Source organism: Erinaceus europaeus, chromosome 8 (assembly GCF_950295315.1).
Source record: "Erinaceus europaeus chromosome 8, mEriEur2.1, whole genome shotgun sequence".
In the NCBI taxonomy this organism is placed as follows: Eukaryota; Metazoa; Chordata; class Mammalia; order Eulipotyphla; family Erinaceidae; genus Erinaceus; species Erinaceus europaeus.
This window is the reverse complement of record NC_080169.1, coordinates 75,945,350-76,077,731: the sequence shown is the minus strand read 5'-3', so window position 1 is coordinate 76,077,731 and position 132,382 is coordinate 75,945,350. Positions and strand designations below refer to the sequence as shown.

The following is a 132,382-nucleotide window of genomic DNA, read 5'->3' as shown; positions in this document are numbered from 1 at the left end:
TGATTGTACACCTTATAGGCCTAGAAGAAGAAGAACAAAGGAACCCTAAAGCAACCAGAAGGACTGAAATAACTGAAGTTAGGGCAAAAATAATATTGAAAATAAGAAAACCATACAAAAGATCAATGAAAGTAACTGTTCTTTGAAATAGTAAACAAAATCAACAAACCTTTAGCCTGACTCACAAAACAAAAAAGGGAGAAGACCCAAATAAATCATATTATAAATGAAGGAGGCAATATCACAACAGACACCACAGAAATTCGACATATCATGAGAAGCTTCTATGAACAACTATATGCCACCAAGCTAGAGAACCTGGAAGAAATGGATGAGTTGCTAGATAACTATAAATTTCCAAAATTAAATTAAGAGGAACTAGAAAATATGAACAGGCCAATCAAAATCAAAGCAATTGAAACAGTTATCAAAAACTTCCCAAGAATAAAAGTCCTAGACCAGATGGTTTTACAAATGAATTCTATAAAACCTTCAAGGAAGAGTTAATTCCTCTACTTTTAAAAGTCTTCCAGAAGATTGAAGGCACAGGGATACTCCCTTCCAGCTTCTTTGAAGCCAACATCACTCTGATATCAAAAGCAGACAGATACAACAAAAGAACAAAACTACAGACCGATATCTCTGATGAACATAGATGCTAAAATATTGGACAAAATTGTAGCCAACTGGATACATCAGTATATTAAAAAGATCGTTCATCATGACCAAGTGGGGTTTATCCCAGGGATACAAGGTTAATTTACTATCTAAGTCAATCAGTGTGATCAATCAAATCAATAAATGCAAGACCAAAAACCACATGGTTATATCAATAGATGCAGAGGAAGCCTTTGACAAAATCTAACACCCCTTTATGATCAAAACACTAAAAAAATAAGAATAGATGAAAAATTCCTCAAGATAGTGGAGTCCATATATAGTGCAAACCTCTAGCCAACATCATACTAGTGAAAAACTGGAAGCATTTCCCCTTAGATCAGGTACTAGATAGGGCTGCCCACTATCACCATTACTATTGAACACAGTGTTGGCAGTTCTAGCCATAGGAGTCAGGCAGGAGCAAAGAATTAAAGGGTTATAGATTGTAAGAGAAGTCGTCAAACTCCCCCTATTTGCAGATGACATGATGGTATACATGCAAAAACCTAAAGAGTCCAGCAGGAAGCTTTTGGAAATTATCAGGCAATATAGTAAGGTGTCAGGCTACAAAAAAAAGTCAGTAGCATTTCTTTATGCAAACACTAAGTTGAAAGAATAAGAAACCTAGAAATCAACTCTTTTTACTATAGCAACAAAAACAATAAAATATCTAGAAATAAGCCTAACCAAAGAAGTGAAAGACTTGTATACTGAAAATAGTGAGTCTCTATTCAAGGAAATTGAAAAAGATACAAAGAAGTGGAAAGATATTCCATTTTCATGGGTTGAAAGAATTAACATAATTAAAATGAACATACTACCCAGAGCTATATACTAATTTAATGCAATCTCCACCAAGATCCCACCACATTTTTTAGGAGAAAAGAACAAATGATACAAATGTTTATCTGGAACCAGAAAAGACCTAGAGTTGCCAAAACAGTCTTGAGAAAAAAAGAACAGAACCAGAGGCATCACACTCCCAGATCTCAAATTGTATTACAGGGCCATTGTCATCAAAACTGCTTGGTACTGGAACATGAACCGACACACTGACCAGACACACTGGAATAAGACACACTGAATAAGATTGTGAGCCCATTAGTAAGCCCCCACACCTATGGACATCTAATCTTTGACAAAGGTGCCCAGACTATTAAATGAGGAAAGGGGAGTCTCTTCAATAAATGGTGTTGGAAAAAATGGGTTAAAACATGCAGAAGAATCAAACTGAACCATTACATTTCACCAAACATAAAAATAAATTCCAAGTGGATCAAGGACTTGGATGTTAGATCAGAAACTATCAAATAGAGGAAAATATTGGCAGAACTCTTTTCCATATAAATTTTAAAGACATCTTCAATGAAATGAATCCAATTACAAGAGGAATAAGGCAAGAACAAACCAATGGGACTACATCAAATTAAAAAGCTTCTACACAGCAAAAGAAACAACTACCCAAACCAGGAGACCCCTCACAGAATGGGAAAAGATCTTTACATGCCATACATCAGACAACAGGCTAATAAACAAAATATAAAGAGCTTGCCAAAGTCAACAAGAAAACAAATGACCACATCCAAAAATGGGGACAGGACAGGGACAGAATATTCACCACAGAAGAGATCCAAAAGGCCAAGAAACACATGAAAAAATGCTCCAAGTCATTGATTGTCAGAGAAATGCAAATAAAGATAACAATGAGATACCACTTCACTCCTGTGAGAATGTCATGCATCAGAAAAGGTAGCAACAAACCTCTCCAGCGAGAGGTTGTGGGGTCAGAGGAACCCTTCTGCACTGCTGGTTGGAATGTAAATTAGTCCAAGACCTGTGGAAAGCAGTCTGGAGAACTCTCATAAGGCTAGAAATAGACCTGCCCTATGACCCTGCAATTCCTCTCCTGGGGATATATACTAAGGAACCCAACACACCCATCCAAAAAGATTTATGTTCACCTATGTTCATAGAAGCACAGTTTATAATAGCCAAAACCTGGAATCAACCCAGGTGTCCAACAACAGATGAGTGGCTGAGCAAGTTGTGGTATATATACATGATGGAATACTACTCAGCTATTAAAAATGGTGATTTCACTGTTTTCAACCGATCTTGGATGGAGCTTGAAGAAATCATGTTAAGTGAAATCAGAAACAGAAGGATGAATATGGGATGATCTCATTCACAGGCAGAAGCTGAAAAACAAGATCAGAAGAGAAAACACTAAGCAGAACTTGGAATGGAGTTCGTGTATTGCATTAAAGTAAAAGGCTCTTGAGTAAGTGGGTGGGGGGAAAGGGTTCAGGTCCAAGAACATGATGGCAGAAGACCTAGTTGGGGTTGTATTGTTAAGTGGAAAACTGGGAAATGTTGTGCATGTACAAACTGCTGTATTTACTGTCAACTGTAAAACATTAATCCCCAAATAAAGAAAAAAAATCAAGGTGGGACCAAGATATACAGCTCACTTAGAGCACATACCATACCATGGAGGAGGCCTTAGGTATAAACTCTGACAGCACACAGACAGGAGCACCACAGTGGCAGAAAGCTCCGTGAATGATGGAGTAGTGTTGAAGTAACTCTCTCTCTACCTTGTCCTCTCTCTACCTCACTCTTTCTCTAAAAATAGAAAGAATAATACCTAGGGAACAGGGTACAGGTATACACATATCCACAAGTTAGAGGCAACTGTATACCTCAAAGTAAAAATACATAATAGTCATATGTGATTAGATTTATAACATTTAGGTTAGCAATCTAGTAGAAAGGCCTAAAGACAGCACCATAAATTTTCCAATCAAATATTTACTAGTTAGGCTTAACACCCTCCTTTCCTACCCTCTGCTTCATTTTTCTTAATTACTTTATGTACAAACTATTACACAAAGGAAAGTAAAATATAATCTCTTAACCTCTTTTGACATCATCATCATCATCATTATTATTTGCCTCCCAGGGTTATCGCTGGGTTGTGGTTCCTGCAGCACGAATCCGCTGCTCCTGGAGGCCATTTTTTCTCATTTTATTGCCTTTGTTGCCGTTATTGTTATTGTTGCTGTTGCTGTTGTTGTTGGATAGGACAGAGATAAATTGAGAGAGGAAGGGTGACAGAGAGGGGGAGAGAAATATAGACATCTGCAGACCTGCTTCACTGCCTGTGAAGCAACACCCCCTGTAGGTGGGGAGCTGGGGGCTCAAACCTGGATCCTTAGACGGTCCTTGCACTTTGGCCATGTGCACGTAATCTGCTGCACTACCACCCCACCCCCAGCATTAGCATTATTATCTCCCTGTGAAAATCTTTAGAAGTAACATTGTATACATTTATCAACTAAAAGAAAATTATGACAACCTTTATTAGAATGACCAAACAGGTAAATGCAATAAAACTCAAGGTGTGCTTAAATCCCACTAAAATCTTAGGTATATTTCCTTCCTGACTTGAGTCCAGACCCCACAAACCTAAGACATATTTAGATACAACAAATGACTCTCAGAGATCTTGGGAGAGATACTGCAGCTTATTTTTTTTAATTTTTAAAAATATTTATTTATTTACTTATTCCCTTTTGTTGCCCTTGTTTTATTGTTGATGTAGTTACTATTGTTGTTATTGATGTCGTCTTTGTTGGATAGGACAAAGAGAAATGGAGCGAGGAGGGGAAGACAGGGGGAGAGAAAGACAGACACCTGCAGACCTGCTTCACTGCCTGTGAAGCGACTCCCTGCAGGTGGGGGTGGGGGGCTGGAACTGGGATCCTTCCGCCAGTCCTTGGTCCTTGTGCTTTATCGGCACATTTGCTTACCTGCTACACTACCGCCAACTCCCACTACTGAAGTTTCTAATGGAGAAAATGGGGAACAGGGTGGGGGTATAGCATAATGGTTATGCAAAGAGACTTTCATGCCTGAGGCTCTCAAGTCCCAGGTTCAATCCCCCACACCGCCATAAGCCAGAGCTGAGCAGTGCTCTGGTAAAAAAAAAAAAAAAAAAATGGGGGAGTGGAACTCTGATGGTTGGGAAGGTGGAGAATAATACCCTTGTTTGCCTTATAATTTCGTAAATATTAAATCACTAATTTAAAAATACAAAGAAAACAAAGAAGTTTGGCCCAGAAGTTGTGGTACTGTGCATGCATAGATGTCCAGTGATGCATTAATAAAATAAAAATTAAAACATCTAGAACAGCATTCCTACTTTCTTAGAGGTTTTCATCATTTCTTAAAAATTTTTTAGAAAGTTGGGAGTTGAGGTTTGGGCAGTGGGTAAAGCGAGCGTGGCACAAAGCCTAAGGATCTGCGTAAAGATCCCGTATCGAGCCCCTGGCTCTTCACCTGCAGGGGAGTCGCTTCACAGGTGAAGCAGGTCTGCAGGTGTCTGTCTTTCTCTTCCCCCTCTCTGTCTTCCCCCTCCTCTCTCCATTTCTCTCTGTCCTATCCAACAACAATGACAGCAACAACAACAATAAACAACAAGGGCAACAAAAGGGAAAATAAATATTTTTTAAAATTTTAGAAAGTAATAAAATAAAAGTCATGGTGTTTATGCATGATGAAAGACTACTCAGCTTTAAGAAATCTTCCCTTTTGCTACAGGATGTATGAAACTGGAGAGAATTAAGTGAAATAAGCCAGAAAGGTAAATACAAGATGATCTCACTCATAAACGGGAATTAAAAAACAAGGCAGAGGATAGTATAGGGTGAAACTTCAATGGTCTATTGCAAATATCTGGGGACTCTGAGGAGGGGAAGTAGAGGTTGTTCAAATGGGAGGTAGGGACCTAGTGTCTTAGGAGGCTAATGGGTTTGGTGATATCTACAGATACCTATCTTGGGGAGATATGGTACTGTACTGTAAAAATAATCCTGGAAATCAACATTTTCTCAAGAGTGATCTTTCTTAAAAAATTAGTGGGATTACCAGCAGACACATTCTTGTTCTTTTGATATGGCCCATGGGAAAGATACTAATAGCAACAGCTTTACCTTCTGTCATTTTTATATTAGCAATGATAACAACAGATTTCTCCTGAAGAAAATACATGTCTCACCATTGCAAAAGAAAAAGACAAGAGATTGGCATCCAAATATAACAGTGGCTGAAATGTTTTCCAGTGACATAGTTGAAGGAAACGATCATGATACTCAAAGTTAACATCACAAGGTTAAAGAGTGGGTGGAGGAGCCATACAGCAGCTGTGGTTTGTAGGAGTCAGAAATCTTTCTGCCCTTAGGGTGAATGATCAAATGAAGTGTTTTTAGGGACCTGGTGGTGGCATACTGGTTGAGCACACATTATTAAGTGTTTCTGAACCACAGGTCAGAAAAAACACTATTTTCGAATACGACCTTGGCTTCTTCTTTCAGAGATCCTCCAGTTTCCCATAAGTCTCCTACTAAATACGATGTCATCTGACACAGTAGGGAAATGTAGCCTACAAGGATTAAACCCCCAACACTATTGGTAGAGGAGAGGCAGGAGGGCAAGGATGAACACAACCTTTCATTGAATACAGAGTTGCATATTATTTTTCTGAAAGTATGGCTACTTCTCAGATTCACCATATTGCAGTTGAACAGTACTCGGGTTGGTCTCTCTCAAGAAGATAAATAACTCTTTAAAATAGCGGGGGTAGGCCTGTAGTGCAGCAAATTAAGCGCACACAGTGCAAAGCGCAAGGACCTGCGTATAAATCCCCGTTGGAGTCTCTGGCTCCCCACCTACAGGAGGATTGCTTCATGGGCGGTGAAGCAAGTCTGCAGGTGTCTGTCTTTCTCTCCCTCTCTCTGTCTTCCCCTCCTCTCTCGATTTCTCTCTATTCTATCCAATAACAACACCAAGGGCAACAACAATGGCAACAAAATGGGAAAAGTGGCTTCCAGGAGCAGTGGATTCTTAGTGTAGGCCCTGAGCTCCAGCATAACCCTGGAGGCAAAAAAATAGAATAAGTACTTATATAGTCATGCAACAATATGTAGCAAAGAGAGAATTGGAGATACTGTATACTTGATATTAATAGTTATTTCTGGATAGTCTAGTTTCAAATGATATTTGCAATTTTATACTTGTATTTTTCTACATTGATTTAGTGAAATTTTAGTTGAATTTTGACATGTTTTTCCACATATTTTGATTGTCTGAAACATTAGTTTCAGCCTAAGTCTAAAACTGCAGTTACAGATAGCGGTGCAAGGACCCAGAATCAAGTCCCCAGTCCCCACCTGCAAAAGGAAAGCTTCACAAGCAGTGAAGCTGTGCTACAAGTGTCTTTCCCTCCTTATTCCCTTTCCCTCTCGATATCTCCCCATGTAATAAAATAAAATGAATTATACTTAGACGTAATGGCATTTTTGTAACAGTATTCAATGATAAATATTTCTGTGTGAATGTTATAGTAAGGATTTTATTATCACTTGCTAATCTCTTTAAAAAGTCATGTAATGTGAAATCAAAAGGGGAAGAGGAATCTTCTATATTAATAAGACTAAAACATTTTTAACAATAAATATAAAGTCTGAAGTATTATTGAATTCAAATTCCAGAGAAAACAGTTAGAAAATATATTAAGAATTTTAATATGGATCAACTAAAAGATGATATAAAGGAATTACTAAGAATTATTAAGTATATTTGAATTTTTAATAGACTTTTTAGATGATTCTTTTTATTTTTTTTTCTCCTGTCACTAGGGCCTGGTGCTGACACTACAAATCTACCACTTCTGGTGGCCATTTTTTTCCTTTTTTTTTTTTTAACATCATTTTATTCAATGGGACAGAGAAAAATTGAGAGGGGAGGGGAGATAGACACCTGCAGGCCTGCTTCACCATTTGTGACGCATTCCCCCCCCCCACAGGTGTGGAGCAGGGCTTGAACCCAGATCCTTGGACAGGTCCTTGCTAAATCGTACTATGTACACTTAACTGGGTATGCTATCACCCGGTCCCCTAGATGATTGCATTGTGTAATACTCCATGTAGGAAGCAAGTAGAAATATGCTCCAATAGCTTACAGAAAAGCAATGACTTTTTTTTTTCTGTTAAAGATTTCCTTTATTTCCTTTATTATTTATTTTTTACTAGTGGTTTAATATTGATTTACAAAATTACAAGATAACAAGGGTACAGCTCTGAACTATTCCCACCACCAGAGTTCTGGATCCCCAATTTCTCTATTTTAAACTAAATCTGTTCTCCCAAGGTTGCAGATCGGGGTTAACTATTATTTCTGTAGCTATCTGTCTATATTTGTATATATTTGGCCTTTTTATTATTTCCTTTAAGGTCTCATCTTTTTTTCCTTTCCAAATCCCACATAACACCTATTATTACATTCAAATATCCCTCCCTTTTTTCTCCTTTCTGGTTCCTGATGGAGTTGGAATTCAGAGCCCTCTGGTCATCTACCCCCTATAATTTCTCCCCTATTGGATGTATAGATCAAAATTCTTTTGGGTGTAAAGAAAGTAGGAGTTCTGGCTTCTGTAACTGCTTCTCCACTGGACATAGGCATTGGCCGTATTCCCAGCCTGTTTCTATATTTGAAAGGGAAGATTATTAAAGGCAATACAGAGGAAGTTATCAGCGTGAAGTTCATTCCAGGCTTGGGTAGCTTATCTGTGTGTAATGGAAGTTATGTATGTGACAAACTATCTCATCTTTCTTCAGAGGTGGAAAGGTTTTACCTCCTGCATAATGAACAGGAAATGCCACATTGGCCAGTTAAGACTACATTTCCGCAGGGAGGATGGGTGAGCTGGTGAGATGAATTGGTGGTAGACACCTGCCTTGCATGCATGAGGCTCTGGGTTTGAGGCCAGGTACAAGAGGAGACCAATAAAGACCAAAACCCAAAAACAAACAAGCTAACAAAAAGCCAAAAAAAAAAAAAATCTGTGGATAGCAGAGCAGTGCTTTACACTTACTCTCAGTTTTATTATTATTTTTTAACTGGGTCAAGAATGTAACTCAGTATTTGAGTACATGAGTCACAATCTGAGTTTAATCCCTATTACTGTATACTTTTTTGTGATTAACATTGTAATAAACATGACATGTGACATGCCATTTTCTGCCACCTAATAGCTTTTTTAAATTTTTACTTATAAAAAGGAAACACTGACAAAAAACATAGGATGAGAGGGGTACAACTCCACACAATTCCCACCACCAGAACTCTGTATCCCATCCCCTCCCCTGATAGCTTTCCTATTCTTTATCCCTCTGGGAGCATAGACCCAGGGTCATTATGGGGTGCAAAAAGCAGGAGGTCTGGCTTCTGTAATTGCTTCCCCACTGAACATGGGCATTGGCAGGTCGATCCATACTCCCAGCCTGTCTCTCTCTTTCCCTAGTGAGGCAGGGCTCTGGGGAAGTGAGACTGCAGGACATGTTGGTGTGTGTGTGTGTGGGGGGGGTCGTCTGCCCAGGGAAGTCCGGTTGGTATCATGTTAGCATCAGGAACCTGGTGGCCTCTCCAGAGAATGCCAAGTTGTAAGCTGCTTCTTTCTGGAGCTCACACCTGGTGTCTCCAAATCGCCATCTTGGCTCCACCCCTACTACTGTATACTTTTTATGTTAATTATTTAGTGGTTTAAAAGATTATAAGATAAGAGGAGTACATTTCTACACTGCACCCACCACCTAAGTTCTGTACTTCCCTCCCTCAAGATAACCACCATCTCTCACAAAGTCTTATAGACAGTTTAGTGGCAGATGCTATTATTGCTGATTCTCCCCTCCTTTTCGTCTTCCTCTGCCTTCTCCCCCAACCCATTTTCCTCCTCCTTTTATTTTTTTAGGTTTATGTGTTACAATTCTCTATATTCCACCTATGAGTGGAGCCATTCAGTAGTTACCTTTCATCACCTTCCTTTTCTTTCTTTATTGGGGGATTAGTGGTTTACAGTCAACAGTAAAATACTTGTGTAGTTTGTACATGTATAATATTTCTCAGTTTTAACTGCAGTTAGATAAACTGCTACATTTTGACAGACTTAGCACAAGTGACTTCATTTTAGGCCATTGCTTCTTTTCATACTGTTTTAGCAGGAAAAGTAATCAATAAATTAGATTTTCAGGTGTGCTTATTATGGAGTGAAACTGAACTCTTAAATCCAGGAGGGTCTCAAACCTGGGAAAACAGTTCTCTTAATCTGAGGCATTAGTTCAAAGACTGTGTTCTGTTATAAAGATGTTATACAATGGGTATACATGAAGGGATATTGCAACTGATGCCTAAGGAAGTCTATAACACAGTAGCAGACAGTATTCATGATTGAATGCGCTCTCTGCATTGAGGCAACCAAGCCAAGTTTTTTGTTTGTTTGTTTGTTTGTTTGTTTTCTTGCTTTTGGGGGGGTCTTCAGTGCTCCAGGCCAACTTTTTTAGATAGAAAGATAAATTATTATATTTTTAAAAGAAATCACACTTTAAAATTTTTTGTATTATCTTTATTTTATTTGTTGGATAGAGACAGCCAGAAATTGAAAGGTTAGGGAAAGATAGAATAGGAGAAAGACAGAGAGACTCCTACAACACTGCTTCACCACTCACAATGCTTTCTCCTGCAGGTGGGACCCAGGGGTTTGAAATGGGGTCCTTGTATACTGAAACATGTGCGCACAACCAGATGTACCACCCGTGTCCCCTACATTAACCTATGCATATTTGACAAGGCAAAACCAATGAATTCTATTATTATATGCTTTCTATCATTGTCATTTGTTTGTATGTTTAATCAGAGCACTGATCAACTGGAGGGGGGGTGATGGGATTATGGGTTGAATCTGAAGTCTTAGGACCTCAGGCATGAATGTCTTTTGTCTAGTGGCTAAGTTATCAATGGCTCCCAACTTTTCTAATGTTTAAAATTAAATTGAGAGTAGGGGAGATATCATAATGGTTATGCAAAGAGACTCTCATGCCCAGGACTTCACAGTCCCAGGTTCAAACCCCTCTACCACCATTAGCCAGATCTGAGCAGTGCTATGATAAAAGATTATAGATGATAGATAGATAGATAGATAGATAGATAGATAAAGAGAGAGAGAGCGAGAGAGAGAGAATGAAGCATGTTGACCATTGAACAATACGTAAGTTAGGGGTACAAACCCATCTCAAAATGGAAACTTAAGTAGAATTTTTTCAGTGTGACATGGGGGAATGAACAAGGGTCTTATACATGTGCAATACCATTAAGCAACTACCATAACCAAATTTTCTATTCTATTTAGTTATCAGAAAAGTCATCACATAATTTTCTATGCAAAATTTTTCTATGCAAAAATATGTTATGACCTTTCCAACAACCAGTATTTCCCAAGAGGGAAGGTGTGATAGAGATTGATAGCGGATAGATAGATAGATAGATAGCCATTTTCTTATCCATGGAGCTCCCTTGGTGTTGTCCAAGATGCTTCTTTGTGGTATCAGGGCTCAAACCTAGGGCCTAATTCACAGTGAGATGTGCAATGTATCTGCTGAGCTATCTGCTAGCTCCTCAAGTATAACTTTTGACTCATCCCCAAACTTAACTATTAGCCTGATGTTGAGAAACCTTACTGACAAAAATCACACGTAGTGTATCCCATAGTCTTACAATAAAGCTGGAGGACTAAAATGCTATTAATACCATAAGGAAGAGAAAATATGTTCGCAATTCTCTATTTATTAATACCATAAATGTACACTGTTTACAAGAAAATCTGAGTATACATAAGCCTATGCAGTTCAAATCTGTGTTAAAATTCAACTGCAGTTTTAAGTTGTAAAACTGTAATTTAAGGGGGTCGGGCGGTAGCCCAGTGGGTTAAGTGCACATGGCGCAAAGCACAAGGACCGGCATCAGGATCCCGGTTTGAGCCCCCGGCTCCCCACCTGCAGGGGAGTTGCTTCACAGGCGGTGAAGCAGGTCTGCAGGTGTCTGTCTTTCTCTCCCCCTCTGTCTTCCCCTTCTCTCTCCATTTCTCTCTGTCCTATCTAACAGCAGTGACAATAACAACAACAACAACAATAAACAAGGGCAAAAAACAATAATAATAACAACAAAAGTAAAAAATAATAGCCTCCAGGAGCAGTGGATTCATAGTGCAGGCACTGAGCCACAGCAATAACCCTGGAGGCAAAAAAAAAAACCCTGTAATTTAAATTGTAAAAAAAAAAATTGTATAGACTAATTTTCAAAAAAATGAATGTTACCAGAATAGATAAAAAAAATAAAGAATATCTGGTATTATGAAAAATGTGCTCTTAACCCTGTGCACCACTGGCTGCCCACCCCACCCCCCGCCTGAATTCTTAGTTAACAGAATTGGCTTTGTATTTTGGCACAGATGTGAAGAGTTTAGACTCTAGAGTTTTAGCTCCTGCATTTGCTACTTCCTGAATGGCTTCAGGAAATTTTCTGTCACCGTCTCAGTTCCCAGGTTCTGCAAAATTGGGATAGTCACCTCTACGTCTTAGGTTGTTTTAAATACTAAATTAGTTTATTTACTGAAATAGAGCATCACCTCTAAAAAAAACCAAAATCTTTTGAGTATTAGCCATCATCAGCCTCTTCACATTTGCCAAATAAAAATAATCATCAAACAAGTAAAATGTAGTAAAATTTAAGGTTAACCTAGATCCCATTTAAACTCTAGGTCTATTCCTTCCCCAACATGAAGCCAGATGCCATAAACCCAAAACCAGTTTGGATACAGCAAATGGCATTGGATTATTTAACAGTGGGGATACAGTTTAACCTCATCAGATAAAAAAAGGACTACAAAAGCTGGGTAAGGGCAAGAGACTGGCTCACTATAATGATGGCCTTTTTGGTCAATACCAGGCCACCTTATCATCTGGGGCTCTAGTTAGGGAATCCTTAGATTCCAAAATACATATGATGGGACTACACTTCTGACAGATCCCTCTCCACCATCACTGGTCACTTCCATCAGGAACATCATCATGAGCCCTCTTGTGGGCCTCTTCAGGACTTTGCCCTCACTGTAGAGCAGCAGTGAAAGGAACTGCTCTACTATCTGAAGGGAGACTGGGTCATCCTACTTTGCCACTCAAGGAAAACTGGTCCTGAAATGAGTGCAGCCTAGAATGTTCCTGGCTGTGACTATGTACTGTGAGCTCAGACAGACAGGGGTGCAAAAGTCGCAGTCTTGTGCTAAATATGAATAGATATGGGCCCTTGCTCAGATCAATGGGATAATCAATCAATAGTATTTAGATATTTTCCTCATGTTTGGGAGCTACTCTGTGCCGTAATCCAGCTTTCTAGTGCTATTCTCAACTCTGACACCATCTTCCCAGACAATATTTTTATTCTACTTGCATGTTAGCTATCAGGTTCAAACAAAAATTACTAAAGGCATGGGCCCCTTGGAATGTAACTAAGAGATAGACTTCCTAGCTTCTTCCTACACGAATTCCCCTAATTTCATCTATTCCTACCTTTGGGTTCCTGATTATTAAATAAGTTGCCCTGCTTTATATCTTACCACATTTCAGCAGATGCTACTATGATGCCATTCTGACTTCTCTGGGCAGACAACTTCACCAGTGTGCCCTGAAGTCTTAACTCTCCAGAGCCTTGTCCCACTAAGGAAAGACATAAACAGGCTTGGGGTATGGATCTACCTGCCAATGTCCATGTCTAGCAGAGAAGCAATTACAGAAGGCAGATCTTCCATGCTCTATACCTCAAAGAATTTTAGTCCATATTCCCAGAGAGGGATAAAGAATAGGGAAGTTTTCAATGGAGAGGATGGGACACAGAACTCTGGTGGTGTAAACTATATGGAATTATACCTCTTTTTATCTTACAATCTTGTTAATCATTATTAAATCACTAATATAAAAAAAAATTCTTGACTTAAAGCTGTATAATGATAATGTCCACTAGGTGGCACCAGTCTACAGGAAAATACACTGTAGCTGAAAAGTCTAGAAGCTTTTTGAAAAGGCAGTAATAAAACTAATAGTAACAAGGCAATATGCATATAAAGATATGTACTGTAGCCAGAGCTAGACATTTTAACCATATTAGTAACCTAAAACACACTTAGAAGAACTACAAGTCAAATATCTAGTTTGGTTCCAATACCCCAGAATATATAAAGGAGAACCAAACAAACCTGAAAACTCTCTTTCTCTCTCTCTCTCTTTTTCTACCAGAGCTCTGCTCAGCTCTGTCTTATAGTGGTGCTCCCCACCTTCAAGGAAGATGCTTCACAAATGGTGAAGCAGTTCTGCAGGTGTCTCTGTCTCTCTCCCTCTTATCTCCTTATCCTCTCTCAATTTCTCTTTGTCCTATCCAATTAAAAAAAAAATGGCTGCTAGGAGCATGCATAGTGCCAGCACCAAGCCTGAGTGATAACCATGGAGGCAAAAAAAAAAATGTAATTCAACACTTTTTGTTAATATACATATTATCTTCACTGGCTACCTTGTCCTTTTTAAAAAACAAATTTTATGCAGTGTCAGGAATGAACCTAGAATCATGTTACTGTGTGGCTTCCTAAAGCTAATTGTTTTCATTTATTCTTTATTTTAAAGAAAATAAAACAGAGTGGTAGAGATAGAGATAGGAGAGTTGCTGTACAGCTTGCCCAGTGCCATCCACAGTGCTCCCATGTAGTATCAGAGCTTGCACCTAGGACCTTAAGCATAGCAGTATGTGCACCCAACTGGATGAACTACCTCCCAGCCTCACCGTTTCATTCTAATTCTTCATTAAAATATTTCCCCTTTATTTTAATACTTCTATACTTCCGACCAAGTTTTTGTTTATTTAGCTGTTTGTTTTATGATCCTTAAGCAAATCAGCTTAGACTGTTCTCCTGGACTTCACACTCTCATACCCAACTGTGTGTATATGTGTGTGTGTGTGTGTGTGTGTGTGTGTGTGTGTGTGTGTATGTATATGTTTCCATCTCCCAAGCTTGTAGCTCCAGCCAGACTTGACCTCTGGCCTTGACTTATCTGACAAGTCCACTTTAAGGGAGGCATCCAGAATACAATGTTTTCAAAACGGAGATTCCCATACCCTTCCCCAATACAGCACTACAGTGGGGGAAGGGTCTCATAGATGATCCAGGTTTCATTTTCTCTCATAACCCCCATCCCCTTCTTTAAACAGTTGTTTTTTTTACACCCTTATGTAAAATACCAGAGTAAACGTTATCAGTGCCCACTGGAATTTCTAATTTTCTTTCCTTCTTTGACATTTGGGAGGATTTTATCCACTTCCATGAAGTCACTCTTACCAATGGCACATACTGAAATGTTCATATGGCTACTGATATGTGAGTGAGTGAAAATTACACATACTGTTTCTTGGTGGGAACATTAAGAGCAAGTATAGCTCTCTTTCTCCCCACATTATTATTTCAAGGTTATCATGTGTTGAGATGTAGATGCCAAAGATCAAAGCAGCTGAGCCATCAACTGGAAGAAAATTGCCCAGGAAGTCATTCGGACTCATAGCAAAGGGTAAGCAAGAATAACAACAAAGAAAAACCTTTTTTGTATAAATCACTGAGAATTTTTCTTTCTTTCTCTTTTGATTTCTGAAGTATGTGTACATATGTATGCTGTAAGCTTAAGTATAATTGAACCCATCCTGATATAAATACTATGCAAATGCATGTTTAAGATAAATCCCTCCTAGCTCCTACTTCCAAATTGCAGGCTACCCCTAAGTCTCTCCTAAATAGAAATACTGAAGCGGCCAATGTCCTCAAACTATCTGTCTTCAACTCTTGCCAATTACATTTGTCATCACCATCCATGTAGTTACTTAATCCAAAATCCAAAAACAGGGATCATCTTAATTCCTCCTCCTCCACTCCCACAGTATGATCACTATACTTTCTTATATTTGTCTCAAATTTGCCCTGGACTTCTGCAATAGCTATTTTCCTGTTCTACTTTCAGATATATATATATATATATATATATATATATATATATATATATATATATATATAATATTTTTCCATATGGTACAGAGTTAGGAGTTAATAGTCAGCAGTAAAGCTTTTGTCTCAGGCTGAAGAAATAGTGCAACAGTAGCACACAGAATTTAGATGCAAGAGGTCTCCAGTTTGATACCTACCCTGTATCAACAGCCAGAGCTGAATAGTCTAGAACAAAAAGGCCTAGAGAGTGTTTACCAGGTGAGGTGCCTGCACTGGCATGTACAAAACACAGGTTCAAGTCTGGATCACATGGAAAATGTATGGCATTGGAGGAAGTTTCAGTGCAGTTGTGTCATGTCCCAGCCACACCCCCCACCTCCCCACCCCCACATATGAATGAAAGGAGTGGCCCAGACTGGTGAAATCATTCATGGATGCAGCCCTGGTTTTACAAACAAAAAACAAACAAAAACCTTCTACCTTTTGTACCTCCCCCCCAACACACACACACACACACACACACACACACACACACACACACACACACACACCAGTCACACAATTCTGTCTCTAATCAGTCAAAATAACCAAATTTTTCTGTGTCCTTTGAGAGATACTTGACACATGGAAACAGACAGGTCAACATATCTCTCAAAGTCCCTCAAAAATGAAAAGCTTGCCATATATTTTCCCTGTTTAAACCCTTCCCATTACAAACTCCTGAATATTTAGGACCCTGCCTTGGCAACTTCCTCAATCCCACATATCTTTCAGTTCTGGGTAACCCTCTTTTCAGTTGAGATATTTCCTACCTCAGGACTCTTACCTATGCTGTTCTCTCTCCCTGGACAGTTTTTCTCACATTTTTTCTCTCTAGTTAATTTCTTCTTTAAATGTTATTCCCTCAAAGGATGTGCATAGCCTTCCCACCCTAGCTACTGCCCATTATTGCCCTCCATTTTGTTGCCATTTTATTTCAACTATAAATCATCATTTACGTATTGAGATGTTTGCTTGCTTATTTATCATTTACCATTAGACTACAAGTTGTATGAGGTCATTGTCCCTGTTTTGTTTACTCACTTTAGCCTCAGCCCCAAGTTCTGAGTCTATGACAGAATATATACAGAGGGACTTCCAGAGGCATGATTATGGAGTAACAACAAAAAAAAAAAGAGTAACAAAAAGAAAAAAAAAACTTGATAACAACAACAAGGGCAACAAAATGGGAAAAACAGTCTCCAGGAACAGTGGATTCATAGTGCAGGCACGGAGCCCCAGCAATAACCCTGGAGGAAAAAAAAAAAACTTGAAAACTTTCCAAACTACCACCAGGACTGCTAAAGGAATTCATTCAGGTGCTGATGGTTGACGGAACATGCCAATTTACGACCCAGAAATGTCACTCTTGGGCATTTACCCAAAGGACATGCAGACACTTATTGAAAGGGACATATGCACCCCTTTATTCATAACTGCATTTTTCACAGTGGCCAGATGCAGGCTAACTGTCCATCAGCAGATGACTGAGTAAAGAGGTAATGGGGGGGTTGAGTGGTAGTGCAGGGGGTTAAGGTGCACAAGGACCTGCGTAAGGAAGATGACTCAGCAGATAGAGACTATGCATTACCCTATATACAGCCCTTTCCTCAGTCAGCACGGGAGCGCTCTACAAAGTACCAGTGAAGATGCCATAGATAGAGGAATTGTGCTTTGCTGCTTCTCTCCCGATTTCTTGCTTTAAATATATGATTTAATATAATATAATATAATGTGATATGATATAATAATAATATAATATAATATAATATAATATAATATAATATAATATAATATAATATAATATAATATAATATAATATAATATAATATGGATATATACTGAGCTGGGAGGCAATTCAATAAAAAGCCCTGAGATCTTAGATTCATTCTAAGGCTCCACATATAATACAAGAAAAACCAAATTAGTGAACTGATGGAAATATTAGTACTTTGCAAGCGGCTGGGGAGACAAGGAAGTAGATTGAATTTAAAAAGAGAAATAACTAAGTAGGTAAATTTGATTATCATATTGCTTCCGCCTTAAGTATAGATTTCCATCTGGAGCTTTTTCACACCGTATGGCCATCTGTGTCCCTGGTTAGACCAACCATTCACTCTAGAGAAGAGGAGCTGAGGAAAGAAGAAAGGAGCACCCTTCCCAAAGGGTCATGGTTTTAAATTCTTTGGGAGGAGGTGGCAGCAGCACAAAGCACTCATTTTATAGAGCTTGTATTTTGTCACAGACATTTAATAACTGGTTTAGGGGAAAATATTAAGCAATAACTTCTTCCTTTGTCTAAGAAACTAAAAGTTCTTTTTTGTTTTTTTATAAGCAAGTCAAACCAGAAAACATAGTGATTCCCACATAGAAACAGCAACATATTTATAAAGAAATATTAATTCAGCAATTTCACATCAGTATATACATCTGCCTTGAATGCTTTAATATAGTACATATTTTCATGATCATAAAAGCTATGCCTCACATATTTATAGATAATAGAATACTAAAAGTGTCCTAGAAGGATAAACCATGAAAATAAAATCCCATGTATGGCACAAGCTTTCTGTTTCTAGATCACAAAAGTTAATATGTCTGTTTTCAACTCTTACTCTCTCCTTGGAGACTAAACAACAAAAGCTTCATTCATCTCAACTTTAATTTCACCTTCTGAGTTTATTTCTAGGTATCCAGGTCAGCTGATTGGATTAGCTAAGTAATGTAACCCAGCCATTTTTTTCCTTATCTCTTACCAGAATAGAAGATAAAAATCCAAGTTCCTTAATGTAGCGTACAGGGCCCCTCATTATCTGGCCCCAATCCACCATCCAACCTTATTTCTCACCACTTCCTTCCCTTACCCACTTAATTGAGAGCTTACTAGACAAAGGCCAAGACTCATAAGTTTGTTCTAATCATCCAGACCTCTCCTAATCACACAAATACCTATGTGTCAAGGCATAGAAGGATGCATAGGTCTCATATATAATATAGTTTTTTTGTGGGGGTGGAGGGGAGAATCCTACAGTGCTAGATTCAACAGAGAAATTGATGAGCCTTACCTCATCACTTGGAAGTGAAGCATTGAATAGATTGTTCAACATGTGCCACGCCCCACTCAACTCCAGAATGATGGGTCTGACAGGGTCAGCACCCTAGAAAACTCTCTTCAAGGTAGAAGAATTCTGGGAGTAGGTCTTGGCATTCTGAGCAGATCTAAATTGAAAACTCTGATTATTGTTTTCATTATGTTCATGGTAACGATGCTGTGTACTCGGGGACAAACAGCCCCTGTTCCTAGATTAGCTACAGATGAACATGAAATGAGGTAGACAAAGTTATGGATCATCAAATACATAAAGTTTTAGGAAAAATTCTTAATAATACTTAGTCACCTCCTCTTATGAAATATGTTAAAACTCTACGTAAAATACTATCTGCTAAGCCTATTACTCAGAAATACATCACCCCATGAAGTATGACATTACTGTGTAAAACTGCAAGGCCATCTAATCAAGAAATGAGCTTTACTTTCTGTTTCAGATATTGTTAATGTAAGGCTGAAAGATATATAAGTTCTCACTGGCTGAATAAAAATTGAGTTCAGATCCACCCTCCAACAGAGTGTGGTGTATTGTGTTCTCCTCCTGACCCACCAGGTGGTCACCTTCAGAGTTCCCTGATCCTTCCTGCTGCTCCTCCACCTGAGCGGTCCGTCGCAAACAAGTAAACACAAGAATTCGAGAACAGAAGGCAAACAGCAGCAAAACACAGGATTTATATGTGAGAGATTCAGGTTCAATCTCAAGCACGAGTAATAACCAGAGCTGAGTGGCGGTCTAGTTAAAAAAAGAAAAAGAGAGAGAAAAGAATAGAAAAAAGAAATTAAAGATAAACATTTGTCTTCAAGTATGTGGCAGTACCAACCAGTTCATTGTAGTGCCTTGAAGAGATGGGCAGAATGTCTTCCCTACCCTTAAATTCTTTTTTTTTTTTTTTTAAATATTTATTTACTCCCTTTTGTTGCCCTTGTTTTATTGTTGTAGTTATTATTGTTGTTATTAATGTCATTGTTGTTGGATAGGACAGAGAGAAATGGAGAGAGGAGGGGGAGAAAAAGACAGACACCTGCAGTCCTGCTTCACTGCCTGTGAAGCGACTTCCCTGCAGGTTGGGAGCAGAAAGCTTTAACCAGGATCCTTCCGCAGATCCTTGTCCTTTGCACCACCTGCGCTTACCTTGCTGTGCTATCGCTGGACTCCCTCTACCCCTAAATTCTTTTTTTTTTATTTTTTTTAATTTTATTTATTTATTCCCTTTTGTTGCCCTTGTTGTTTTATTGTTGTAGTTATTATTGTTGTTGTCATCGTTGTTGGATAGGACAGAGAGAAATGGAGAGAGGAGGGGAAGACAGAGAGGAAGAGGGAAAGATAGACACCTGCAGACCTGCTTCACCGCCTGTGAAGCGACTCCCCTGCAGGTGGGGAGCCGGGGTTCGAACCGGGATCCTTATGCCGGTCCTTGTGCTCTGCGCCACCTGCGCTTAACCCGCTGCGCTACAGCCCGACTCCCTACCCCTAAATTTTTATGTTAAAACATCATCCTATGTAATGATATTTGCTGACAGGACATTTGAGGGGTCAGTAGGCCATGAAAATGAAGTCCACATAAATGGAATCAATGCCCTGTGAGAAGAGGACAGAGAACTATGAGAGGGCCTAGTAAAAGACATGAATCACCATGAATCCATACTGATATGCTGATCTCAGACTTTAAGCTTCCACAACTATGAGAAATAAAAATAATTGTTTAAACCAGTAATTTATAAGAATCTTAATTAACAAGACAATAGGATGAAGAGTTTCTACCAACTGGTATTGCTGATTAATCAAAGACTTGTGTCATTCTTCTTTTTAATCTATACGTTAACCTTTAAATGTTCTTCCAATATACCTGTTTAAATCAGTTATAAGAATCTGAACTAACAAGACAAGAGGATGAAGAGTTTCTACCAACTGGTATTTCTGATTAATCAAAGACTTGTGTCATTCTTCTTTTTAATCTACACATTACCCTTTAAATATTCTTCCAGTATACCTTAGAGTTTCTTCAGTAATGACAGTAATGGATAAAGATGAAGTTGCAGAGGAAGAATATGTTCTCTTTAAAGGGTTACTAGAAATCATTGCAAGCAAATTCTATAGTAGATTATAAAGTGATCAATTTATCCTGGCCATATAAATTATAGCAGCAGTGCACTTTGACCTCAGAATGTTCATAATCAGTCAAAACTCAGGGTGGCATGATGTGGAGTAGTGTATCTGCTTGGAGAGATGCTGTTTGTACACAATTCTGAGGATTAAAAAGAGGAACTCATACATGTAAATTTACCCTTTGTGGGATTCGGTGGTAGCACAGCGGGCTAAGAGCACTTGGCACAAAGTGCTAGGACTGGTGTAAGAATATCGGTTAGAGCCTGCGGCTCCCCACCTGCAGGGGAGTGGCTTCACAAGCAGTGAAGCCTATCCAACAACAAGGGCAACAGCAATAACAACAACAACAACAATAATAATAACCGCAGCAATGATAGAACAACAAGGGCAACAAAAGGGGAAAAATAGTCTCCAGGAGCAGTGGATTTGTGGTGTAGGAGGCAATAATCCTGGAGGCAAAAAAAAAAAAAAAAACCCTTTGTTACTGAGTCAACTATTTAACTCAAAAGTGCTTTTTAGACGGAATCCTCAGAGTTTTTGCTGATGGCAGTTAGCCCTCCTGATTGTGATGGTATGTGTATGAAGCTATATGTGAGAGACAACTGCACAGATCAACACACACATACATAAACACACATATGTGCACATATGTAACTGTTGAAATTTGGCTGTGCTCTATCTTGCGGACTAATGCAATTGTCCTGAATTTTATGTTGTGTTACAGGATGTTAGCATTAGGAAAGCTGGATGAAGGGTACCTGGGAACATTGATGCATATTTCTTTGTAAATTTCAGTCACTAATTCCAAATAAATACTTTTGGGGAAGGGCAGCTTCAGAATACTGGATTTCTTGATCTAATTATTTATTTATTCTAAACCAGAGCACTACTTAGCTCTGGCTTATGGTGGTGGGGGGGGGTATTGAACCTGAGACTTCAGAGCCTCAGGCATGGAAGTCTCTTTGCATAACCATTATGCTATCTACCTCTACCCCCCCCCACACACACACAGAGCTCTTGATCTAAACACTATGTTAGATGACCTTTAAACTAGAATATCTTATGCAAAAACATTTCCTCTGTGTCTAGGCCCATAGATGATACTAAGGAAAGAAAGGGTCACCTGACTTCTCTAGGCAGACAACCTCACCAATGAGTCCTGGAACCTTACCTCTCCAGGGCTCTACCCAGCTAGGGAAAGACAGAAACAAGCTGAATATGGGTCCTAGATCAAATTGAGGGGGTTTATAGTTAACAATATTTTTACACTTTTCCCATATTTGGGAGCTACTCTCTTTCCTGATCCAGCTTTCTAGTCCTTCTTCCAACTATGACACCATCTCCCTAGACAATAACTTGCGTCCGTCCTGCAGAGGGTAGAGAGCATAATGGTTATGAAAACAGACTCTCATGCCTGAAGCTCCAAAGTCCCAGGTTCAGCCCCCCCACACCACCATAAGCCAGAGCTGAACAGTGCTCTTGGTTAAAAAATAAATAAATAAATAAATAAATAAATAAATAAATAAATAAATAACTTGCGTCCAGATGGCAGGCTCAGGCAAAAACTAGTAAAGTCATGGGCCCCTTGAAATATACCTAAAATAGACCTACTAGCTTTTCCCAAGACAGAGATCATAGTTCTTCATCTGTAATATTCTTGTCTTTAGGTTCATGATTAGTCAATAATCTGTTCTGCTTTATATCTTAACTCTTTTCCAGCCACTACCATGATGGTTCCAGATGCTACCATGATGGCAACTTGACTTCCCTCAGCGGACGACCTCAACCATATGTCCTGGTCCACACTTCCCCAGAGTCCTGCCCCACTAGGGAAAGAGAGAGACAGGCTGGGAGTATAGGTCAACCTGACAATGTCCATGTTCAGTGGGAAAGTAATTACAGAAGCCAGACCTTCCACCTTCTGCACCCCATAATGATCCTGGATCCATACTCACTGAGGGATAAAGAATAGAGAAGCTATCAAGGGGTGGGATGGGATGGGATAGGATGGGATGGGATGGGATGGGATGGGATGGGATGGGATGGGATGGGATGGGATGGGATGGGATGGGACGGGACGGGATGGGACGGGGAGTTCTGGTGGTGGGAATTGTGTGGAATTGTACCCTCTTATCCTATGGTAGTGTCAATAATTCCATTTTATAAATAAGAATTATAAAAATTTAAAAAAGAAGAAGAAGAAGAAACAGGCTGGGGGTATGGATTGACCTGCCAATACCCATGTTCAGTGGAGAAGCAATTACAGAAAGCAGACCTTCCACCTTCTGCATCCCAAAAACAATTTTGATCAATACTCCCAATGGGGGAGAAGTGATAGTAGAAAAGGATAAGAAGGCTCTCAATTCCAGCTCCATCAAGACCCGGAGAGAGGAGGAAAATAAGGAAGAATATTTGGGTGTAGTAATAGGATCATGAGTGGCTTGGAGGGGAAGACAGGACTGCACTTGGGAGAAAACAGGGGCAATTATGTACAAATGTAGACAGTTGTAGAGATGATAGTTAATGTCTGCAAACTTGGGAGAACCACGGTGGTTTACAATGGAGGGAACAGGGATTCAGAACTCAGGTGGTGGGAATATTGTGGAATTATACCCCTTTTGACATGTAACTTTGTAAATCAATATTAAATCATTAATAAATTAAATAAAAAGAGAAGAAGACGTCCCTTCACAGGCCGTGAAGCAGGTCTGCAGGTCTTTCTCTCCTCCTCTCTGTCTTCCCCTCCTCTGTCCATTTCTCTCTGTCCTAGCAACGACGGCATCAATAACAACAATAATAACTACAACAATAAAAAAACAACAAGGGCGACAAAGGGGGAAATAAATAATTTTAAAAAAGAGAAGAAGAGTGGTTACCTTAGGTTTAAGGTGAGTTTAGAATGGACTGGGGAAACAGTATAATGGTTTTGCAAAAATACTTTCATACCTGAGGCACCTAGATTCATTTCCCAGCATCTCCACAAGCCAGATCTGAGCAGTGTTCTGATCATTATCTATGCTCCCTCCTTCTTTCCATTCGCCCTTCCTTCCTTTCTAGTCTTAACTGTCTTCTCACTTTGTTTTACCTTTCTAGTCTACCCTCTCTCTTTCATTCTATATTTTGTTTTAGTCTTCTACTTTCTTTATTTTTTATTATTATTCAGTTAATTTCTCCTTCCTTATTTCTATCCAACACCATGCTCTTGGTCAGCTCATTAAGCCTATTCCTGCTCACATTAAAAGCAGTGGCTTCTCTCCTCGGAAGCATTAAAGAAAAGCCTTCTGTTCAGTCTCTCAGAGTCCCTCATAATCTGGCCCCAGTCAACCTCTTGGCTTCAATTTTTTACACTTTCATTATTCACATAGTTGGAAACTTACTGAACAAAGATCAGAGCTCCTAAGTGGGTTCTAATAATCCAGACCTCTTAAATCACCTGAATATTTGCTTGTGAGGGGATAGAAGTATGCTTAGGGCTATTTTTGTTTATAATGTTAGCTTGGGAGGATAGGTTAAAGAATTGTGCTATACTAGATTCACTATAAATTGGTGAACTAAAAAGTAAATTAATCTGGACAGGGTGGGTTGACTACTTTGGTCAATAAGTAAAGATTAAGAATCTGAAGACTGGGAACTCCTTCCTTCCCTTCTTTCTCTCTCTCTCTTTTTTCGCCTTTCTCTCTCATTCTGTTGTTGTTACAAAGCTTTACTGCCCCAGAACAACAATTTCAAACAGAACAAGAGACAAAGACAAAGAGACAGAGGGTGACCACAGCACTGAAGTTTCCCTCAGTGTAGTAGGGACCAGATTGAAACTTCTGTCCTGAGTATGACAAAGAAGCCACATTGCAGGCCAATACTTAGACACAGTTTACATTTGGGTAAGCACAGTTTGACCTCAGCCCAGGAGTTCCACCCTGTAAGTTTATAAAAGTGGTGGATTGAGTGCTTCTTTAGCCCAGCGGTTATTAAGCAGCATGTTGTTGAGTTTCCAAATTTTGTGACTTTTAGTAATTTTCTGTTTGTTGTTGAATGTTAGCCTTACTCCACTGTGGTCTGAGAAAATACTTGGGATGATTCCAATGTTCTTGAATTTGTTGATACTGTCTTTGTGGCTTAACATGTGGCCTATCCTTGAGGGTGTGCTGTGTGGATTTGAAAAGAATGTGTATTCCAGTTTTGGGGGGCGAAGAACTCTGAAAAAATGTCCAAGAGGTCTAGCCTGTTCATCTCTTCATTTAATTCTTGTTTCTTTGTTGATTCTCTGCTTCGTTAATCTAAGTTTGAGAGTGGGATGTTGAAGTTTCCCACTATTATTGTATTACTATTGATGTATTTTTGTAGTTCTTTCAGTAGGTGTTTGATGTATTTAGATGAGCCCTCATTGGGTGCATATATGTTAATAATTGTTAAATCTTCTTGGTTGATTGATCCTCTAATCATTATGTAATGGCCTTGCCTATCTTTCATTACTTTATTTCATTTAAAGTCTATTGTGTCAGAAATGAGAATTGCTGTTCCTGCCTTTTTTTGTGGTCCATTAGCCTGTAAGCCCTTTCCTCCATAGTTGTCTCCATTTCTGTGATTACTGGATTTACTATTGATTGCATACTTTTCTTATCTATGGTTACTTCTAACTGATTTGAATTTTCTTCTGGGCTCCTGTCCTGTATCATTGTGGTAGCAGTTTTATTTGCTCTTGTTTTAACCAAACAACACCTCCAGTCCAAGAAAAAATAGCAAACAGAACCAAAAGAAAGAGAAAGGAAAAAATAGAAAGTAAGAGTAGATAATTATGCAAATCTACTATCCACTATAAGTTCTTGGCATAGCAAGAGGATAAAGGAAAGTAGAAAAGACACACACACAGACACACAGACACACACACACACAGACACACACACACAGTTCACTCCGAGTCAGATTTCTTCCAAAAAATAATTCACAAACAAGTGTTAGTGAATTCAGAAGGCAAAAGAAGGAAGAAATAAAGAAAAGGGAAAAAAAAAAGAGCAATGAAAGGAAAGAGTTTTTTTTTTTTTTTTTTTTTTTTTTTTAAATTAGCGAAGAGGACCAAAAAAGGAGGGTAGAGGGAAGCAGGTGAAAGAATCAAGTTTCTCTCACAATGGGTAGGGCACCCAGTCACCTATTAATGTAAAAGGGAACAGCAGTTAATTTTGGTCAACCTGAAGAGCAGGGAAAAGGAACAGGTGTATATAATAACAGTAATAATAAAATAAGATAGAGGGAGTAGGACTGTAGCACAGTGAGTTAAGCACACATGGGACAAAGTGCAAGGACCAGCATTAGGATCCCGGTTCGAGCCCCCAGCTCCACACCTGCAGAGGAGTCGCTTCACAGGTGGTGAAGCAGGTCTGCAGGTGTCTTTCTCTACCCCTCTCTGCCTTCCACTCCTCTCTCCATTTCTCTCTTAAAAATAAATAAATAAAAAATAAATAAATAAATAAATAAAATAAGAGTAAAAAACCCTAACAGTCAGTCTAGTCTACAGCTTGGATCACTCCAGATTGGCTGCATGCAGCCTGAGCAAAGACAACCAATTATAAGAAATATATATATATTTAAAAAAATAATAAAACAAAAAAACTCCTGGTAGTTTTTCCCAGGCAGGGCTGAGGTTTGGAATGACATCCCTGCTATGCCAGGAATCTTGGTAAAGAAAATAACTCTGCAGGGAGCCTGCTCGGAGCAGCTAGCCAGCCCTTCTGGGGTGAGGGGGAGAATGGTGAGTTCAGAAATAGTGAAGCCAAAGATTTTCCTTTCTTTGTCCATTTGGCCTCTGTTTGTCCACCCAAGAGTGGGTTATAGGACTCTTTTTTGGTGTCACCCTGACCATTCCCTAGTCACCCTTTCACAGACACGCCAATTATCCTACCCTCTCCAAAGAATCCTAGGTTGTAGGCCACTTTTTTTTGGAGTTCACGCCAGTTGTTTTTTTCCAAGTCACCATCTTGACTCTGCCTCTATCCTCAGGGATATTTTTCACAGAATTGTATGTGTATGTTCTCGTGCTAATGCACAAGAATACTGACTGCAGTACTGTTTGGGAAAACTGAAAATGACACAAATATCCACAAAATGTAAGGTGGATAAACAAGTGGTGATAAATTCAGACAATGAGTTACCACATAGCAGTGAGAATAAATGAACAACTGCTCCGTGAAATAGCATGTATAAACTTCACAGCTGTAATGTCAAGTGAATGGAGATAGATATAAAAAGAAGGGAAAAGAAAAACAGTCTTCTTTGAGTCCATTTATTTGAAATCCAAAAGACACGTATTAGAAGTAGGACAGTAATTCCCCCTTAGGACAATTATGTGGCGAGATCATGAAGAGGTTTCTGGGGTACCATTAAGTACCGCTCATTGACACATATATGTCTTTGTTTTGTGAAATTTCTTCAAGCAGTGCACTATGCTTAGAATCTTTTTGTAGACATGTAATAATAGGTTTTGTCCCTACATGAGAAGTGTGCTGAAAATAATGAAAGTAGTTGCACAAGATAAATAGGAAATAATTGAATAAGAATTACAATACTTAATAGACATTTGTGGCTAGCATTGTTTATTGCATTGATGTATTTACAAAAAGAAATTGCACACAGTTAAATGGAAATAGAATTATACAGAACACATCAAAATGATAACTTGTGAGAGCAATAGTCCATTAATAATGTACCATTTTCATTCTGTTTTAATTGCTTTCTTCAGAAAAAACACATCAGAGTACTTTAAAAGACAATTTTTACATTTAATAAAAATAAATGCAAATATTTCCAGATACACATGCTTTTATTTACCATGATGTTGTTGAAATTAATTCACAATATTGGAATGTTATTGTATAGGTTAGTAATATAACAAAGAATAGCTTTAATTTCAAGTAAAAATTCTATTGACAATACAAAATTGAAAGTATGCTTACTATTTACAAAATGTCTAGAAAAGACAATATTCCTTGAGTGGGTTTAAGAAACAAATCAAATGGACTGTGGTGTTGTGTCATTACAAATGGCCCAATTATTTTATAAAACTCTACCATTATTATAAATGTAACTTTGACATTTCCTTCCACTATTTTTTTTTAAGAAAAGTGAGCGGTGCATACTTCCTCTATTGAACAGAGGTAGTCATTCATTTTCTGCAAGGCTACTACATTCACTGTCTAGAAATATGATTTGCTGCTATAAGAAGTATTACTATAAAAATGAAATATTATATAATCCCAGTTATATAATATATTCAACACAAGAAAACTGTCATTTTAAGTTAAAGACAGCATAACCAATGCACAAGAAAGGTTATTGTAATGTCACCATCCATTATAATTCACTCAAATTCCAATATATAATATGGAGGCTGTGATGGTGATGCTTGGTGATGCATCGTTGGTCTGATATGACCAACGATGTTTTTCCTTCCCATGTAGATAATCTTACTTCTGATTGTACTGAATAAAAGAAATATTGTTCTTGGGTAGCAAGACACACTTGTGAAATTCACGCATCTGTGACAAAGGGTATCATACAATCTTCAGTCAAGCATAGCATTGCCTAGATTGTGGACCTGAGTTTTTATTTTTCTATAAAAAAAATTATAACTTTAGTCACTCTAGTGTGAAATATATGGGAGTAGTCCACAGGACCAAAGTCTATATGCTAGAAATAATACCTAAAAAACTATTGGCACTCAAAAAAAGATTAGCAGAAAATACAAAATAATGTTTTCTGGCTTAAAGTATGGATTTAAAAACAAATATATACAGGTAGTCCCTAACTCTGACTTATGATTTTCCCCCCATTACCATGATATAAAAGCAATACACATTCAGTAGAGATTTTTTAGGCTAATCTGTCAACTGATTTTGTGATCCATGATTATTAACATAATGGAAAGTGATTCCTATAACCTAGGATAATTATTTTATTGCTTTACTTCTCTGAACCAATGCTTCTGAATAGATCAGTCCAGTTCTGTAGCTTTTAAGTGAACCATTTTCTTGATTCTGAATTCTATTTACATATCGGATCACACGTGGTAAGAGTTCATTATTAAATACTCACCATACCTAAAGTTTTAAGAGTTTTCCGATATATTTGCCAAAAGTGATTTTGAAGACTTTTATTGATAAATGCATCACCATTTCATTACGCCCTCTTACAATGATTAATAAGGCTCATAAATATCAAGATCAGCTAGGATCACCACACCAAAAAGGATGCTGGAATACTCGTACTTTAGCTGAACAGAAGTACTCCAGCACCTACCTGAAGGTTAATAACAAATCTGGGGCTGGTGAGACAGCATAATGGTTAAAGATTTTCATGCCTGAGGTTCTGAGGTCCCAACTTCAATCCTCAGCACTACCATAAACCAGAGATGAGCAGTGTTCTGGTCTTTCTGTGTTTTTCTCTAGGTATCTCTCTCATTAAAACAAAAATAAGTAAAATATTTTTTAAAAATAGCTAATTTAATCAGGCAACCAGCAACATGGCAACAGCAGATCACAGACATTGCTACACTGCCTACACAATTCTTGTTCCCATTATGCACATTTAAAAGCATGCTATTTATTTTATAAATAAAACCTAGAAACAGTATTTGTATTCACTTTTAGTGGCTTAGAGGAGTCCGGCGGTAGTGCAGTGGGTTAAGTGCAGGTGGCACAAAGCGCAAGGACCGGCGTAAGGATCCTGGTTCAAGCCCCGGGCTCCCCACCTGCAGGGGAGTTACTTCACAGGCGGTGAAGCAGGTCTGCAGATGTCTATCTTTCTCTCACCCTCTCTATCTTCCCCTCCTCTCTCCATTTCTCTCTGTCCTAACCAACAACAACGGTATTAATAACAACAATAACAATAAGAATAAGAACAAGGGCAACAAAAATGGGGGGAAAAATAGCCTCCAGGAGCAGTGGAATCGCAGTGCCTGCACCTAGAAATAACCCTGGAGCCAAAAAAAAAAAAGAATTTCAGTGGATGAGAGGTTAAAAAAATTAAATACTTTAAAAAAAAAAAATCTAGAACCAGAGATTTGGATCAGTGGTAGAGTGTATGCTTTGTCACGTTAAGGTCCTGGGTTGGATCCCCCCGACAAAAACAAAACAAAGAAGTGCCATGGAGAAATAATGTGTTTCATGGTCAAAGAAATCATCAATGCAGAAAATATTTGCATAGGTGAATCTTGCCTTGTAGTCCAAGCTTACAGCTGAGAGACTTTCAGGAAGCAAGTCTGCGCATAGCCTATGGAAGCAAAGGGGAAACTGAAACAAACATAACCAAGTTCTTGCATCTCTATTATCTTTTCTACAAATGTGTTTTTATATTTTGTCTAAAATATGTTTATTCATCTTAGATGTATATCATCATCACACAAAGACATAAGGCAATAACTTTTATACTTTAACATATTTGAATTTATTCAAAAACAATATTTGCTTTTTATTAAACACTTACTATGTTTAAGACACTGTTTTACACCATTCCTTTATTTTCTGTGACTCTATGAAGGTGTGTTCTTATTATTATTGCCATTTTACACAAAGACACTAAAATGAAGACTGAGTAAATAATTTGCCATGAGCCACACAGGCAGTAAGCAGAAAGATCAAGGCTAGCACTCCACATTGTTTTGGTCCTGAAGCCCACTCTTTTTCTTTCTTCCTTCCTTCCTTCCTTCCTTTTCTTTCTTTCTTTCTTTCTTTCTTTCTTTCTTTCTTTCTTTCTTTCTTTCTTTCTTTCCTTCTCTCTTTCTCTGTCTCTCTCTCTCTTTTTCTCACTGGGGCTTGGTGCCTGCCCAATTAATTAACTACTCCTAGCAATCACTTTTTCTTTTTATTTGATAGGACAGAGAGGAATTGAGAGGGAAGAGGGGGTTGAGAAGAAGAAAAACTGACACTTGCAACCCTGCTTTGCTGTTCCTGAAGCTTTCCCCCCTGACAGGTGAGGACTAGGAACTTGAACCAAGGTCCTTGCATGTGGTAATGTATGCATTCAACCAGGTGTACCAAAGCTCAGCCCCCAAAGACCACACTTTTAAAACCATTCTGTCACCCTGCTTCACTAGCTAAGGAAACTTACTTGAATATTTTTATGTAGTCAAAAATACTTGTCATGGTGACTTCTTAAGTTCCATTTTTGTTATATGAGTTTTACTTAACTAAATCACTTCAAATCCCTATCAGAAACTACTGAGACTAGAAGACACTCTGCAGTTCAGTGACATTCCTGGGCTTGCCTAGTTTGTGGTCGATGGTGCAGGACTTCTGTTTCCACTTTAACAATGGCTCTCTTCCACCAAAATATTCTTTTTTTAAAAAAAAAACTATTTTTATCTTTATTGATTGGATAGACACAGCCAGAAATTGAAAGTGACGGGGGGAGAGGGAGAAAGGCAGAGACACCTGCAGCCCTGCTTCACCACTTGCAAAGCTTTCCCCCTGCAGGTGGGAACCAGGGGCTCAAACCCAGGTCATTGAGCACTGTAACATGTGCGCTCAACTGGGTGCACCACGGCCCCACCAAAATATTCTTTACCGATAGTTCTTACTGCCTGAACATTACAGGACTTGAACATTACTCTTGGAACATTTTTATCAGGATAAGGCAGAAAAGGCATGCTTTGAAGATTTGCATATGTCATTTATGAGGACGGACAGTTAATATGCTAAATGATTAAAACTATCAAGAAACTAAAATCAACATGATAAAAGAAGTATGTGCAGTCCTGCATTAAAGTTAAAAAGTCAATTACATAGACATGAACAGAGAGCCCAACTGGATCACACAATCTGTGTAAAAATGCCTGTCTCAGTCTTCCAGTGATCCCTTTATTTCAACAAAAATGAGTACTTTAGTGTAGATATTATGAAAGTCAACCCATAGAAATATCTTGAGGGTCTGAGTGGAACACACATGTTACAATGCACACAGACCTTGATTTGAGCCCCCGGTCTCCACCTGCAGGGGGAAAGCTTTGCAAGTGGTGAAGTAGTGCTGCAATTGTCTCTCTTTCTCTTTCCTTCTCTATCTCCCCTTCCCTCTTGATTTCTGACTGTCTCTATCAAATAAGTAAAGATAGAAGGAGGAGGAGAAGAAGAGGAAAAAGAAGAAGAAGGAGGAGGAGAAGGAGGAGGAGAAGGAGAAGAAATATCTTGAGATCAAGGTAGATCATGATTGCCTAATATTCATTATGACCTTGACCATCTGGGATTGTGCACCTCCTTCTTGGCAGAGAAGCACTGGCAGAGTTTGTGGCTATAAGTATTGTAACAGGGGACTGAAGGCATCTCACCTGGAGTACAATCTGGTAGAGACATGAGGGCTATTCTCAAAAAATTAAAGTACAACTCAGTAGGAGGGCAGAAAAAAATAGACCTCAATCTGCAAGAAGATTATTACAGAAAGGTCAAATCTAGTTTAGTAAGCACAGCTAATGCTAGGAAACTTCCAACTCTGTAATAAATTCTTTTGAAAAACTACTAGTGACCAGTGTCTTGAAATATCACTCAAAAGTTGAGGAACATCCTTAGGGAAAGTGTAGAAGAGATTTCTGCATGGTCTGTGATATGGAACTATTTGGTTTTAAACATTTCTCAATTTTGAAATTCTATGACCTTCCTTTGTTGTTTCCATTTTACTCATTGTTGAAATCACAACACTCATTCCGATACCATAAGCATTAGTCAAGATCCCTAGGACTAGTCCAGTACCTTAACTACTTTAAAAATACATAGCCTCAGTCTAGAATGGAGGGAGTAACTTTTTAACTTTTTATTAGTCCAATGGAGCAAAGTTAAAAATTCCCCGTTTCTGAAATACTATTCCTAAAACCTAACAAAATTCCTGGTTTAGAAATTCCCTCTACATCCAGGAAGATAGCATAATGATTTACATAATAGATATGCCTGAGACACTGAGGTCCCAGGCTCAATCCCCAATATTACTGCAAGGCAAAGCTAAATAGTGCTGAAAGGAAGAAAGGAAGAAAAGGAGAAATGAAGGAAGGAAGGAAGGGAGGGAGGGAGGAATGAAAAGAGAGAATCTATTCATATTTCCCTCTTTCACTACCTTTAGGCCTCTAGAAGAGGAAATAGAAATTTAGATAAAGAATTAGGACAAGGATATTGGCTTGTACTGGTGACTGATAATTTATTCTCAAATATTTACTCTCTTTAAAGGAGAAGTTTTGTTTTCCACTTCCGCTTTTCTATGAAGCCATTATCTGGGTGTTTTTAATAATTATTTTTCCTTGGGTCAGGTGGTGGCACACCCAGTATAGTGCACATGTTACTAGGCTTAAGGACCCAGCTTCAAGTCCCCAGACCCCACCTTCAGGAGAAGCTTCATGAATGGTGAATAATGATGCAGGTGTCTTTTCACCTCTCTCTCTCTCTCCTTCCCTCCCTCCCTCCCTTTCTATTGGTCTCTATCTCTCACCTTTTACCAAAAGAAGGAAAAAATAGAAAGTAAAGAGAAGAAAGAAAAATGACCACTGAGAATATGGTGGTAGAGTTACACAGGCACCAAGCCCCAGTGATAACCCTGATGGCAAAAAATTAATACTTGTTTTCCCTGAATACATTAAATCAGACACAGTCGGTATTTATATTGTCCTATTTATTCAAATTTTAATCTAAATTTCTTCTTCTGAAAGAAAAATAATCACCATACCTCATCTTGAACATCAAGTTCTTCTTCAATTAGTTCTTCTTCCATTAATTCAAGAGGATCTTTACAGTCTTGGATGAGAGTGAGCTTGACAAAGAGAAGTCAAAATGTTTACTAGCACCAACTCACCTAATACACCACTGAAAATGATTTGAAGTTTACTGGTGATTCTCATCTATAATCTATATACTTCAAAATCCTTCTCAGTTTTCTGTTCCTTTACATTTCCCACTTTAAAATTTTATACCATTTTTTTTTGTATGTTCAAGTGTGAGCCAGCATAGTACTCTATTGTGTAACCTTCTTTTCAGCTCTCTTCCCCATCCTCAGGAGTGAATATCTCTTAGTGAGTCACTAGATTGGTCTAAGTGATTCAGCAAGTCAATAGTGTTTTTACTTCAACAGTTAAGCTAAGAGCACTTAGAACAGCTTTGGGCTGCAATGGATGCCCAGTGAAGGACTCCTCACTGATGATAATAAATTATCTCAAGAAGAGCTGAATGGAAATTAATTTTATTGAAGATGGCAACTGATGCCAGTGGACCAAGTTGGCTGTTTAGGAAAGTTCTGTTTTATAACAACAATATGTAATTTAACCTTCTGCATGGAGAAAATCAGTAACAATTTGGGGTTTCTTTTATGCATGAAGAAGGGCAGTCCCAAAAGAACTACAAGGGGCCGGCTGGTGGTACACTCAGTTAAGCACACACAATACTATGAGCAAGGATCCAGGTTCAAGCGTCCCCTCCAGAGCAGGGGTGACACTTCACAAGTGGTGAAGTAGGTCTGCAGGAGTCTTTCTCTATATCTCCCCCTCCTCTCTCAATTTAGTTCTGTCCTATCAAATAAAATGGGGTGAGGGGAGATAGGCCTCCAGGTGGTGGATTCTTAATGCCGCACCAAACCCCGGCATTAACTCTGGAGGAAAAAAACAACAACAACTCCTTATATTTATCAAGGCAAAATAGCATTTGAAATACTCTTCAGCTCATTTTTATCTCACAAATAAGTAGCCGAATTCCCTTTGCTAATGTGAAAATGAATTCTAGTTGATCATGGGAAAGTTGGAAGATGGAGGTGTAATTATAGTTTGACATTGCAGGGTAGTACCTGTGATGGTCAAAAAATGGGTGGGAAGAGGTCTTATCACTGCACCCACAAAATCCATAATATATGTTATCCTCTCTGAAGAAAAGGAAAGTAGTGCAGGCAGGGTTTGTTGTTATTTACTTCATATCTGCCATGTATAGTCATGTACTGCATGACAGTTAACATCAAGCTGCATATACTGTAGTGGTCCTCAAATTCCTGTTGCTGTAGTTTTATGACACCATTGCTATATTATGATTTTGTTGTGCAGTCATGTGACTATTGCTGTTTTGTTATGACAGCCCACACTGTCAGTCTACAAGAGCAACAGAAAGTCAGAGATGACCTAGCTCCTCTCTCAAGATGCCCTCCCAAATTTCTTTGCTGGCAGAATGGAGATGTGCTGTTTGGAGAGTAACATAACTAATGTAATAGTAACATACTAACATATTTGCCACTAAAAATAGCTGAAAGCAGTAATGTACCATTGTGTTCTGTGATGATCACACAACAAAACTGCCTAAGAATGCATTTCTCAGAATGTATCCCAGTTATTAAATGACATATAACTAATATAAGGCTTTGTGATAAACACTGAGAGTACAGAGGAATACCAGTCCCTTATCTGGCAAGCTACCAAAAAGATTCAACCCACTATCCAATGAACCAGTAAGTAAATAATACAAATACTCAGCTATACTCAGTCTAACTTTTATTCAAGGCTTAAAAATTCATCACAATCACTCACAATGGCTCTTGGATTACAAGAGATGTTTAACCCTGGAAGAGGTATGTATGTTCCATTCATCCATCCTTCCTTCCTCTCTTTCTCTTTTTTTTTTCTTTTTTCCTTTGGTAGCATTTATGATCTGGGAAAATAACTATTTTCATATTAACAAGGAACTTGACACCTTGGTTTCATTTTACTTTTAATAATATCCTACTTTGTCATTTTTTTATATGGACCAGTGCATTTTGAGTTAGAAAAAGCCTGTGAGTCATTTAATTATAAGTAGAGAGTTGTTTGATTTTAAGCTTAAAGTTTCCAAAGACTAGCATCTTTCTTTTGGTATCTATGGTTATACTACTCCCTCCTCTCATTTTTTTTTTTTTTTTTTTTAGTATTTAAGATCCACACTGGTATTTAAAACTAGTATTTTCCCCAGCAGCATTAAGAACAATCTTGCTACTAAAAATAGCTGGAAATAATAATGTACTATTGTCCCCTAAATTAGTTTTGCTTCACACATTAACTTCCAACCTAGAATCTATTTATCTTAATTTCAGGGAAGGAAAAAAGCAATTTAAAATCTAGTAGACTTGTCACTGGAACAATTGATTGCTATTTTTATAGGCATTTGTTTTAGTTTCTCAAATTCATAGTGGGAGTGTCCATGAAAGATGAAGTTCTTGTACAAGATCCATTATAGGCCTACCCCAATGACCCAGAGAAGAACGTTAATCTCTCCTGGGAATTTGACCAGAGAACTGGCAAAACAAGGAGGCCTATGGGAAATCAGGAACAATTCTATTTTGTAGGTCTTAATTAACTTTGAGATGATTCATGGCTTTTCAATTTTTCTCTTTTTAAAGCTTATTTATGACCTAGTGGATTCTACTTTTTAAAATATTTATTTAATGGAAGAGAGAGAATACAAGAGCATTAATCTAGCATATGCAGTGCCATATATGAAACTTGGGACTTACATATACAAATTCTGCTGAGCCACCTCCAAGGATACACCTAGTGGGTCCTATTTAATGATATTTATAATCAGAAGTTCTCAGACTGCTGATAATTTAAATAAATTACATCTGTTTACACAAACCACAGAGATTCAAAATTCAGTGCCTAGACTCTAAAATAGGATTATAGTCAACTTCCACTTTTATTAGTAAACCCAAGATAGAACTAATATGTCCAAGGTACTGTCAGATACTTTTCTATAAACTATCATATTTAGTTGTCACACCTAACAATAAGGTGAAATTTCGAATACCCACGTTACTGAAATTCTGAAAAGCTAGGCAGTTGACTTAAACTCCTACCACTAGATTGCAGTTCAAACCTAGAATGTTTGACATCTGCTGAAGTTAAGGCAGTTTAGGGAAGGTAATGTAAAAAGATTAAATATTTACCGTTTCCAAAATGGAATCCTGTGCCTCTCGGGACTTAACCTGGTTCTGTAGATGAAGGACAGCATCGTGGACAGTCAAAAAGAATATATCCTTTTTAATGTTATCATTAAAGAAACCACATTTCTCCAACTTTTCAATTACATGATCTTCAAAAGGACAAAAAAAAAGACATTCTTTTTTGTAACATCAACCAATATTACATTCTGCCTTCTAATTCCCATCCCCATTTTCAAAATGTGACCCTGTTGTAAACTTTCTTTTTCTGGAGTACATGGGATGGTTAAACCATAACTGTTTGTAGGACACTGTATCCTCTAGCTACTTGAACCTTATTGTACATTGTTAACCATGGTACCCTTCTCTGGAGAGATTAACTTGGCTAATAGGTGAAACCTCTACCTTTGGACACACTGTAGAAATTGACTGATATGGGGGTTAAAAGGTCAGTCCTAGGGAGTCGGGCAGTAGCGCAGCGGGTTAAGCACAGATGGCGCAAAGCGCAAGGACTGGCTTAAGAATCCCAGTTCGAGCCCCTGGCTCCCCACCTGCAGGGGAGTCGCTTCACAAGTGATGAAGCAGGTCTGCTCTGCAGGTGTTTCTCTTTCTCTCCCCCTCTCTGCCTTCTCCTCCTCTCTCCATTTCTCTCTATCCTATCCAACAACAACGACATCAATAATAACTACAACAATAAAACAACAAGGGCAACAAAAGGGAATAAATAAATATTATAAAAAGAAAAAAAAGGTCAGTCCTTTTGCCTCAGGGAGAGAGAACATTCTGTTGTTCTTCCTGCTGTGTGCTCCCTGTGACATTAAACTAAGGTAAATTTCTGAAGCTTTACATTTACCTGTCTGCTATAGTTCGCCCCCTCAAAAATTAATCCAGAGTATATTCTCTCAAGAAATCACTATTGAAAAAAATATTGACTCGAGACTCTACTTTTAGCTATTCATTCTAAGCAACACTGTTTTCCTGCACACATACATTCACACATAAGCAGAGACTCATACCCTAGTACTAAGGGATATAATTTATCTCCAGCTCCACTTCCTTTAGGAGAATCTTTCTCTTTTGATACTGATCCATTGTCAAGACAGGTTTCTATGCATTCTCTACAGCACAAATTAGAAGTAATTTGTACAATATGAAATTGTACCCCTAAAACATAGTCAACTCAGTTTTTTATAAGGACTCAGTATAGTTGTTTAATAGAGTTCCAGTTTATAGCATTACATTTTTGGAAATGTTTTATGATGATTGTACAGCCTTATAAATGTTTTTACTGACACTGAGCTTACAGTACATTTGAACTTAATTAATTAGTAATTCCAGGTTATACATCTTTTAAAAATATTTTTTATTTATTATTGTATTGAGACAGAAAGAAATTGAGAGGGGAGGCAGAAATATAGAGAGGAAGAAATACAGAGAGACACCTACATCCCTGCTTCACCACTTGTGAAGCTTTTTCCCTGCAGGTGGGGACTAGAGGCTTGAACCCGGGTCCCTATGTGTTGTAATGTGTGCACTCAGCCAGGTGTGCCACCACCTATCCCCAGTTATACATCTTTTGTCTCAATAAAAGGGGACCTTTAGATAACATGCATCCACATTTCAAAATAGAAGAAAAGACTTAGAGGAAAATCAGATATACACACATGAGCATTTACCTTGAATCGATGCAAAGTAGACATTTACATCAATTCTTTGGAATTCTTTGACAATCTAAAGATTTAAAAAGGAGAATTTGCTTTTTAAATATTTTCATTAGTAATTTATAGTGAATTACAAAATTATAAGATAATAGCAGCATAATTCCACACCATTCTTCACTACCATCTATGTCATGATCTTCCTCCAGGAGAAACTGCAATAGTTCTCCCAAAGTCACAGAAATAGATTGAATATATATATATATATATATACCCATTTTAATTCTTTCTTACAGTCCTGCCTTTAATTCCTTTCTAAGTCACACCTACACCTATTACGACTTCTGAATGTCCTTTTCTTTTTCCATCTCAGATAAGCTAAACAGTGTCTGACTTCCTCTGGCATTTTCCAGATTCTCTTCCCTAAAAAGGAAAATTTGTCATGAATGACTTTATATGTCCAGAATTTAGCAGCACTCAATCACTCACTTCGGAGAAGCTTTGATATAGTCCTGGCTAATGAGAACTTTGAGGACAGCTGGTTGTTGGAAGAAATGTCACTACTGGAAATTATCTCCCACAAAGGGACCAGGAGATAGTCCACTAGGTAGAGCACACACTTCACCAAACACAAGGATCTGGGTTTGAGCCCCTAACACCACTGGGGAGCACTGTACTCTGCATCAGGGGAAATTCTGTGAATGTTAGAGGAATGCTATGGTGTCTCTCCTCTCTCATCCCCCTATACCTTCTCATTTCTCTCTACCTGAAATTAAAAAGAAAAAAAATGCACTAGAAGTGGTGGAGATCCTAGAAAGCAGAAAAAGGAAAAAAAAAAATAGGACTTTTAAGAAGATTGCTGATAAGGTATACTTCAAGAGGGGGCGACATCCAGGGCTTGACAGCTCACTACTGTATAGCAAAAGGTGCTCAATAAAGGCTTGTGAAAGTAGTGAAAGGCATACAGGAGGCTGTTTAATACAACCTTTACTATATTAAGATGGGGACAAGAATATAACTTTAGATCTTTTACTAGAAGATATATGGATGTGAATATGTGCCCAGTAGATTCCATATGGAAAAGTGAATCAGGGCAGGAGCAGATGGCATAATGATTATACAAAGAGATTCTCATGTCTGAGGCTCCAAAGTCCCAGGTTCAATCCCCTGCACCACCATAAGCCAGAGCTGAACAGTGCTCTGGTGTTTCTCTCTGTGTCTTTCTCTCTCTGCATCTCTCTCAAAAATAAATAAATAAATAAAATACTTTTTTTTTTAAAAAGTGGATCATTTTCCGTCTTTTCATATTCTTTTACTTATATAATCTCAGAAAGATAAAACATAATTCATGTTAAGATATTGTGAGTGATGACTATGTGTCAAGATCTGCTAAGCCATATATAATTATATATTTGCATACATATAAATATATATTAATTAATATATATATATTCAGGTTTGTCAGCTTCTTTATTTACTTTGCCACCAGAGTTCTCACTGTGGCTTTGTGCCTACACAATTCTACTGCTTCTAGCAGACTGTGTGTGTGTGTGTGTGTGTGTGTGTGTGTGTGTGTGTGTGTGTGTGTGTGTGCGTGTGTGTGTGAGAGAGAGAGAGAGAGAGACAGACAGACAGACAGACACAGAGGCAGAGAAGGAGAAGGATAGGCACCACAGAATTTGCTCTAGCACTTCTAAAGCTTTCCCTTTGTATGACGCCCTATATGGTGGCCTGGGGTTCAAACCCAGGTCCTCACACATGGTAATGTGGTCCTCTACTCCGTGAGCTATCTCACAACTCCTATATCAGCTTCTTTAGTTCTCTTTAAGTTGTATGAAATAGATAACATAATTATTGCTTCATTTGAGATGAAGAAATTGAGGACAAGATAGACTAAGCAACTTTCATCTAGTCAGATGCTGCTACTAACTGGTAAAGCCATAATTGAATGCTAGGAAATTTGGTTTCATAGTCTATGCTTTAAAATATACTCTATTTCTAAAGCATTCTTCCCCACTCCCACCAAAATAAATAAATAAGTAAATAAATAAAAATAGAAAACTCATATAATTGCCTGTTTGCATCTCTGGAGAACTTATACCTCTCACTATTGTCAAAGGTCCAAATCTGTAATTTCAAATACCAGAACCTTACCATTCGTAATGATCTCACTCCAACAATATCCAAAAAAGAGATGGCTCCACCATCAAGCACAAGACTATGGATTGGTACTTTAGGAACATTTACTTTGACTGGAAGCTCAGAGTTCCAGTCTACTTGAATCTCTATTTCCCTGGTCGGAATATCAAGATCTTCTGGATCTTCAATATCTTCATCAGGCTCAAAGGCATTATTTGATGAACCCGCATCACTGATAATGCCATTCTAAATAAAGGAAACACTGTCACTATAGTTTTCAATTGTTTTGAATGTTGCAATTCAATTCAAATTGTTTAAACATTCTACACTTTGTTCCTTGCCAAGAAAGCATCAAAGGGGCAAACATTTAAGGAATGAGGGGAACCTTAGCTCAAACTTCAACATACCCTAGGAAGAAAGATGAAAAACACAGTAACCAGGAAACTTGATTTCTGGATGACTATGGAACTTGGCCAAAAGATACATTGGTAGGGGAGTTTGAATAAAAGGTAATAAATAGCTCTAACAGTTAGGAACTTACTACCTTCTATTGTGAGTAATTATCTGGCACTAAACTAACACTTTTTATTTATTTAATTATTATTGTAGTTATTATTATTGTTATTACTGATGTTGTCATTGTTAGGACAGAGAGAAATGGGGAGAGAAAGGGAAGACAGAGAGGGGGAGAGAAAGACACCTGCAGACCTGCTTCACCGCCTGTGAAGGAACTAGCAATTTTTAATTCCTATCAGTGAAAAATAAGGTTTATTCCATGATAGAAATAAAATTACACCTCATGTTTCCAGGGAGTTCTGCTGATTTAATTTTATTTCTTCCCAGTCTCTTTTGCCTACAAGAACAATTTTGCTGTTCTGTGACATACATATGTCATCTGCTTGTACACATCTGGATACCAAATGGTAGACTTAATTTTAGATTATCTAACGGCTTTCATTCTCATCTGAGAAAGGAAAGAATCTAAGAGAGAGAAGAAAGATGCCTCACCTTAGTTGCTCTTAATTTTCCTTTCTTGATGAGTTTCTGAATTTTCCTCAGTGCTTTCAGTCTCTTATTATATACTCTAATAGCATCAAATCCAACCTTTGGAAAGAAATGTCAAGTTACTTAAAAGATCTTGTTCCAAATGCCAATTAATAACAATTGTTATCTAGAGAGGTTGTTTTTTAAGTGGCATTATTTCTTGAGACATCCTATCAAAAGAGAATTTTTTAGATCTGATCAAATTCTCCACTACCAAGTCACCCTACCCCAAAATACCCAGAGATTTGAGGAAGATAGTAATATGCTAAAGTATCCAAGACAGTATAAAATAAAACAGCTGTGGTCTGGGAGGTGGCGCAGTGGTAAAGCTTTGGACTCTCAAGCATGAGGTCCTGAGTTTGATCCCCAGCAGCACATGTGCCAGAGTGATGTCTGGTTCTTTCTCTCTCCTCCTATGTTTCTCATAAATAAATAAAATCTTAAAAAAAAATAAAAAATAAAACAGCAAAAACAAATACTTCTTATTTATTTATTTTAAAAAGGAGATATTGGGAGTCAGGCAGTAGCGCAGTGGGTTAAGCGCAAGTGGCGCAAAGCGTAAAGACCGGCCTAAGGATCCCAGTTTGAGCCTCCGGCTCCCCACCTGCAGGTAAGTCGCTTCACAGGCGGTGAAGCAGGTCTGCAGGTGTCTGTCTTTCTCTCCCTCTCTCTGTCTTCCCTTCCTCTCTCCATTTCTCTCTGTCCTATCCAACAACAACATCATCAACAACAATAATAACTACAACAACAAAACAACAAGGACAACAAAAGGCAAGAAATAAAATAAAATATTTTTTTTAAAAAAGGATATATTAACAAAACTATGGGATAAGAGGGGTACAATTGTATGTCTATATTTACCAAATGTTCTTGTGGTCACAGAACCCTTTTACTCGTGCCAAATTTATAACCATTCTTTTGAACCAGTTTACCCTGACATTTACTTAGGAATACAATGATGCAGAGGCAACTCCCAATTATAGAGCACAGCATATTATATAGGAACAGAATTTCCTTCTTATATATTTCACTTACAAGTTTACCTTTCACTCTAACTGGACATACTCCCCAAGATATGCTCAAGCTTTTCTTTTTAGTTCACATGGTATCCAAACTTACCTGGTACAATCTTCTATCTGCTCAACTGCCTGATTAGTTCAACTAACATAAATAACTTCCATCTAGGAACTTTTTGTTGTTTCACATGGGAATTACTCCAGTTAGGCCTGGAAATATCTCTAGTGATTCTTTTCTGATATAGTTATTGCTATCTGCACATTACTGTTAGTGTCATTGTTGTTGTTTTTTTTTCTTACCCTAAATAGTGTCATTGTTGGGGTTTTTTTCTTACCCTTAAATAAATTGTAAGTTACTCAAAAGCAAAGATACTATAATTCTAATGTCCTAAGTAGAGGGAATTTGGCATAGGGCATTATGACCCATTTGAGTATAGAGTGAATGCTCAAAACAGAATGAAGACTCTAAGTAGGTTAGAAATCTATTTTCTAGAGATACTTACTGTGGACTTGATACACTTTTTTAAACTATCAACGTTGCCATAAAAAATAGGACTAGAAAATCTAATAATCTTCACTCCTTCAGGTTCTTCAACCTAGCATAAGAGACATTTGTCCAAGGTTAAACAATTGCAGCCTTCAAATATTTAACACAGTTTCTGGTTATTCAATTATGGCTGGAGTTACAATTGCTCAGAACAGCAGCACTCAACTTTCTTTAAATGGAAGCTTCATCCTAGTAGAGTTGTAACAGATTACCAAAACTCCTAGACTTCCAAGGTCCCACTGAAGGCCAATGATAGAGAGGGGCTTTGGAAACAATTATTCAACTCTGACCTCTAGATGAAAAAGCTGAGATTCAGAATGGTGACATGATTTACCTCAAGTTTACACCATTGGCCCCATCCCCTTTGCTAAAATCCATTTAAATACACACACACACACACACACACACACACACACACACTATCAAAATGAATGGTATTTGTAGAAACTAGAATTTATGATGTCATTCTTTTATTCTTACTCTGACACATAGCAAAATTAAAAGTAGAACACACTATTATAAAATCATAAACTTCTCAAGTATTTAGGAATCAGCAATTTCAGTTTAGTTCCTTCAGATGGAAAAGTTGAAATCCTTAAAAAAGAATATCAAACATCAGAAAGGATAATAACAACAAATGTTGGAGAGGTTGTAGGGGTAAAGGAGCCCTCCTGCACTGATGGTGGTAATGTAAATTGGTCCTACCCCTGTGAAAAGTGAAGAACTCTCAGAAGGCTAAAAATAGACCTATTACCTATTACCCAGAAATTTCTCTCCTGGGGATATATTCTATGGAATAAAAAAAAATCTGTATATACAAAAAGATATTTATATAGGTATTGATAACACCACAGTTTGTAATAGCCCAAAGTTGGAATCAATGTAGGTGTCCAACAACAGATAAGTGGCTAGGAAAGTTTGGTGTATATATACACAATGGAATACTACTCAGTAATAAAAACAATGAATTCATCTTATTCACCTTATCTTGCATGGAATTGGAAGGAATCATGTTGAGTGGGGTAAGCCAGAAAAGAAGAATAAATATGGGATGATCTCACTCATGGACAGAAGTTGAAAAATAAGCATAGAAAGGGGAAACACAAACTAGGACTAGGTTTGAAGCACACTTCACCAAAGCAAATTACTCTGTGTGTGTGTGGGGGGGGGGGCGGGGATTTCAGGTCCTGGTGCATGATGGTGGAGGAGGACCTAGGCTAGGGGCAAGTGTTTTCCATGGGAAATGTTATGCATGTACAAACTATTATATTTACTGTCAAATGTAAAACATTAATTCCCCAATAAAGAAAATTTTTTAAAGAGTGTTTTCCAGAAAACTGGGAAATTTTACACATGTATTAACAACTGCATTTACTGTAAACCATCAATCCCCCAGTTAAATAAATAACAATAAAGGAAACTGAAATTAAAAAGAAGAAACCAAGTGACTGAACAGGTTCTCCACAGGATGAAACCTAGAACCTTGAACTCTCAAACTCAGTCTAGGGTACTTTTTCCAGTGACAAAAGATGTTATATCTTTTTCTTTTCTTTCTTTCTTTCTTTCTTTCTTTCTTTCTTTCTTTCTTTTTTTTTTTGCCTCCAAGGTTATCAATGGGGCATGGTGCCTGCGCTAGGAATGCCCTGCTCCTGGAGGCTATTTTTTTCCTTTTGTTGCTCTTGTTTTATCGTTATTGGTGTTGTTGTTGTTGTTGTCATTGTTGTTGGATAGGACAGAGAGAAATTGAGAGAAGAGGGGAAGACCAAAAGGGGAAGAGAAAGATAGACACCTGCAAACCTGCTTCACCGCTTGTGAAGTGACCCCCCTGCAGGTGGGGAGCCCTGGCTTGAACAGTGACCCTTTCTCTGCGCTTAACCCACTGCACTACCGCCCGGGACCCCATAAGTCATTTTTAACACAACTAAGCAGACTTGTAGAAATGAATTAAATATCAGATGCTGGAATTCCAGGTTCAGTGTCCCAAGTTTTGTTTTTTTTTAATATTTATTTTATTTATTTATTCCCTGTTGTTTCCCTTGTTGTTTTATTGTTGTAGTTATTATTGTTGTTGTCATTGTTGGATAGGACAGAGAGAAATGGAGAGAGGAGGGGAAGACAGAGAGGAGGAGAGAAAGACACCTGCAGACCTGCTTCACCGCCTGTGAAGCGACTCCCCTGCAGGTGGGGAGCCGGGGTTCGAACCGGGATCCTTATGCCGGTCCTTGTGCTTTGCGCCACCTGCGCTTAACCCGCTGCGCTACAGCCCGACTCCCCCAAGTTTTGTTTTTTTTAATGCTAAAGTAAATTAGTTTGAATTCCTAAGATTCACATTAAAATTTTTTCTTTGAAAGTCTAATTTTGACTAAGTTGGTCTTTTCCTAGTTTTCTTTCTCTGCTTTTCATTTTTTATTTCCCCTGATGACTACCGTAAAACTTTATTTGCAGGAAATACAAGCCTATCAGTGAGATACTTATTTTCTTTGTTTTTACCATGATTTGTATATTATTTCTTCTAGTTTCAAGGGTAAATAAAAATGTTAATAAAGGTCATGAAAATCTCATATTAGAATGGAATTAAGGTGGGTCACTGTGTTAAGCGCACATAGTACAAAGCGCAAGGACCAGCTCAAGGATCCCGGTTCAAGTCCCCAACTCACCACCTGAGGGCACTGGGGGGCAACTGAGCCAGCTATCACTGAGCCCCAGTGATAAACTTGGAGGAAAAAAATTGAATTAAGAAAATATAAGAATGTTAGATAATTTCATAGATAATAAGGATTTCCTAGCAGAGAAAAATGAAACTGCAACTTTCAGTGTAGACAATATTTTATTTTGTTCTAGATGTCTCTGAATATTTGTTTTTTTTACTGTAGTGCAGTCAATATTTAGCATGATATTAGTCTAGATATAGGTATCTGTCACTATATGTAATTACAATTTTTTATCTTGTGATTATAACTATAATTTTTTTTATCTCAAATTTCAAATTATTGTTAACTATTCTGGCCATGCTACACATCACACCACCAGAATTTATTTACTTTATACCTGAAAGTTTTCACTTTTTACTTCCTTTATTCAGAGAAACAGAATATTGATTCAGCCACTAAAAATAATTTGAAAATATAAACAAATTGCCTACTTAAAAAATCCCCAGGGCTGGGGCTCAACTCACCCAGTTACATGCACAAATAACTATGCCTCAAGGACCCAAGTTCAAGCCCCTGGTCACTAAGCTTCATGAGTGTTGAAGCAGTGCTACAGGCGTCTCTCTCTTTTTCTTGCCTTGTCATTCTTTTCTCTCTCATTTTATTTTTTCCCTATCAAGTAAATAAATAAATAAATAAATAAATACTTTTAAAAAATTCTTCTTAAGATTTTACATTAAAATGACAATCAGGGGCTGATGGGTTATCCAACTGGTCCTTGCCTATCTTTTATTACTTTATTTAATTTAAAATCTATCGTGTCTGAGATGAGAATGGCTGTTCCTGCCCTTTTTTGTGGTCCGTTAGCCTGTATGATAGTTTTCCATCCTTTCACTTTAAGTCTGTGTTTATCTTGTTGTGACAGATGGGATTCTTGCAAGCAGCATATGGTTGGGTTATGTTTTATGATCCATCCCCCCACCCTGTGCCTTTTGATGGGTGAGTTTAAGCCATTGATGTTTATTGATATTATAGATTTAATGTATTGTAGTGCCATTGTTCAAAAAGAAACAAATTTTGTTTGCTCTGATATATTGCAAGTATTATAGTGATGTTCTTGTTTATAAGAGGTCTTTTAGAACCTCTTTCAGGGCCGGTTTGGTGATGGTTGCCTCCTTTAACTGCTGTTTGTCTAAGAAGGTTTTGATCCCTCCATCTAGTTTGAATGAAAGTCTAGCAGGATATATTATCCTTGGTTGAAACCCTTTTTCATTCAGGGCTCAATAGATATCTTACCATTCCGTTCTGGCTTTTAGAGTTTGAGTGGAGAAGTCTGCAGATAATCTTATGGGTTTTCCCTTGTATGTGACTTTTTGTTTCTCTCTTGCAGCCTTTAGGATCCTTTATTTATCCTTACTTCTTCTCATTGTGACTATGATGTGTCTTGGTGTCTTCAGGTCTGGGTTGATTCTGTTTGGTACTCTCTGGGCCTCTTGAATCTTGATGTCCTTTCTGTTATTCAGGTCTGAGAAGTTTTCTTCTATTATTTCCTCTAGAATGTTTGCTTCCCCTTCCTCTCTTTCTTCCTCTGGCAGGCCAATTATACGAATGTTACTTCTTTTGAGATCATCCCATATGTCTCTGTTGTTGTTTTCAGTGTCTCTCAATCTCTTTTTAAGCTCTTTCACTTCTTTCTTCATTTTCTCTAACTCATCCTCTGTCTGACTAATTCTGTTTTCTGCTTCTGTTAGTCTGCTTTCCCTTGCCTCAGCTTTTTTCTTCATTACAGCTATTTCAGCTTTCAGTTCTCTAATTGCCTCAAGATAATCAGTATTTTCCTTGGGGGGTCTCAACTGTTGTTTCCCTAATACTGCCATTCCTTTCCTCCAATGTTGTTTTCATTTCTGTGATTAATATGTTTATTATTGCTTGCATACTTTTCTTATCTATGGTTACTTCTGGCTGATTTGTAATTTCTTCTGGGCTCTTCTCTTCATTCATTGGAGTAGCAGTTTTATTTGTTTTTGATCTACCCATTTTTTTGATTTATGTGTTTCTTTTTTTTATGCTCTGTTGTTCCTCAGTTGTTGTGTCTTGAGTACAAGCAACACTGTATTAAATACCTTTATGACAATTGCACTCACCAACCTCAGGAATTACAGTAGCAACTGAAGCAAGTATTGAAGCAGTTTAATCGTTACCAGTTAGCCAAACAATTTCTCCAGTCCGTGAAAAAATAGTAACCAAATCCCAGTGAAGAAGAAAGAGAAAAGAAAGAAGGGATAGCAAGAATAGACAGTTATGCGAATCTACTATCCACTGTATATTCTAGGGGTAACAAGAGGGGAAAGGGAAGTAGAGCAGAGATACACACATAGAGAGTCCACTCTGAGTCAGATTTCTTCCCCAAAATAATTCACAAATTCAGAAAGGCAAAGAAGAAGGAAGGAAGAAGTGTATGACAAGATAAAAAAAGAGAGAGACGAGAGAGAAAAGAGAAAAGATAAGAAAAAGATCTGTAATTAAAGAGCAGTGAAAGGAAAGGTTTTTTTTTATTACTTCATTTTTAATTTAATTTTTCTGATTAGCTAGGAGGGGGAGGGAGGGGAGAGTCTGTAGAGGAGGTAGGATTAAGGAGACAAGTTCCTCCCACAATAGATAAGATGTCCACTACCCTAGCACTGAAATATATGCTAAGAGTTAATTCTGATCAACCTAAAGGGGGGGAAGATATATGCCTTTATATAATATTAATAGTAAAATAGAGCAGGGTAAAAAAAAAATATATAAAAACCCTGTCCCAGATTACCTCAAACCTTGTGATCAGAGGCAGCTGATTGTTAAGAATGAAAAAAAAAAACAAACTCAGGACTAGACAAGGATAGCTGAAATAGACAGTTATGCAAATCTACTATCCACTGTATATTCTAGGGGTGGCTAAAGGAGGTAGGGAAGTTGAGCAGAGACACTCGCAATGAGAGTCCACACTGAGTCAGAATTCTTCCCCAAAATAATTCCCAAATGTGTATCAGTGAATTCAAAAAAGCACACTGTTTGGTGGTGTGGGGGCTGGGGGCTGTGGCTTTGGAAGCTGTAGGATTAAGGAAGAAAGGATGACAAGAATGAGAAAAAGAAAAAAAAAGAGAGAGAGAAAAAAGAAAAAGATAAGAAAAAGAACAGTCATAAAAGCAGTGAAAGGAAAGGGTTTTTTTTTAATGTATTTATTTTTAATTATTTAATTAGTTATGCGGGGTGAGGTGGGGGGGTTGGCTACTTAGAAAGAAAAAAGGCCAGAGGTTTCAGAAGGGTATAGACTTAGAATGAATGATACTCCCTGGTGGGACAGGAATTTGGTAAAGAAAGAAGCTCCTAGCAGGGGAGCCTTCTAGGAGCTGGTCCCCAGGGACTGGTTATGGGGGGGGAGGGGGAGAAGGTATGCTTAAAAATTAAAAGGAAAAAATTTTTTTTCACCTTTTTTCCTACTCTAATTCTTAATCCAAATTAAGTTATAGTCACCTCCTTGGTGTCACCGCTAGGACCCCTTATTGATTGGCCTACTAAAGGCAGAAAAATCCTACTGTTTCCAGGAGATGTGGTCAGAGCTCAAGCCACTAGCAGCTTCTCAGTCCGCCATCTTCCGGGAACCACCTGGATTATCCAACTGGTAAGGTGAGTGTTTTGCCATGCCTGTGGCCTGTATTCGAGCCCTGGCACCATATAGGAATGTCACAGCAGCTAGAGGAATTAATCTCAAGTGTTATGGTGCTTCTCCTGCTGTCTCTCTCTCTCTCTCTGTCTTAAGTTAAAAGAATGAAAAAGTCTACCCAAGAGACCTGGTGCTGTAAAAACAAAAAAATAAAGTAAAATGGCATCTAGCAAATAGGGACAAAATTCATCTACACCAGGATACCATTGGTTCAAAAATACTCATGTGGCCTAGAAAGGGTCGCAGATGGTATAGCACTGGACTTGCATGTATAAGGTCCCACGTTGAAACTTCAACATTGTATATGCCAGAATAATTCTCTGGTACTCTCTCATTTATAAACAAAATAATTTTTAATAAAATTTTAAAATATTTATTAAAAACTTCCTGGTACTAGAACAAAAATAGACACACTGACCAGTGGAATAGAATTGAGAGTCCACAATTTACCTCCACACAGATGGACATCTAATCTTCAACAAAGGTGCTCAGACTATTAAATAAGGAAGGGAGAGTCTCTTCAACAAGTGTTGTTGAGAAAATTGGGTTGAAACATGCAGAAGAGTGAAAGTGAATAAAAGTAAATTCCAAATGAATCAAGTACTTAGATGTTAGACCAGAAACTATCAAATACAGAAGAAAATATTGGCAGCACTCTTTTCCATCTAAATTTTATAGGCATCTTCAGTGATACAAATCCAACTGCATGGAAGACTAACATAGAAATAAGCCAATATGACTACATCAAATTGAAAAAGCTTCTGCACATCAAAAGAAACCACCACCCAAACAAAGAGACCCCTTACAGAATGGGAGAAGATCTTTACATGCCATACATCAGACAAGAGGCTAGTAACCAAAATATATAAAAAGTTCACCAAACAGCAAAAAAAAAAAAAAAAAAAAAGAATATTCACCACAGAAGAGATCCAAAGGCCAAAAAAAAAAAAAAAAAAAGTTCCAAATCATTGACTTTCAGAGAAATGCAAATAAAGACAACAATGAAATACCACTTCACTCCTGTGAGAATGTTACACAGCAGAAAAGGTCGCAGTAACAAATGCTGGAGTGGTTGTGGGGATGAAGGAACCCTTCTGCATTGCTGGTGGGAATGTCAATTGGTCCAACTCCTATGGAGAGCAGTCTGGAGAACTCTCAGAAGGCTAGAAGTGGACCTACCCTATGATCCTGCAATGCTTTTCCTGGGGATATATCCTAAGAAAAAAATAAGCCCATCCAAAAAGATTTGTGTAAAGCTATGTTCATAGCAGTACAATTTGTAATAGCCCAAACCTGGAAGAAACCTAACAGATGAGTGGCTGATTAAGTTGTGGTATATTTACACAATGGAATATTATTCTGCTATTAAAAATGGTGAATTCACCTTGTTCACCTCATCTAGGATGGAGCTTGAAGGGAATATGTTAACTGAGATAAACTAGAAAGAGAAGGATGAGTATGGGGTGATCTCACTCATATGCAGAACTTAAAAAACAAAAACATAAAGGAGAAACACAACATAAATCTTGGACTTGTTGGGTATATTGCACCAATGTAAAGGATTCTGGGGAAGGAGGACAGGGAGAGGGGAAGGAGTTGGGGAGCTTTCATATCCTGGTACATGATGATTGAAAAGAACCTAAGCTGGGGGTTAAAGTGTTTTGCAGACACCTATCATGGTGAGATGAGGAATTGTACCTATGTGCCAATAACTGTACTGTAAGCCATTAACCTCCCAATAAAATAAATAAGTCTTTAAAAATTATTCAGGACATCTTTAGTGGACCTCTAGAATTTCCCAACAATAGCTGCCTGTACCTAAAAGAGAAACACTTGGCCCCTGCAAATCCAGGTTAGTAAATTCAAGTTCAGCAAGCACACTTACATTCTTGTAATTCTTGGTACTTTTGTAGATGTCTGTGCTCGGGATGCTTCCAAGGCCATTCCATGAGGGGCTGAAAGAGGAAAAAAAATCAAGGTCAGGATTTCGGGGAACCAAAATGTGGCCAATATTTCAGAATTAAAAGTCTGAAGAAATAACAGATATGAAAGAGTTCATCATTCTGGTGTTTGGGGACTCTGTATTACAGATGGCATTTTCCTTTAGCTAGCTCTGAGATGAACAGTTGGTGTTTGTGTGGAATTGGGGGAGAAGGAGGAACTGGGACTTTTATCTGATAGCTGAGAGAAATAATGAATGTCATACTTTCGTGCTTATATAAAATCAGCAAAAAGCTTTTTGCACATGTTAATTGCCACCAAAACCCTGAAAGGTGGAGTGGGGGGGTTATCCTTATTTTTAATGGTGAGTGAATGAGGCTCAGGGAAGTAGGAAAGTTGGAGATTTAGAAGGAGCACCATGTCTGTTTTTGACCCACAGGTGTTTTCGTGACTGGCACATAATTGGGAGTCATAACAGCTTTCGGGAAAAGTATGGATTGACTCAGTGAGTCTATTTTATGAAAATGGAACAGAGAAGACCAGAAACAAGTTCTTCCCATCAACCAGAATGTTGATTTCCCCCCTTTATTTCTCTTTTCTTTGTTATTATTATTTAACCACCACAGTGGTTGCTGAGGCCCTGCATCTGTACAGCCCCATTGTTCCTGTTAGTCATTATCTTTTAATAGTGGGTGACAGAGAAAAAGAGAAAGAGAGAGAGAAAGAGAGAAAGGAAGGAAAGACACCAGCAGCATTGCCTCAACCCTTGAGACACTACCCCTCTCTCCTAGGGCAGATAAGGATCAGGACCTTAAATCCATGCCCTTGTGCATGATAATATGTGTGCTTTACCAGGTCAGCCATCCTCCAGCCCCCAGAATACTGATTTCCTGTTCCTGACACAATCAAATAAATTCTGTGATTCTTCAAGTATAACTAGGGACATAAGCTAAATACAATTGTTGAAGAAAGATATATTAAGGGCACTCTTGGATCAGCTTTATAAATAAGAGAAAATTAGATATTGCGGAAGTTACTGCCTTTATATTGGCTAAATGCCTGGCTGTCATGATAGCGGTGAAAATATGCCACTGATTTCTTCCAGGCTGACTCCATTGTGCTGATTTTTAACTTTAAATTCACAAGCTATATGTGCAATCTCTCTCTTTCTGCAAACTCTCACTCTCCCAACAACACCTATATAGGACACTGCAGTGTATACAGTCTTTCCAAGGACAGGTGATAGGTTATTTCTCAGAAGAAAATTGAGCTTTGGGAGCTTTGTGCACTCTTTTTGGCCCTTGGGTAACAGTTTAAGGACATGCACTGAGACAGTAAACACAAGCCTTTTGGGTAAGCTCCAATATGCCAAATTAGGGAGAACTGGTTGGTGGAACAGGAAAGATGGGCTCATGCTAAGCTGAGAAGGCTGATGTTGATGTTTTCCCAGATTTCTTATTCTTTCTTGGCTGAAGCACAAGTGAAAAAGAAGCCCAAAGTCTGAGAAAGGTAAAGAAACTTTGAGAAAGGAGAGAGGCTCTATGCTTTCCTAAGACAACAGAAGGGGCATATTTAAAGTCTGTCAAGAGTTAAAGCAAGACCAGCAAAGAAACATACCATCAGGATTACTCACAGGTTGCTATCCATCACTTTAAACCCTGTCTTCATTGCTTTCACTCTGATGTGATCCAATTATGTCTACTTTGCATAATAATGTAACTTATTGGGTACTTGCCTTGTTTAACAGATCTGAGTTGATTTTAACTATGATCATGTCTCAGTCTATGGTTCTGGCTTACATAGCTTATGAGTTACTACTATTAAAAGACAATGAGCAGGGGTCAGGTGGTGGTGCACCTGGTTGAGTGCACATGTTACATATAAAGTGCAATGTCCCAGGTTCGAGCCTCCCTTCCCAACCTGCAGCAAGAAAGCTTTGCGAGTGGTGAAGCAGTGTTGCAGGTATCTCTCTGTCTCTCTCCCTCTCTATCATCCCCTTCACTCTTGACTTCTGGCTATCTCTATCCAATAAATAAATAAAGATAATATTTTAAAAAAAAAAGACAATGAGCTACAGTATATTTAGTAACTATCTTGCTCCATTAGGTCAAGTGTCTCACTTCATCTCATTTAAAAAGGAAACTGCAAAGCAACCTTTATTTAGGTGAATCATGTAGCTCCTAGTCTTACCATGACTAGAAAGAGAGCACAGCAAAGAATATATGACATGTGATTATGATGATGATGACTTTGATGAGGCGGAGAGGGACCACAGCATTAAAGCTACAGCCTAGCACCTACCACATTGCAGAAAAGTTTAATGCTGTGGTCCTTCTCTGCCTCATCTAAATCACAGGATCTTTTGACAACTCAATATGATTTGTTTAAAACCCTAAGTGTGCAACTAATGCTGGAGAGGCTGTGGGGACAGAGGAACCCTTTTGCATTGATGGTGGGAATGTAAATTGTTCCAGCTTCTGTGGAGAGCAGTCTGGAGAACTTTCACAAGGCTAGACATGGACCTTCCATATGATCCAGTAATTCCCCTCCTGGGGTTATACCCCAAGGACTCCATAACAACCAACCAAAAAGAAGTGTGTACTCCTATGTTCATAGCAGCACAATTCATAATAGCTAAAACCTGGAAGCAACCCAGGTGCCCAACAACAGATAAGTGGCTGAGAAAGCTATGGTTTATATACACAATGGAATACTATACAGCTATCAAGAACAATGAACCCACCTTCTCTGACCCATCTTGGACAGAGCTAGAAGGAATTATGTTAAGTGAGCTAAGTCAGAAAGATAAAGATGAGTATGGGATGATCCCACTCATCAACAGAAGTTGAGAAAGAAGATCTGAAAGGGAAACTAAAAGCAGGATCTGACTAAATTAAAAGTAGAGCACCAAAGTAAAAACCCTGTGGTGAGGGGTAGACATGCGGCTTCCTGGGCCAGTAGGGGGTGGGGGTGGGTGGGTGGGATGGAACACAGTCTTTTGGTGGTGGGAATGGTGTTTATGTACACTCCTAGTAAAGTGTAGTCATATAAATCACTGGTTAATTAATATGAGGGGGGGGGAATTAATTGTATGTCTCAAAGTTTTTAAAACACAGACTGAGTCTTTTTAATATATAGGCTATGTATTTGATATGAGGACTCTCTCAAAAGCCTAGACCAAGTAGATCAGAAACAACCGGTGGCACAGCTATATACAAGATACTGGGTACTATACAGCAAACCCTAACAAAAGGACTTTTCAAAGTTAACCCAACTACCAAATAATGTGATGATAACAATAACTATCCATTGTCTTTTTGAACCCTAAGACATCAGGAACCTCACATCTCCACTATAGAGCCTATATTTCCCCCAGTCCTGGAACCTTAGGGTAGGGCCCACTTTCCCGCATGCCTCTCCCAATCCATATCAAATAATATTGCATCTGCTGATCGCAACCTAATCAACTCAACGATTGCCACCTCAACATGTTTCAGCTCAGACTGTGTCCAGAGACTTCAGGTGTGGAATGACAACCCTTCAGCTTCATTACTCCGGTGAGATCTTTCTTTTCATAGTATCCTCTAATTCCATCTCAGGTGGTTCACTTTCTAACAAAGTCCCAAAACCTAGATATAGACCAGGTTCCGTGAGATAGAGCATATGTTCACACATATCCATAAACTAGTGCAAAATATATACCTGAAAGCAGAAGTACACTAGAGTTTGCAGTGAGTACCCCCCCCCCCAACACTTCCTCTCCACTATTCCAAGTTTTGGGTCCATGATTGCTCAACAGTTTGTTTGGCTTTGTATGTTAACTCTCTTTTCAGCCACCAGGTTCCAGATGCCATCAGGATGCCGGCCAGGCTTCCCTGGACTGAAGACCCCACCAATGTGTCCTGGAGCTCCACTTCCCCAGAGACCCACCCTACTAGGGAAAGAGAGAGGCAGACTGGGAGTATGGACCAGACAGTCAATGCCCATGTTTAGCGGGAAAGCAATTACAGAAGCCAGACCTTCCACCTTCTGCAACCCACAACGACCCTGGGTCCATGCTCCCAGAGGGATAGAGAATGGGAAAGCTATCGGGGAGGGGATGGGATATGGAGATTGGGTGGTGGGAATTGTGTGGAGTTGTACCCCTCTTATCCTATGGTTTTGTTAATTTATCCTTTCTTAAATAAAAAATAAAGAAAAAAGAAAAAAAATTCAATGTACAAAAAAAAATAAATAAAGCCCTAAGTGTTTAATTTATAGATACACTCAATATATAGTAACTTATGGAGTGGATTCGCCCTAATGAAATAGTATAAGAAATCTCAAGATTGGGAATTGGGCAGTAGCACAGTGGGTTAAGAACATGTGGTGCAAAGCACAAGGACCAGTATAAGGATCCTGGTTCAAGCCCCTGGCTCCCCACCTGCAGAGGAGTCACTTCACAAGCAGTGAAGCAGGTCTGCAGGTGTCTATTTTTCTCTCCCCCTCTCTGTCTTCCCCCCCTCTCTCCATTTCTCTCTGTCCTATATAACAACGACAACATCAATAACAACAATAGCTACAACAATTAAAAAATCTCAAGATGTGTCATCCCTATTAACAGAAAATTTGGGTCCTATATTACTCACAACTGAATTCTCAGGACCACAGTCAATAATCCAAACATAATACCAGCTAGCAAGCCGAGGTCCAGGCCCAGAATAATGGACGCTATGCACGTGAACACCCAGATAACCTAGGGAAAGGTGGAAATGAAGAATTATATTAATTTATAAAGTTCTACCAGGTGAAAGGCTACCTATAAAAGCAATAAAGTCAATTGCCCATGAACAAATTACAGTTTTAAAAAATATTTTATTATTTATTTATTCCCTTTTGTTGCTTTATTGTTGTAGTTATTGTTGTTATTGATGTCGTTGTCGGATAGGACAGAGAGATGGAGAAAGGAGGGGAAGACAGAGAGGGGGAGAGAAAGATAGACACCTGCAGACCTGCTTCACCGCTTGTGAAACAACTCCCCTGCAGGTGGGGAGCCGGGGGCTCGAACCAGTATCCTTATGCTGGTCCTTGCGCGTTGCGCCACCTGCGCTTAACCCGCTTCCCAACTCCCAATTGCAGGTTTTTTAAAAGTATTTCTCAGAGCTAAGAGATAGTTCACTCAGTAGGGCACATGCCTTACTATTTCTTAAGTCCCTGGTTAAGACCCCAGTACCACATGGGAACATCACAACACTGAGAGGAGCTCCACAGGGGGTGGAACAGTGATGTAGTATCTCCCTCCTTCTCTCTCTCTTACTCCCCCTGCCCCACACCTGTCTCTATCTGAAATTAAAAGAATAAAATAAAAATGTTTCCCTAAGAACTGTGGAATTGTGTATGCACAGAACCCTATCATGGCAAAATCAAATTCAAAATACCTTATTTCATTTCATATTTAAGTAGATAGTTTTTTCCTAATAAAGACCAACTATTCCATTTAAATATTTTTAATTTAATTTCTGAATAGATAATATATTAGACTAGTTCAAGATGAAATCAACATAAAAAGGATGTATGGTGAAAAATCTTGTTTGGAACCCTTTCCCTCTTCATCCCAACCCTTCTTATCTGTGTGTGTGCGTGTGCGTGTGTGTGTTCCAGAATGTCCTTTTGCAAAAACAAGTAAATATACTTTCCTATTTTCTGGTGTATTCTGTGCACTATTCTATTTTCACTATTCTTATTTCCTCTTACAAATTTGTCTTGATCTTTCTGAGATAGTACATTTTCTCATTCTTTTTATCTACCCTGTTTTAAGTTGGAGAAGGATAATTATGGAGCTAGCTTTTGTTCTTTATAGTCCATCAGAATAGTTGTGAATGTTACTTTGATCAGAAACAGCATAGTTTTTTGCATTTTGTCTTTCTGTTTTCCCTTTGTTTTGTGTTTTCACTCAGATGAAGTCAAAACTTTTTATTTGGCTGACTTTTGGATTTTGAAGATGAAGGACATATGAATGAGTTTGCTAGGGTTCCTGCAAGACTTTCACAAGATGCAGTTCACCTGCAGACACCACAGTTTTAACTTATCCGCACAAATCTAATTTCTGTCCTGGGGTTTCAAAATGCAAGTAAGACTTAGGAGATAAAGGGGAAGAATGATATGGCTGGAAGCATGATACACAAATCCTACTTCAGAGAAGATTGAGGGGTAAGTGACTTACAGCATCAATCTTATTCTGCCTCCATAGACGAGGAATGTCACACACCTGCATAAACATCCCTTTCAGGTTGGCAATTACAACAGCTGCCAAGACTGACTGCCAAGAGAGACAGGGAAGGCTGTGTTATTCAAGGGAATGGTTTTCCATGTGATGATTTTTAAATCTCCTGTTATTTCTCTGGTGGCAGAGAAATTATGCAACCAGTGTGCCGAGAAGAAGGATTGTACCTTTTGCAGGGGTTCTAACAGTTTTCCCAGAGCAAGGATGGCAATCATCACAATCCCAGCTGAGATCATTCCAGCAACCTGAAAGATACACATGTCCCATGAATAGGCTTCATCATTTTCCCTTGTGTCTTCCAGTTCCCTGGATGTGTATGGCAGAATACTCATCCACTTGATGTTTCCCAACTTTCCCCTTTCTCAATACTGTTGACAGAACAGAATTGTTGGCTGAAATACTATAAGACTGAATAAAAATAAAAACTATCTATGTAGCATCTATTGCAGAGCAAGTAAATTAAAAAATGAAATTTGCTAAAGTCAAGTCTGTATTAACTGAGTTTCATCGGGATATCTAGTTTTAATATCAATTCACTAGGACAAAATTCATATTCTTTGCCATGCCAGGAACATGGACCCTCCCCAACAACTGACTATTGTAGTGTTCCCAAGAGATAAATTCTCATGACACCTCCTTCTCTCTCTCTCTCTCCCTCTCTCTCTTCATCATTGAGTCAGCAGTCTTAACAGCAATTCTGATAACACTTTGTTCTCATAATACATGGCTCCCATGAAAGTCTCAGGGAAAATAAATTTACCAACTCTATTGCAAATTCAGAATGTATTTGAGCATATTGTGAAGTGGGACCACGTTTCCTGCTTCTAATGGATACAGGCTCAGAGCTTTGGCCCCCAACAGCTCAAGTGAAGCTTTAGCAATAGTAGTAATAAAGAACCTTCAGAAACTTTACCTTTGATGGCAAAAAAAAAAAAAAAAAAGCTCTCCTAAGATCCATAAAGAGTTAGGAGAGAAGCTGAGGGGGTGGGACTAGTCTCTGGTTTGAGCAGCTGACCAATGAATTCGTTGTTGAGACAGCTGGGGAATTGCCAGAAGTGAAGACTAGAAACTCTGAAACAAAGGAGAAAAGGAGACAAAGAACCAGAGGCAAAGCAAGCAGAGTGAAAGCAACAGGAAAGATTGCGTTGGACATAAATGCTATCTAGAGCAAAAGGCTTAAAGTCTATATACAAAGAAAATCTAAAAACTTAAGGAAATTTAAGAGTTGCACTCTTTCACTCCATTTGGCAAGTGGACCATCTTCTGATTATATCAAGAATTAGGTCATTGGAGACAATATCATATATATACATATATATATGTGTGTGTGTGTGTGTATATATATATGTATATATGATGTATTAAAAAGTTTACCTTGTACTTCCAGATCCCTTTTTTCTAGATTCTTTGTTACCTTCCAGAATCATGCACTTTGGTGAACTTTCCCTTTTCCTAGGAAAAACTCTTGATAATATCTTCTCTCCATTCTCCCCTCCTTGCATTTACTTAACCAGCATTCATGACCAGTGCTAAGCACTTGCATCTATCTGTGAGTGTGTATAGGGGTGCATGGGTGGGTCAGGGGTCAAGATGGAAATTAGAAGTCAGGGACCATAGTCAGCTATCCATCTTATATCAAAAGAGTAAAAACCTATTCACTAATCTTATGCATTACTGAGCCTCCAATTATAGGTCTCAAGATTAATTTTGGTGAATATGTTAAAATTCATGAAGGATGCAGTATTTGTACTTTATAAGGTTGATTTGTTGAAACTACTGTAAGTTTTACACTTAAAAACTAATTCAACTACAAGAAAATTAACCATGATATTCAGTGACAAGGTATCCAAAGTTAGAGAACAGGTTATAATCAGAATTAGATTTTCATAAGTCAGTAGGGGTCAGATGGGGGTGAAAGAAAGAACAGGTTGCAATGTTGAGCTCTTATGCAATCTGTAGATGTGCCAGGAATAGGTAATTTCCACTGACACTTGTTTGTCTATTCATTTAGTAAATATAAGCTGGGTACACCTTACATATCAGGAAAAGTCTATGTGTCAGAAAAACTAAGATACTATCCCTATCTTGAACAGTCAGTGACTGGAACTATGAGCATATATCAATATGGACTTCATGGGATTTTTCTTATTTAATCCTCACACTATTCTTTAGAGATGGATACAGTGGTCATTCCCATTTTGTCAGTGCTGAAACCAAGAGATCTGCAAGTTTCTTTGATCACGAGTTCCTGAATTCTAGCCTTAGACTTTTAACCCCAGAACTAAGTGTGCATTTCAGTAATTAAATACCTAGTCGTTTCTGTGCTTGTTTCATTCTTCAGAACTAAAATTCTGGCATCCTTTATTCCTAAATATAATACACTCTAGTGTGTGGCAGGGGGTATTAGCTTACCACAACATCATTATCCCCAAGAATTCTGCCAAGGAGTCACTTTACATGAGCATTCTTAATGGGGTAGCCAGCCTGGAGGTAGCAGCAGGAAAGTGGGCATCAGGAGTTGGGGATCTGCCTGAACCTGTTTATAGCCATGAGCCCTAGAGAGCTTGTCAATACCCTGTCTCAATGAAAGGAGAAAAACCTCCTTCTGTTGACAGCTACCCCTTAAACATGCAGCAGAAAAGGTCAGTATCACTGACCTTCTCTCCTTGACCACAAATCCCTGGTTTTTCCTCCAGCTGTATTGCCTTACCTATACCCTCGGAGTTAAATGTGTAGAGGAAAAAAGTAAACTCATTTTAAAATGAAAAATTCTGTAAAATCACTGCCCAGTAAGTGACACAGTGGTAGAGCACTGGACTTGATAGCATGAGGTTCAGTATCTACCGTCATGTATGCCAGAGTGAGACTCTGGTTACATATCTCTATTTCTCTCACTATTAAATAAACAAAGATTTTTAGCATAATAGTTATGCAAAAAGATTTTCTTGCCTGAGATTCTGAGGACCCAGGTTCAATCCGTTGTATCACTATAAGCCAGAGTAGTGCTCTGGTAATAAATAAATAAATAAATAAATAAATAAGCAAGCAATTTTTTTCCTGGAAATTAGCAGACTAGTGGGACAGATAAAGCATTGGACTTTCAAGCATGAGGTCCTGAGTCCCATCCCTGACAGCCTATGTGCCAAAGTGATGCTCTGTGTCTCTCTGTCTCATTAAAAATAAATATTTTTAAATGCTTGTGAAAGTTTTAAAAAAATTGTTTGTTCAACAGAAGGCATGAAATTGAATGAAGAATCTTCTTCCAAACTTGTCACAAAGATTCATTATAGACAGCAGAGAGGCAGTTCAATGGTAGAGTATATGTTTATCATTATAAGGTTGTTGGTTTGATTCCTAGTACTATATGAGAAAATAACGAAGACAAAACAAATGCAAAATAAATGGAACTCCATAGAGCATATAGCAGTGCTTCCCCCTTTTCCTGTTTTTCATTTGTTTGTTTTTTCTGTCTATCTGTCTCTTTGGGGAAAAAAATAATGATTAGGTACAGAACTTTAGTGCTAGACGCAGAGTGGAACTATATCCCTGTAATCTTGTAAACTTCTATTAAATTACTAATAAAAATAATAATAGGCCTTTTTAAGTAATAAGAATTGGGCCCACAAGTACATGCATAAATTGGCTCAGTACATGCATAAAGTCCTAAGTTTAATCCTCAGCAGTACACACACACAAAAAGCAAAGATCCTTTACCAATAGGAAAGGAACATCATATGTACCTTGGAGGCTATTAACACACTCCTTGGGTAAGCCACTAGTGGCAACATTAGTTTTCTCAGCTATTCCCTTTTATATTTGTGTCTCTGCCTTTTTAAAACCCTATTTGAAGTCTGTGTATGTGGTGGATGTGTGTGCACATGAGTAATGTATGTATGCATGATATGTGGTGTCTGTATATGTATGGTGTATGTGTGCTTGTACACAAATGTTAAACTATTTCCTAAAGACTTGTTGCCTCTATAGTGTCAGTGAACTTTTCCATCCCAAATAATAGCTCTTTCTATATAGAGAGGAGAAAACCTTCCAAGTATGATAAAATACAATTTTTAGCATACTGCCCTTTGCCCCACTCATTTGGTTTAGTAGCTCTGATTCTGTATCTGACCAGAGAGCATGGCCTTTGAGAATAGTCTCTGAGTTCTCAGATCAGTTGAACAATGAATAACAAGAATCCTGGATTTTTGGCCACTTTACTGATGAGGAGTTTGGAATCCAGGATGGAATCTGGTGTACAAATTTCCTCTGCTATCTTTTTACTTATAAAGGCAACAATTAAAAACCATATTTAAAAAGCAAGATTAAACCCACACTTATAATTTAAGGGAGCAGATTCTTACTCAGAAAGAAATACCAAAATGCCAGTGACAAAAGTAAAGTTTTCTTGGTTAGCAAACTATTGTTCTGTAGGACCAAAGTCTTCTAGCAGAAATTTCTGGTCCTTGTAAAGAAAATGTATATAGATGCTTCTCATTTCCTGAAAGTATAATAAATCACTAATTAGCTGCAAAAGGCTATTACTAGGCCCTTTCTGATCCCAGATACATTTTTTAAAAAACAAAATTACTTTAAAAATCCAGAATATTTCTTTTTTTTTTTTCCAGGAACATTTAAACTATATTTAATATGATACTCTTTTCACTTCTTTAAACAAACTGACTTAAGAAGCATTACAATTCTACTGTAGTTCTTCTATGGTTTAGTGTAAAGCCAGAATATTTCTAAAACTTTGTGGGAACTACGGTGTTATCACTGAGCAATGGGGTTGGGGTGAGGAGAGATACAGAACTTTGGTTGTCTATGCAGCATAGAAATATTCTCCTGGAATCTAATCCTGTAAACTATCATTATTTTTTTAATCAACTGATGCTTATCACTTGTTATTGTTCTGACAAAACAATTGAGTATAGCTATCTACCAGTTGATCACTGACAGAAAGATACTTGAGAACCACTGCACTAAAAAATCATCAGCCTTGTTTAAGAGGTTTTCAGTGAGGGGGTGGGTTAAGAAGATGGGCAGGTCCAGGTAGAAACAGACCTCTTTATAAAGACCACGTGTCCCACTTCATTCTTATGCAGACCTTTCTGAGCCACCAGCACTTTGATTTATTCTACACAGTTGATAGCTATTACCATGCAAATCCATACCTGTGTCTTTCCCCCAGTGCTCTCCTGGACAGCAGTGCGGGACAAAGCAGTGGTGGCCACAAAACAAGAGAAGAAACCTGAGAAGATATTGCTGATCCCAAAGGCAACAAATTCCTAAGGGGAAGACAGATGACAGCAATGCTGTAAACAGTCTTTGCAAGATCCTCACCAAGTGTTGAAGGAAGAACATTAAGAAAACAAACCCCTGGGGCTGGGTGGTGGTGCACCTCATTGAGCGCACATGTTAGCATGCCCAAAGACCCAGGTGCAAGCCACCAATCCCACTTTCAGAGGGGAAACTTAATGAGTGGTAACGCAAATCTGTGGATGTCTCTTTCTTTCTCTCTCTCTCCTTCCCCTCTCAATTCCTCTCTATCCTATCAAATAAAAAGGAAAAGGGGGGAAATCCCCCCCCTCCCTGGAGTGGTGAATTCATTATATAGGTACCCAGTAGCAGCAATAACCGTGGTAGAAAAAGATAAATAAATAAATAAATAAAGAAGAAGAGAAAAGAAACCCCTAAAACCACCCACCCTGCCTGGTAGTTCCAAATAATTTTTTTTGATTAAAGGTGTTTGGGGGGCCTGAAATACATCAATGGTCTGGGTTTTTAGGGGCTGGGGAAATAGCACAAGGGGCAGTACCAAAGGTCCCATGTTCAATCCCTGATACACCATAAACCAGTTGAGCAGTAGTCTGTTGTTTTTTTTTAAAAGTCTGGATTCCAAAACACCTTATTGTTTTCAATAATTTTTAGGGTTGATGAAGAATAGTAACTGTTCATTTGCAAAATTTTCATTTCATTTGCTGGTGATTGCTATAGCTATAACTCTCAAATAAAGTATGTTTCTATGAGTGAGTGTGTCCTATGAAACATAATATGACTAGGAAGCCTATTATTTTAGTTGATGACTAGTCATGTAACTTTTAAAATTGCTATGCTACTTTCTGAAACACTTTATTTGCAGACTTGCCCACAATGTAAAATCAGCTCACATGGCAATATATCATAAGCCTACAAAAATTGTTCATATGTACATCAATTGCTCTGTAAGCCACCTCAGTATGAAGTGGTCATAACTATTAACAATAGTGTTCATTGCACTTTTTTTGCCATTTTATAACTATTACTAAAAACAAACTATCGTGTGATACTTGATTATAAGAGGAATACTTATTCTGTCTAACACATTAACTTTTGAATGTAATTTCTGACTTGAGTGAATTAATGCTTTTAAAATTAGGATTACCCATTGCTTAAAAAGTAAAGCCATGCATTGTGTATTTCTCCAAATAATTTTGAATTAGCAGAAACCAGCTCAGTAAGGACTAGAAGAGACCAATCTTTCCTTTAGCAGACAACAAAATATTTTCCACTTACTATTTTTTTTCCTTTTTTTCCTTTTTTTTTTTTTTTTACAACTCTACAAAACCAGTTCAGCAGAATGGTGATCATACCTGGTTCCCATCGATAGTGTAATCATGCTTGGTGGCATATACTTTTCCTACGGACACTGCAATGGCATAAGCCACTACAGCAATGGAAAACGACGAGGCCAGCATTTCAGAAAACATGCTCACGGATGGAAGCGAAGGAGATGAAAACCTAGTGAATTTTTAAATAATAATAATAGTAATTAAAAAATCTGTTAAATTTTTATGACAATTCTCTTTTCCCTCCTTACCCAATACACAGCAATCACTAGCATCTGTATTCTCCTGTTGGGTGTCAAAGGTGATACTCAAGTGATTCTGGCTGGGTATCAATGACTCCCGAGTGAATCGTCCCCTTAGATTCCTTCCTCCCTTGGTGGACTAAACTCTGCAAAGTTTATATAATAGTCCTGCTTGAGTGCAAGCTACTCTCCCATGTCTTACTTGATCATGGTATAACAATGGAAAGACAGAGTATGAAGGCACACTTAAAAAAAAAAGATGAAGATGGCGAGTGATGAACCCTTGTTGGCAAACAGATTCAACAAGGAGAGTTAAGTATGATAAATATGATGACAACTGTACATTTTTACTTCAGGCTGGTCCTAAACATTTGGCAAATTTACTACTACTCCATCTGTAGGTGAAAAGCGATCTTCAAAAAGTAGCTAAGCCTTACTCTACCACAGTGCTGTCCCTAGTGCCATAATTCCAACTAGGGCATTATTTTTAAAATAATGGTAACAAACTTAATGACAAAGAGGAGCTCTGACACTCTTGAGGAGGGGACCAATCATTAGTGTCCCCAGAGGTGAAGCAAGAGCAGGGATTAAAAGTTAAGAGTGAAAGTTCATCTGGTTTTGGGTTTGAGCTTTAAAAATAATTAATTTATTTATTATCCATTTATATACTGGACTGAAACAGAAAGAAATGGAGGGGAAAGAGGGAACGAGACACCAGCAGCTCTCCTTCACTGCTCTTGCAAGTAGGGACTGGGGGGGGGGGAGCTTGAACCCAGGTCCTTGTGCATTGTACACGTGTCTTCAACAGGGTGTGCCACTGGCTCTGGGTTTGAGCTTTTAAAAAGTTATCATTTTAGAAAATGATTGGTGAAAAAGACTGATGAGTGAAGAACTGAACATATTAAGAGAAGCAGGATAAAAATGAGGTGCATGAGAAGAAAAGCATGTTGCAATTATCCTGGTTAGAATGGGCTGATTAAGGAAAAGCTTTAGGGGGGCAGCGGTGGCACACCCAGTTAAGCTCTCATATTACCATGTGCAAGGACCCAGGCTCAATCAAGCCCCTGCTCCCCATATGCCAGGAAGCTTTATGACCAGTGAAACAAATCTAAAAGTATTTATCTTTCTCACCCCCTCTCAATTTCTCTCTGTCCTGTCAAATGAAAATAGGAAAAGAAAAAAGAGAGAAAAGAAAAGAAAAAGAAAAAATAAGAGAGAAAAAAAAAGGAGGGGGAAAAAAGCACCAAAGGAAAAGACTTTGGGGTGTGGTGGGGGGTGGTGATTTGGGGAGTGATATTGAGGGGAGGGGGCTCAGGTCCTGGAACATGATGGCAGAGGACCTAGTGAGGGTTGTATTGTTATATGGAAAACTGAGAAATGTTATGCATGTACAAACTATTGTATTTACTGTTGACTGTAAAACATTAATCCCCCAATAAAGAAATTTAAAAAGGGAGTCAGGTGGTGGTGCAAAGGGTTAAGCACACATGGAGCAAAGCGCAAGGACCAGTTTAAGAATCCTTGTTCTAGCCCAGGGCTCCTCACCTACAGGGGAGTCGCTTCACAATCAGTGAAACAGTTCTGCAGGTGTCTATCTTTCTCTCCCCCTCTCTGTCTTCCCCTCCTCTCTCCATTTCTCTCTGTCCTATCCAACAACGATGACATCAAGAACAACAATAATAACTACAACAATAAAACAACAAGCGCAACAAAAGGGAAAATAAATATTTTTAAAAAAGAAATTTAAAAAAAATCTTTGTTCAAACACACACACAAAAAGAAAACTAGGAAATGTTATGCATATACAAACTATTGTACTTACTGTTGACTGTAAAATGTTAATCCCTTAATAAAGAAATTTAAAAAGTAAAAAATAAAAAGAGAGATAGAAAGAAAAGAAAACGGGGGGGGTGGAGTGGGGGGTAATAGCTGCAGGGAGCAGTGGATTCTTTGTGCAGGCACCGAGCCCCAGCGATAACCCTGGTGGCAGAAAGGAAGGGAGGAAGGGAGGATTGATGGATTGAGGATTGATGGAAGGAAGGAACTTTAGATATAATATTAGAAATAAATGTGATCTCAATAAAAAAAAAATAGCAAACCTTAGTGCAAGTATTCAGACTCTAGGTTTGAGTGAACCATAATAAGAAATTCAGATGATGAATAAGTATATTTTCTCAATCAAGAAGTTGAAGAGAAGGGCATGGAGTCACAATTCCTGTCTGTCCTATGAGTCAGTGATTTTGTCTTTGTTTTTGTTTTGTTTTGAGGCTCAGTGCCTGCACTACAGAATCAACCACTTCTGGTGTCTTTTATTTTTATTTATTTATTTATTTATTTATTTTAATTCAATAGGACAGAGAAAAGTTGAGAGGGGAGGATAGAGAAATGGAGGGAAGGAAAGGCCTGCAGACCTATCTGCTTCACCGCTTGTGAGCAGCCCCCCAGCCCCGTAGGACCAGTGACCCTGTCCTTGTGCTTGGTACTATATGTGCCACCGCCTGACCACCACCCCCCCACCATGAGTCGGTGTTATTGAGCACCTAGTGATGCTAGCAAATGATATTGACCCTTAATAGAGTGGAAGGAAGTTGTCATAGTAGAGGAAGATTTCTGTTGGTATTGGGTATAGTGCATAGATACTTATCACAGGGAGATAAGGAAAATACTTAAAATAGCTGTCTTGTAAAAGAACTTAGAATAGCTGTCTTGTAAAGCATTACCCCCACACACATACAACTGAAGTTTTTAAATGATGTTGCAAATAACAGTCTTATTTTCACTCTTTATTGGAGAGACTGATGCAGGGGAAAATTAGAAATAAAGAAGATTAGCAGATCTTTCTCTTTGTTCTTCCTTCCACTATGTTCACTTCAATCATTTTAATGCTCAACTTTCTTTGCTCTTTTACAGTCTCTACATACGGCTCTTTCTTTTACCAGTTTGTCAATATCATCAAGTTTGATTCTGTGCTACCACATGTGATCAGACAATAAAAACTTTTTTATGTATGTTGTTTATAATGACACAGACCTGAGTATTAATTCTTTCAATAAACACATTCTGAGACCCTACTGAGACAGGTACTGTGCTAAGAAAGCAGAGCTGAATAGGACAAGTGGACTTATTGGCTTATAGTTCTTGCAACCAGGTAAGTTAGGTCAGTTAACCAATCATACCATCTGTGTCAGAGAATTCAACTTAGCTAAAACCCAGACAGACTATGACCCACATAGTCAACGACTGCCACCTCTCCAGATTCAAAGGAGGTCTCGAAACTTTACATCAGGCTCAACCTGATGCTGTTGACTGGCTACGGAAGAAAGGCAAACGCTAGAAGAAGAAGAAGCTAAAACCAAAGCACAAGAGACTAAGATTCACTCTCAGGGAAAAAGCAGCCAGGAAAGAATGAATAACTTTAGGGAAGCACAAACAAATTCTCCAAGTCAATAAGTGAAATATGTCTTTATGGATCAGTCTCTGAGTGTTATATGCTAGGAAGCCTGACAAAGAAATCCATAAAATATATTTTTAGGGGCAAAAGACTGTCATGCATCAACTCAGAGGATCCAGGCTCAATCCTCCATACCACCAAAAACCAGAACTAAACAGTGTTCTGGTCTCTTTCTCTCTATCTTTATCTCTCTCATTTAAATAAAAACACCACTCAAGTAGCCACATTGAAATTTTTAGTACTTAGTTCCTCCCTGTGTTAGAATTCACTATCAAAGTGTTGATCCTCTAATGTAGAATTTCTCACATTTACCTGATTATAAAAGAATCACCTACTCATGACCACAGATTGTGAGCTCAGATCTACAGGGATTCAGAGGTCACATAGGTTCCTAAGCTGAATATGGGTCCCAGATCATATCAAATCGATGGGGTTTACAGTCAACAATATTTATACACCTTTCCCATAATAGGGAGCTACTCTCTTCCCTGATCCAGCTTTCTGGTCCTTTTTCCAGACATGACATCATCTCCCCAGACAATAACTTGGATCCACCTGCATATCAGATTTCAGGCTCAGGGGAAGAAAAAAAAAAAAAACTAGTACAGCCACAGACCCTTTGGAATATAACTAAAATATGCCTGCTAGCTATCTATAAAATGGAGACCCACCCCCCTCCCCAACTCTTCATCTGCACTATTCCAGCCTTTAGGTTCATGATTAGTCAACAATTTGTTTGGCTTTGTATGTTAACTCTCTTTTCAGCCACCAGGTTCCAGATGCTACCATGATGCCAAGCAGACTTCTCCAGACAAACAACCCCACCAATGTGTCCAGAACCCTGCCTCCCAAGGGAAAGAGAGAGACAGGCTGGGAGTATGGATTGAGCTGTCAATGCCCATGTTCAGCGAGGACTCAATTACAGAAGCCTAACCTTCTACCTTCTGCATCCCACAATGACCTTGGGTCCATACTCCCAGAAGGTTAAAGAATAGGAAAGCTATCAAGGCAGGGGATGGGATACAGAGTTCCGGTGGTGGGAATTGTATGAAGTTGTACCCCTCTTACCCTATGGTTCTGTCAGTGTTTCCTTTTTATAAATATAATAATAATAATCGCCTGTGAAAAAGACACTAATTCCTAAGTCTTCTGTAAGGCATGGTTCAGTAAGCATGGGGGTGGGAATCAGAATCTGTATTACCAAGGGCAACATCCTTATGATTCTTATAAAAAGGGCAAATTCATAGGGCCTAGTGGTGGCACAAGACCTGTAGAGTGCACACAATAATATGCATAAGGGTCCAGGTTCAAGCCTCTCGTCCCCATCTACAGTGGGGAGAATGTTCACAAGCAGTGGGACAGTGCTGCGGGTGTCTGTCTTCTCTATCCCCCCCCACCATCAAAGAAAAAGGAAAAATGAAAAAAGAAGAAAAAAAATTGCCACAAAAAATAGTGGATTCACTTTGTGGGCAGTGAGCCCCAGCAATAACCATAGTGACAATAAAGAATAGATAAAAAGGCAAATTTAAATTTAGTCTGGCGAAGTGACTAGGTGGTACAACACAAAAACATAAATCCTTAAGTTCAGTTTCTACCACCACACAAAAAGATAAATTTGAGAAACGCTATAGTCAATAATATGTAAATCAAGCCTCAAATAATTTGGAACAGATATTAGAAGAAATTATAAGATTAATCAAGTGGAAAAACAAATTCTTTGTGGAGCAAGTTCTAGAATTTAGCTAGTCTGAGGAGTTTCTATTAAGAATATGGAGAAAACAACTATTCTTGCTGCTCTGAAGCCTTTAATAAAATGACTATTGTTCTGATGGTTAAATAAGAAGAAGAAGAAGAAGAATATGGAGAAAATACATATCCAGGTTCCTTCAGATATTTGTTATGGTAAGAAGACCTACTACTTACTGGTTGCCTAACAGTAAATCTAGTCATAAATGCTATAAATGAAATTACAAATCTAATAACCATCTGGGATTTTATTTATTCTCATATGATAAAATTATAGTATATAATATAAATATAGCATGCTATATATACCTCCTACACATGAAATATATAGAATACAAATTATATTATATATATAGTATGGTAAAATTTATAAGTATAGATATATTTATTTTATGAATAATTAAGTACAGAACACTATGCTTTTCTGAGAGACATTACTTGAGCTTTAACCTCAAAGTTTCAGAAGTTAGTACTCATATTTTCTAGGAGAAAAATACCCCTCAGCCCCATCCAAGGACAGAGAACTAGATGGTAACAGACTTGGATGAAGAATCTTACTTCCATATTCTTCTACCTTAACCAACTCTCATGTATAAAACTTCCTTTGAAGAGGATGTATTTGTAGGAACAAATGATATAATTATTATCTAGGATTGATTAAATGGTGAAAAATTTAAGCCAGATGCTCTTGATTCCTTAGGCAGATTGTTCTCAGTGCAATAAATGTCACTATGATTCTACAGATACGATATTGTAATTATTAGCTGAGTTTAAATCAGGAATTTGGTGTTAACTGTGCATGCTCTGATATGTTTTAAGAAGACCAAGGGGTGGGGTAGCAATGGATTAAGTGCACATGGCACAACGCTCAAGGATCAGAGTAAGGTTCCTGGTTCCAGACCCTGACTCCCCACCTGCAAGAAGGCTGCTTCACAAGCAGTGAAGCAGGTCTGCAGGTGTCTATCTTTCTCTCCCCCTTTCTGTCTTCCTCCCTCTCTCAATTTCTCTCTGTCCTATCCAACAACAACAGCAATGACAATAATAACAATAATAACAACAACAAGGGCAAAAGAAATGAGAAAAAAATAGCCTCCACGAGCAGTGGGTTCGTAGTGCAGGCACCACGCCCAGCAATAATCCTAGAAGCAAAAAAAAAAAAAAAGATAAAGATGAAAGGGGAGGCTGTCTCTAAACTAAACGAAGTTTACCTGATAGTTTAAACAAATGGGTGTTTCTTCTCTTTTAATGTGGAGAGTGAGATGATTATAATTGAGATTTGGGAAAGCGTCATTCTCAAATCCTTACATAACCATTTCTTCTAAAGATTGGAAGGGAGTCGGGCGGTAGCGCAGCGGGTTAGGCGCATGTGGCCCAAAGCGCAAGGACCGGCATAAGGCTCCTGGTTCGAGCCCCCAGCTCCCCACCTGCAGGGTTTCGAGCCCCAGCTCCCCACCTGCAGGGGAGACCCTTCACAGGTGGTGAAGCAGGTCTGCGCGTGTCTGTCTTTCTCTCCCCCCTCTGTCTTCCCCTCTTCTCTCCATTTCTCTCTGTCCTATCCAACAACGACAACAATAACTACAACAGCAAAAATGAATAAATAAATAAATAAATAAGGGCAACAGAGGGGAATAAATAATTTTTTTAATTTAAAAATAAAAAATAAAGATTGGACCACTCAACCATGAAGTCTCATTATACATCAAATTACTTGCAAAATGAAGGCTTTTTCTTTAACGTATAACAGTATACAATTCTGCTAGAATCATGTACATTTAAACACAAAAATGTTAGTTTCTTTAAGATAACAAATGCACCTATTGAAGGAACACCAATGAAATGGAGCTTGTAATACAAGATTTCATTTAAGAAGAGAATGCTGTCTTAGTGTATTAGCATTTCCCAAGAGGAATTTCACACTCACCCTGTTGGGATGGATTTAACAATGCCAGCATTGTAGTTTTTTTCCAAGTTGACTCCATATGAAATGGCAGTAGCAATTATTGTCTGAAATAAAACAAAAGAGTTATATTTTTTTAAAAAACTCCATTTGTTTTAACAATTCTTTTCTTGTCAAACTAATGTGAAACAATCTACTTACCACAATTACTTCTATAGGAATAGGGACTGGGATTTTATGTCTAAATCTATCATTTAATTCTTTAACTGCCATGCAGATGATAATGGTGAGTAATCCTGCAGTAAAATCAGCAAGATTGGTATCACCAATATTTTTAAAGATGTCAGTCAGAGTCTGTAAAAAGAAAATAATTTTACATATTTTCATTTACATATGAAAAAATCATGATATCATATTTAAACAGCATATAAGAATTACACATAAAATGATAAGACATTGGCTAGGCCAGTTATATAGCTTAGTGGTGAAAGACATATTTCAAATGTATGAGGTCTTGGGTTCTATTCCAGCAACAGAAAATAAATGTGTTGGCTAATACAGAAGCCATTAAATATAATCATTACTAATAGCATAATTATTATGCAAACAACTATTATGTCTAAAGCTCTGAGGTCCCACATTCACTCCCCTGGCACCACTATAACCTAGATATGAGCAACACTCTAGTAAAAGTGAATGAATGAATGAATGCTACTTTGCAATGAATATATACCAAGTTATCATTGATATAATAGCTTATTTTATTTTTATAATAAAAATGAGATTTAAAAAATGTAACTATTATATTATGTACTCCATTGAAGAAAGCTTTAAAAGTTTATGTGTGCATTTATAGATTTATTTATTTACTTATTTATTTATTTGCCTCTGGGGTTATTGCTGGGGTTCAGTGCCTGCACCATGAATCCACTGCTCCTGGAGGCCATTTTTTTCCCTTTTGTTGCCCTTGTTGTAGTAGCCTTGCTGTGGTTATTATTGTTATTGTTGATGTCGTTGTTGTTGGATAGGACAGAGAGAAATGGAGAGAGGAGGGGAAGACAGAGAGGAGGAAAGACAGACACCTGCAGACCTGGTTCACTGTCTGTGAAGCGACTCCCCTGCAGGTGGGGAGCCAGGGACTCGAACCAATATCCTAATGCCGGTCCTTGCGCTTTGCGTCATGTGCGCTCAACCCGCTGCGCCACGGCCCAAACCCCAGATTTACTTATTTTATAAGACTAGAGCACTGGTCTGATGTGTATCATGCCTGGAATTGAATCCAGGGCCTCACTCAAATAAGGAATGTGCTCTCCTTGACGAGCATCCTCCTAATCCACAAAAAGTTCATACTTAACATGGTTTTACAGGTGTTAAGTGATCTAATTTTCACTTAGTATGGAATTTCTGAAAAAAAAATATGGAAAAATCCCAAACAGTATTTTAGGCAAGCTCTTCCCTTAATTTGAATTATACAGGATATTATTAGAATGTCTATAATATTTTTTATGTATATACATGGACTGAATTATTTTTATGATAAGGCTATTTGATAAATATTTAAGTGCCATATAATTTTTTGGAAATTAATTTGGCACTTTTTTCAAACTTAAAGTAAAATGACTTACATGAAAGTAACTCCAACTAGACAGCCTAGTTTTTATTTTGTAAATAAAAGGTTTATGGGAATCAAGGGAGACTCCCAAGAAAGAACACTACTGTTTTTGTTATATCAATTTCAGTTATTCAAAAGGGGTGACTGAAAAACATATTCTCTTCTTCTTTCTTTTTTCTTTTTCTTTTCTTTTTTGTTTTTTGTTTTGTTTTGTTCTGTTTGTTTTATGCCTGGAGAATGAGACACTTTACAAAGCCTTGTATTCTCAAGCAAGAGGTCCCAATTTGATAACCTTCATCACACATGCCAGAATGATGCTCCGGCTCTCTCTCTCTCTCAGTAGCATTAGTAAATATTTAAAGAAAATAACAAAAAAAAAATCATATTCCTCAGTTATTTGAGATAAGTAAACTCCCAGTAAATATTAAGTTTCCTAGATTGAATACTTTCATATATCTTACATGAAGACAAAGGAATTAGAGAATTTTATGACTTGTAGTTGTCTCTTACTTTTTTTTACAGGTGAGCTACACTTAAATAATTAACATAATAAATAATTATGACAATGTAATAATTATTATAACTATGTACAATGCTGTGGTGTCTCTCCACCTTTCCCTGTCTCTCTGTCTCTATCTGAATGGAAAAAAATATGACCCAGGAGCAATGAAATTATATGTAAGGTCTCAGCTCATGAGAAAATTTCAAGTATTTACATTTACTTATTTACTTAATTTATTTATTTAACAGAGACAGAGATAAATCAAAAGGGAAGGAAGTGGTAGGAAAAAGAGACACAGCATAGCTTCACTGCTCATGAAGATTTCTTCTACAGGTGTGGATCAGGGGCTTAAACTCATGTGTTTGAGCACTGTGACATGTGTGATGTAATGGGTGAGTTACTGCATACCCCACCCCCTAATTTTTTTATGTTTCCAATTAATTGTCTATACAATAAATGTTTAATTTCAACTTAAGATGGGAAGATACAAGCTTTAAAACAAACCACTGAATATTTACCCCAATCATTAAAAAATATTTTCATGGGGGTCAGAGGGTGCATATTAGAATGCATAAGAACCCTCTGGTTCAAACCCCTAGTCCCCACCTGCAGTGGGGAAACTTCACAAGTGGTGAAGCAAGACTGCAGGTGTCTCTCTTTCTCTATCTCTATCTTCCCCTCCTGTCTTGATTTCTCTCTGTCTCTATCCAATAAAAATATAAAATATAAAAACCTATAATGAAAATATATTTATACTCAGATTATAAAAGTGGTCATTAAAGAATTGCCAGTTAATCTGTGTCAGTCAATTTAGATCTTTGAATTCCTTTTGAAAATCACTTTTTATGTACTTAAATTAAAATGCACACTTGGTTTAGCACACACATACAGTGAGCAAGGCCCACATTCAAGTCCCCAGGCCCCACCTGAAGAGGGAAAGCTTCACAAGCAGTGAAGCTATGTTGCAGGTGTCTCTTTCTCTCTCTCCTTCTCTCTCTCTCTCTCTCACTCCCCCTTCAATTTCTCTCTGTGCTATCAAAATAAATTAAATTAAAAATTTCAAAGATGTATATTGAAAGACACTATTTCACAAATGTATCAGACAAGGTATATGAATATATTGAAAATCTACCTGTTAAGTAATCACTCCATATCTCTAATTATCTCACTTCAATCACTCATGAAATAATTCTTTAGTGATCCCAACTAGTAATATAAGCAAAATTCTCTGTTCATGTAGTAAGTGGTTCACTGAACCTTTATCCAGTAATTTCTAGACATATTAATTCTTTTCAGAAGATCAGGCTTACATTTACCATCACTCATAAATGACTGAGATCCCTTTATCCAACTTTACTGGTCTGGGAGGAATTTCTTGGGAAAAATTTTTTTGCAGTATTAAATGATTTTTAAAACTTTCTTTATTGGGGGATTAAGTGGGAAAATTTTTAATTTACTTTAACCTGAGATTTCAAGATTAATCTTCTAAGGGATGAGGTATGGAGTTCCAGTGGTAGGAATTGTGTGGAATAGCACCCTTCTTATTCAATATTTCCATTTTATAAATAAAAATTTTTTAAAGATTAATATTCAATAAGACACAAGTCACCTATTGATTCGATTTGAATTGATGTTTCAATATTTTTACCTCATCCTAGTTTTTCCTGCTCTTTTGTCCATATTGAATGTGAGTTCATTTGTAGCAAGCATCATATTTTAAAATATATATAGTCCTAGGAAACCAGAATAATTATTTCAGAATCCTGTGTGTTATGATCTACAATAACCAGGGACTCAGGTTAACCATTTTGCTTGGTTGCCTGTGATCTGGACTCAGGTCTACAAAATTCACACAAGGAGGTGAGTACACTCAAAGAGGGCTGTCTTAGTGGACTGAGGGATTGGTGAGTTGTATGGGACAGGTGAATATTGTCAGGCACATGACAGGTATTCAGTAATACTTACTGAATAGATGAATGACTGATGATGGATGGATGGATGGATGGATGGATGGATGGATGGATGGATGGATGGATGGATGGATGGATGATGGAAAAGCCTAAAAGCAAAATGTGTCAGGGGCTGCAAAATTTAAGAATCTACTAAGGGGGGGGCCAGGTGGTGGTGCTCCTGGTTGAGTGCACACGTTACAAAGCACAAAAACTCAGGTTTGAGCCCCATCCCCTGGTCCTCACCTGCAGGGGGGGAAGCTTCACTTGTGGTGAAATAGTGCTGCAGGTGTCTCTCTACTTCCCCCTTCCCTCTCAATTTCTGACTGTCTCTATCCAATAAATGAATAAAAATAATATATATTTAAAGAATCTATTACAGAAAAAGCAACTCAAAGTTTCCAAAGCAAACAATGTGGTCAGAAAAAAAAAAAAAAGAAAAGAAAGCAAAAAACCAAGAGCAGGTGATGGCACACCTGGTAGAGCACACAATATGGTGCACAAGGACCCAGGTTCAAGCTTCTGGTCCCCACCTGCCAGATGAAACTTTATGAATGATAGCAGTGCTGCAGGTCTCTCTCTATTTCTACCTCTTCCTTTCAGTTTTTCTTTTTTTTGTTTTTTTGGTTTTTTTTTTTTTGCCTCTAGGGTTATTGCTGGGGCTCAGTACCTGCACTACAAATCCACTGCTACTAGAGGATATTTTCCCCCCATTTTGTTGCCCTTGTTGTTTTATTGTTGTGGTGGTTATTATTGTTGTTGTTGCTATTGTTGTTGGATACTACAGAGAGAAATGTAGAGAGGAGAGAAAGACAAAGAAGGGGAGACACTTGCAGACCTGCTTCACCTCTTGTGAAGCGACTCTCCCCCCACCCCTGCCAGTGGGGAGCCAGGGGCTGGAACCAAGATCTTTAATCTGGTCCTTGTGCTTTGTGCCATGTGTGCTTAACCCTCTGCGCTACCACCCGACCCTCCCTAACTCTTCCTTTCCTATTGATTTACCTCTGTCTCTATACAATAAAAATATACTTTTTCAAGCATCCCAATTGTAGGAGGTAACCATTATTTTTTTTACCTCCATTTTACATTTGATAACATTGAGGTTTAGGAAAGTTACATGTAATATACTCAAACTCACATAGATTGTAAGCGGTAGAAACAAGACTCCTACTGGTGTGTAATTGAGTATATATATATATATATATATATATATATATATATATATATATACACACATTTGTGTGTGTGTCTGTATGTATGTATGTGTGTGTGTGTGTATGCATAACCTTACACTGTTATAGAAGCTAATATGTGGGTCATTAAAGAACTCAAACTCAGGACTGGGTGGTGACGCACCTGGTTGAGCGCATATGTTACAGTGCTCAAAGACTTAGGTTCGAGCCCCCGGTCCCCACCTGCAGGGGGAAAGCATTGTAAGTGGTGAAGCAGTACGGCAGGTATCTGTCTTTCTCTCTCCCTCTCTATCTCCCCTACTGTCTCAATTTCTGGTTGTGTCTATCCTAAATAAAGATAATTAAAAAAATTTTTTTAAAAGAACTCAAACTCTGTTATTGCTGGCACATTGCTTTTGCATAGTACCATTCCCTCCAGCTATGATGACATCACATTACTATTATCAACATTCTTCAAGCATCAATAACATGCATATATAACAGAGCATATATTTAGGTTCAAGAACTTTTTCAAATCTACTCTGTGTGATCTACATCCTTCTTTTGCATCTCTTTTGCATGTTGAGTCACCTCTGAATCTGATGTTCTTTTACATATATAATTGCATAGGCAATTTACATTATGCATTTGATGGACTCAGAGTTAGGAAGGAGATAACATCTCCAATCATTTTACAAATAGAAAAAAAAGCCTTGAAATATGAGATAAGAAGTTCAAAATAGCAACTTTTTAAAAGCAGTTCGAATGTGTTAGCCTTTAGATCAAGTACGTCTCATCTATCTTTATTTAACTTAGTTTGTAGGTACTATTACCAACTTCAATATTCAAAGGAAATTGAGATACTAAATTACTCATGTGGCTATAAAAAATAAAGCCAGGATTTGAATCTAGATTAGACTTCAATTCTGAGCTTTTAGTCACTAGCCTACATGATGTGTCCAAGGTGCCCTAGCTGGTTAGAAGTAAAGTTTAGCCAAGAACTGAAGTCTACTTTATACCACACCAGTCTTCACTACATCATGTTTTTTTTTTTATTAATAATTTTTGGTGCAGGTCTGGGTGGTGTGCCCCAGTAGAGTGCACACATTACAGTTTGCAGGGACCTAGACACAAGCTCCCACTCCCCACCTTTAGGGGTGAGGAGCTTCACTAGAGGCAAAGGAAAGCTGCAGAGGTCTCTCTTTCTCTCCCTATCTCTCCCTTCCCTGTTAATTTCTCTGTTTCTATCAAAAAGAAAGAAAAAAGGCTTCCAGAAACAGTGTATTCATCATATAGGTACCAAGTCCCCAAACAATCCTGGTGGCAAAAAGTGAACAAACAAACAAACAAAACAAAAGTAAAGTTTAGGTGCAGTGGTCCCTGGAGCCATTTTAACCAATTGAGAATAATAGCTTAAAGTTTTGCCTTCTTCAATGTCACTTATAATTCTATTGCTTCATTCAGAGAATGTTTTCAATAATCACCAAAACAAAGGTTCAAGAGGAAAAGAAAACATTGTTTTATCTCAGTGAGTCACCTCTAGAGTAAGAAGTAACACTTACATAGATAATGGAAAGAACTCCATTATAGTTTTTGGTCGGAACATTGAGGACGATCTTTAGCTGTGACACCAATACTTGAAAAGCAGCAGCTGTTGTGAAACCACCAACCAAAGGATCTGCCAAGTACCTCACTATGAATCCAATCTGCAAAACTCCAAATATCAACTAGAGCAAAAAAGATAAAAAAAAAAAAGGGGGGGGGAACTAAATGTTCATCTGTGAGAAGAACCAACTCTCTTGAAATATTAATGTTTTAACTTTAATCAAAATGCTGTTATCTACCTACAATACAAAAATAATGGTAGTATACACATCTGAATTCTTCCCCTCCACCATTCTAAAATACAAAAGTCATATTCAACAGGAACCTTGAGGATTTTCTAGATAGAAACTAAGAAAGCAAAACAAACAAATAAAAAAAACATGTTTATTTCAGACTTTCTGGTTCCCTGGGTCCATTCACCAGAACTATTCATTTTCTTTCTTTCTTTCTTTCTTTCTTTCTTTCTTTCTTTCTTTCTTTCTTTCTTTCTTTCTTTCTTTTCTCCCTTTCCCAATTTAATAATGATAACAAGACCATAGGATAAGAGGAGTACAATTCCATACATTAATTAATTTTCTTTAATGGATTCCTACTTATTTTTCTTCACTCATTCTCATTTGAATCACACACTTTTCTACTCCCCTTCAACATCCCACACACTTCCCCACCCCCACTGCCACCCCTTATCTCAAACTTTAGTAAATAAGCCTTAATAAGTTGGATCCTGTAGACTTGTGCAACATCTAATTCAAGGAACATAATTTAGAAATTAACTGTGGGGGTGGAGAGGAGGCAGGTAGTGGTGCTCTCAGTTGAGCTCACATGTTACCATACCCAAGGACCCAAGTTCAAGCCCCAAGTCCTCACCCCTGCAGGGAGGGAAGCTTCATGAGCAGTGAAGCAGTTCTCTCTCTGTCTCTCTCCTCCCCTCCCTCCCCTCCCTTTCTATCTCCCCCTTCCATCTCAGTTTCTCTGTCTCTATCCAATAAATAAATAAATAAAATAAAAATAAAAATAAACAATAAAATGTGTGCCCAGTAAATCACCTCACCTTTGAATTTTGAAGGCCATAGGATTTATTTAGCTATTTGAAGTAAAAAAAAAAAATCCTGCCAATCTCTATTTTACTTATAAATCCATTCATTACCTGTATGATTCCAACCAAAAGTGTAAGGGTGCTCGCGATCAATACTCTTGTTGTATCTCTAGCCATAGGGTTTATCACAGTGCTATTTAATACAGTTCCATTATTGCTGGATGTGAGAAATCGTTCATCAGGAGCCATGCTCAGAACAACAGATCCCACCATTAAACTGACCACTGGAAAAGGTCCTGGGGAAAGAAGTCTCTATCAATTAATAATTATTACTCACAAATGTTAATGTCCAACATATCTGCATAGGATTAGAAAGATATGTGGATTACTTAACTATAACTAAGAACAAACATTATTTGTTCAACAAAGAAGTTAAAGCATAGATGCTTCATTACACTAAAGCCATCTAGATAGACAACAATAACACAATATTCAGGAGGATAGTGCCACCTGTGAAGGCATAGAATTTGTATGCCCGAGGCCCTAGTGATGGCAGCTTCAGTCTCTACCATTACTGTATGCTAAATCTCAGTAATACTTTAGCTTCTATCTCTCTCTCTCTCATTCTCTCTGTGTGTATGTGTGTGTTTTTTTTAAGTTATGAAATCAATTTCCATCTCTCCTAACCTCTCTTAGTGTAAAGTTAATGTATATGGGCTGGGGTCAGGCTAGTGGGGGAAATTTGTCAGAAAAGGTTCCCTAATAGAGGTAGTAAGCAAGCTAAGCCTCTTTGTTTGTTATGATTTTGGTTTGAAAAAACTCATTCCTAGAGCATCCTAAGTCCTGATTTCTGTCATACTGGTTACTTGATCAGTACCACAGGATGCAACTTTGATAGAGGAACAGTATAGTTTCTCTTTTTATCTTTCCAAGTTAAATTATTTTTCGTATCAAATGGCAGAGTTTAAGATCCAAGTTAAACATGCTTCTTACCTTCCAGCAATTGCCCCATCCAATCATGATATTTTTCCCATGACAATAATGATCCTATATTTTGCTTATGCAATGTTTTACAGTTGGAAGCACTTAGAACCAGGATACAATATCCTTCAGTGTCTAAAGGTATGGAATGCCAAATCTGATACTCAACGGCTCTCCTAAATGAAGAAGTTCAATAACTTCTCCCTGTTTTCTTTTAACAGAAAACATAATAAAAGGTAATAGGGGAGATATAACTAAGGTCAAGTTCTGGGCTGGGGATAGAGTATTTTCTGGGTTATGTAGAGTAATTGTTTCAAGAATATTGTCCAGGTAGACATGTCTAGCCAACAGATGGATGAAGGAGCAAAATTATCTCTAGCATAAATGTCAAAGTCACAAAATAGCATTAAAACATTTACTTGCTAGAACATTATAGCAAAAGAGAATTTAAATGTAAGGAATAACAGGATATAAACCTATTTTGAGCCATCCCAAGAAAGACAGCCAAGTTAGTTTCTAAATTGTTTTGAAATGTTTTGCTAGTCTTCAAATATTAGTGATTTAAAATAAGTATGCTCTGTAATGAAATAATGAATACGTATTTGATGAACCTAATTTGGTAAGTGTTAAGTTAATCTAATAAAACAGTACTTTTAAGGATCTTTTTAAGATTCTTCCCACCACTTATTTTGGAAAAGAACACGTTCTATATATGTAGTCAATTTTAATACATTAAAAATAAATCATGCTAAAATTTAAAGGTAGTCTATAATTTTCAAAATCCTTCAATTTTCTCTACTTCTTAGAAAAGTTAAGTATAAAATTCACTGTAGCACAATATTTTTAAAGCTAAGAAGAATCATTGAATCATTGGATATAAAAGGGAAAGCACAGAAGCCCTATTTCCCTCAAAATCATTAACCATGATCATAGATATACACATATATATGTATACACATACCAAGATAAAGACATAATACATGCAACAAAGCCAAAGAATGTTAAACAGGAATAAAAACAATGACAGCATATGCTTATAATTACCAACTGAGATGTGTCTTGATGTTCCAAAGAAAAAGTATATCAGTATAGGGAAAAAAGCAGAGTAGAGACCATATTCAACAGGTACTGCAGCTAATAGAGCATACGCCATGCCTGTAAGTACATTCAAAATTATTAAATTCACAAACAAATATATTTTGACTATACCAAGACCTTTTCATAAATATTCTCAATTTGCAGTATTTCCTGAGTGGTGTCCTTATTTTGCATATAGTCTTTTGTTCGCTAACATACAGAATCTGATTTAAATCAGCTGGAATAGATTGCGACTACATGCATCACCTGCTCAAATGAATTGATTCATTTGATCAGTTATCTAGTCATTCACTGAGAAGACAAGTGGAAAAAAATTGTCAGTTGTTGATTAAACATTTTGTCAGTTCAGTATAAAGGATCAGATTAGTTTGAATAAAGACAGTTGTATCTGAATTCACTATTTTTCTGTGTATTGAAGCAAACAATCATTCTTCCACTGGACTTCATTCTTTCTTGATAGGAAAAAGAAGTTAAATCCAAACAAACAAAGTAAAAAAAAAATGTGACAATTGTACACAGTAGCAAGCAAGACAACTTTTTCTCCTGGTCAAAGAATCAACTCCTCCGTGAGATAATTACATCAGCTTCCAGATCCATGAATATCATGGACAATGTGTGTGAACATTATACATAGGGTAATCTCAAATTTTCCATATATGTGGGGATTGGAAGGTGAAAATAAAACCTTATTTTCCAGGGTTAAATACTTCTTTGATAGTTGGTATATCTTACTCCATGTTATCTACCCACATTTCACTCACAATGAAAAAAAAATCAAGCCCTTTAAACCTTGAGTCATTAATAAGAGATTATATTTAAAGCAGTACAAATAAAAGTGATAAACTAAATATACTTACCCACCGGTACCCAAAATTAGTTATCTATTAATGTCCCCAAACAGGGAAGTGATTTTTAAAACTTTATTTCATATACTATAACTCCATGAAACAACATTGCACCCATAATTTATGAACACAGTACATTTATGAACAAGAAGAAGCATAAAGAAAAAAGCAAGAAGAAAACAGTATTCAAAAGTGTAATAAATATTATATGTTCCCACTTTTGTCAAAGTAAACATATTTGTCTCATGTATTAAAATTATAGATAGATTTTAATGTAATATGAAGTAGAAATCCTACTTCTAGGCAACTAGCTACTCAAATATACCATAATAATTTTCATTTTAAAGGAACTTGTTTACAATTTTTAAATTCAATTTGTAAAGAAACATAGAACATTACTTTGAATCATGAAAGCTTTTTAGTGAGCAACTCAAACTTCTGTATTTTTTTATTTCCCCCCTTCCTTTCTCTACACAGACTTGCAGACTTCATCCAAAACACAACCCATAAGTGATACCCACCTTTGTTTTTCACCAAAATTTCAAATCTCTATATGCCATTTTGTCCATCTTTCTTCCTTAGTAAATGATGGAAAGATTATTCCTGTTTTGGTTGGGGGTATGGATCAACCTGCCAATGCCCATGTCAAGCAGAGAAGCAATTACAGAAGCTAGTCCTTCTACCTTCTGCACCCCAAAAAGCAATTTTGATCCGTACTCCCACTGGGGGAGCAGTGATACGAAAGACAACAAAAGAACTCTAAACTCCAGCTCAATCAGGACCCGAAGAGAGAGAGGAAAAAGGGATGAACATTTGGATGTAGTAATAGGGTTATGTGTGGCTTGGAGAGGAAGAGAGGAGTGGACCTGGAAGAAAATGGGCAAATTATGTATAGATGTAGACAGATAGATGTAGAGATGATAGTTAACCCATGTCTGCAACCTTAGAAGAGCTGCTATGGCTTGCAAAGGAGGGATTGGGGATTCAGAAATCTGGTGGTGGGAACAGTGTGAAATCATGCCCCTGTTGATGTGAAATTTTGTAAATCAATATTAAATCACTGATAAAATTTTTTAAAAGATTCTTCCTGTTTTTAAAGAGAACCCCTCCCCTTCCTGTCCTTGAACACATTATTTCTTGTGATGGGTGCAACAAATTTTACTTCTTTGTCTTCTTCCTCAAGGAGCACAGAGCTCTTTCTTTCTACTAAGTACCCCACTAATTTGTAACTTTGTTTGGTATCTCCCATATTAAGAGAAGGTAGCTCCAGTCACTCTGCCTTCATCATCTGATACTTACAGCCATTTCTTTACTGTTTTACACCAAACTTTTCTAACTACCTTAAAATCAGCACCAACACCCCTCAAGATTACTCAACATTAGGGGCCCATCCAGTCTTTTTACTTACTTATTCACTTATTAGTGTATTTTAGTGAGGAAATGCTGCTTTATAAGATTGTTGTCACAGGGGTATAAATCATATCTCGCCAAAGTAGGTGTCAGTACACCTCATTCTGTCACCAGAGTTCCATTCCTCTACATGATACAGTACTAGGACCCCTATCTTGTTTTCATTCGTCTCCTTCCATTGACTTCTTGGAACTGCTGAAATATACCCTAGTTCTTTAATATTTCACCTTGTATTTTCCTTTGTTTTGTTTCTTAAATCCCATTGAGTAGAATTATCCAGTACTTATCTCTTTCTTTCTGATTTATTTCAGTTAGGGTGGTTTGCTCTAGTTCCATCCACATGGTAGCAAAAGATAAGATGTAATCTTTTCTTAAATCTAGGGAGTATTCATTCCATTGTGTATATATACTACAACTTCCTTATCTATTCATCTAATATTTGACACTTGTATTGCTTCCAAATCTTGCTTCCAGCCTTGGTTGTGTTTTTTTCCCCCTCAGGGCTGGGTGGTAGGCATCCTGTAGAGTATATATGTTATAGTTCACAAGGATCCTGGTTCAAGCCGCTGATTCCCACCTTAGGGGAAGAAGCTTCACAAGCAATGAAGCAGTGCTGCAGGTGTATCTCTTTCTCCTTTTTGACTTCCCACTTCCCTCTCAATTTCTCTGTCTTTATTCAAATAAATTAAATAAAATATTGTTTAAAATGGGCTTTCTCTTATCTTGATTTCACACCCCTCTAATTGTTTCCTCTAACTTCCTAAACCCACTCCCACATTTTCTTGTGACCCTCACATTTTGCAGACCTCAACGTATTCCATCTATCCTTCCTCCCAAAATAGTTTCCGGCATTCCCTCTCTTAAATATCACATCTAGGTGCTCAGGAGGTGGTGCAGGGCTAGAGTATTTAGAAATTCTGAAATGAAATTCTGAGTGTGATCCCCAACATCATCTGTGGCAGAGTGATACTCTGGTTACCTCTCTCTGTCTTCTCTCTCATTTTAATAAACAAGTGAGTCTTTTTTTTTTAATACAGTAATAATTTCCTGAATTTTTTCCCCACCAGGGTTATCACTAGGGCTCAGTGTCTTCAGGAGAATTCCTTTGCTCCCAGAGGCATTTTTCCCCTTATTTCTGATAGATATAAAGAGAAATAGAGAATAAGAAAGGGAGACAGCTGTAGTACTGTTTTACCACCTGTGAAGTTTCCCTGATGTAGGTGGAAACCACAGACTTGAACCCAGGTCTGAAGTAACATGTTTGCTCTACCAGGTGCACCACCACCTGTCTTGATTTCCTGATTTTTTATTGTCTAGCCTAAACTTCTCTCTGACTTTTACAATTGTGGTAGTTCCAACTCTATATTTGTCACTTCCACCTAGGAGTTTCACATGCATCTGAAATTTAGCACACCAAAAAGGAAAACTCTGAAGTTCCATGCCAAACCTGTTCCTCAGTCAATCTTTATCTTTGTATCAAATGACATAACCTGCTATTCACTGGTAAAGACAAAAATTCAGTCATCTGTGTTTTTTATCTGTACCCTTAGTCTATCTTTATGTCAGTGACTCTTATTCAGGTGCATATATCTGTAGCTTTCTCCATCTCCTGACTGATCTTGTTCAAGATGTCCTCAGACTGAGACTAAGGAAACTCAGATGGGCCCTGCCTAACCTTATCTCATGTGTCATTTGCCCTCCCCTATCAGATTCCCTCATACTAGATTTCATCCTGCTCATCTCTAAAAACATTAAATTCTTCTTGGCCTCAAGAGCTTTATACCTTTATTGGGCAACCACGTCTATCTACTTGATTATTCCTTCATCCTCCAAGCTATGATTAGATTTCACTTCTTCAATAATGCCTTCCTGGGTCACAATGTAGATAATCCCTCTCCCAAGTAATCCCCACTACAGCATGACTAATCCACCACTATGGATATCACTATGGCAATTCTTTTTCTTTTTTTTTCCCTCCCGGGTTATTGATAATGAATAAATGTATAAGTGATGTTAGTTTCACAAAATTCACTTTATAAATAAAAAGGTTATAGAGATGTTTCTCAGGACCTGGATGTGGTACAGTGAGTAAGGCACTGGACTTGGAGCATGACATCCTGGGTTCAATTCTTGGCATTCTGCATGCTAGAATAATGATCTGGTATTCTTTCTTCCTTCATATCTATCTATCTATCTATCTACCTATCTATCTATCTCTATCACTCCACCTTGTATTAATAAACAAACAAAAAAATGTGTTTCTGGAAAACACAATACTCATGATGAAATAAGGTAATTCACAGTATATATATATAACTAGCTTTAAGCCCCAGTTTTACCACCTACAAGTTGTATGAATTTGAGCTAAATATAATAAGATTTTTATCTATTCAAAAGGTAATAGTGGGGAGTGGGGCTGTAGCGCAGCGGGTTAAGCGCAGGTGGCACAAAGCACAAGGACCGGCATAAGGATCCCGGTTCAAACCCCAGCTCCCCACCTGCACGGGAGTTGCTTCACAAGCGGTGAAGCAGGTCTGCAGGTGTCTTTCTCTCCTCCTCTCTGTCTTCCCCTCCTCTCTCCATTTCTCTCTGTCCTATCCAATAATGACAACAACAATAAAACAACAAGGGCAACAAAAGGGAATAAATAAATAAAATAAATATTTTAAAAAAGATAAGTTCTTTTTAAAGAAAAAAGGTAATAGTGAGGAGCTGAGGAGATAGTATAGTAGTTATGTAGAAATATGTTCATGCCTAAGACACCAAAAGTCCCAGAGCATGAACAATAAAGATGACTTCCCAAGTATTACAGGACGTCACTAAGTCACAGTGGTTAGAGTACACTGTGTACACAGGCATCTAACATTATTCAACTTGTAAGCTGCAGTCCCATATACCTTCTTGACTGACAACTCAACTGATTGTTGGGGGCCAGGTGGTGGTGCACCTGGTTGAACACACATGTTACAATGTGCAAGGACCTGGGTTCCATCCCACCTGCAGGGGGAAAGCTTTCCTGAGTGATGACATAGGATTGCAAATGTCTTTCTGTCTTTCTAATTTTCTACCTCTCCCTACCCTCTTGATTTTTGGCTGTCTATCAAACAAATAAATATAATAGCAAAAAAAAATTTTTTTTAAAGAAAACTCAACTGATCTGGTGAGGTTCTTCATTGAAACCAGACCACATCCTCCTCTTCTGTGGGAATCTACCTAGTTACTTTGAGTAATCTTGAGAGCATCGCGTGTATTTCGGCTCACAATATTGCTCAACAGTTATTACTAACTTCTGAAATCATCTATTTTAGACCTATCACCCTTTAAACAACCTAACCCCTCCTACTTCCTATCGCTTGGCAAATTCAGACTTACCCTGCAGATAAACACAGATTTGACAACTCAACCACCTGGAATTCCAATCCACTGGGCTGAGTGTTGCTGTTTGTACTTTTGTAGGGAGATACAGTACTTCTTCCACTGCTCTTACACTGAATTGTTCTCACCTATCACCCCATTGGGCTATGAACTCCTTCAAAGCAGGTAGTGTGTCCTATGTCAGCATGCCTAGTGTCTGGCTCATACTAGGCACTCCAAAAACTATAATAAATAAATAAGGAGGAGGAGTAAGACAGTGGTGCACCCAGCTGAGTGCACAATTTATCATGTGCAAGAATCTAGCTTCAAAACCCCTTCCTGCAGGAGGTGGGGAAGGGGATCTTCCCCAGTGGTAAAGCAGTATTGCCATGTCTTTCTCTCTATCTCACCCTCCCCTCTCAATTTATCTCTGTCTTATCAAGTAAAATACAGAAAGAAAAAAAGCAATAAAATAAGTAAATGGGGAGGAAAAGCAAGATGATAAAGGTACAGAGAAGAATGCTCACATTATAACCCAGCGACATATTTCCAAGGTGTTCATGAAAATATCATATAAAGTCAGTTTTTTTTTAATTGTCAGTTATATGTTGGGATATTTTGCCTAAGGCTTAAAGGGGACAGCTAGGAAAGCAAAACAAAACAAACAAAAAAAACCAGATGAAATCCAAAAAAAAAAATACTGTTTTTTTTCCTCTTGCCTTTAAGACAATTTCAAACTACAGGCCAGTCACATGTATAAAATATATAATAATTTTATGGACTACTGTCATCATTTTCAAACATATAAACAGATTAGGGGGAGCAGAATAGAAAACACCAGAGTGTGTCCTTTTTTGTGAAGGTAAATATTCTTTTGGAAAACTTGAGAAATGTGTTTATAGATCACAACAGAACACTTATTTCTTACTGTGAGTAGTGACTAATGAAAGAAGGATGAGAATGCTTAGATGAGAATGCTCTCATTAGTCATCCAACTAGAGAACATCAGGGTTTCCCGGGGGGAGGGGGAAGCCCTAAGGAAGAGGAGAAATGAGGTAAATCTTTCCACAGAGGGACTCTAGAGGAAAGATGAAGGTGTTCAAGGATAAGCAAGCCTTTAGTATAGACCTACAGGAGGGGCTGAGGGTTGGGTGGGGATGATAAACTGTCAGTAAAGGCTGTGACTGTCAGTCCCTTGAGAGTCAACCCATCATCTTACCTTGCAACGTGCCCACTAGGCCAGTACTGACTCCAGAAATGATGTCACTAAGTAGCCATTCCTTAACTCGATATTTGGGGAGCCAGTCCAAGATGGGCAAGAGAGTCTTCAGCACACCAATGACTTTCTTTCTTGAGCAACTGCCAAAAAGTAAGAGGACAGGGTTTTGAATCCAATCTCAGTCACAACTGAATGTGACATTCCAAAAGTTTGAACTGAACTCTGCTGATAAATGCAATAATTTAGACAGAGAATGAGAATTGCATGAAAAATACTAGTACTGAAGTGCTTATGGTGCTTTTTGCCAAGGACTCTATCTTCTCTTTTAAATGCATTGTAATTAACAGGATTAAGTGTTTCCTCCCCTCTTCACATTCTTAATTCCCTGTGAAAATACCTAATACAAGAAACCATTTTCTGGGTCAGCCACAGGTTGATCAGTGTGAGTCTCTAAGTGGAGATTAATGTTCAGACTTCTAACCCAGGCGCCTTCTCCTACTTCTTCTCTCTTTCTTTAAAATAAAACAAGCATGTTATGTATATTTTGGCAAACCACAGCTTGGATCCAGTTCTTATAACAACCTTAGCGTGATGAATGTATACCTTGTTGTACACTTTACTACTTAATTTTTTAAATTTGATAACCCATAGATCAAAGAACACATATTTAGAAGAAGCAGACATTACCTGACTCCCAATTCAGGTGATTTAAAAATTATATTGGTAAAGTCATAAGAAAATTTAATATTGACTCAAATTTATACTAAAGCATTTAATTTATGTGCATGATAGAAGAATTATGACTATTATTTCTGGGGGTATGTGTTGACCTGTCAATACCCATGTCCAGCAGAAAAGCAATTACAGAAGCCAGACCTTCCATCTTCTGCTCCCTATAAAGATTCTTGGTCCATACTCCCAGAGGGATAAAGAATAGGGAAATTTCTAAGGTAGGAAGAGGGGTAGGGAATGGAACACCTGGTGGTGGGAATTGTATGGAATTGTACCCCTCAACCCACAATCTTGTCAGTCATCATTAAATCATTAATAAAAAATTGTCCCTAAATATATGTATTGAAATATATAAAGACAAAAGGTTCACTGTAAAGAACTAAAATAAAAATAAAAAGGTGGGAGGGAGCAAGGGCATGACCACTGATGAAACAAGATTGCCTTTGAGTTGATCATCATTTAAGTTGGATGAAAGGTAAACACGTGGTGAAGGGGTTTTATTTTACACACAAGCACAAATTTGAAATGTCCTATAATAAAAGTTTTTTTTTTTTAAGCGAAAATCTGGTGGCACTTGGAGGGTCTCAAGTTCTTCTTGACTGTAATATTTTAAGAGGTTGGGGCGAGGTGGTGCCTTCCTGCCGAGCTTCCTGCCTAGAGGAGTTCCTGGCTCTCTAGGATGCCCAGCTAGCTCCTCTTTTTTTTTTTTTTCCTGATTGTCTCCCCCATCTTCCTCTGCCTGACCTTTATAAGAAGTCAATAGAGACCGTCTCTGCCCCTAGGATGCACTCCAGGTGTCCTTGGGAGAGAACAGATGGGATTCCCTGGAACTCTTTCCCAAAGATGAGACTAGAGTCAACTTTGAGCTGGAGAGATGATGGAGCCACACTTTTGAATGGCATTACAGGCCAAAGAGGTAGAGTCCTGCCTCTGCGAGAAGCCCTGGGCGTCCCCGCCTGGCACCCACACATCGGGTTCCCCAGCACTCGGGCTCGGACCGGCTACCTGCAGCCCGAGGCCAGGTTCTCCCTCAGCGTCCTGCGCTGGTGCAGGCGCTGCTCGTGCTGCTGCTGGAAGGCGAGCTCGCTGTAGACGGGACGCGACACCACATAGCTGCAGCTGTACTCTGGGAGCTGCGGCTCCGCCCTGCTGCCCCGCGCAGCCATGACCTGCGAAGTGGAGGACAAAGAAGAGGGAGGGGCTCGAGTGAGAGAAGCGATCAGAGGTGAAGAAGCCGCTGGAAGAGAGCTGAGCGCCCCTTGGCTGCCTCCTGAGCCCACCTGTTGTACCGCCCTCGCCGCTCTGGGCAAGGCGCCCCTGGGCGCGCACAGCCAGCCTGCAACCGAGGGGTGAGGGATGTGGAGGGCAGCAGAGATCCTTCGGGTTGGGTCCCCTGAACCTGCTGCCCTCACCGTTCAGTCCCCCCACCCTGCCCTCCCTGCTCCTGGACTCTGAAGGGAGTGAGTTCTCAATTGGGGCTGGGCGGGGGCAAGGGGTGGGTAATGGAAGGGGTGAAAGGTTCCGGAGCCTGACCCAGTCCCTTCTGTCTGGCAGTCGGGGCGCTGTCCGCGTTCTGAAATCTCCCTAAATCCGGGTTGGGACTCGGAGAGCTAGCAGTGAGGACTAGATAGAAACACAGACCCTGGAACGTGAGGAGGCTGCGTGCGCCACAAGCTAATTCCTGCAGCAAATCGCAGCTCCCTTGGGGCAGAACTTTGGGTGCGTGGAGCAAATTTCTTCCACGGGTTTGTTTTCCTAGGGTCCTTCCTGCTTGGCTCAGCTTCTCGAGGGGGGTAGGGGAGGAGTTCTGTCCAGCTCCCTGCCGGTCTGCTCCTCTCCCCCACTGCATGCCAACCCCAGCTCTAGATGCCTCCTAGAGTAAGTATTCAGCCGAGCGGACAGGGTGGACTGCGGCTCCTGTGAGGATCTCACCTGCTTTGTCTTTTGTCTATCCCGCCTGGAATGCCCCCCGGGACAGCTGTTCCGCTGCCTTTATAGAGCTCGAAGAAGGCAGTGAGACGTTTTATTTATGGAGCAACAGAAGCACCTTAGTCAGAAAGAAGGACACACAGCAGCGATCTTTCTCCACCTATCCTATCGGGAAGGAAAGCTCTCTCCTCCCGCCCGCTTTCCCTTTCCCCAAGCAGGCAGGCTGAGAATCTTACTGGCTGCCACACAGGGGCCACCCAGATCCTCATTCACCCCCAATTACTAATGCCCGCTGCCAGGTCAGGGCGGGACAGTCCCTGGGGAATTTGTTACTGGAGAGGCGTGGATGAAGAGGTCATCAGTTGCTGGGAGCACTGACCTTGTCACCCAGGTTGTGTGAGTCAGGAAGCTTACAGTCTGACACACAGCTCTCTCTGATCAGGCAGAGAGAAGGAAAGAATATCCTGGCTTGTAATTTACAAGGCTGCGGGTTTCTAGAAAGCCTCTGTGGGTACCCAGTGGTTTGTTGTAGAGTTTATCACACGTTTGTACATTTTAGATCCAGTCTATGAGCCTCGTCCCACTCTCTCTGTTTTATGTTTTACGGTCAGCGTTTTCAAGTACCCACCTTGCCACCTTATCTGATTTACCCTGGTTCTACTCTTTCATCTGGATAGTCCAGCGGGTAATAAGCTGGTCTAAACTAGACTAGAGCGAGGGATAAGAGTCTGAGCTTTCCTTGCTCGTCCTAGTTTTCTTCAGGGATGAATCTGGCTGAAACTGACTAATGTCAGGAGGGAGAATTTGGTAAACAAAGATTTTCTCCTGACTATCAGTGTTCTGAAGTAAATACAGAAGAGGCTCCAAAATATGGATCTTCAGGACACCAGCCTTTGGTTACCCACCCAGCTGAAAAATACAGAGTATAGCAATTCAGTAAATTTCAGGAACTCCTGTCCAGAGAACCTTAGTTTTAATCCCCTGAAATTGTATTCAACACAGTATGTCCATGCTCATTTTTTCTGACATGTGGATAGCAGATTTCAGTGAATCTTTAAAAGTTCACCTACCTAAAGGTGCATAAATCATTTTTGAATAAGTTTTCATGCCCCTTGGGCATATGTCTAGGAGTGATATTGCTGGATCATAATGTATTTCCATTTTTATTTGTTTAACTATTCACCATACTGTTTTCCAAAAAGGCTGCACCAATTTGCATCAGCACCAATAGTGTAACAGAGTTCATTTTTCTCCACATCCTTGCAAGGTACAATTGTATTGTCTGGGGCATATGGACAGAACTGAACACAGCTAGAAGTGATTGTGCTAAGTAAACTGAAGGTGTTTGTGCTAAGTGAAACTTAGCAAACTAAAGTAAAGGACAACTACCAGATGGCTTCATTCATATGTGGAATATAGACAACTAAGTAATGAACTTAAAAAAAAAAAAAAAAAAGAAACCACCAAACTCCCTCATGTTCTGTGAGATCCTATGGTGATTATAGGGACAGCATGAGACTTTGGTGGAGGTTATAGTGACTTGCAAACTAGTATGGGTGTGAAATTATACCCCAGAAATCTTATAATTTTGTACAACACAGTCAAATCACTGGGCCAGTGAAATAGTTTACCCAGATAGTGCACTGCTCTGTCTCTATCTAAACAAAGACAAATAAACAAAAAATAGAATCACTAATAGAGAAAAGTTTCTTAAATAAATCAATATATCATGTAAGAATTAAATAAACCACTAACTAGTGTAAAAAGTTTCTCTAAGAGGCAGCTGCTATCCCACAAGAGGTGAAAACAGCAAAAGAATGAAGGAAAGAGACTGATTATGGGAAATGTCTAGGTTTCAGTAAATAAAGGACTTTATACCACACACACCCACACACAAACAAAAAAAACTTCCCTAATTTAGACAAGGTTATTGAAGACGAAACTCAAAAGCAAAATGCAGATTTTACAGTTTTTTAACTTACAATTGTTATCCCCTTGTAAAGAAATTTTGAAAATATATATAAACCAGTGCTTTCTTTTCTTGTCATTAAGGTTATTACTGGGGCTCAGTACCTGCACAATTCCACTGCTCCCAGTAGCTATTTTCTTTCTTCTTTCCTTTATTTCTTTGTCTTTTTTTTTTTTTAATGATAGAAGGTGAAAGGCAGAGAGAGGGAGAGAAAGGCAAAGAAGAAGAGACACCAACGCAACAATTACCACCTCAACATGCTTCAGCTTAGACTGTGTCCAGAGACTTCACATGTGGAATGACAACCCTTCAGCTTCATTACTCAGGTGAGACCTTGCCTTTCATAGTATTCTCTAACTCCATCCCAGGTGGTTCACTTTCTAACAAAGTCCCAAAACCTAGATATAGACCAGGTTCTGTGAGATAGAGCATATGTTCATACGTATCCATAAACTAGTGCAAAATATATACCTGAAAGCAAAAGTACAGTAGAGTTTGCAGTGAGTACCCCCTAACACTTCCTCTCCACTATTCCAACCTTTGGGTCCATGATTGCTCAACAATTTGTTTGGCTTTGTATGTTAACTCTCTTTTCAGCCACCAGGTTCCAGATGCCATCAGGATGCCGGCCAGGCTTCCCTGGACTGAAGACCCCACCAATGTGTCCTGGAGCTCTGCTTCCCCAGAGACCCACCCTACTAGGGAAAGAGAGAGGCAGACTGGGAGTATGGACCAACCAGTCAACACCCATGTTCAGTGGGGAAGCAATTACAGAAGCCAGACCTTCTACCTTCTGCAACCCTCAATGACCCTGGGTCCATGCTCCCAGAGGGATAGAGAATGGGAAAGCTATCAGGGCAGGGGATGGGTTATGGAGATTGGGTGGTGGGAATTGTGTGGAGTTGTACCCCTCCTACCCTATGGTTTTGTTAATTTATCCTTTCTTAAATAAAAAATAAATTTAAAAAGAAGAAGAAGAAGAAGAAGAAGAGACATCTGCAGCATTGCCCCACCACTTCTGAAGCTTCCCCCCGTCAGTGAGGAGCAAGGATTTGAATCCAGGTAATATGTGCTCTATACCAGGCAAATCATCACCTAGTCCCACCAGTGAGTTTTAGTTAAGCTAATTTTTTTTTAGCCTCCCATACAGTTGGCAATATCTAGAGAGATTTTTAGTTATCATGAGATTCAAGAAAATGTTACAGAGATCTCATGGATAGTGGTCAGAGATGCCGCTAAACATTCATTAATTGGGTCATCAAAATAACTCACTTGGATAGTGTGCTGTTTTACCATGTACAAGACCCAGATTTGAGCACAACCCCCATTACACTGAAGGAAGCTTCAATGCTGTGTTTACTCTCTCTCTCTCTCTCAAAATAAATAGCTAAATAAACCTTAAAATTTTCTGTGATGGAGTTTTCAGTCCTGATAATTACATTGTATGTTATTCAATATGCATATTTATTAATAAATTACTACATATACTAAAAATTATTTATTTCCAAATATAATATATATTCATTCTGTATAAGTATCACATTACTATTGTATGTGTAATTTAACTTCCTTGAAGTAAAGGCAGTTATTTCACCTTAATTAATTAATGATTTTGCTGTAGGGTGGGGTAGAAGAAAGCATAATGGTTACACAAACAGACTCTAATGCCTGAGGTCCCAGGTTTAGTCCTCCACACCACCATAAGCCAGAACCAAACTGTGCTCTGGTATAATAATAAGAAGAAGAACAATTATTTTGCTGCAACAGTGCCTGAAGGATTGCTCCAGGGCTTATCTTTTTCATTAAAAAAAATGGATAGATAGTGACAGAAGGAGAGGGAAAGACAGAAAAAGAGGGAGACACTACATTACTGCTACCTCGCCATCTATGGAGTTTCCCCTGGTGTTGTGGTGCTCCTATATAGTGCGGGGGCTCAGACCCAAAGTTTTGTATATAATAAAATGTACACCCTGCCAGGTGAGGTATCTCTTTGGTCTCACTTATATTTATTTATGTATTTGTGATTTAATACTGATTTACAAAATTATAAAATAATAGAGGTTTAATTCCATATCCTTCCCACAACCAAAGTTTGGTGTCCCTATCCTCCTCCACTGGAAACTGCAATAGTTCTCTGAAGGTCAGTCTACAGACTGACTTTTTTAAATGGGCTGACTGTATGTATCCCATTTTTTCTATGGTCCTGCCTTCACTTCCTTTCTAAGTCTCCCCTATACCTATTACTACTTCTGAGTGTTAGAGGCTCAGTGGTGGCACACCCTGTAGAGTGTCCTTACTTTTTTCCTCTTCTTTCTCAGATAAAAGAAACAGTGCCTGGCTTCCTCTGGTGTTTTCCAGGTCCGCTTCTCTCTTAGTGATGATATAAAAACAAGGTTCCTGGTAACAAATGCTTCAGATCCTGGTGTAAGGAGGTTACAGAGCCCTCTGGTTGTCTTCCATCATTTACCCCTCTGGCAGTATGGACCAAATTTCTTTTTGGGGTGCAGAAGCTGGGAGTTTTGGCTTCTGTAATTGCTTCTCTGCTAGACATGGATGTTGGCAGGTTGATTCCTGGTTTCTTTTTTTCCATAGTCACTCCACATATTTTTTTTATTTTTATTTATAAAAAAGAAACACTGACAAGAACCATAGGATAAGAGGGGTACAACTCTACACAGTTCCCACCACCAGAACTCCATATCCCATCCCGTTCCCTGATAGATTTCCTATTCTTTATCCCTCTGGGAGTATGGACCAAGGGACATTATGGGGTACATAAGGTGGAAGGTCTGGCTTCTGTAATCGCTTCCCCACTGAAAATGGGCATTGGCAGGTCGATCCATACTCTCAGCTTGTCTCTCTTTCCCTAGTAGGCAGGGCTCTGGAGAAGTGGGGCTCCAGGACATATTGCTGGGGTCATCTGCCCAGAGAAGTCTGGTTGGCATCATGGTAGCATTTGGTACCTGGTGGCTGAAAGAAGAGTTAACGTATAAATCCAAACAAATTGTTGACTAATCATGAACCTAAAGGCTAGAATATTGCAGATGAAGATTTGGGGTCTCTGTTTTGTAAATAGCTAGTAGGCCTATTTTAGTTATATTCCAAAGGGCCCATAACTATACTAGTTTTGTGGCAGGTGGTGGTGGTGTTATTGTTTGTTTGTTTGTTTGTTTGTTTTCCCAGAGCTTGACTTCTGATATGCAGGTGGATCCAAGTTATTGTCTGGGGAGATGATGTCATGTCTGGAAAAAGGACCATAAAGCTGGATCAGGGAAGAGAGTAGCTCCCAAATATGGGAAAGGTGTATAAATATTGTTGACTGTAAACACCATCAATTTGACGTGATCTGGGGCCCATATTCAGCTTATTTTTTTAATATGATGTGGATAATCAAGCTCAGAGTCTCATGCATGCATCTACATTTAAGCTACCTCTTCAACTTATTTTATTTTTATAAGGAGGAGGAGGGGAGAGAGAGAAAGTGAGAGAGAGAGAGAGAGCACAAAGTACTGTCTGTCTCATCATCTATGGAACTCTACTCACTTTGTCTTTGTCTTTGTTGCTCTCTCATGTGGTTCTGGAAGTCAGATTGAGAGCCTCACACATATAAAACAAGCATTCTTACCACTAAGCTACCTCTCCAGCCTTGCAAATATTTTTTCAGCAGATCATCAATGTACCCACTCTGTATACTCTCAGATATACCTTCAATGTCAAGATTAAACACTATGCCTCCATCAACATTCCTGGTGCTCTCCGTCAGAATAAATCCAGTTCCTTTTCTGGATTCTTAACTCTTTGATTCTCTCTCTCTCTCTTTCTCTCTCTCTGCCCCCCACCCCCGTATGTGTGTTTCCTTGTTGGTGGTGCCAAGGCCTCGAACCTGCAGGATATCACTACTCAAAGACTGATTTTTTTCAAAATTTATTTCAGGTAAATATATATAGTGAGAAAGAACAGACAACATAGCACTAAAACTTCCTCAGTGCCATGCCACTCCTCAATCTCAAACCATGTATATGACAAGGCATACTCCCCTCCCTAGCAGGTCACTTATTCTATGGCCAAGCCCTACCAGATCCTCTCTTAAGATGCCCTGGGTATCATATATGTCTTACTGCCAGAAAAATTCTTGAGGGCAAAGACTATTTCTCCTTCCAACATTGTTAACTTTTATAATATAACTTTCTAAAATAAATATATCTGAATATATACTGTTATGAACTTTCTTTTTTATTTTTTAAATTTAGTGAGTTGATTTTGTTGTTTGTTTTTACCAGAGCACTGCTTACTTCTGGCTCATCGTGGTGCAGGGGACTGGAACCTCAGGCATGAGAGTCTTTTTACATAACCACTATACTACCTCCCTACTACCACTTTATTTAAGTTATCTAAGCAAATATATCTATCACCCACACATATTTTTTAAATCACAATTATATTAATTATTGGTCTAATTTTTTTCTTTTCTTTATTTTTGCTGTTACCAGGGTTTAAGTGCTCCAAACTGACTTTTTCCCTCTTTTTCAAACAGAAAGAGAGGGACAGAGACAGACAGACAGAGGGAGAGAGGGAAAAACGGCACAGCTTTAAAGTTTCCTTCTAAATGGTGGCCTCAAACTTGGGTGTTGTATATGGCAAAGCAAATATAACTACCCAGGTTAGCTATCTTTCTGGCCCTATTCATTTTATTTTTTCAATTCCATTTCCTTTCAGTTTCATGACAATTAAAATAAATATCCATAATTATTTTTGATATTTACTTATTATATATATGAGAGAGAGTTTTGCATAAGACAGAGAAAAACAGAAACCAAAGTAAAACTTTGGTATGTATGATACTGGGGATCTAACCCAAAATCGCAGGCATGCAGGTCCAGTGCCCTACCAATTGAACTGTTTCCCCTTCTTCAACCCACATTTCTTGGAACTAATTTGGAGGCCTCTTCATAAGTATACAGATTCATGTATTTATTATTGTTATTTATTTATTTATTTTTACCAGAGCACTGCTCAACTCCAGTGTTTGGTGGTAGGGATCAGGAAGAGGGGTAGAATTGAACCTGGGACTATAGAGCCTCAGGCATGAGAGTCTCTACTTTGTTTCTGAACTAGATGGATTGCTGTTGTGACATCATTAACCAAAAAGGACAGAGCTACCTGATATAGACCTAATAGAATGAGACAATGTGACATTCGGTCAACTGGTTAGACAAAGGTTAGACAAACTCCCACACATTTTGTTTTCAGGAAATGCTTTTTAGAGGTGGTAACTATGTTAAGACTGAATTTGTATGTGTCAGGATGGCTGAATGGTCTAAGGCACCAGACTCAAGTAGTAACTTCTTTGTAGTTAAAACTGAATTTACAAAGAGATAACAAGAGTAACTTCACACACGTTCCTGTGTTCCTGCTTGTCTTTTGTCTTCAGGGCAGCCAGCAGTGCTTAAAGTCCATTACAAGAAAGAAACATGAAGAAAGCACATCAACATTCAAGAAGGCATGATTACCTCAAGGAACCAATCTGTTTATCTCAAAAGCTACCTCTTATTTTTCAAGGAATAAGCAAGATGAAAAATTTCAGTCCCTTTGTATGACTGTATAAATAACTTCTGAAACTAAGAAATGGAGAAGTATACCTGAACATTACTGCTACCTTTACTGGACTTTAGACTGACATAGTCATATCTTTCTTGCAAAAGCCAATGTTACAGTGTTTGTCTTTCTGATACGCCAAGCAGTGGTCCCATGTTTGGTTTTAGTGGTGATAGCGATTTAAAGGAATAAGAAGTAAGGTGGACGTATCACAAGAACAAGGGAACAAATAAGCCAAAAAGTAAAACTAGAGGCCAGGAGCTAGCTCACTAGGTAGTGAGCAACTTACCAAGCATGAACCTTTGGGTTTGAGCCCTCGTGCAACATGAAAGCACCATGGACACTCAGGGGATAGCTCCATAAATGATGGAGCTGTGGTGTTTTCTCTCTTATAAAAAAAAAAAGGTGAAAAGGTAGGTTCAGTATATAATTAGTATTAAGCTGTGTCATGTATATGAGAGATCCTGGTGACACATTAAAAAAATAATACTAGGACTAAAGATGCAACTTGCCATAGAAAATAGAATTCTTTGAACTTCATCTTTCTGTGTAAGAATTTGGCTTAATAACCACCACACCTAAATACACCTGCATGAATCTGAATAGAGATAATATTTTCTCCTCTTAAATGACTTTATACAGGAGAAAAAAATGACTCATGGACAGAATGACATCTACCTTAATAGTTTTTTTTTTTTAAGTGTAGAACTTATTTTCTCATAGGTCTGAATTTGACTGTCTTTTTAAAAACAGAGAAGAGTAGGAGGTGATAACAGCTTGCTCTCCCCACCCAATTTATGTGTTATATTAAACAACTCAAATTACTCATTTATGCTTTTACAAATCAAGCTTCAAGTCCACTGTTTAACTTAGAGGTGGGTGGTTCTTATTTATCAGAATTTAATAGTTTTTCCAGTACTTCTTGCCAAAGAGATAGATGTGTCATTTACAAATAAATGTCAGACAATAGTATTATTTTTCAGCACAAATTTAGCAGTTAATGCTGTTTAAAAATGAATTTTCTTACTTATTAGTTAAGCATTTCTTATTTACCTTTGGAGAGTAAGACAAACTCCACAGTTAGATCTATATATATGCTTGTTTATTTGTTCATTCAAGGATTTCTATTTGTTGCACATCTAAGATTATTATAATGTTCAATGATATTTATACTGCAATAAAAATACAATGACATATATTTAAAGATTTATTTAACATATGTATTAATATTAATGGATATTAATGTCCATTTGATGGATTCCAAATTATATTCCTTCATGAGGATCATTTCTGGAACCATCCGTTCCACCCCGGTTCCATGGCTGCCAGTTCTTAGCAACATCGCCCCGCCAGATATTCGTCGGGATGCCGCATCATCTAAGTTCATTTCCCACGTCTACGCTCGACCGGACCTGCCAATATACGCGGATATCTTCGCCCACCCTGTCCAACGCTTGACATCTCGTCACCCAATCTGGTCCCCTACGCCTACACTGAACTTCTCTGTTCCAGACTCTTGGAAACAGAGTTGGCAGTCAGCTGAGGTAAAGAACAAACACCTCATCTCAGACCCCTGCAAGCGCCAACCCGGCTTTGACCTAGCACATTATGACTGGGCCCTCCTCAATCGCTATCGAACAGGCCATGGCCGGTGTGCCGCTGTGTTCCATCGCTGGGGTGCCAGAGATGACCCGAACTGCCCCTGCGGCTACAGACAGACTATGACCCACATAGTCAACGACTGCCACCTACCTCTCCAGATTCAGAGGAGGTCTCGAAACTTTACATCAGGCTCAACCTGACGCTGTTGACTGGCTACGGAAGAAGGGCAAACGCTAGAAGAAGAAGAAATGGCCATAGATACAATGATAAAATAAACATGAACGATGGGAACCAGGCAGTACTGCATCCAATAGAGCATAAACATTACCTTGCTCGAGAACCCGGGTTCTACTCCCTGGTCCCCACCTGCAGAGGGGAAACTTCAGGAGTGGTGGAGCACTGCTACAGTTGTTTCTTTTACTATCTTCCTTCCTTTCTTTAATTCTCCTCTAACTCCGGAGGCAAAAAGAAGGAGGAGAAGGAGGTGCAGAAGGAAGAGATGGAAAAGGTGGAGATGAACCCTGATCTCAAGCTATGGGTGCAGTAGACATTCATCACACTACAAATGCCACATTATTATATAAAATGCACATATTTCACATTTTATCAGGGTGCATTTTACTGCTGATACTTTTAGCATTTTTTTATTGCCACAAGGACTATTGCTTTGGTTCCTGAATAATGAATACACTGCTTTAGGTGGCTATCTTTGATTCCTGAATAATGCTCACTGCTCTAGGTGGCTATCTCTCTCTTTTTTCTTTTCTTTTTGATAGTGACAAAACTGAGAGAGAAGGGAGAGTGGGGGGTAGATAGCATAACAGTTATGCAAATCTCATACCTGAAGCTCCAAAGTCCCAGATTCAGTCCTCTGCACCCCCATAAGTCAGAGCTGAGCAGTGTTCTGGCAGATAAATAGGTAAATAAATAAATAAACAATAGATAAAGAGAGGGAAGGATGGTATCAAAAGGGGGAGAGAAAAAGAGACACCTGCTGTACTGCTTAACTGTTTGTGAAGCTTCTCCCTGCAGGTGGGGACCTGAGGTTTGAACCTAGAACCTCTCACATACTCTACTTGATGAGCCACTGCCCTGTCCCCAGCAGCATATTTTACTTTCTTAGTAAATTTTTTCATGGTTATTGGCATGCCAGAATTGATGAAATGTGGATATATATTAATAAGTGTATCTATGCTTTTAAGTAACATGGCTATAAGAATATTTTAACAGACTCCAGTGTAGGTTTAAATTGAGGGCAATCCAGTGAAGTATCATTTCACTTCTGTGAAAATGGCCTATATCTAAAAGCCTAGAAATAGTAAGTGCTGGCAAAGACATGGAGAAAAGGAAACCCTTCTACATTGATACTGATAGTGCAAATTGAGTGAGCCCCTTTGAAAACCGTTTGATGAAAACATTAAAAATGAACCTACCATATGATCAAGTCATTTATCTCCTAAGCATCTATCCAAAGAATACAAAACCCCCCTAAAAAGATCTCTGCACACCTATATTTGTGGTAGTGCTACTTATAATAGCTAAAATTTGGAAATAACACAAGTATCCAACAACAGGTGAATGGTTAAAGTTATGTCACATATACACAACATATACACAATGGAATACTATACAGTTATAAGAAATAATGAGATATTTTCCTTTACTTCAACATGGGTGGAACTAGAGGGAACCCCACTGAGCAAGATGAGCCACAAGAATAAGGACAAATCCCACATGATGTGAATCCTCAATGGATTTTTTTTTTTTTTTTTTTTTTTTACCAGAGCACTGCTCAACTCTGGTTTATGGTGGGGTGGGGGATTGAACCTGGGACTTTAAAGCCTCAGGCATGAAAGTCTCTTTGCATAACCATTATGCTATCTACCTCTGCAGCTCAATGGACTCTTATCTATCTTAGCAGATTCAGGGAGTCAAGAGAGGAAAACATGTGCATTAGCTAAGAGGCTGAGAACCTAAGTCCTTATGGGAGAGTAAAATGATGGTTGGGTTGAGGGTAAAATATACTGATACCTACTTTAGAGGAACTGTTGAAAAGTATCCTTGTGACAACAAAAATTCTATAAATTAACATTTCCTCAACAAAGTGATACTGGAATTGAAAAAATATAAATGTAGGGCAGCTAGTCTGTCTGCGTTTGTTTGTTTGTTTTTGGTCTTCCCTGAGATTTTGTCATTCTGATAAAGTTTTTCAAGTACATAGAGACAAAGTGAAACCACAGCACCAATATTTCCCCCAATGCTGTAGTACTCCTGTGTGATGTACCAGGGACTTAATCCTGGTCATATACTTGGCAAAGTAAGTGCCTTCCCAAGGAAGCTATTTCTCTAGCTCAAGGGAAGTTGTACTGTTACTTTCTTTTCCTTTTTTTTTTTTTCCCATTCTACAGAGGTAAATTTCATTTTATTGTCTTTCACTAAACTTTGTTCTGATGAGTGTCAAAACTCTATGACAGAGTTTTGGTTGTTTCCATTAAGAAGTACTGATTTAAAAACTAATAATAATAACTTAAAAATTGCCACACATAATATATCACAATGGTCCACTAAACATTCTTCTTTCCTTTTGAAGGTTTTTGTAATGCACTGCTACTACTAACCTGGCTTTTACTATTAAATGGTCAATTGAGACAAACAGTTCTAAGACTGTTCTTCCACCACTGGGGTAGCAACTATTAAGGATAATATTCATTATCTTCCTGCGCCTTCTAGGTAGACCTGACAACTTGGCCAGCTCTAGCTGCCTTCTTTTCTTATTCACTGCTCTGATTGACAGTCACTGCAATTGATTCACATTATGAATAGCAAGACATTCCCAGTAAAGGATAGAGATGCTATCAGCACACTCAGTTTTGCCAGGAACCACGTCAACAATGGCAACACCACCAGATTTCAATAACTTGGGGCCTTCTTCCTAGAATGGTGATCCTCTCCTTTAACTCACCAAGCTTGGAAACAATATAAGCTGTGTGGCAATCAAGCACAGATGGATGTTCAGCAATGAACTGGCCTTCTCGGTATAGAATAATCACTTGAGCCATTGAGGCCAGTTGCTTCCTCTGGTTGGTCATTTTTCTGCCACCATCCCAGTTGTCATGAGCAACATCCTTGACAGATACATTCTTGACATTGAAGCCTACTTTTCTAGTACTTCAGGAAGTACTTCACTCAAAGCTTCATGGTGCGTTCCAGCAGACTTCATTTTTTTTTTTTTATAGTGATGATTAGAGCAAATATGACCAACACACCAGTTTCTCAACTCAGCCCATAGGAACATACCGAATGACACACTCTTTGTAAATATCTGGAGGTTCAGGCACAAGAAATTGTGAGTAAGTGAGTTGATGACAGGATGTAATTCAAAACTTTAAACAGTGTGGTTCCACTGGCATGGTCATCTATATGGGCGATTTTCCACCCCTTGAATTATGATAGTTGATTATACGCTTCTCTCTTCTTTGGATTCTTTTACATGTTTCTCTTATATCAGGTTTATTCCCCAGCATCATCATAAACCAGAGCTGAGTAGTACTTTGGTTGAAAAAACATTTTCTGTAGTACTAGGGAAAGATGACCTGAGGGCTCTGAGCTCCAATTCCATTAAGACCCAGAGAGAGAAGAGAAAAAAAGAAAGGACATTAGGAAGTAGCAATAGGTGTACGTGTGACTTACAAAGGAAGGGAAGACAAGACTGTGGGGGAAAAAGGGGGGGGACAAATCTCCAGATCTCTTCTAGCTCCATCAGGACTCAAAGAGGAGGATAAAGGGAGGAACATTTGAATGTAGTAATAGGCTTATGAGTGGCTTGGAGGAAAAGAGGAGACTGGACCTAGAGAAAAATGGGGCAATTATGTACAAATCTAGGCAGATAGTTGTACCAATTGATAGTTAACCCATGACTGCATGCATTGGGAGAACTATGGTGGCAGCAATGGAGGGACTGGGGATTCAGAGCTCTGGTGGTGGGAATGGTGTAAAATAATACCCCTGTTGACAAGTAATCTTATAAATCACTAATAAAAAAAGAGAATGTACTGATCAAAAAATGGGCAAATATAATAAATACAGGTAACTAAGTCTATTTTAAGTTTGTTCTTTGGGGTCCATTATTTTAGTGAAACAAAATAAAGTTTAAAATAAAAGATGAGATTTGTTAGGGGAGTAGCCAGATACGAAAATCAGAAAAGGGGGTTAAATAGCATAATGGCTATACAAAGAGTCTCCTTAGGCTCCAAAGTCTAAGGTCCAATCCCCCACACCACCATAAAACAGAGCTGTGCAGTGCTCTGGTAATAAATGAGTAAGCAAATAAATAAATAATCTACTTAAAAAATAAAAATTTTTTTAAAAGAAAATCTCCTGTGTTGAATATGGGCCCCAGATCAAATCGATGGCGTTAACAATATTTATATACTTTTCCCATATTTGGGAGCTTCTTTCTTCCCTGATCCAGCTTTCTAGTCCTATTTCCTACTCTAACATCATCTCCCCAGACAATACCTTTAACCCACTTGCATGTTAACTGTTGGGCTCAGGCAAAAATTAGTAAAGTCATGAGTTCCTTGAAATATACCTAAAATAGACCTACTAGCCTTTTCTAAAATGGAGACCCCAATTCCCATCTGCTATAGTCTTACTTTTAGGTTCCTGGTTATTAAACAACTTGTTCTGCTTTATATCTTAATGCATTTTCAGTCACCAAGTGGAAGATGTTACCATGACACCAACCTGACTTCACTGGACAGATGACCTCACTAACGTGTCCTGGAGCCCCACCTCTCCAGAGCCCTGCCACACTAAAGACAGAAACAGGCTGGGAGTATGGATAGACCTGCCAATGCCCATGTCCAGTTGGAGATGCAATTACAGAAGCCAGACCTTCCACCTTCTGCACCCCATAATGGTCCTCGGTCCATACTTTCAGAAGGATAAAGATTAGGAAAGCTTTCAAGGGAGGGAATGTGATAGGGAGTTCTTGTGGTAGGAATTGTGTAGAATTGTATCCCTCTTATCTTATGGTCTTGTCAGTATTTCCATTTTATAAATAAATTAAAAAAGAAATAGAAGAAGGTGCTTTCATACAAGAAGAGATGCAGGTGGACAGTAGATACAAGAAAATATGAGTGTCTCCTCTTACCATTAGGGAGATTCAAATTAAAGTAACAATATGATCCCATTTTGAACCTGTGAGAATGACTATTCTCCAAAAGACAAGAAACAAGTGTTGGAGAATGGGAAGATAAATTGTCCAGTATGCAGTATGGAAAGTAGTATGGAGATATTTCAAGAAAATTAAAAATAGAAATTCCATTTGGTTCAATTATCCCATTTTGAGTACCTGAAAAATACAAAATATACTAATCCAGACATATATACACCCTCATACTTTTTGCAGCATTCTTTACAGTAGCCAAGAGCTAAAGTGCCCTTTGATAAAGAAGATATGACAAGGGGGCTGGGCAGTGGTGCACCAGGTTAAGCGCACGTGGTGCAAAGCTCAAGGACCTGTGTAAGGATCCTGAGCCTAGGGCTCCCCACCTGCAGGGGGGGGGGGTCACTTCACAAGCAGTGACCCATGTCTGCAGGTGTCTATCTTTCTCTCCCCCTTCTCTGTCTTCCCCTCCTCTCTCAATTTCTCTCTGTCCTATCCAACAAAAAACAGCAATAACAACAACAAAATTGGAAAAAATGGCTGCCAGGAGCAGTGGATTCATGGTGCAGGCACCAAGCCCCAGCAATAACCCTGGAAGCAAAACAAAAATAAAACAAATATATATATATATATATATATATATATATATGATACATATGCACAATGGAATATTATTCAAATATTAAAAAGATGAAATCATGCCATTTGTAATAACATGGATGAAACTGGAAAATATTGTTTTAAGTGAAATAATCCAGTTGTAGAAAAAAAAGTCACCACATGATTTCACTCAAATGTGACATCAATATATAAAGAAATAAACAGAGAAAGTAAGTAGAACAAAGTTATAAGGGGATGATGTGTTAAGGCCTATCAGACAAGAAATTACTTTTGTGACAACTGTCTTATACATCATTATTTCCCTAATAAATGTTTTTAAGTAAAAATAATAACTTGAAAAAAAAACAAAGATAAAGTAACAATGAATTTTTGAATTATTAGTACAATTAATGATTACCACAAGGGAAGGGGAAGACTAGGGTTCTGAACAGGATGAGCATAAATCAGAACAAAGAGGAGCCACATATATTTCTTTTCTTTTTTTCTTTCTCTCTTCTTCCTTTCCTTCCTTTCTTCTCCTCCCCCTCTCCTTTTCTTTCTTTCTTTCTTTCTTTCTTTCTTTCTTTTTTTTTTTACCAGAGTACTGCTTATCTCTGGCTCTTGTTGGTAAAGAGCGTTGAGCCTGGGATCTCAGAGCCACAGGTATGAAAGTCTTTTGCATAACCATTATGCTGCCTCCCCCACTCATCACACATGTTTGAATGATAACCTGATGCCTATATCACGCTATAATGCAATGACACTGTAATAAAAACAAAACAAACAAAAAAGCTGTCCAACTTACCAAAGAAAGTCAAGATGTTTTTAAAAAGATAAAAAAATGAACACAACTTTTTTTTTTCTTTTTTACTAATCCATTTCAGCATCATATGCTGTGGTTTTCATCTACCTCCTAACTTCTCTCATGTGTGCTCAAAGGTCCAGCCATTCTTGGAACTACATTTTAAAAATAAAGTGCAATTGAAGCCCAAACTCTTAATTTTCCTGGTAGCAGGGGATGACTGGCTCTTTATCACACACTGGCTGCGCTTGATGCAGGCACTTGAGTTTAAGAGGACTTCCCACTGGCTAACAGGAACTGCTGCTTGGTGGTGACTTATGGACAGTTTCTCTTCCTGATGAGATCCACCCTTTCCCTGAAAGTAGATTTAAATAGAAAGTAGCAGTCACCTTTTATCTCATCACCTAGGTTATAATTACTGGGTATCTTGCTTATTTTTTCCATATATATACATATGCATACATTTCAAATAAGATTATAATGTTAGCCTTAAAAAATAATTCCTGTCTTCTTTTAAATCTGTTTGCAATGCCTTGGCAAAGTATGATAATACAATAGGTTCTAGGGAAATGCTTGCTATTGATAATTTAATAATGAGATCTTGAGAAATGATAGAATAGGAATAAAACTAATTTTAAAATATGAAAATGCAAATCTATCCTGTATGTATGTATGTCTTAGAGTCTCAGATACATAAAGGATAAAATTTACCACTGAGCTACAAACATTACTCTTTGATTTTTCTTAATTTTTTTTTAATATTTAAAGGTTTATTTATTAGAGGGAGAGAAAGAGAGAAAGAACTCGAGCATCACTCTAACATATTCAGTGCTGAGGGTTGAACTTGAGACCTCTTGTGTTCTACATACTGTACAGGCTGCTATTTTTTTTAAATATATTTTATGCAACGTGGAATGAACCCAGTACCTCCACATGTGTGACCATTAAGCTATATCAGGGAAACCAAATTTTATTTTACAATATTTAAAGAGAAGAGAGACACCAAATCACTGCTCTACCACCCCTGGAATTCCGTCAATATTCATCCGTGGTGCTGTCTAAGTTGCTCTCATATGGTACTGAGAATCAAACCCAGTGTTTTGGGCATGAAAGACATGTGGGCTACTGCTGAATCAGGTTCCAAGAACACCCTCTCAATTCTTTATTTTTAAAAAGAATCAAGGAGGGTAGGCGGTAGCACATCTGGTTATTCGCATATACTGCCATGTGCAAAATCCTGGGTCTGCAGGTGTGTAGGTCTCTCTCTCTCTCTCTCTCTCCCTTTCAATTTATCTCTGTCCTGTCAAGCAAGCAAAAAACAAATATCTTCCAGAAGCGGTGGATTCGTAGTGCTGGTACCAAGTCCCAGCAGTAGCTCTGGTGGCAATTTAGAAAAAAAAAAAAAAAAAAAAAAGAATCCATTCTAAATTTATGGCAGTTCATTCCAATTTTGTAAAGATTTATTTATTAATGAGAAAGAGAACTGGAACATCACTCTGGCTCATGCAAAAGCAGGGATCAGACTTAGAATCTCATACTCTTAAGTTTAGTGTTTTAACCGCTGCTGCCAGCACCCCCAGGTTACAGTTTATTTTTATGAGCTTGAAATAGAGAAAGACAAGAGAACCTTTCAGCTCAGGCATAGGAGGTATCAGGGATGGAACCTGGGACAAGTAAGTCCTATGTTCTATCGCTGAGCTAGTTCCCCGGTCTTCCATTCAAATTTAAAACAACAATAAATATAATAAAAATTTACTTTAATGTAATTCAGTGAAGTCTCCAATAGTAAACACTACATTCCTTAATATAAATCTAAATTTATAGGTGGTTTAGTAAATTTGTCTCTCATAGCATAAACCAATAATATGTTTTGTCATCAGCCATCCGGTGATTTGAGGATCTACTCAAGTTTCTTACTGCTTAAATAAGTTTAGCTTTTAAAGTTGTTCTTGTGAGCCTTGAGATAGTTATCTGGTAAAGAATATACCTCATCATGTGCAAGACCCTGGGGTTTGGTCCCTACACCAGAGGGCTCCAGGGATGATGAAACAGTACTGTGATGTCTCTCCTTTCTCTCCCTGTCTCTGTCTCTCTCTCACTCTCCTCATTCATTCTCCCCCCATTTCTATATGAAATAGAAAAATAAGATCACTAAACAGAGGTGGTAATTTCACATGTGCAAAGCCCTATTACGCTACATAAAAAATAAAGCTTTTCTTTATTTTTTTAATGTGGCACCAGCATTGAAACCATGGCCTTATACATATTCAATCATAATAGCCTTTTTTGATACTCAATTTTTTTATTCTGTATTTTTTAGAGATAGAGGGAGAGGCACAGATGCCAATGTGTGAGTGTGAGTGAGTGTGCATGACTGTGAATGTCCATGGCATGTCCCCCACCCCAGGCCATCCCCACCCCAGTGTTATCAGCATTGCTCTCCTGTAATACCAGAGATCCACTTCAGGGTTTCACACAAAGAAGGCATGTGCTTCATAGCTGAGCCATCTCCCAACTTCCTTAAAGTCACTTATTCTTGCCTACTTTATTCCATGAACAGTAAGGTTTATCTATAAAGAAGGAAAAGAGAAATTTGAGGAAGATTTAAACAATGATGACATGCTGTCTTGTCCAGAGTTGGAGTTTAAGTATCCCATCTATACTCTCATTTATCTGCTCAGTTGATCAGTGGTAATTTAGCCCCCTATTGGCTGATTGGGCTAGCCACAACCATAACTGTTAGGGATACAACAGAGACCCGTTTTTACCAAGTTCCCTCCCTCAAATGACTTACATTCCAATGGGGGAACAGTGAGGGCTGGGGAGTGGCACAACCAATAAAGTGTTCAAGTTATCATACAAGAGGACATGGGTTCAAGTCCTCAGTCCCCCTGCAGGGGGGGGGGGAAGCTTCAAGATTGATGAAGCAAGCTGTAGATGTCTTTCTCTCTCCCACTTTCTCCTCTCTTGCTGTATTTCTGTAATAATAATAGAATTAACTATCAGGGAACAATGACTCCAAATAAATAATTAAATCAGATAATACTGTGTTATTATAAGACCTATGAGAGAAATAAGCAGAATGACATCACAGAATTACTGATGGAGTAAAAAGCAGCATGGTCAGGGAGGGAAAGGAATCCTTCAGGAATGGTCATGGGAGGCTTTATTTCTGTTATCAAGAAAGTGCTACTTCCACCTTCTTGAAAACAGAAATAATGTCTTGTTGGTATGCTTCTAAATTCTGCTTCTAAGACCCTTTCTGTTTCATTGGTTTAATCCCCCCTGCTTAACACTGTATTCTATTTACATAACCACTGTTAACTAAGCACTGCCCCACCTCCAGGGCATTGGTTTAATCCTCACTATTTTGCACTCTTTTTCCTTCTTATCCCCTATCCCACGTACATCCTCTTCGGACTCTTCCACCTCAAGATATATAAGGACAAGACTGTGATTAGAGATAGCTTAGATTGCTGCGTTCCACATGAATAAAGACTGAACTGCATACCACTCAACCATGAGTCCCTGGTCGGCTCTCTCTCCCGCCCATGAAGCTAGCCTGACAATGCCTTCCCTGACCATTCCTGGAAAAAGGAAGCAATGCAAATGCAAAACCTCTGAGTCAGAAAAGAACTTGATGAAATAAGTTGGAAGCCAGTGCAATTGAAATCCAGATAAGATTATTCAACAATATTTTGGCTTTATATGTTAACTCTTCTTTCAGCCTCTAAGTCCCAGATGTTATCATGATGCCAACCAGACTTCTCTGGGAAGATGACCCCACCAATGTGTCCTGGAGTTCTGCCTCCCCAGAGCCCTGCCTCACTAAGGAAAGAGAGAGACAGGCTGGGAGTATGGATTGACCTACCAATGCCCACGTTCACCAGGGAAGCAATTACAGAAGCCAGACCTTCCACATTCTGCACCCTATAATGACCCTGGGTCATTATTTTGCCCCACAGGGATAAAGAATAGAAAGGCTATTGGGGGAAGGGATGGGATACAGAATTCTGGTGGTGGGAATTTTAAAGAGTTGTACCCCTCTTATCCTATGGTTTTTGTCAGTGTTTCCTTTTTTTTTTTTTTTCCTCCTCCAGGGTTATTGCTGGGCTCGGTGCCTGCACCATGAATCCACCACTCCTGGAGGCCATTTTCCCCCCCTTTTGTTGCCCTTGTTGTAGCTTCGTTGTGGTTATTATTATTGCCCTTGTTGACGCAATTCGTTGTTGGATAGGACAGAGAGAAATGGAGAGAGGAGGGGAAGACAGAGAAGGGGAGAGAAAGATAGACACCTGCAGACCTGCTTCACCGCCTGTGAAGCGACTCCCCTGCAGGTGGGGAGCCGGGGGCTCGAACCAGGATCCTTACGCCAGTTCCTGCGCTTTGCGCCACATGCGCTTAACCCACTGCGCCACCGCCCGACCCCCAGTGTTTCCTTTTTTTAATAAATAAAAATTAAAAAAAAAGAAATCCAGATAAATCAGCAAACTGGCACTCCCTGGCTTGTATATAACAACAACAACAAAAAATCAGGGGTATGTGGGGGGGGGGAATGCCAAGTCAGTATGCCACAAGCCTGCAAAGCACTCAGAATAGCTGAGGGCTTTAGCTTTTAGTCTGGAATTGAGCTTCCCAGCAGCTAAGGCAAAAAGGAGACAAAGTCTGTTGAATAGTGAGAACAACTGAGAAAGCTCCGAGGGCCACAAAGCCCACCACGTTCTCTTCCCTCTGCGGACTTTCAGACCCTGAGGACAGTGCTGGCTGTGTTTGCGAAGGGATGCCTGTCCAGCTCCTTTAGCTACCTCTTTCTCTACACAAGCAAGCTATACCCTACAGTCATCCAGTTCCTGCAGGCAAAGGATGAAAACAAGAAGTCACAGTGGAAAAGGCACTCCAGAACATCCCTCTACAGTCCTGTGCATCACTACTGGACCCCATCTAAGGAGTATTAGAGTCACTCCTTCTCGGCCCTCCAGAGACTAATCCCAGCCAGGTCCCTACTTGTCTCCTGGCTCCACAGGCACCATAGAGGACCCTGGGCAGGCCAAAGTGACAGCACAAAGCTTTGTGAGAATGCAAATATCCCGGTTCAATCTCCCAGCTCCCCATCTGCAGGGTGTCACTTCTATCTCTCTCTCTTTCTCTCTCCCTATCTTCCCCTCCTTTCTCAGTTTCTCTCTGTCCTGTAAAAAACAAAAACAAAAAAGATGGGCATATCATACTGGGCAAAAAAAAAAAAAAAAAAAAGCTTTGAGAGAACTTGATGAAGCTTTCTCCATCAACACTGCCCCCAGCCCAGCCATGGCCAATCTAAAGGTTCAGCCATAGGCCTGAACCACACTCACACTTGCTTCCACTCTCCTTGTAGCTCAAGCTCTGCTATTCTTCTGCTCAGCCCTTCCCACTGGCTCCCAGCCACCCTGAGATCCCCTGGGTGCACTGCCTCTCCTCAACTCCCCAGCTCAGTCCTAGCAGTTTCCCCTTCTTCCTACTCTCCCCTTTCTTCAGCAGGAGGTTTCAATAAATAGTGAAGACACACACACACACACACACACAAAAAAAAAAAACACCTAATAATAATAAAAATCAGGTATTTAGTAAGATGGAGCAGACATATTAAAAAAAGACAAAAAAAGAAAAAGGACAGTACTAGCCTTTGAAAAGTCATAGAGAGGGGAGTCGGGCTGTAGTGCAGCGGGTTAAGCGCAGGTGGCGCAAAGCACAAGGACCGGCATAAGGATCCCGGTTCGAACCCCGGCTCCCCACCTGCAGGGGAGTCACCTCACAGGCAGTGAAGCAGGTCTGCAGGTGTCTGTCTTTCTCTCCTCCTCTCTGTCTTCCCCTCCTCTCTCCATTTCTCTCTGTCCTATCCAACAACGACAACAACAATAATAACTACAACAATAAAACAACAAGGGCAACAAAAGGGAATAAATAAATAAAATAAATATTAAAAAAAAAAAAGAAAAGTCATAGAGAGAAGATGTGGGCCCATTTTCTTCTGTAACATGAAAAATCCTTAAAGCCAGGTGGAGAGAGAAATATGCAAAATACTTTGAAGACTTTAGAGAATTATTCTCTGAACAAGCACTTTCTGACAGTTATATTTTAATGACACACATAAAGGAAAAAATTGTAATTCAGAATTTGTTTAATTGTTTCTAATTTCTGTACATGTGATTATTAACTTCACTTTTTTTTTTTTTTTTTTGCTGCTTGTTGTACTTTGAACTGAAGTTTTTCTCAGTCATCAAGGTAACTCATGTAAATCAGAAAATAAACTGATCCAAGCAAAATACACTAAAAAATACACTACTTTGGGTGGAAAGCAATGACATCTTTCTTTTTCTCCTAGCTGAAAGCTATTACTTTTTTTTGAAACCTGTTTAGCTCTGGTTTATAGTGGTGTCTGGGACTGAACCTCTAGCATGACAATCTTTGTCTTAACTATCATGCTATCAACCAGACCCAGCTATTGAGCTTAATAAGAAATTATTATGTGTGTGTAGGGGGTAACATTTATTTACTTATTAATGAAAGGAGAGAGGGCAAAGAGAGCCAGAGCATCACTCTGGCAAATATATTGCCACAGATTAAACTCAGGGCCTCATACTTGAGCTCAGAACTATATCACACAATCTCATTTTATTTTATCTTACCCTATTTTACTTTTGTCAGAGCACTGCTCAGCTCTTGGGATTTACAGTGGTGCTAGAAACTGAATCTGGGACCGTTGGCATGAAAGTTTTTTTGCATAGTCACTATGTTATCTCTCCAACCCTACTATACAGTTTCTAGATTTAATTTCATACTCTGTTCTCAAGCATCATAGCTTCTCTGCTACATTTCAGGCTGCAATTCCCCTTTCAAATCTAGTATTTCAAAGTGTGATATGCACAAATAATGAGATAACAGCATAGGTCTATATATGTGGATATGAAAAGAAACTCAAAGCATTGTATAGATAAACAGTGCAAAAAGTATTCATAGTATACCCATGTTTGTATAAATGAAGGAGATATCCATTTGTATATAATACTAATCAGATTCCTAGTAGCAAAGAGAAGCCCCACTGAGATAGAGTTAGTGAAAGAATTATTCACTAAAGTGTGAATTGGGTCCAGAAAGCCAACAAGACTTGGTGTAGCACGTTAAGGCTGTTTGAAGGGAATTGTCTGCAATCAACTCTTCTAAAAGAGAACTACAGCGATTCCAGGGCATGAGGGGAGCTGTTACCAGAATTCAGTGTTGTTGGAGAAGGATGCTCTACAAGAGCTACAGTCTCCAGCAGAGAAGTGGGAAAAACTGCTAGTTCCAGGACCTGCATGAAAGGAGCTGCTTCTCCTATTCCTACCACTGATCTCATGCAAATAGGTAGTTCCCAGCTCCCTCCATTTTTCCACTGTCTGAACATATAATCACCAATTATTTCTGCAGAGTCACAGATTATCAGATTATTCTGGTGGAAACAAGAGACTTTTAATCCAACAATCTAACCACTGAGCCACCTCCCAGGCCAGAAGCAAGAAACTTTTTTTTTTTAATTGCAGATTTACATAGAAAATAGGAGAGTTAGTCCATAGAGTTTCCATATGCCCCAGATCAAGCTCCCCCTACTGGTAAGATTTTACATTTGTATAGAGTGTCTGCTACAATTAAAAATTCAATGTGGGTGCATTGTTATTTGTTAGTAAACCCAAAAGTTTTTCAGATTTTCTTAGTTTTCATCCAGTGTCATTTTTCTGTTCCACAACACCACAATATATTTATTTGTTATGTCTCCTTTAGTTATGACAATTTCTTAACTGAACAATATTTTTTTGAAGATTAATTTATTAATGAGAGAGAACACCAAATCATCTTTCTGGACTCAGGAACCTGAGAGTGGAAATTTGGTATTCTAGTGCATTTTGCACCACCTCCCAAGTGTTTTTGATGACCTTGACTGTTCTGAAGAGTATTTACCAACTATTTTGTAGGACGTTTCTCTGTTGGAATGTGCCTGGTTTGCTAGTCTTTCTCCCTTGCTAGTCTTTCTCCCTTCCTTCCTTCCTTCCTTCTTTCCTTCCTTCCTTCCACCTTTCTTTCTCTTTCTTTCTTTCCTACCTTCCTTCCTGTTTACCTTCCTTCCTTTCTTTCTCCCTTCTTTCGTTGCTGCCTTCCTTCCTCTCTTTTGTCCCTTTTCTCTTTTTTCTTCTTTCCTTCCTTCCTTCCTCCCTTCCTTCATTCCTCCCTTCTTTCCTTCCTTTCTTTTTTCATTCCTTCCTTTCCTTCCTCTTCCTCTCTCTCTTTTTTTTTCACTTCATTCTTTCTATTTTATTTTGGTTTTGAGGGAAAGACAGTCACAGAGACAGTATTCCTTTTCATTACTTCAATTAATAGATACAAATGATTGAGTGGAGGAGATAGCACAATGGTTGTGCAAAGAGATTCTCATATCTGAAACTCCAGAATTCTAGGTTCAATCCCCTACACCACCATAAACCAGAACTGAGCAGTGCACCAAAGCAAAGGACCCTGGAAGGAGAGGGCAAGGGGGAATTTGGTGGGTCATGGGGGAGAGGTAAGGGGCTGGGCTCCTGATGCAGGATCATGGAAGGGGATCTAAGTTGGGAATGAGTGTTTTGCAGATACCTATCATGGGGAGATGAGAAATTGTGTCCATGTGTTAACAACTGTACAATAAACCATTAATCCTCCCCCAAATAAAATGACAAAACAAAAAAATTAAATTAAAAAATAAAAGGATACATATTTTCAACATAACTCCTAAGCGTTGACATGGACCTGGATCACTTGACAGTGTTTGCTATATTTCTCCATAGCAAAGCAACTTTCTCCCACCCACCCACCCCCTTTTCTCTTCTGTACTATTTAGAAGGAAGTTACTACATGCAATCACACTTGAAGAGATGGGAAATCTTTGTAAGAGAGATTTATTTGTGAGCCACTCACTCTCATTTATAAAATTATTTAATAATTTGGGTCAGTATGAAATTATGAATATTTGTTACATTTTGCATTATAACATAATACAGTTTTTTTATTTTTGTCACATTTTTCTATTTTTCTCATTCCATCTTTAATTTTTTTTTATTTTAATTGTCACTAGGGTTATCACTGCATGGTTATCAAGCATGAGGTCCTGAGTTCAATCCCTGGCTGCACATATACCAGAATGATGTCTGGTTCTTTCTCTCTCCTCCTCTCTTTCTCATAAATAAATAAATATTTTAAAAATATATATGATGTTTGAAATGTCCCAATAATACCAAATTGCACATATTTATATTTTCATAGTTATGTATTGTTCAATATAAAGATATGGAGAACTAAATAATTAAAGTAACTCATATGAGGTTTTTTAATTTTTTTTTTTTACCAGAGTACTGTTCAGCTTGTGTTTATGGGGTGAAGTTGGGGATGAACCTGGGACCTTTGGTGACTCAGTGTCTCAGGTATGAAAGTCCTTTTGCATAACCATCATGCTGTTTTCCAAGCCCAGTTATTCTTATTCTAAAAACTTATTTATTTTATGAATATGAGCCACAAAGAGAGCAAAGAGAGCACTGCTTACTGCTTGGTGCTGGGGATTAAACCTGACACTTCTGGGGCCTTAGGTATTCAAGGAATATCTGATTTTTTGAGTCCTCTCCTACTTTCTCTTTTATACAACAAAAAAGGATCTTTCTGTGTTTTGGTATGTTCTATGGATAACTCAATTTAGTCAAAATAAAAATTTTTTTTTCAACCCCACTCTTGAGACTGTTTCTCTTCCTGGATTTCTCATCATCCCAACAATTTAGTTGCTCAGAACAGAAACTTGGGGATAATTCTTGAATTCTTTTACTTTGTTACTTCTGATGTTATTCTTTAGTCAAGTCTACTTTTTGAATAAATCCAGTTCTTTCCTTCTCCAATGCTACTACTGAGTGTCTGGGTTTAGGCCTGGGTTATCTCTAAGTCAATAGTTTCTTAGCCAAAGTTCCTCGTTCTTTACTCATAATTCATTCTCTACACTAGAGAAAAAAGAAAGTTTAGAAAATGAAAAACTGAAATTAAAATCTTTCAAAAATAGTTTCCACATCCTTCAACCTTCCTGTGCATCCACAATAATAAAATCTCTATTATCTGTGGAGTTAGAGATCTGCTTTTCCTTCTACTGGGAAGCTTCAGGTCAGTCTTGATGTACCTGTCCCTTTAAGGAGTCTTCCCTAATAGATATTCTCCTTACCATATGTTGATAGCATTCTTTTAAACACACACACACACACACACACACACACACACACACACACACACACACACACGAATCTGGGGCTTGAACTCAGGTTCTTGTGCCGGGCTAGTCTTGCCAGAGGGAGAGAGATAACCCAGGAACCAAGCTCCTGGAGGAGCAATAGAAAATCTTTATTCAGGCATGAGTGCAGCGGGTTAAGCCACGTGGAGCCAGCTGCAATGGCCAGCATCAGCCTCCGGTCTGCGCCTTACCTCCTCTAGGTCCGGTGTGGAAGAGAGAGAAACCAGAAATAGAAGTGGCTTTTATAGGATAAAACTGGAAGTGGCAAGTCGGAAACAGAAATGGCTAGGAAAGAGAGTGGAAAAAGGAAAAAGGCACGCTGGGAAGGTAGAACTTCCTTAGCAGCTGTTGCGATGGTTTTAACCAGTGGGATTAATGTTACCCTGCAGGCAGGGCAGGTCTCAGAGGTAGAAAGAAGATAGATCAGGCAAAACAGTGATTATGTAAATAAGCCATACTATCAGCAATGCAGGATGGAAGGGGGGGCCTGGCTTAATGCCCAACATCCTTGTACATAGTAACATGTGCATTCAACCAGGTGTGTGACACTACATGCTCTCTATAGTATTCTTTTTGTGTGTTTCCTTTTTTTTATTTTCTTTATTAGAGGATTAATGTTTTACAGTCGACAGTAAATACAATAGTTTGTACATGCATAACATTTCTCAGTTTTCCACAAAACAATACAACCCCCACTAGGTCCTTTGTCATCCTTTTCCAGAACCCATAGTATTCTTAATATGTACGTACACATATGTACACATTGAGAGATAATTGTCTGAATCTACTTAGTAAGCTATCAAATCTTTGAATGTAAAGGCTTTATAAAGAGTGTAGTGGAGTCTGAGTGTCTGGATTTAGGTCCTGGCTTTGTCATTTTCTATCTGTATGACCTTGAACAGTTATTTATTGCCTTGATTCAATATCATCATTTAAAATCTCAGAATAGTACCTAGACCATAATGTTGGTGTGAGGTTCACAGGCAATGCTTGGCACATAGTAAGTGCTTGATAAACATTAGCTATTATAATGGAGTTTTGGAGCCATTTGAGTTAAATCTTGTTATATTTTGAGCTTTACTTCAAAAAAGGTACATGAGTGTATGTATATATGCTATTTGATGCTGCCAGGAATAGTTAATTTTATCTGTCAAAATTTCTTCCTAGCACACTCTTTTGAGTCATGGATTTTGGCTTTTAAGTTACTTAAAGGTTGTTAAGTGGGAGAACAGCCAGAAAAACTTATCCATGGCTTTGAGTCACATGTTGAACAAATCTGGCATCACAGGCGTCAAGCTGCCTTCTGTTTCTAATCATTTTTCTTTTTAATTTAGTTTCTCCCACCAAAAAGGATTATAATTGATTTTCATTGCAGAGGCCATGGGAGATGTCACAAGTTGTAAGGGCAATTGTTTTCAAGTAGATGGAACCTTTATTTATTGAACATTGTCATTGGCCTCATACCAAGTGCCAAGTGGTAGGAATATTTCTCTAAATTCAGATGATGTGCCACTGGTGAAAGTCTTAGAAAAAAAGAAAAATAAATAAAAACCTTTCCTGCCACCTATACCTCTGAAATTGTTTGAAGTAAAAACAAGTGGAAGCATCTTATCTATGAATAACATTCCCGGAGCATATAGGCTAGTAGTTGAGGATATAAAGGCTTTGAATTCAGACCCTATGTCAAAATAGACTCCCCTTCATAAATTTTACCTTACTAAAGTCTACATTTTTTTCTCTTGCATCTGTTTAATCCCAAAATTTATCTCCTCCTCCCACTCTCTATTCTAACGTTAAGAGGACAGCCTCCCTCTTCTTGTGTTTCCATATTCTGCTTTCTCCTACACTTCTAATCATTTTTTGAATTTTTACTTATAAAATGGAAATATTGACAAAACTATAGGATAAGAAAGGTACATTTCCACACAATTCCCAACCCTGGAACTCTGTATTCAATCCCCTCTCTTGATAGCTTCCCTATCCTTTTCTCTCTGGGAGTATAGATCCAAGAACATTGTGGATGCAGAAGGTAGAAAGTTTGGCCTCTGTAATGCTTCTCTGCTGAACATGAATGTTGGCAGGTCAATCAATATTCCAGCCTGTCTCTCTCTTTCCCTAGTGGGGCAGAGATCTGGGGAAGCGGGGGTCCAGGACACATTGATGGGGTCGCCTACCCAGGGAAGTCAAGTTGGCATCATGGTATAATCTGGAACCTGGTTGCTAAAAAAGAGTTAACGATACAAAGCAGAACAAATTGTTAACTAATCATGAACCTAAAGGCAATAATATTTCAGATGATTATTTGGGGTTTCCATTCTGGAAATGGCTAGTAGGTCTATTTTAGGTATATTCCATGGGGCCCACGACTTTACTAGTTTTTGCCTGAGCCTGACATCTAAATGCAGGTGGACCCAGGTTATTGTCTGGGGAGATAGTGTCATAGTTGGAAAAAGGACTAGAAAGTTGAATCAGGGAAGATATTAGCTCCCAAATATGGGGAAAATATATAAATATTGTTAACTGTAAACCCCATTGATTGGTGGCGTACCTGGTTAAGCACACACACTACTAATTATTTTCACAGTTAAAATACTGTACCTGCTTCAAAATCCCTACAGAAATAAGGGAAATCTGGAAACATTTTTTGGGGGGACAACTGTAACACCAAAATCTTCCAAAATAATAAGCATTCACAAAAAGAAGGAAGTTGTAACTACAAGAAAGAACAAGAAGGAACAATGATACTCATTTTTTCCTTCCTAGTAACCCAAAGGTGACACTTTAAGCCTTTGTTCATTTAAATTCCCCTTGAAAGTCTCACCAGTATCTCCCTTGGATTGAACTTTCCTTCTTTGGAGATTTTACAGTACTTTTATTTATCCTGTACATTCGACAACAGCTTATGGTTTTGTCAGTTTCTTATGTGTTGTGTAACCCTCACTCCTAGGGGAAAAAAAGTTTCTTGAAGGCTAACACTTATGTTTGAGACTCTGGGAAAATTACCTAACCTCTCACATAATTATAAGGAAGTAAGAGTCATTTACCACATTGTTGGGTAAACAAATTCTACTTTCTGGACAATAGTGAAGTGCTGAATAGTTTTTGCAGTTCTGTTTCATTTTTGCTTCTGTGGTCTTCACCACATCTATCACTGTCCAGTGAAAGATTATAGACAGAACCCATTAAGACTGTGACTTCTGACTTTGAGTTCCTACTCAATAATTCTCTAGGAAATTTAGGAAACATAATAACTCATGCCTCATTTTCCTTGTCAGCATATTGGGGATAATAGTAGTATTTTCTTTGTAGGCTCTCTCCAATAATTTAATGACAAGGACTATGTCAGTCAATTGGAACCTAGCATATGGGGATACTCGAGAAGTGTTGGCTGTTAGTATTATGTTTAGTGACCTAATAAGAATACATGCAATTAGTTGGAAAAATTCATTGTACTGTCCTTTAAGTAAGCAGATTAGCTAAGGTAACCTTGGTTACTATTTTCAACCCATAGTTGTCTTCCTTTCTAGTTTGACAATCTGACTTACACCTGGACATTGTAAACCATTTGCTGGTTCAGGGCAAACTATATTCAAGTCATAAAAGTCAAGAATTGTTTAGAAGACAGAAGCCAGAAGCAATTAGTAAGTGAAATTATAATCAAATAGGAAAGGTGTTTAACGAGGTTGAATGAGATATTCCCACTGGTAAACATCCTATTTGAAATCTTAATTAGAGCTCTGGAAAAGGCCACATCATATGCAATGATTACATTAAGAACAAATGAAAATGCTAATCCGGACTGAGGATGAATATAAGGAAGTCTAACTAAGGCATTTCTTCTTCCAAAAGCTCACAGTGTATTGTCAACATCTCATTAATCTGTACAGTATTTCTAAAAAAAAAAAAAAATGACACAGCACTTAATTCAACATTTTTGCCTTTTTAATAAAAATATTGGTTTTATTGATTTATTTAACAAAGAGTAAGATAAGCAGCAGTCTTCAGCCCTCTTCTCAGTTTCTCTTCTCCAAAAACTACTTTTTTTTACTTCAGATACTTTAACTGATTCTTTGATGTATATACTTGTATGCAAATAATTTTTTTTCCAGTTTTCTTATTATGAGAGATGTGAAATCGTCTCTTTCCTCTGTAACCACTACTGTCAGAGTCCTAGATATTTGCCATTTCTCCAACCCCTAACATAGTTTTGGCTAGCTTAAATAGTCAGTTTTTATGTCATCAACATTTTGTTTTTTTTATTCAGCATGGAAATATGTGGTATGATGCTATTACTTTTAATTTCCTGGATTTTTTCTTTTTTTAGGGGGAGTGTTTCCATGAGTTTCTATTCTCTTTCTGTTGTTCATTTATTTTTTTGTGTTATTTGCTTAGTTTTCCATGACCACTAGTACTTATCACAATAGATCCCAACCCACACTCCAACAGTCTTCTTTCATTATGATCTTTGATATCAGGTATTTGAGCAACTTCATCTTCTTGATACAGCCTGTTCTAGAGTCATCTGATGGGCTTCTGAGTTAGAAGTCTACCTTTACTAGTGTATTCCCTGTGTGTCTGTCCCATGTAGCAGCATTCTCTACCCCCAACCCCCTTCCTGGTGCTCATCTTCCTTTTTCTCGGTTTACTCATCCTTTAGGTGGAGTACAACCTCCACACACTAGCTTCCGGAAGAACTGTGTGGAAAGTAAAGATCTTGAGAACTTTCCAATCTGGAAACCTCCATTCATCATTCATACCTAGTTTATAATTTCACTGAATGTAGCATTCTAATATTCCCCCAAAACTTTGAAAGCATTGCTCCATTGTCTTTGATTTTTCCAAAGTTCCTTTTGAGAATTCTGAATTTACTTGGATCCCTTTACATTAAAAAAAAAAATGTGTGGGGGCTGGGCGGTAGCCAGAGGATTAAGCGCACAAGACGCAAAGCACAAGGATCTGCATAAGGATCCTGGTTAGAGCCCCCAGCTTCCCACCTGCGATGGTGGCGGGGGTGAAGCAGGGTTGTAGGTCTCTCTCTCTCTCTCTCTCTCTCTCTCTCTCTCCTCTCTTGTTTTCCCCTCCTCTTTCGATTTCTCTCTGTACTATCCAACAACAACTATAACAACAGTAACAACCAACCACAAGGGCAACAAAATGGGGAAAATAGCTTCTAGGAGCAGTAGATTCGCAGTGCTGGCACCAAGCCCCAGTGATAACCCTGGAGGCAAAAAAAAAAGGGGGGGGTGGGAGGAATAAAAAAAAAATGTGTTTACTTTAATCAGAGAGATACAAAGAGAGATACCAGAGCACTGCTCAGTTCTGGTTTATGATAGCACTGGGACTTGATAACCTTGGGTTTATGGCTGAGCCTGGGAACTCAGAGCCTCAGGCATAAAAGTCAGGTAGTAGCGCAGTGGGTTAAGCGCATGTGGTGCAAAGCACAAGGACTGGCATAAGGATTCCAGTTTGAGCCTCCCGCTTCCCACCTGCAGGGGAGTCACTTCACAGGCGGTGAAGCATGTCTACAGGTGTCTTTCTCTCCCCCTCTCTGTCTTCCCCTCCCCTCTCTGTTTCTTTCTGTCCTATCTAATAACGACTACAACAATAAAACAACAAAGGCAACAAAAGAGAATAAATAAATAAATATTTTTTTAAAAAAGTTTTTTGCATAAGCACAGCTCTGAATTCCTTAAATATTTTGTGTTGTGCCATCTCACAGGAAACTTTTGAATCCAGTTCATTGGTAGACATGATGGATCCTTCTATTTTTCCCTAAGGTTTCTATTTTTATTCTCTGGGGGAAAAATTATATGTTTACAACTCTGATTTTATAGTTGCAATGAAATCATTTTTCCCTGTTTGTTTTGGTTTATATTATTTTACACTAGAAACTTTTCTCAGGGTGAAAGACAACAACAGGATGGTTTCACTCATGTGGAATTTAGAGAATAAAAAGACATGAACTTGTAAAAACAAATTACCACAACAAACAGGAAAGTAGCCAAACTGTCTCTAGAGTATGAGACCTATGATGGTTATTGTTGAGGAGGGTGAGGGTAGAAAACTTTCCTGGTGAGTATTATGTGGAACTCAACCCTGTAATCTTTTTTTTTTCTTTTTCATTGCCACCAGGTTATCACTGATGCTTGGTGTCAGCACTACAAATCCACCACTTCCAGAAGACACCTTTTTCTTTATTTACTTTTCTAATTGACAAGACAGAAATAATTTGAGAAAAGAGGGGAGACAAAGAGGGAGAGAGAAAGAGATGCCTGAAAACCTGTTTCACAATTCATGAAGTGTAGCCCTGTAGGTGGGGAGCAAGGGCTCAAAGCTGATTCTTGCTTGATTCTCCTTTCTTCACCTTTTATTCACTTTTCTTCCACAGAAGCAGGAAAGAAAACCATTCTATGTTCCTCTGTGTTCTTCAGAGGCAGGACAAATAAATCACATAAGCATGAGGCAGATTGACAAGAGAAAAAGTAAACAGAAATTTACTATTGACTTCCTGTACACCTGGAAGAGGCTCAGAAATTCTAAGTAACTCTGTTTTTGTTGCTGCTATTGTTTTAGCAGAGCACTGCTCAACTCTGGCTTTGGTAGTATGGAGGATTAAACATGGAACCTCAGAGTTTCAGGTCTGGCAGTCTTTTTGTATAACCATTATGCTAGGCTTCCTTCCCCCTCACTATGTGGTTTTAGACAACTTTTCAAATAGCTTAGATAACACAGAGCAGGGAATTTTGGAAGGAAGAAAATAAAAGTCGGGGTGGTGTACGGGGGTTAAGTGCACATAGTACATATGAAGCAAAAGGACCAGTGCAAGGATACAGTTTGATTGGCTGGATCCTCACCTGCAGGGGCGTCGCTTCACAAGCTGAATAGCTGTTCTGCAGGCGTGTTTCTGTCTCTCTCCCTCTCTATCTCCTCTCTCAATTTCTCTCTGTCATATCTAATAAAAATGAAAGATGGTTGCCAGAAGCAGTGTATTCATAGTGCCAGCACTGAGCCCCAGGGGTAACTGGAAGCAAAAGAAAGAAAAAGAAAGGGCAGAGGGTAGATAGCATAATGGTTATGTAAACAGCCTCTCATGCCTGAAGCTCCAAAATTGCAGGTTCAGTCCCCTGCAGCACCATAAGCCAGAGCTGAAGAGTGCTCTGGTTAAAATAATAATAATAAATTTTTTTTTAAAAAGAAAAGAAAGGTCAGTTTGGAAGATTACTGAAAGCAAAGGCATGTAGACTAATGTCATTGATTTAGAATATGCCCTTCTCTTTCAAAATTAGTCTCCATTCTATCTTCCAGTTCGTCCTGTCATATCAACTATTTACTTATTTGTCTTGCCAGGACCTTGAGTATGTACAGTTTCACTGCTCAGGCTGATATTTTGATGAGAGAGAGTGAGTGAGAAGGATGGGAGGGGGTCAGGGGCAACAAGAGTTCCTCCAGAGGCTGTGACACTCCTCAGATACTACACCCAGGGTCTTTAACCTGGATGATGTACAAGTCAAGCACCATACTGTCAACTTCCAGTTCCGCTGAAATCAAATCTTTGTCAAAGACGTATTTTTGGATGGAATATGGCAGATTTTTGCTCCCCTACATGACCAATCCTCTTTATGTCAGTACACAATTGTACCCTCTTTGCCAGAAGTAGCTGGTGATACCAGTTCTTGAGTATTGACTATTATGTGGTTTAAACTGACTGTTCTTTTTTCTACTGAAGAACTTGAATTCATTTGACATTACTTCTACTAAATCAGTCATGTGTTCATCTGCTTTGCAGCTTCCCCAAAGTTGAAGCTCTTTCTTCTTCTCCTCCTCTTCCTCCTCCTCCTCCTCCTCTTCCTTCTTTTAGATTTTATTTATTTATTTATGAGAAATATAGGAGAGAGAGAACCAGACATCACTCTTGGTGTGTGTGCTTCTGGGATTGAACTCAGGACATCATGCTTGAGAATCCAGTGCTTTATCTACTCCACCATCTCCCAGACGACTGAAGCTCTTTCTTCTTAAGTACACTTTCTCCTTGTAGGTTAATGACTTTAAAAAAATTTCCAGAGGGATAAAAAATAGGAAAACTTTCATGAGAGGAGATGGTATATGAAATTCTGGTAGTAGGGATTGTGTAGAACTGTACCCCTCTTATCCTATGGTCTTGCTGATATTTTTTATTTTATAAATAAATTTTAAAAGTTCCTTTACTGTATGTATATAGTCTTCATGCAGTTTAGGAGAGGTTAAAATTGTGTCTATGATGATTTGTTTCCCTTAGGTGAAAATCTTACATCTAATATTTTCTACTGCTTAATGAATTTTGCAGCTGCTTTAATTTGGGGGTGAAAATCCAAAGGCACCTGTTCCTAGGGCATGTTGAGCTAGAAATCACTACTCCCTGTCAGTTCTGAAATGTGTATCTGTGATCTTGATTCACAGATAATCTAATTTAAAATAAAATGTCTCCAAATTGAGAATCAATGAGTAGTTATGGGACTCAAGTTGCAAAAAGTGTTTTCAAAATTACTTGACATTGGGGGTTGGCATGAGGAGATAGCTCAGTTCTAGATTGTAGGACTTCCATGCCTGAGGCTCTAGGTTCAGTTAAAACAACATTTTGCAAGAATTGAGTGGTCTCTGGACTCTCTCACTCTCTTTCTCTCTTTCCAAGTTAGTTGAGAGAGAGAAATTGAGAATATAAGGGAGAGACACAACTTTAACCTCTCCTAAACTGCATGGACTATACATATAGCAAAGGAATTTTTAAAATTTATTTGTAAAATAAAAATATTGACAAGACTGTAGGATAAGAGGGGTATAATTCTACACAATTCCCACTACCAAAATTTCATATCTCATCTCCTGTCATGAAAGCTTTTATATGCGGTGCCAGATTAAATTTAGGGATCAGACTTAAGGCCTTATGCATGCAACTCTGACACTCTACCCACTGTACTAGTTCTCAGACACTCTCATAAAAAATAAACAAATAAATACATCCTAAAATGGTACTTAATGTTCAAATAATTTATTCACTGTAGCAGCCAGAATAATGGCCTCCCAAAGAAAATTTTATTCTAATACTTGGGAACTGTATGTTAAACTACACAGCAAGGAAGAATTAAGGTAGCAGATAGAACTAAGGAAGCAAATAAATTGATTTTAGTATAAAAGGATTATCCTGAACTCACTGAGGAGACTCAGTATAATCACAGTAATCTTAGTAATGTGAAGAGAAGCAGAAAAATCAATGTCTAAAGACGTGCTATCTGGCCAGAAAGAGCACCGTTAGTATAGTTGACTTTCATGCCTGAAGCCATAGAGGTCCCAGGTTCAATCCCTATCTTCAATCTTCTGGAAGACTTTTAAAAGTAGAGGTATTAACTCTTCCTTGAAGGTTTTGTAGAATTCATTTGTAAAACCATCTGGTCCAGGACTTTTATTCTTGGGAAGGTTTTTGATAACTGTTTCAATTTTATTAGCTGTGATGGGCCTGTTCATGTTATTTACTTCCTCTTTATTTAATTTTGGAAGTTCGTAGGTATCTAGGAAATTGTCCATTTCTTCTAGGTTCTCTAGCTTGGTGGCATATAGTTGTTTATAGAAGCCTTGCCCAAATGCTGAATTTCTGCAGTGTCTGTTGTGATATCTCCTTTTTCATTTAGTATCTGATTTATCTGGGTCTTCTCCCTTTTTTGTTTTGTGAGTCTGGCTAAAGGTTTGTCGATTTTGTTCACTCTTTTGAAGAACCAACATTTGCTTTCATTGATCTTTTGTATGGTTTTCTTATTTTTAATGTTATTGATTTCTGCCCTAACTTCAGTTATTTCTGTTCTTCTGGTTGCTTTAGGGTTCCTTTGTTCTTCTTCTTCTATGTCTCTAAGGTGTGCAATCAGGCAGTTTATTTGTGCTTTTTCTTGTTTCCTAATGTGTGCTTGTATGGCTATGAACTTCCCTCTTAATACTGCCTTAGCTGTGTCCCAAATATTTTGATAGTGTGTCTTCATTTTCATTGAACTCTCGAAACATTTTGATTTCTTCCTTGATTTCCTCTTTGACCCAGTAGTTTTTAAGTAGTGTACTATTGAGCTTCCACATTTTGGGACTATTACTAATCTTTTGTTGATTGTTAAGTATTAGTTTAATTCCACTGTGGTCTGAGAAGATGCTTGGAATGATTTCAATGCTCTTCAATTTGCTGATGCTGTCTTTGTGCTTAACATATGGTCTATCCTTGAGAATGTCCCATGTGGACTTGAGTAAAATGTGTATTCCAGTTTTTTGGAGTGAATGACTCTGAAAATGTCCAATAGTTCTAGTTTCTCTATCTCCTCATTTAGCTCCCTCATGTCTTTATTGATATTCTGCCTAGATGATCTGTCAAGTTGAGAGAGTGTGGTGTTCAAGTCCCCAACTATTACTGTGTTGCTGTTAATATATTGCTGTAGCTCTTTCAGTAGAAGTTTGATGTATTTAGATGGCTTCTCTTTGGGTGCATAAGTGTTAATAATTGTTAAGTCCTCTTGATTGACTAATCCACTGAGCACTAAGTAGTGTCCATCCCTATCTTTTTTAAGTTTATTTATTTTAATGTCTATCATGCCAGATATGAGAATAGCTGTTCCTGCCCTTTTTTGTGGGCCACTAACTTGTATGATAGTTTTCCATCCTTTCACTTTGAGTCAGTGTTTGTCTTGTTGAGTTAAGTGGGTTTCCTGTAGACAGCATATTGTTGGGTTATGTTTTCTGATCTATATTCCTACTCTGTGCCTTTTAATAGGTGAATTCGGGCTATTGACATTTATTGATATCAAAGAATGAAGATATTTTAACACCATTATTGTAGATTTTTAGAGTGTTCTGATAGATGGCATATTTATGGTGGTCTATTTATAGTTTCCTATAAAGAACTTCTATAGTTTCAGAACTTCTTTCAGGGCAAGCTTGGTGATAGTTGATACCTTCAACTACTGCTTGCATGAGAAAGTTTTTATGCCTCCATCTAGTTTGAATGACAGTGTAACAGGATACAGTAGTCTTGGTTGAAAGCCTTTCTCATTGAGCACTTGATAGATATCTTGCCATTCTCTTTTGGCCTGTAGTGTTTGTGTGGAGAAGTCTGCTGCTAATTTTATGGGTTTTCCTCTGTAGGTGACTCTTTGTTTTTCTCTTGCAGCCTACAGGATCCTTTCATTATTCCTTTCCATTCTAAATAGGATGTGTCTTGGTGTCTTTAAATCTGGTTAATTCTGTTTGGGACTCTCTGAGCTTTTTGAACTTGTATGTCTTTGATGTAGTCTAGACTAGAGAAGTTCTCAGTTATTATGGCCTGAAGAATGCTTTCTTCCCCTCCCTCTCTTTCTTCCTCTGGTAAGCCAATAATGCTTATATTATTTATTTTGAAGTCATCTCATAGGTCTCTGTTGTTGTTTTCAGTATCTCTTAATCTCTTTTTGAGATCTCTTTTTTAGTTGTCTCTAATTCATCCTCGATCTTGCTAATTTTGTCTTTAGCCTTCTTGATTCTATTCTCATTCCCCTCTATTGTTTTCTGGAGTTCATTTATTTTGTTACCCTGTTCTGATACTGTTTTAGCTTGTTCAGCTGGTTGTGTTCTTAGCTCAGCTATTTCAGCTTTCAGTTCTCTAATAACTGAGATGATTAGTGTTTTTTTCCAGAGTCTCATTCGTTCTTTATGCATTTCTGATGACAATTCCTTCAAACTATTTACTCACTCCTGAGATTATTTCCTTAACTAGTGTTTGGATGCTTACCTCATTACTTTGTGCTTCAACCTTTGGGGGCTTTCATCTGGACTCTTGTCCTGTTCATTTCTCCAATATTTCTTCTTGTTGGTTTAACCATTTTATATAGTATGTTATGAGGTCCCTCTCTAAGTACTTTTCAAATTACTGACCACTCTTGCCCGGATTGACTTGTATCTAAGTAAGGTAATTAATGGGTTCACAGTTGTGGAAATTGACAGTTGCTTCAATTTTATTTTAATCCCTGAATTGGAGCTCAGTGGCTTAAAAGCCTCTTTAGTTCTTTTTCTTCCCTGTAGGCTATGGGAGCCTGAGGGCTTTTAACTATAAGTAGGCTTCATAGCTTAATCACTGACTCCTGACCAAGATATAAAGCATGGTGGGGCAGAGATAATCCAGTGGTTATGTAAAAAGACTCTCAGCCCCACTGCTAGGCCATGGAGATCTTCTCCTGAGTTTTCTGGTTAGTTCTCTGTCCCCTATTTTAGCACAGGGCCTCCCCATCACTGCTCCAGATTCTAAGGGCAGTAGCAATGGAGACTCATTTGCATTTAGTGAGTCTTAGGGGAGTCCTCTCCTCCCTTCAGCCGTCTTTTTGTTGGTGAAACAGACTGGAGGTGGTGTCTCAACTGGTAAACTACCGGATTGTTACCAGCCACTTAATCTCTCCCTAGGGTCCTCTCAGTCCATGAGCCACACATATTTGCACTTATTGGTGATTTGGTGAAGTCGTTCTAGTCCTGTCTTGTTGTGGTCCCAGGTGGTCTCCTTTGGTATTCCTAGTTGGCCTGGGAGAGGAGAGAAACACAGCTGCTGCTGCTGCTCCATATCCCCACCTCTGGAAGTCCTTGTTAATTTTTTATAGGTGCAATTTTCCATTGGTAAGCAGTCTTTGTATATTATTCAGAGTAGCCTATTACCAGGAATGTGTTGTTTAATTTAATCCTCTCAGCAAGTTCATGATATGGTATTTCTGTCATTTCATAATGAAGAAGCTGAGAATCAAACTAGGTAATAAAAAAGGAGGTAGCATTTGATTCCTGGTAGCCTAAACATATCATCACAATGTTGTACTGCTTCCACAACTTTTTCTTTCAATAAAGTTCTCTTGAAACACCCAGAAACTGGGAATAAGTTAAATACATTTTGTCACAGGATAGTAGGTCTTACTCCTTTTTTCTATTTTTACTTACTAGGTGATTATGTAGTTACTAATACTGGTTGCTTGGTTAGTAAATCTCATAAGGATACTAGTGGACTGGATTTATGAGAATATGTGCTTCAGAAAAAAACCTGAATCCACAGTTAATGTTTATATGACCTATTGGAGGTAGGCTTTCCCCTGAAGAATTATGTTGTAGGATATTTATTGATGGGGGAGATGGATAAAAATAGGTGACAAAAGAATACACATGGCATGATTTTATTTTTGCTAATATTTCTAAATATATAGGAATAATAACTGGAATTTTATGGCAATATTTTCCTACTAGCTTTTCTATTTGCCTTATTTTGTTTCAAGAGAAAAGAAAGAAGCTTGAAAAAACTTTTCAGGAAGTAAACTCCAGTGGAGGGGGATTTCAGGAAGCCCTTGGCTGAGAAGTGGCGGTCTAGAAGTAATTTGTGTTCCAGGAAATTGGCAGCCCTTGGAAGAACAAGAATGAAATTCTTTACCATGGGTGGTGCTTCAGGGAGAAGAAAGATTTCTGAAGAACCAATATTGCAGGTTCTGGAGAAACCTGGTTAACCACAGAGCTATCTGGTGCAGGGGGGCACAGAACAAAGAACTGTAGGAAACAATGTGCTATGCATGACAAAATAGATGCCTGGCTTTCAATTCATGCTAGGTCATTCAGAGACAGTGAATGCAAAAATATCTGGCATCAAATTGCAGATGCTACTCTGACTTTCCTAGGCAGATGACCTCACCAGTATGTCCTGAAATTTCCTCTCTCCAGAGTCCCACCCCACTAGGGAAAGATAGAAACAGACTGGAGGTGTGGATTCACCTGTCAACGCCCATGCCCACTGGAGAAGCACTTACAGAAGCCAGAACTGCCATACTCCCAGAGGGAGAGAAATGTTAGGTGAGGATGACTAGAGGGTTCTGAACTCCAATTCCATCAGGACTTGGAGAAAGAAGAGGAAAAAAGGAAGGACATTCGGAAGCAACCATAGGTATAGTTGTGACTTAGAAAGGGAGAGAAAGCAGGATTATAGGGAAGGGGGGGGGGAGGGACCAGGCAGTGACACATCTGGTTAAACACACATAGTACTAAGAGCAAGGACCTGCACAAGGATCTGGGTTTGAGCCTCTGGGTCCCCACCTGCAGGGGGGACACGGTAAAACAGGTCTGTAGGTGTCTTTCTCTCTCTCTCTCTCTCTATCACCCTTCCTCTCTAAATTTCTCTGTCTTATCTAATAAAACTCAAAAAAATGGTTGCCAGGAGCAGTGAATTCCTAACTTGGGCACGAAACTCCAGCAGTAACCCTGGAGGCAAAAAAAAAAAAAAAAAGATAGATATAGAAATAATAGTCAACCCATATCTGTGACCGTGGGAGAACTACTGCAGTTTCCAATGGAGGGAATGGGGACACAGAACACTGGTGGTGGGAATTGTGTGGAATTATGCCCCTGCTAGCTCCTAATTTTATAAATATTAAATCACTAATAAAAAATAAAAAAATTGGCATCATTTACATATTAAATTAAATAAACAATAAATAATTAAAGAATTAAATATTATTTATCAAGCAGTAGCAATTCAGAAGCAGGATGGTGCTCCATGGTGCTAGGGACATAATTTTGTTGTCTCAAGCTTATGATCTAAGAATGCAGTATGTTTTGGAAAGCATAGGGAAAAAAGAAAAGAAATTGCCACCATGTGACACTTTCTCTACCCCCCACCCCTGCCCTTTTCTACCTACAGTAAGAATGGAAAATGTCTGTCTTTATTCTTTGCAGCCATGTGTAAAAACAATAGGATATTATTGCAGATGAATGAAAGAATGGATATTGGAGCTAACTAAAACCAATAAAGTTACAAAAACAAACAAGGATTAGAGGAGGAGGAAGAAGAAAAAAAAACTTTAGTAACCTGTCTCTTAGACTGAGAACTATGGTGATTATTGGGGCATGGGAGGGGGAGAACACAGGGCTTACACACACGTGTGTGTGCATGCATGTGTGTGTGTGAGAGAGAGAGGAGAGAGGGAGAGAGACAGAGAGAGAAAGAAAGAAACTATATCCCTGAAATATTAAAACTTTGTAAACCATTGTTCAATCATTAATTTTTTGGGAGGAACATTCATTCATCACAGGATAACTCAACTCTGGCAATATTGATACTTTGAGTCAAATGATTTCTTGTGGGCACTTTCCTATAAATTGTAGAATGGGTTTGGCAGTAACCTTGACCCCTTCCCACTAGAAGAATCGCTCTAGCTGTGGAAACCAGAAACACCTTTATTTTTATTTTTAAAAATATT

General features: G+C 38.4%; 1 protein-coding gene and 1 long non-coding RNA gene across 3 annotated transcripts; one reads left to right on the top strand and one right to left on the bottom strand.

Moving 5' to 3' along the window:
* Positions 1-27,404: 27,404 nt before the first annotated feature.
* Positions 27,405-91,350, bottom strand: SLC26A4 (solute carrier family 26 member 4). The gene is made up of 21 exons (XM_007528309.3): positions 91,094-91,350; positions 90,167-90,330; positions 88,430-88,569; positions 81,548-81,658; positions 79,634-79,818; positions 78,444-78,608; positions 71,848-72,000; positions 71,671-71,753; positions 64,335-64,482; positions 62,877-62,990; positions 57,876-57,953; positions 57,649-57,744; positions 56,075-56,181; positions 51,391-51,460; positions 43,108-43,200; positions 41,553-41,648; positions 40,560-40,790; positions 38,424-38,478; positions 36,754-36,899; positions 33,529-33,612; positions 27,405-30,099 (listed from the first exon to the last, which is right to left on the bottom strand). The coding sequence occupies exons 2-21, from the start codon at positions 90,325-90,327 to the stop codon at positions 30,076-30,078; spliced, it is 2,340 nt and encodes a 779-aa protein (XP_007528371.1). The 5' UTR covers positions 90,328-90,330; positions 91,094-91,350; the 3' UTR covers positions 27,405-30,075.
* Positions 90,365-98,685, top strand: LOC132539917 (uncharacterized). 2 transcript variants are annotated; one of them, XR_009551207.1, is made up of 3 exons: positions 90,365-90,621; positions 93,245-93,385; positions 98,491-98,685. It is a non-coding gene; the product is annotated as an uncharacterized LOC132539917 (long non-coding RNA). The 2 variants fall into 2 exon arrangements; XR_009551206.1 differs by lacking the exon at positions 98,491-98,685 and adding an exon at positions 93,657-93,899.
* The last annotated feature ends 33,697 nt before the right edge of the window (positions 98,686-132,382 follow it).

What these genes read in the sequence shown, in the direction of transcription:
- SLC26A4 (XM_007528309.3), bottom strand. Translation starts at nt 90,327, where the DNA reads ATGGCTGCGCGGGGCAGCAGGGCGGAGCCGCAGCTCCCAGAGTACAGC. An exon ending in GAGTTCTTTCCATTATCTAT is followed by an intron (nt 72,001 to 78,443) that starts GTAAGTGTTACT and finishes TTCTTTTTACAG; the next exon opens with ACTCTGACTGACATCTTTAA. An exon ending in GTACCAAGAATTACAAGAAT is followed by an intron (nt 43,201 to 51,390) that starts GTAAGTGTGCTT and finishes CTCTTATGCTAG; the next exon opens with GTTGAAGAACCTGAAGGAGT.